The sequence below is a fragment of the Artemia sp. Qi Xiang Cuo genome, chromosome 4 (assembly GCF_049724085.1).
Source record: "Artemia sp. Qi Xiang Cuo chromosome 4, ASM4972408v1, whole genome shotgun sequence".
NCBI lineage: Eukaryota > Metazoa > Arthropoda > Branchiopoda > Anostraca > Artemiidae > Artemia > Artemia sp. Qi Xiang Cuo.
Genome location: NC_142797.1, coordinates 52638441 through 52782619, shown reverse-complemented (window position 1 = coordinate 52782619; position 144179 = coordinate 52638441). Strand labels below are relative to the sequence as shown.

At 34.5% G+C, this 144179-nt stretch overlaps 1 protein-coding gene across 2 annotated transcripts; it reads left to right on the top strand.

Moving 5' to 3' along the window:
* Positions 1 to 55890: 55890 nt before the first annotated feature.
* On the top strand, positions 55891 to 137302 carry LOC148953222 (uncharacterized). Of its 2 annotated transcripts, none has more exons than XM_089087581.1 (4): positions 55891 to 55947; positions 108422 to 108851; positions 129559 to 129930; positions 136822 to 137302. In XM_089087581.1, the coding sequence occupies exons 2-4, from the start codon at positions 108495 to 108497 to the stop codon at positions 137149 to 137151; spliced, it is 1059 nt and encodes a 352-aa protein (XP_088943707.1). In that variant the 5' UTR covers positions 55891 to 55947; positions 108422 to 108494; the 3' UTR covers positions 137152 to 137302. The 2 variants fall into 2 exon arrangements, with proteins under 2 accessions (XP_088943707.1, XP_088943706.1); XM_089087580.1 differs by lacking the exon at positions 55891 to 55947 and adding an exon at positions 93901 to 94050 and having other exon boundaries at positions 136822 to 137301.
* The last annotated feature ends 6877 nt before the right edge of the window (positions 137303 to 144179 follow it).

Genomic DNA, 144179 nt, shown 5'->3' with positions numbered 1-144179 from the left:
AAAATTAGTCCAATTCATATTTATCGATGATTGATTATTTTGCGCATATGACAAAATTGAGAAAAGTAGAGTGAAAAGAGAAATGCAGAAAAGAGACAAAATTTGAGGATTCAGTCTGCGGTGGCAAAAAATAAAAAATTAGATGGGCTGTGCCTAGCTAAAATACCAAAAATACGTGGTTGTGAATACAGATAAGAAATCTTTCTTTTATATTTTTGACCTTTTTGATTTGCCTAGGTAGAGCCGGCAGCCTGGAGAAGGGATGAGGATATATTACTGGTAGTATAGAGAGTTGCGAGATATACCGTCAATTCTCATATCTAAAGGGGGGTCCGTTTCCCTTCCAAGGGGATAGCTAGAGATTTTAGAGGTGACCTGGGTTGGGTGCCCTTGGCCTTAGAGTTTGGCCATCTGGCCGTTCGACCACGTTATCATACCCTGGGGCAGGGTATATTGTAAATTGTGTATTAACATGCCCTATATTTACAGAACCGATTTGGTAAGCGCGGGCATCCCATTACAATATTTGGTGCCAACAGGGGTTTTCCCCTCCAGTAAGTGGTGTAACACCATTTTCGCACCAATAAGTGGTGAAACCCGTACTTTACCACACGAATAGCGATTGTTTAGGAAATAATTTTAAGTATACTTGTGATGTATTTGAAAATACAGAAGAATATAAAGAAATAATAAAAAAGAGATTTTTTCCTACAAATATATTGATAGCCATGAAAAAATAAACGATACAAAATTTTCTTCTATTGACAAGTTTTATTCTAGTTTAACAGGGAACAATATTTCCGAAGAAGATCATAAAAGAGTAAATCTATTTGGAATTTTTTTTTAATGTAAAACACTCTTAGATTATACTAAATTATATCTAATAAGCGGTGTTTTAATTTAATCAGATTTCGCTGAAAATTTTATAAATGTAAGTTTAAATAATTATAAACTAGATCCACTGCACTTCTTTTCAGCACCAGGACTAACATGGGAAGTTTTTCTCAAAAGCTAAAGTTAATTTCTGATGAAGATAAGTATACCTTTATTGAAAAAGAAATTAGAGAAGGTTTATCTCAGTGTATGAAAAGATATGTTAAAGCTGTAATGAATATATGAAAACCTTTGATAAAACAAAACCTTCAAATTATTTAATGTATTTAGATTTTAATAACTTATACGGTTGGGCAATGTCTCAAAATTTACCTGAAAAAGAGTTTCAATATATTAATAGACCCAACCATTTAAAAGAAAACAACACCTCAGACTATTACCAACAATTAAGAGATTACGTTCAGTCAAAGATGAATAAGGATAATATAGGTGCTATTTACGAAGTTGATTTAGAATATCGAAGAGTTACACAATTTACATTAAGATTTACCACTAGCTTCTGAACATTTTCAATATAAATTAAGTACAACTTTACATAAAAATATAAATTATGTTGTGTATTATCATAATTTAGAATTTTACTTACAGCATGGACTACTATTGAAAAAAAGTACATAGAATACTAGCATTTACTGAGTCACCTGAAGCATGGTTTATCGGTAACAATAGTGTCAGAAGTTGTAGGTTTAAGATCTAAAGTATACGCTTATTTAAAAGAGGGTGACGATTAAACCAAAGCAAAGAAAAAACTGAACGGTATCAAAACGAATATCGTTAAAGAAAAAATAAAATTAAAAAATTATAAAGATGTATGATTCGGAAAAGCGGAAAGCTTATGAGAAACTCAGCATATTTTAACAGCAAACGAACATAGAATATTCTTAGAAGTACAAAATAAAAAGGCTCTAAAAAAGCTCAAAATAAAAAAAAAAACAATGACAGTAAAAGAAAGTTTTTGAAAATAAAGTAAGCACAGTACCCTGGGGATTTGATCCCTTGAAGCTATAGGCTAGTTTCAGTATTATTATACTAATTAAGTTATTACAGTTAAGCTAGTTAAAGTTAAGCTTCATAATTATGGCTAATCTATAAGCTTTAAAAATAAGCTATAGGCTTCAAAGCTAAAAGTTATAAGTTTCAAAGCTATGAGCTATAAGTTTCAAAGCTATAAGCTTCAAAGCTATAAGCTTCAAAACTATAAGCCTCAAAACTACAAGCTTCAAAGCTATTAGCTTCAAACCTAAGCTATAAGCTTCATAGTTTAATTTCACTTAATAAAAATTTTTACGAAGTAAATGGATGGAAAAGCACCTATTAAAGTATATGAATGTGAAAAAAAAACAAAGATCGTTTTAACAATAAACATCTGCTAGCACCTCAATGGCCGTATCGACTATTGATTTGTGGAAACTGTGGATGTGGTAATACCAATTTACTCTTGAACTTGATTTAGGATTACTTATACTTTCAAAACATTTATCTGTATGCTAAAGATCCTGAAGAAGATAAATATAAAGATTTAATGTCTAATATGAATGTGTTGGAAGAAAAAACTGACAGGAATCTTTTGGTTGCGAGTGATGATAAAAGTGATATCAATGATATAGATGACCTAGATTCCAAGTGTCAAAATTTAGTTATCTTTGACGATTTTGTCAACAGAACAATAACAGAAAAAATTTAAGCTTTATTAGTGACAGGTAGAAAACGAAACACATCAATAATCTATATTTCTCACAGCTACTTTGATGCACCTAATATTTTATGATTAAACTTTAACTATTTTGCATTTTTAGTAGTATTGATACAATGATAGAGACGGTGGTGGTACCCATATAGCTATAACGATTGAGAGCGGGGTGTCTCCCATATAGCTACAATGCTTACAACAAGACAGTACCACCATACAAGCAGACAGTGTAATGACCGGAATTAAACTACCGTGAAAATTCGTGTTGATCTGTGTTCAAAGTGCGTGATGATTCCTTTATATTATAGTAACTTCCTATCTGTCTGCTACCTTTTAATTGTTAGATGTGATTGACTTATGTTTGACCTTGAATACGGATATAAAAACTCTGACAACTTGTAATCTTCTCAGTTCAGAGTTGACATTTGAAATATAATGATGCATTCAAATAAAAGGAATATTGACGAAAGCTACACGTAAGAAGTAAATTATTCTTTTGTATTCATAGTGGGTAAAGAAATTAATTCTACTAAAATTTATACAGACCCTATTATAGTTAACAGATTGTTAAATATTTTTTGAACTTGGATCTTCAGAGGTGGGTAAAGAGCAATATCAAAACAAAAAAAAAGTATGTAAACACTGTATTTAAATGGCTTGTGAGCTTAGCACATGAGTTAAATCATACCTATTTATTATTCCGGCCCAAAGTTCCCCACATTCGTTCCCCACCGGCCCCACATTCGTTCCCCACCGACCCGAAGTGCCAAAATCATCCACCCCCCTCCCTCCAACCTCTCCCTCCATCCCCTCCCTCCAATCCCCCCCCCAATATTTTTTTTTTAACTTGTTTTTAACTTTTTTTACTTTTTTTTAACTTTTTTTAACTTCTTTTTAACTTTTTTAACTTTTTTTACATCTCTTAGAATGTCATGAAATACACTTAAAACAAAAAATTCACATTTAATATTTTGCAACTTCAAAATAGGAATGATATAGATATGTGTCGCGACTTTTACTATTAGAAAAATAATGTTTGTAGTGACCAATTTTTTTTTTTAACTTTTTTTCAACTTTTTTTTCATCTCTTAGAATGTCATGAGACACAGTTAAAACACATGAAATTCAAATTTAATATTTTCCAACTTCAAAATGGGAATGATATAGATATGTGTTGCGACTTTTACTATTAGAAAAATAATGTTTGTAGTAACCATTTTTTTTATGACAGTTTTTTTTTTATTTTTTTTTTGAGATTTTTTTTTCTGACATTTTTTTATTTTTAAATTTTTTTTCTGACAGTTTTTTTTTTAACTTTTTTTTTCAACCTTTTTTTTACATCTCTAAATCATATCAGAAAAATAGAATGACACTTTTAATTTAAATTTTAAAAAACTTATTCTTGTGCATACTATTGATGAGGACTGATGGTTCTCTTTAAATATTTTTTTCATTAAAAAAAAATTTTTTTTTATTATTTTCCAGAGCTCCCCCCACCAATTAATAAGATAAGAAGGGGTGAAGCGACTTCAGTAGTCAGTTCAAACTGATCGACGGTTATACAAAATGGTCGTAGGTCGAATCCATTAATACAATCAACATTAACCGTAAACCGCCCAATAGCCAACTATCCAGCTGTCACATCCAGCATCCACAACAATATGCCACAACCATCCGGACCCATCATACACCAGCCATCTGTCAACTGGTCAATTCCCACATCCAACTCTCACAACAAGATGACACAACCCCCCGGACCCATCATACACCAGCCAACTGTCAACTGGTCAACTGCCACACTCAACATGCATGTACCAAGTACATCTACAGGGGGTATGGCTCAACCAGCAAACCTCGAATGGACTGATCATCTCAGTCCTGATACACTCGGGGGTTTGTTGAGTGAGTTGGGGGATTCGACAGCACGTAACATCCCCATCATTGAGCAAATTGATGGAGGAAATGAAATCCTCGTAACGCCCTCTGTCATGCCCGATTTTAATTTAGTTGACTCTGCCTTGCACAATGTGTATGTTTATAGGGCTGAGTTAGAGGACCCAATTAATTTACCAACATCAGGTAGCATCTTAAGGGCTCCGGTGGACATAGTACACTTCAATGTGGGAAAGATTCGAGCCCTTCTTGAAAGAGTGATTCGGGTGAGGGATGGGAGGGATGGAATTAAGGCTGCCATCACAAAAAAAATAATTTATTTCAATGAAAAGGCGGATGAGGTGTATGAGCGTTATTTACCTACTGAAATGCTACCACTTCATCCGGACCTGAATAATTTTGAGGGTGTTTTTATGGAATGGGTTGATAATATAGTAACAAAATTGGAAAACTATACTGAGCTGGGTACGGGTCGGTGGTTTTATTTATTGGGAGTTTGGATATTAATGTGGGTAAATTTAAAAAGAATTTTATTTTAAGGGGAGGCCGCGGGAGTGGGGCGGTGGTGGCAAAATATAATGACGATTTAAAGCGGTTTAATGGTATACAACGATTTCGTTTCTATACAGGGCTTCAATGCTTCAAATGTTGTGAAGTGTTATTTGTGGTATTTGGGGGGTTGTAGTCGTAGATGCCTTTATTCTCCCTTTATAGGGGAGATAAACTCTGGCCCTAAGGTAATTAAACTTTGGTAGCGTGCCTTAGGCTATAACCGAACTAATGAGGCGTACCGACTGGGGATGTTCGAGAGGCTAAAAGTAGATCGTAGAAAGGTTGTCTAAAATGCAATACTTTTATTCATTCACCAGTTAATATAATCGGATATATTCTGTCTACTGGGACTGGCTCTCCCGAGTAGACCACAAGTCTCAAGAAGAACAATAATATATAATAAGATACTTAGACACTTACAATGATAAGAAAAAATTCCAAGGTATTTCTAAAAACAACGGAGCAGAGGTCAGTCCGGCATAAAGTTAGTATAAGATATTCCCTTCCGATAAAATGTATCTTTTACACATTTTTATCAACCACACCTTCCCACGTAAATGCTAGGAAGTGGTAATTTGTCAACTTCCCGTTAAACAGAGCTTAGCAGGATATGTTCCTTATCTTAATAAAAAGGTGGTATTTCAAAACTTCATATTTGCGTCTTGTATATTTTTACTAAATTAATAATTAACTAAATTAGAAAGCTTTACCACATTTGCGTCTTATATATTTTTACTAAATTAATAATTAACTAAATTAGAAAGCTTTACCACAATACTTCCCATTTAAAGAACAATTGTCCCAATTCTCAATATTTTACTTTTAAAACAACTTAATTTCGTCTAAAGCTATTATGCTGCCATCTTTGGGTCATTATGTGCATCTACCCTCAATGGGTTTCCTTAGGGTTATGATTCTGGTCCAATATTGGCCATGCTCCTTTTTCTTTGTTGAAGGATTTCAATTTGAAATTTATCCTTGTTTCTCTTTTTCTCTGTCTCTAGGACTGACAATTGCTCTTTTACCCTCTTCATATGCATCTTCTGTTTTACTTGACCCCAAGCAGCTTATACATAATATTAGTGGTTTTGCTTAAATTAGATTTATATTAGAAAAGTTTTATGAATTTTTTTTTAGTTTAAATTTAATTCCCATTAATAATTTAATTTATCTGTGTGATATGGTTGATATACCGTTTATCTTTTTTTGTTTTAGAAATGCCTTGGGTAAATTACATATAACATTATTGATTTTAAATTTTCACATATATTTTTTTCAGCATAAAGGATTTTCACATATTTCAATAACATAAGCCATTTGGCTATGTAGCACATTTTCTAGGCCTAAATCAAGTTCTGTTTTTATCTCACTTTCGATGAATTTGTAGTAAAGTCTGTAGTACTGCTATAGTTTCCAAAATATCAGTTGATCAAGTATGGTTTGATTTTGATAGTATTAGGATATAATTGAACTGGCTTTGAAATTTGCTACTTTCCAAAAATGCGTCAAAGAAATGATTGAGAAATGGATCCAAAAAGATGTCTATGAAAAATTTGATTTCCAAAAAAAATATCAGCTAAGGCTGTATCTAAAATAAATATTCCCATTAATATACATATAAAGTATAACATTTTACATATATAGTAGAAAGAAAAAATCAATTTTTTACAGTTTAATTCTTTTAATTACTTTTTGCGCTTTTAATTACTCCAAAAATAATATATAACTTAAATCGAAAGGGTGTGTTTCTTTGTAGATCCTTCATTTAAATCTTAATACTTAACTGTTTATATTACAAAAAAAAAATATTAATACTTTGACTCGAGGTCAAACATTTACATACAACATTACATCACTAGTTAAAATTTTAAGTAAATTCAAACAGCATATATATAAATAAACATTGTGTAATAACTTACACAAGTATTTGAGTCGCAAAACTAGATAGGATGTTTAACTACTGTTTAAATCTTACAGCATTAAAAAAATTAATACACGGTATAGATGAACATTGGAATTAATTCCAATTATTGTTTTGTCAATTGTTTATGAAGTATTAATGTAGAATACTTCTTGCGTGATATAAAAAAAAAAAAATATACAAATACTCAACATTTAATTCACTCTATTTACATGGATAGTTTAGGATATATATATATATATGTATATATATATATATATATATTAAGAAAAGTTATGTTGATACATAACTTAATTATTAAAAACAAATAATAATTATGTACTTTCATAATTTATTTAATCACTGAAATATTTATTGGTTTTACAAATTTTAAATATGTCCGTAAATAATTTTATATTATAACTCAAAACTGAAATAAAAATATTTAAAAAAAAAACGCAACTCCAAAAAAATAGATTTATGCACTATAATTAATAACTGTATTAGTCTCTATATAAGGGCTTGGCAATATTTTATATGACATAACTTTTCTATTTACATTTCTATAATATTTTTTTTTTAACTATAATTCTCTGTTTCTAAAAGGTTTCCGAAATATATTTATAATAGTATATATTTTCTCAATTACTTTTGTTACAACCATATAACTTTTCCCATATACAACTATATATATTTTGTTTTAAAATTTTGGTTCCATTTCGAACCCACTTGTGTCATTAACTGTCATTATCTTATAAGCCTGTTTGTCTATTCAGATTTTTAAGCTTTTCAATTCTTTTCGAATTTCTAGGTACTTTAGACAGTTTTATAAAGTTTTTGTCTGTAATCTCTCTTTTTTTTCAGCTTTAATGTCTTTTTGGTTTAAGGCTTTTATTTACAGCTTATATACGATAAGCTAAAAATTTTAGCTATTCGTCTTTTTACCTGTTTTGGCACTACCAATTGATTTGTGCCTGTACCCTGAAGGTTTGCTTACCAGGGTTGACTTCTGGTAGCTCCTATAACGTTTCTAAGTTCTCTTGTCATCAGCTACAGCTAAAAAGACTATTATGAACCTGCACACCAAATAATTAATTTTAATAATTTGTGGCTAAAATTTTTTTCTTGGGCTATTCTCTTTTTCAGAAAAAGTGGCCCTTCTGCAGAAAATACCTGGCCTTCATAGCACACAGTAATTCTGTTTTTGACATACAAGTGACAATGACTATTTTCACTTTAACTTCCCCACTTTTAGTGGCCTGTCTTAGGTTTCACTTCAATTTCTGAAAGCAATTATGTGCCTTTCTTTCAATCCAGTTCATTTTCCTTTTAGTTTTATATTGTTATATTTTCCAATTGAACACTTCTTTTTTTTGATTCAATATTCTAATTAAGCCTAAGGGTTTTTTTCAAGTCTTTTCTGCTTTTTCAGTAAAATATGTCTTTTTTTTTAAGTTTTTTTTTTTGTGTTAGAAAAGTACTGTAGTTTTTCAGCTAATTTTTTTTTGAATATTTTTAAGTAAGTTTTTCCCCGAAATTTCTAGTTCCTATTTATTCATAAAAATGTATGTTTTCGATATCCTGTTTCCCACAAAATTGCGTGGTTTTCGTCGCAGACATATATTCCATGTCTGTGGTATTTTACCAAAAATTTGTGCCTATGTCGAGCCAAAAGTTGCTTAGAGATAGGGTTTATCTTTTTGCGGTTTCCCTATAATTTTTTTAATATATTATTTGTGTCTGGAATTTTCCTCAGTTTCATTTGTGCTTTTGTTTTATCCAGTCATTGAGTGTAGTTTGTCTCTTTTGTGATATTTTGAATATTACTCTGTTCTACAAGAGTATGGGTCTAGTGCATTGGCAGATGCACTAGACCATGCCATTTGCCATGGTCTAGCAGATCTGCCAAGCACTCATCTCAAACCTCCTCCAAAGTTTGACCTTTTTTTCTGATCTGTATTTGGTATGCTTGGTGGAATCCCCCAAAAGACAAAGATCTTAGAATTTTTTTTTGTTTTCAAATGCTTTTCTGTCATCGGTGTTTTTCCCCTGCAATGTTCTCGCTCTGTTATTCCTGTTAACGGCTTGTTGTGAATTAATTTAATATATCAGATTAAATTTAGCCGAGAAAACTTTGTTTTACATTGTGCTATACTTTTTAAATTGTGACCCATTTTTATCTAAGACTTCTTGTTTATACATATCTTCCTTATTGGTAAGTGTTTAATATATTATATATTCTACTATTTATAACAAGATTAAAGCTAGCTTGTACATCTCGCGATTCATGTAAACTCTAGACGTCTTTCCCATTATAATTATTTTAAAATTTCTCTAAAACTATTTTTTTTTTCAAATTCGACTGAAAGTGTCACCTCAAAGATTCAAAGGTCAGTAGATGCATTGTATGTACTTAACAACGAGAGACCAGCAGTGATTGAGCTCACTCCAAATTTGCTAGCTTCCAATGACCCTATTTCAGTAGACTAACCTCCTTCGTTTTTTTTTTTTTTTTTTTTTTTTTTTTAATTTATCCCCCCCGAAAGGAAAAAATAATTTTTTTCGATATACCTATCAAAAGAATCATATTTTAATGCTGATTCTAAATATGCATAATTTAGTCAGATTTACTTCAATCATTTAAAACTTACGTGACCTTACTTATTTTCTTTTTCTATGAAACGAAGCCTAATTCGTTCTGTCAAATCTTGACATTTCACCGCTCCTGAAGTCTTATGTCGTATTGGAAAAAAAATTTTTTGCAGGAACCTATGATGTCGCCTCCGATCAGAAATAATAATTTGGTGTTGGAATATGACGTTCGTAATTTTTACTGGAGATATATATTTGAAGGAAACTTAATGTTATGTATGTACCGATTAAAAAGAAAATCTAGACATTTCTTTAGTTGCTGTTATACTCGTTTGTTTTTTATTTATCATTTTTTTTGTTATTATTGTTTTATTCAAATATTAATCTGCTCGGGGCTGCGCCTGTTTTGCCTTCTTCCGTTTCCTGCTCCGAGTTCCGGACCCTAAATTTTTGCTTTTTTTCCTTATAATTTTTTCAAGTTTGATAGTGCTTTCTATAGTACGGCTTACAAGGCACTCAGTCCGAGTGCTGTTTTGTTGCCTCGTCAAATCTTTTTAATCGTTGTTTCTCTCGATGTTTGGCCTTTTTTATAAGTGTTTTAGCGACTTGTGCTGCTGGCAAAGGAACTTCTTGCTGCCCCTTTGGTTTCTCTACTGTTTTCCATAATTTTTCTCTCAAAGAAGGTTTTCTTAACGATGGTCCAGTTTTAGATATACCAATTTCTTTTAAAGAATTTTCGGTGTTACCTTCTGTTAGCTTGTGTCTGGTAGATGACGCTTCTTCCAAAAGCCATTTTTGTGCTACGGTTGTAGGTGAGTCTAGCGTATGAAAATCAGATAATTCTTTGGTTTCTTCCAATTTTTCTTCCTCTTTGGATTTAACCTCTGGTTTATTATGTCTTAAACCAGTAGGTTGTGTTTGAGGCTCATCTCTGTCGCTTTCATCACTAGCATCCGATAAATATTGAACATTTCCTTTTTTCTCTTGTTTGTTGTGGAAAGTTTGCAGCCAAGACTGGGCTAAATATTCCTTCCACTTTTCCCAACTGTTGTGGTCGTTAAAAATGTCATAAAATTCATATGGTCTTCTGATATATACTGGTGAGATCGTTTTTTCTATTTCTTCTTCTGAAAGTATAGGCTCTGTTTTCCACGGTTTTGAAAAATATCCCTTTTTCATTCTATTATGGTGCACTATTTCTTCCTTTTCCTTATTTTGATGCTTTAGAACATATGTTAAGTTGTTTGGTAGAATTTTTATAATCCTATACGGTCCATCTCATTTTGGTTTTAACTTTTTTGTTCCTTCCAGATTCGTTTTGTAAACTTAAACCATATCTCCTAGACCGTAACTCGTTTTATTTTTGCTTGTTCTGTCTTATTTTTCTTTTTGTTCTGTTTTCGCATCTTCCAGATTGTCTTTAACTTGTTCCATAGCTTTTTTCATTTGCATTACCATCTCTTGCTTATATTGGTCTAAGTTGTAATATATTCTGTCATTTTGTATTTTATTTAAACAAATTCTGGGATCTCTAATATGTTGCAAAAAAATGGCGTTTGTCTTAAGGAACGTGAAAAAGCCGTATTTATTGGAAAGACTACAAATGGTAAAGGGTCATCCCAATTTTTATTTTCCACTCTTGCATGTATTCCCATCATGTAATCTAATTCCCTATGCTTACGTTCAACCTTCACATTAGCTGCTGCAAGGTAAGACGAGGTAAACCATGGTCTAACCCCCAGATATTCTGTAATTTCGTCTAATAATTTGGCTCTAAAACATGGCCCATTGTCGCTAAGTAAAACTCTAGGGAAAACCCAGTGTTCAAAAATAGGCGATTTACCACAACTTTCACAATGGTTTTTGTCTTTTCATCTCTAATTGGAAAAGCGTAAAAATATGAATTACAATGGATGACTGTAGTGAGTAAACACCTGTTTCCTTTCCAGTTAACAGGTTAACTTCCCCCTGATCTCAACAAGTCTGCTGACATTATATTTCCTACCCCTGAAGGGTTGGGGTATTTACCTAATTCAGCCCTAGGGGTCTTTGATGGCGACTTTTGTTTGGGTGCACTCTTGGTAGCTTTGTATTAAAGCTTTTACTTTTGAGCACATATTTGGACAACAAAAATTCTCTTTTAGTCTCTCCATGATTTTTGCTTTTCCGATGTGACAACCAATTCTTGCATGGGCAATCTGCAAAACTTCTCCTTCAAGAGATATTGGAATAACTGGAAAAATTTTTAAGTTTTTTTTCTATATTCTTGCGATGGTCTATGGTATCTTACTAGAAGATTTTTACTTTTGTCCAAATCAAAATTATCTATGTCCTTTAAAAAATGTTTAAAGTGCTCTGGCAGTTCCGTTCCTTTTGATAAAAAGGATTTCATTGCTAAACAAAAATCGTCTTTATTTTGATACTTTGAAATATTTTCATCAGACAGTATTTCTACCCCTTCTAGTTCGTTCTGGATAGTTGCTATCACATTTTCTTTCTTATCCGGATTTCGTGATAAATAGTGTGGTAAAATATTTGTATGGCCCTTTATATATATTGGAGTATATGAATATGCTTGCAGACGTAGTATCCACAGTGTCAGCCGGGCTGTAGTATTTTGCATCGTATGTATCCAAACTAATGATTTTTGGTCTACCCGTAAAATAAATTTTTTTCCAAGTAAAAATTGTCGAAAATATTCTGTAAATACTACAACTGATAAACCCTCTCTTTCAACTGTCGAGTAGTTTTTTTTTTGCTTCCGTCAGTGACCTACTGGCGTAATGAACTATTGATTTTACTCCTTCAGAATTAATGTTTAATAATATGGCCTCTATACCGTACCCCGAAGCATCTGTTTGCAAACAGAAGTCTTGTGACAAATCTGGCAGTTTTTGTATTGGTGCCAGTAATAATTGCCTCTTTATTTCATTTAGTGCTAGTTTTGCTTCCTTTGGACATTCGAATTTAACTGATTTCTTTAAAAGGTTCGTCAAAGGTTGTGCTATTGTGGCATAATTTTTAATATATCGTCTGAAATAGCTTAACAAACCACAAACTGATCTGCAGCTTTTTGATCTTTAGGAGGCTGTAAATTTTCTATGACTGTAAATTTTTCTGGATTTGGTGAAATAGTACCTTGGTTTATCAGGTGTCCAAGAAATACTAATTTTGGTACCACTATTTTTAACTTTTCTGGTTTTAATTTTAAGCCTGCTTTTTCAAACTCTTCAAGTATTTTTCCAAGTCCTACCAAATGGTCTTCCAAGTTTTCATTAAACAGAATTACATCATCTAAATAAGCCAAGGTATCTTTTTTCCTTCCTGGTTCGTTATCTTTTAGCACCAAATCCATTAGGTAACTAAAACAATTTGAACTAAATGAGAAGCCACATGGTATACGTTCAAACGTGATAGTTCTCCCATCGTCTTAGATTACGGTAGCCTAGTGTTTAGCTTCTGCAGCTAAAGTAATTTGCCAATATCCTGCTATTTAATCAAAACTAGTGTAATATTTTGAACCCCCTAAGGAATCTAAAATCGAATCAATTCTTGGTAGCTTCATTACGTCTTTAACCATGGCGGCGTTTAGTGCTCTAAAGTCTATACATAATCTCCAGGTACTATCTTTTTTCTGACTATCACTAATGGAAAGCACCAATCACTAATGCTTTCTTTAATTATACCCTGATCTTCCAGTTCTTTTATTTGGCTTTCTAGCCATAGCTTTAAATGATAAGGTGTTTTATACGGTGACTTTTTGATTGAAGGGCCCTCTGTTGATATTTTGTGCGTGATTAAGTGAGTTAATCCGTAATCTGCTTTGTGTCTTGCAAAAGTCCATTTAAAATCCCAAAGAATATTTTCCACCCTAGTTCTTACGTTTTCCGGTAAATGTTTTAAATCAAATTCTTGCAAAAAATCCGTTTTCGTCATTCCATACTCTTCTTGTGGTTGCGGTTTTAATGAGAATAAATGTTCTTGGCTAGAAGGGAAGTTTGTGCTTAATTCTGGACTGCTTAGAGATTTCATTTCTGAATCTGAAATTTTTTCTACTGATCCAAGTTCTACCTGGTTCAGTTTTATTTTATAATTAATTAGATTTGATATTTTTAAGTATGTTATACCCTTTTAAATTTTTATAACTTGATTTTCCACGAAAATCATTGGGTATTCTTTTATGGTGTACCCCCCTATCACGGCATCCATCGTTTTAACCTTTCCATCTTTTTCATTTAATGTAGCTAGATCTTGAGCTGTCGTTCCCCCTTCTATTGTGATTTTTCCGCTTATTTTTAGGTTCTAATTCGAATCTTCACTTTCTTTATTTATTGTTGCGCAAATTTGTCTATTACTTTCATTTGCCTGGTTTATTGTGATTGTATTGGATATGGGTTCCCATACAATCCCATATTTTCTGATGGCATCTACTCCTAGAATACAAGGAAATGGTAGCTGCTTGCATATTATTACGGTTACTGTTATTTCTTTATCCCCTGCACTAAATTTTAGTGGACATTCTCCCAAAATTGTCAGCTTGTGCCCTGTCACTGATGTTAGGGTATTTTGGCATTTGCTTACTCGATTTTTGACACTAGGAGGAAACCTATTGAAGACTTCCTCTCGAATTAATGATTTAGATTCGCCTGTATCTAGTAAACATGGTAAATTTTGAAAACACTATGCCAGCAATCTATTGTGATTCTATTGCCAGCAATCTACCGCATAGTGATTTGGTTTGCCAATTTTAAAACAACGCAGAATCGGTAGATTATTATTATTTGCATTTGTATCACAACATTCTAAACTATATAGGGGTCTTTCTAAGGAAACAGCTCTGTCGACCCCTACAGGCTGGTTTCTCCGTTTAAATGCCCACTGTTTGGCCAAAAATTTCTGGGATTATCCCAGTTTTCTTCTGCGCTGCTACTTTGACCCAGGGTATCGTTAACCGTTTGCCTTCTAGGCCTAAATTCAGAAATATTATTAGGTGTTTGCCAAGTATTATTTGTTCCCTGCCTTTCTAAATTTCTGTCCCCCCTGTGTTTTGAATTGGTGTCTTGTTATGTACGTCTGGCCTTCTATGGGTATTTTATGCCAGCAATCTGCCGCATAGTGATTTGGTTTGCCAGAATTATAGCAATTGAATCTTTTCCTATATTGCTTGATAATTTGCCCTTCCTCGTGGGGTCTATATCTATTTCTGTATATTCTTGACCTGCCACCATTTGCTCTATAATTTACCTCAGGAGGAGGAGGTGGGTGTCCATAATACTTGGTATTCCAAGTCATTAAGGATCTAATACCATGGGATTGGTCGTCAAATGGGGAGAAATCAGTCCATGGTGGGAAGGATTGGCCTTCCTCTTGCCTTTTTGGTTCACGATTCGGCTCCTCAAAGTTCATCCTTTTCTGTCCCCTTTCATATTTTTTACTTTCTTGGGCTCCTGTGTTATTTATTGACATCTGATCAAACCTTTTCATAGCCTCGTTAATTTTTACCTCTGTTTCGACTAGTATTATAGCCTGCTCTAAATTTTCAGGTTTCCGCGATAATATTAGTCTTAATAACTTTTTTGGCAACCCTTGGGTAAAAGTATGTAGTTGTACTTTCTGTACTGTCTCGTCATTTCCACCTTTCTCTAATTATAAAGACACATGGATCTACAAATTTTTTCTGCATATTCCATGATATTAGTTGAGGTAGGTATCAAATGTGACTACCTCAGTTCTTAGCCTCTCTGAGATGCTTGCCTCAATGAATCTTGTTTTAAAATATTCGTTTAGAATACCGATGTCCTTGGATTCTTTTTATTTAATGGCCTCAAAATTTTTAAAGGCGCTTTCCTTTAGTATGGCTTCAACGCATTGGTTTTTGACCTTATCTTCAAATGATTCAGTTAGTTTGTCGAAATTTTTAATTTTTCGATAAACTCATCTACATCTGAATTTCCTACGTATTCTGGTATAATTTTTGCAATTTCAAGTACTGTTGATAGGGAAGTCATTTTGTTCTCTTGTAAAGCCATTTTATTTCAATTTACTATTTTTATATAGCCTTCTCGACCCAGTTTTTCTAGCGACCACCAGTTGTTGTGAAGTGTTATTTGTGGTATATTGGGGGTTGTAGTCGTAGATGCCTTTATTCTCCCTTTATAGGGGAGATAAACTCTGGCCCTAAGGTAATTAAACTTTGGTAGCGTGCCTTAGGCTATAACCGAACTAATGAGGCGTACCGACTGGGTATGTTCGAGAAGCTAAAAGTAGATCGTAGAGAGGTTGTCTAAAATACAATACTTTTATTCATTTAACATATAATATAATCGGATATATTCTGTCTCCTGGGACTGGCTCTCCCAAGTAGACCACAAGTCTCAAAACAACAATAATATATAATAAGATACTTAGACACTTACAATGATAAGACAAAATTCCAAGGTATTTCTAAAAACAACGGACCAGAGGTGAGTCCGGCATAAAGTTGGTATAAGATATTCCCTTCCGATAAAATGTATCTTTTATACATTTTTATCAACCACACCTTCCCACGTAAATGTTAGGAAGTGGTAATTTCTCAATTTTCCGCTAAACAGAGCTTAGCAGGATATGTTCCTTATCTTAATAAACAGGTGGTATTCCAAATCTTCATATTTACGTCTTATATATTTTTACTAAATTAATAATTAACTAAATTAGAAACCTTTACCACAAATCCCACCGCTGCCACCAGTTGTTGTGAAGCGTTATTTGAGGTATTTGGGGGTTGTTGTCGTAGATGCCTTTATTCTCCCTTTATAGGGGAGATAAACACTGGCCCTAAGGTAATTAAACTTTGGTAGCGTGCCTTAGGCTATGACCGAACTAATGAGGCGTACCGACTGGGGATGTTCGAGAGGCTAAAAATAGATCGTAGAGAGTTTGTCTAAAATACAATACTTTTATTCATTTACAATATAATATAATCAAATATATTCTGTCTACTGGGACTGGCTGTCCCAAGTAGACCACAAGTCTCAATAAAACAGCAATAATATATAAATAGATACTTAGACACTTACAATGATAAGACAGAGTCCCAAAGTATTTCTAAAAACAACGGACCAGAGGTCAGTCCGGCATAAAGTTAGTATAAGATTTTCCCTTCCGATAAAATGTATCTTTTACACATTTTTATCAACCACACCTTCCCACGTAAATGCTAGGAAGTGGTAATTTGTCAACTTCCCGTTAAACAGAGCTTAGCAGGATATGTTCCTTATCTTAATAAAAAAGTGGTATTTCGAAACTTCATATTTGCGTCTTATATATTTTTACTAAATTAATAATTAACTAAATTAGAAAGCTTTACCACATTTGCGTCTTATATATTTTTACTAAATTAATAATTAACTAAATTAGAAAGCTTTACCACACAAATATGCATTTCTTGTGGCAGCATCTGCAGGAGAATTCTAGTAAGACACTGTTGGAGAATTATGCACTTAATGGGAGTCCAAATTTCCCTAAAGTAGATTTTAATTGTTTAAATGATCAATATCCAGAAAAACTTAATGGGATAACTATTTTTGAGCGGGCTAATGCACATTTAAAAATTGGTGTTAGTGTGCTACAATATCAAACAGAATTTGAGGGGGGTGACCGAAAAAATAGGGTTATATTTACAGTGAGGGCTCCATCCATTGAGGCAGTGGAACATTGGGTTTGGCTTCTTTACAAACCAGCCAGTGATCCCGATTCAATTGGACATTTTTTTCCAATACCAAAAATAAGTTTGGTTCTAAGTGAGGGTAAAAAAAGGACGTAATGGGACATGTTACTATTGTCCAACATGCCTTTCTAGATTCCGGTCAGAAATAAATTTAAACAATCATATGAAGCACTGCAAGCGTCACGGATGTCAATCTGTGCAAACGGTTAGCGGTGACAGGGCCATCTTGTGATTTAAGAACTTTCAAAATTCACTCCAAAAGAGTGACAAGGTGGCCTTATACTGCGAAGCCGCTCTCATAGATGTGTATGATCCATTGAATTCAAATCTTTTTAAAAAAGAGTGAGGTAATTGTAGTCTCTTATACTCACGTACAAAGAGACTCGTGCAATTCCATGCAATTGGTACAAGTAGTAGATAGATTGGGTGGTGAGGATTGTTTGCTCTCAGCCGTGACAGCAGTCATTAAAAAATCCAATGACTTGATATCAAGGTTGCAAAATGCGTCTTATCCAAAAAATCTATCACCAGAGGACGAGTTGGCCATTAAAACTGAAAAAAAAGTGTTGGATATGAAAGGGGGAATTTGTTGAGGGTAATAGGAAAGAGGGAAAGAGGGCAAGGGGAAAGGGGGTAAAGGGGTGGTCCGCGTCCACGATCATTTGAGCCACCCGATTGTATAGGGATTGAGCAATTTTCTTGGAGTGGCCCATCAATCGTGTAATTTAAACGTTAGCCAACAGTTGTTTCTACCTGTTTATATACACAATTCCAGTTATGACATGAAATTTATTTTACCAGCATTGGCACGATTGCAACGAGTTGGAGTTGTAGATGGCGCACGGGTACATGGTTCTTTTTCTTATAATATCATACCCAAGTCGTCTTAAAAGCTGCTGCTCTTAGAATTCAAATGGCAGATAATAGATAACGATAAATTGTACGTGAATCAGATCCGTTTTTTAGACTGCTTTAGCTTCTTCACCAAATCCCTAAGACAACTCATTGAAGTACAGAAAAGTGACGATTTTAATAGTTTTCCCCTCCTTAAGCAACACCTCCTTAAACAGCAGCAGCACTTTTCAGACGGTGAAATGTATGATTTATTAACGTGTAAGGGCATATATCCGTATGACTACTACAACTCCTTCGCGAGGCTTTCTGAGGAGCAATTGCCGTCCATCGCCTCGTTCTACGATTCACTTTTCGATCGTCAATGAACCAGTGTCAATTATAAATTTGCAAGAGAGTTTGAGCTCATGGTGGGTGTACATTTGGGTGGGATTGTTGTAAAATATAGTTGGCTGGTGATGTACTAACGTAGTGGGGCGTTATATGTAATAAAATGGATAAAATCTATGGGGAATTTAGTTTGGATTTAGGTTATTATATTTCCACTCCTCATTTGGTGATGGATTTATTTCTTAAAATCAGTAGAGGAAATAGGCTTGATTACCGACGTGGATCAGCATCTATTTGTAGAGAGATCAATGAGGGGAGGGTGTTTTGCAAGGAGATCGTATCCTTGAAACTGATCCGACTGGACAAGACACTGGTGTAAAGTCGGATGCATTTTTCTTAGATATGAACTCCCTCTATCCGTCGGCAATGTCTCACTACTCTTTGCCGTGTGGAAATTATAAATGGCTTAACGATGCTCGTGCTTCAGATTTCCCCAACATTGCCAATGTTGAGGAGAATGGACCACGAGGATGGTTTTTTGAAATCGATGGTGAAATACCCATGGAGCATCATGACTCGGTGAAGGATTTTGTTTTCCCGTGCATAAACAGAGCGGTGACTAGGGACTCTTTGAGTCCATACAATATTTCTAAGGTAGAGGATGGAGGTATTCACTGGACACTTTAAAAAATAAACTTATCGCCGACCTTCATCCGAAGGGGAAAATCGCTGTACATCACGTTCTTTTGCGGTGGATGGTAGCCAACGGTTTCAACGTCAGAAGGGTGCTTAGAGCCGTCTAATTAGACCAAAAACCTTATTTGAAAACGTGTATTGATACTTTCTTCGGTAAACGCTCCGAAGCAAAAACAAAGGTTGAAAAGGATGTTTTTAAACTCATTTTGAACTCAGCCTTCGGTAAAATATGTGAGAGTGTACGTAATCGAATTCGTTGTGACGTTGTGACTGACACAAAAGAATGTGCTCGAATCGTTGCCGATCCACATTTTACATCATTCACCATCAGAGAATCGATTATATTCCTCATGAATTGAAAAAAAAGAAATGTTGTTCTAAATAAAAATATTGCTGGCGGCAGTGTAAAAATCGAAATAACAAAAAAACTTATATTATCATTCTTTTACGATGTGTTTAGTCACCGATGGCCGGGGGAGGGAGAAGTTCAAGTATATTATGGGGATACCGATTCACTTTTGCTAAAAGTTAGAACCGCGAAGGAAGATTTGGAAAAATGCGTGTACATTAGCTCTCGAATGGACTTTATCAATTGGGACAAGTCCATTTACCTGGAGTTAGTGAAGCGTCATGCCCCAAATCAGTTATTAATGTTAAAATCAGAGGAGGAAGGTGACTTGATTTCCAGTAGTGTGCTGGTAGGTCCGAAGGTGTACTGTGTGCAAACACACAACGAGGTATTCAAAAAAGTCTGCAAAGGGGTGCCTAGACACTACGTGAATAAGAATTTTGACATGAATGTATACAGAAAATAGTATAGAAAATAGTGGAAAATAGTATAGTTCCAAGGGCGAAGGTCATGGCGATTCGCTCTTTAAAATTTAAAAACCATAGAGTTTTAGTTGATAAAATAGCCATGTGTCCCGTGTCGGATAAATTCTCTGTGTGTGCGGATGGTGTGAAGGTGCTACCCCATGGACATTATTTAACTTCTGACCAAGGTGTGTGTCGAGATTATAGACATCGCCTCGGTCGGGAAAAAATTAAATAGTAAATGGTTGGGTGGTAGTGGGATTATTTTTTTTTTAATAGACATATTTTTCCCCAATTCAGCATTTTTTTTTTCCAATTCAACAGTAGTTTTTTTGGGTGGTGGGATTCTTTTTTTTAATAGATTTTTTTTTCAACTCAGCAGTCGTTTTTTTTTCAAAACTCAGCAGTTTTTCTAGGTTATCCTACGTACGCGCGCGTACGTAGGCTCACCTAACCTAACCTTTGATTTTGCTATATCTGTGCAAACTAACCTAACCTCTGGTTTTGGTATTTCTGTGCAATAATGTGAAATTCTGGGGTTATGTTAGTTTAGTATTGTCATCAATATCTATTGTTTTTCTTAGCATGTCTCTCACACAATAGCCGTGTGTCTGAGGGACTGTGCTGCCATCTAAAGCCATAGGTTGGTAGATGGCAATAGTAGTCTTTCGATTCTGTGAAATGTTGTAAGATCTTTTTGATGCTATGAAATATCTGTGTAGTTGAATTTGTTCTATGCAAATGTACATTTTTCCTATTAATTTTGACACTCAGTCAATAATTATTGATTTTATGAGTCTGCTAGTAGTATCGATTTCTTCGAAAATTCCTTTTTCGTACATCTCTGACTTTTTAATAAACATTCTAAACGTTTTACCTGACATTGACAATCCTACAGAAGCGATCTGAATGGTGTAGCCGTGTGTCTGAGTGACTGTGCTGTCATCTAAAGCTATAGGTTGGTAGATGGCAATAGTAGTCTCTCGATTATTTGAAATGCTGTTAGATCCTTTTGATTCTATGAAATATCTGTGTAGTTAAATTTTGTCTATGCAAAAGTGCTTTTTTTTTATTAATTTTGACACTCGGTCAATGTTCAATAGTTTTATGAGTCTGATAGTAGTAGTGATTTCTCTGAAAATTCCTTTTCCATACATCTCTGACTTTTTAATAAACATTCTAAACGTTTTACCTGACATTGACGATCCACACAGAAGCGATCTGAATGGTGTTTTAAATTGATACATACTGCTACTATTGAGAATAGTCGGTCTACAACTAGCTGTAAACAACACTTGTCTAATGAATAAATAATGATAATAATTTTCACTTAGATCTACCTAGTACGTTATTCAATAACAAGAACAACAAAAACATGTTTTTTCATTTATAGACAAAAACAACTTAAAATACATCATAAATAGCAATAGCAATAAATTTTATTTATTAACATCAAATTTTATAAAACTTAAAATGCAACAAGAGTAGTAATATCACACACTATTTGTACAACAATAGCATGAAGAACAAAATTTGTCCCTTGTTGACATCACATTTCGTAAAATTGAAAATACAGCACGAATAGCAATAACACACACTATTTGTACAACAATAGCATGAACAACAAAATTTTTAAAAAATTTGAACACTTTTTTTTCTATTTAAAACAAAAGAATAAAAAACATACGACTCTACCCTACTATAAAAAAACTATTGAGTTGGGGAAAGAAAAACTGCTGAGTTGTGAAAAAAAAACCACTGCTGAGTTGAAAAAAAAATCTATTAAAAAAAATAATTCCATCACCCAAAAACAACTAATGTTGAATTGGGAAAAAAATGCTGAATTGGGGAAAAATATATCTATTAAAAAAAAAATAATCCCACCACCACCCAACCATTTACTATTTAATCTTTTCCCGACCAAGGCGATGTCTAAAATCTCAACATATACCTTGGTCGGAAGTTAAGTAATGTCCGTGGGGTAGCACCTTCATACCATCCGCGCACATAGAGACATTATCTAACGGGGGACACGTGGCTATTGTGTTAACTAAAACTGTGTGGTTTTTAAATTTTAAAGAGCAAATCGCCATGACCTTCGCCCTTGGAACTATACTATTTTCCACACAGTTTCTGTATACATTCATGTCGAAATTCTTATTCACGTAGTGTCTAGGCACCCCTTTGCAGACTTTTTTGATTACTTCGTTGTGTGTTTGCACAAAGTACACCTTCGGACCTGCAAGCACACCACTGGAAATCAAGTCACTTCCCGTCTCTGATTATAACATTAATAACTGATTTGGGGCATGACGCTTTACTAACTCTGGGTAAATGGACTCGTCCCAATTGGTAAAGTCCATTCGAGAGCTAATGTGCACGCCTTTTTCCAAATCTTCCAATAGATTTGCTGTTCTAACTTTTAGCAAAAGTGAATCGGTATCCCCGTAATGTACTTGACCGTCTCCCTCCCCCGGCCATTGGCGCCTACACACCTCGTAAGAGAATGACAACATGAGTTTTTTTGATATTTTGGTTATTGCGCTGCCAGCTCCAATATTTTTATTTAAAATTACGTTTCTTTTTTTTTCTATTTAAGAGGACCATATTAGAGTCTATGATGGTGAATGATGTAAAAATTGGATCGGCAACGATTCGAGTACATTCTTTTGGGTCAGTCACAACGTCACATCGACTTCAATTGCGTACACTCTCACACATTTTACCGAAGGCTGAGTTCAAAATGAGTTTAAAAATTTCCTTTTCAACCTTCGTTTTTGCTTCGGAACTTTTATCGACAAAAGTGTCAATAAACGTTTTCAAATAGGGTTTCTGGTCAAATTGAACGGCTCTAAGTATCCTTATGACGTTGAAACTGTTGGCTTCCATCCAGTGCAAAAGAATGTGATGTACAACGATATTCTCTTTTGGATAAACGTCAGTGATAAGTTTTTTTTTTGATGGTGTCCAGTGCCCACTACCATCCTCTACCTTAGAAATATTGTATGGACTCAAAGAGTCTCTAGTCACCGCTCTGTTTATGCACGGGAAAACAAAATCCTTCACCGAGTCATGATGTTCCACGGGTATTTCACCATCGATTTCAAAAAACCATCCCCGCGGTCCATTCTTCTCAACATTGGCAATGTTGGGGAAATCAGAAGCACGAGGATCGTTAAGCCATTTATAATTTCCACACGGCAAAGAGTAGTGAAACATTTTCGACGGATAGAGGGAGTTTATACCTAAGAAAACTGCATCCGACTTTACACCGGTGTCTTGTCCAGTCGGATCAATTTCAAGGATACGATCTCCATGAAAAACATACCCTTCCCTCATTGATCTCTCTAAAAATAGATGCTGATCCACGTCGGTGATCAAGCCTATTTCCTCTTTACTGATCTTAAGAATTAAATCCATCACCAAATGAGGAGTGGAAAAATAACAACCTAAATCCAACCCGAATTCCCCATAGATTTTATCTGTGTTCTTACACACAATATCCAGGAACGTCAATACATCACTTGCCAGGTACAATCTACAATAATCCCACCCGTTTTTACACCCTCCCATAGCCCAAACCCTCTTGGCAAATTCATAGTCGACAGTGGTGCATTGACGCTCGTAAAGTGAATCGTAAAATGAGGTGATGGACGGCAATTGCTCCTCAGAAAGCCTCGCGGGGGAGTTGTAGTAGTCATACGGATATATGCCTTACACGTTAATAAATCATACATTTCACCGTCTGAAAAGTGCTGCTGCTGCTATTTAAGGAGGTGTTGCTTAAGGAGGACCAACTATTAAAATCGTCACTTTTCTGTACTTCAATGAGTTGTCTTAGGGATTTTGGTAAGAAGCTAAAAGAGTCTAAGAAACAGATGTTATTCACGTACAATTTATCGTTATCTACTGTCTGCCAATTAAATTTTAAGAGCAGTAGCTTTTCAGACGATTTGGGTATGACATTATAAGAAAAAGAACCAGCTGCCCATGTTTCCACTAAAATTGCTCAATCCCGATACAATCGGGTTGCCCAAATGATCGTGTTCACGGACCATCCCTTTACCCCCTTTCCCCTTTCCCCCTTTCCCCTTACCCTCTTTACTAACTTCAAATTTCCCCTTACAAACCCAACATATTTTCTGATTTTAATGGCCAACTCGTCCTCTGGTGATAGAGTCATTGGATAGGATGTATTTTGCAGCCGTGATATCGATTTATTTGCTGTTTTAATGAGTGCTGTCATGGCTGAGAGTATACAATCCTCACCACCCAATCTCTCAACTACCTCTACCAATTGCATGGAATTACACGAGTCTCTTTGTGCGTGAGCATAAGAGACTGCAATTACCTCATGTTTTTTAACAAGATTTGAATTCAATGGATCATACACATCTATGAGAGTGGCTTCGCAGTCTAAGGCCACCTTGTCACTCTGTTGGAGTGAATTTTGAAAGTTCTTAAATCGCAAGATGGCCCTGTCACCGCTAACCATTTGCACAGATTGACATCCGTGACGCTTGCAATGCTTCATATGATTGTTTAACTTTATTTCTGACCGGAATCTAGAAAGGCATGTTGGACAATAGTAACATGTCCCATTACGTCCCCTTTTACCCTCACTTAAAACCAGACTTATTTTTGGTATTGTAAAAAATGTCCAATTGAATCGGGATCACAGGCTGGTCTGTAAAGAAGCCAAACCCAATGTTCCACTTATTCAATGGACGGAGCCCTCACTGGAAATATAACCCCCTTGTTGAGGTCACCCCCCTCAAATTCTGTTTCATATTGTAGCACAGTAACACCAAATTTTAAATGTGCATTAGCCAGTTCAAAAATAGTTATCCCATTAAGTGTTACTGGATATTGATCATTTAAACAATTAAATTCTACTTTAGGGAAATTTGGACTCCCATTAACTGCATAATTGTCCAACATTGTCTTACTAGCATTCTTTTGCAAAGGCTTTTGAGCTGCCACAAGAAATGCATATTTGAAGCATTGGAACCCTGTATCGAAACGAAAGCGTTGTATACCAATACACCCCTTTAAATCTTCATTATATTTGGCCACCACCGCCCCACTCCCGCGACCCTCCTTAAAATAAAATTCTTTTTAAATTTACCCACATTAATATCCAAACTACCAATAAATGAAACCACCGACCCACTACCCACCTCAGTATAATTTTCCAATTTTGTTACTATATTATCAACCCATTCCATAAAAACACCCTCAAAATTATTCAGGTCCGGATGAAGTGGTAGCATTTCAGTACGTAAATAACGCTCATACACCTCATCCGCCTTTTCATTGAAATAAATTATTTTTTGTGCAATGGCAGCCTTAACCTCATCCCTCCCACCACCCTCCCGAATCACTTTTTCAAGAAGGGCTCGAATCTTGCCCACATAGGAGTGTACTATGTCTACTGGATCCGTTATGATGCTACCTGATGTTAGTGAATTAAATGGATCCTCAAACTCAGCCCTATAAACATACACATTTTGGAAGGCAGAGTCAACTAAATTAAAATCGGGCATGAAAGAGGGCGTTACGGGGATTTCATTTCCTCCATCAATTTGCTCAATGATGGGGATGTTAGGTGCTGTCAAATCCCCCAACTCACTCAACAAAACCTCGAGTGTATCAGGACTGAGATGATCAGTACATTCGAGGTTTGCTGGTTGAGCCATACCCCCTCTAGATGTACTTGGTACATACATGTTGAGTGTGGCAGTTGACCAGTTGACAGTTGGCTGGTGTATGATGGGTCCGGGGGGTTGTGTCATCTTGTTTTGAGTGTTGAATGTGGGAATTTACCAGTTGAGAGTTGGCTGGTGTATGATGGGTCCGGATGGTTGTGGCATATTGTTGTGGATGCTGGATGTGACAGCTGGATAGTTGGCTATTGGGCGGTTTACGGTTAATGTTGATTGTATTAATGGATTCGACCTACGACCATGTTGCATAACCGTCGGTCTGTTTGAACTGACCACTGTAGTCGCTTCACCCCTTCTTTTCTTCTTAACTGGTAGGCGGAGCTCTGATAAATACTAAACAAAAAGTTTTTTTTTAATTAAAAAAAAATTTAAAGAGATCCCTTAGTCCTTATAAATAGTATGAACAATAATAAGCATTTATAAATTTAAATTAAAAGTGTCATTCTATTTTTCTGATATAATTTAGAGATGTAAAAAAAAGGTTGAAAAAAGTTAAAAAAAACTGTCAGAAAAAAAAGTTAAAAATAAAAAACTGTCAGAAAAAAAAATTCTCAGAAAAAGAAATTGGTTACTACAAACATTTTTCTAATAGTAAAAGTCGCAACACACATATCTATATCATTCCCATTTTGAAGTTGTAAAATATTAAATTTGAATTTCTTATTTTTTAAGTGTGTTTAATGACATTATAAGAGATGTAAAAAAAGTAAAAAAAAGTTAAAAAAAATTTAAGAAAAAAAAAAAAAAAAAATTGGTCACTACAAACATTATTTTTCTAATAGTAAAAGTTGCGACCCACATATCTATATCATTCCCATTTTGAAGTTGGGAAATATTATATATGAATTTTTTGTGTTTTAAGTTTTTCATGACATTCTAAAAGATTTAAAAAAAAGTTAAAAAAGTTAAAAAAAAGTTAAAAAGAAGTTAAAAAAAAGTTGAAAAAAAATTAAAAAAAAAGTTAAGAAAAAAAATGTTGGGTGGGGGGGTTGGAGGGGGGTGGTGTTGGAGGGAGGGGATGGAGGGAGAGGTTGGAGGGAGGGGGTGGACGATTGTGGCACTTTGGGGCGGTGGGGAACGAATGTGGGGCCGGTGAGGAACGAATGTGGGGAACTTTGGGCCGGAATAATAAATAGGTATGATTTAACTCATGTGCTAAGCTCGCAAGCCATTTAAATACAGTGTTTACATACTTTTTTTTCGTGTTTTGATATTGCTCTTTACCCACCTCTGGAGATCCAAGTTCAAAAAATATTTAACAATCTGTTAACTATAATAGGGTCTGTATAAATTTTAGTAGAATTAATATCTTTACCCACTATGAATATAAAAGAATAACTTACTTCTTGCGTGTAGCTTTCGACAATATTCCTTTTATTTGAATGCATCATTATATTTCAAATGCCAATTCTGAACTGAGAAGATAACAAATTGTCAGAGTTTTTATATCCGTATTCAAGGTCAAACATAAGTCAATCACATCTAACAATTAAAAGGTAGCAGACAGATAGGAATTTACTATAGTAAAAAGGAATCATCACGCACTTTGAACACAGATCAACACGAATTTTCACGGTAGTTGAATTCCGGTCATTACACTGTCTGCTTGTATGGCGGGACTGTCTTGTTGTAAGCATTGTAGCTATATGTGAGACACCCCGCTCTCTATCGTTATAGCTATATGGGTACCACCCTCGTCTCTTTAATTGTATCAATACTACTATTTTTCAAGTGTTGTAATCAAAAAGAAATTGATAGAATCAGACAAAACCATGCATCTGACTTTAAAAAGAAAAATTTATCAACTGCTTCAATCAAGCAACAAACAATCATGGATTTTTACTAATTGATTTGAAAACAAATGACGAATCTCTCAGGAACAAAAAAACTTAGATATTCGCTAAATAAAATTTGCGTATACTAAATGAATAAGTTTTGAGGCTTAGGAAGTAAGTATCGGAAGTATACACATAACGAAACCGTATTACTGGATGAGGATGGTAATCTTGATTTAAAATTGAAACGATTAACTAATCTAGGTGATCTAAAATTAGAGAATGATGCTACGAATTTACAAAATGTGAAAATTATTTTTAAACGCTTTCATGGGCGAAGTTGTCAACCAACAAATTCTTACAAAACAGTATTTAAGTGAGGATATTAATAGATTAACTAAAACTTATCAATCACCTGACAAAGTATTGACTAGAGTGGATGACAAAGGACTATTAGTAAAGAAATACCTTAAAAGTAGCAAAAGTAGATATTAATGCAAAAAATAGTTGAATTAGAAACGTTGCAAACCTAAAAAATGGTCCAGATGCAGTTAATTTTTAACGTTATTGGTGCACTCAAAGGGCATTGTTTAGTTATCTGGTCGTTTAGACAGTTTCAAAAATGTTATAATTAATATACTTGAAAGAGATCCCAATGAAGCATTTAAAAAAGAATGAAAGGAAAGCTAAAGCTAAAACTCGAGCCTATGAAGTTTTTTGAAATGAGTATTACGAAAATTCTTACCTTGGAATTTTATCTATAAAAATAATTTTCTAATAAATGGAACATTATACATTTTTTTATCAGAATTCTGTAAACAAAAAATTGAAATGTCTCTTGATGCAAAACAAAAATGTAAAATGCGTGAAAAACAAAAGTGAATGAACGAGAACCTGTTAAACTATTGCTGCATAAAAGACAGGTAAAAAGATTGCAAAATATAAAAATTAAATAAAGGATGTGAGATTCATTTATCCTATAAACAACCACTTCAAAATCATCCATGATTACCGTTCTCTAATTTCTTCTCGATGAATTTGGAATCAGTAAAAATGCTGAATTTTAAGGAATACACAATTCATTTATCTCCTCCTGAAACAGTAAAAATAAATAGATGTTTTAAGAAAAAAGAAAATTGTCGAATCCGAATAGAAAATATTATTGTTGGGGAAGGGCCTGTTAAAATATTGCTTAAAAGAAAACAAATAGAATAGATTGAGCAAGGAAAAATAAAGAACAAAGATATATATATAAATATATCAATACAAATGAATGTGCATTGTCAGTTTAATATACACATACTGATATTTAGTAATCATAATGTTAATATTATTTGATTTATTAAATTTATAAAAGTAAAAACATTTATATTTTTTCAGTAAAGTGCAAATTTTGTTCTGGTCTTTGGACGGCATAGGGGTTTTTCTCCCATCTTGTGTTAATTTCTGCTCGTTTTGAGTTTGACTCGGTTATTTATTGTAATTTCTATTCGTTTTGGGTTTCATTTATTTATCGATGCTGATTTGTGGTAGTTTCACGCTTGGTAGATTATTTTATTTTATTTTTGCTCATTTTTTATTTAATAGAGTTCTTTACTTTTCTTTGAAAAACTTATTTTGCGGAAAAAGTTTTTTTAATAAATAATTTAGAAATAGTTAGACGAGAAAATGAATTACGGAAAACATGACAATTTTTCCTTATGAAAAATATTTTAAACAAGGTAAATTAAATGTTTATAAGTATTGCACAAATTCTATAAAAGTGTAACCATAAATAGAGAACCTTCTGATTTTCCACACTGTATTCTCCAAAGCTTAAAAATACAAACCATCTATTTCCTATAGCTTTACACGCGATACTCATATGTCATCTAAACAAATAACGCTTCATTAACTAAAGGTTTGATTTTAACAGCTGAAAATTGTTTTCAAATGATTTCTTAAAAAACCAGCTTCTGTTGGATTTCTTTCCAGGCATCTTTCATTGAATGTAAGATTCTAGGGAAGGAAGTCAAATATTATTTTATACAATCTTTTTATGCGTCATTTAATGTATAGAAACATTAAAAATTTGTTGGCTACTGCGCTTGAACCCGGAACCTTCAGGTTCTGAGTCAAGCCAATTTAAATAAAAAAAAAAATAATAAAAAAAATACAAATTTTGCAAAACCCCTTCCCCTTGCTGTTAAAATTTTTTTGTGTCTTAGTATTCTCACATCATCCAGGGTTCTGAGGCAAATCCCGCAGGGTTTTTGTTTGGAGGGAAGTCCTCTACTTCTTACTCCTTGATCTGAGCCATATCATATTGACATCTCAACTGCTACACGAGGTAACAGTGAGAGTCGAACTATTGGACCGCAATTGATGATCAGTTGACCGCTTTACCAACTCGGCCATTCTGGCCTGTAAGGAGAATCTATAATATCTTTTTATGTTTGAAAGGCTGCCAAAATTGAACTAGCGCTAAAACAGTTTCGCTACGGAGACTTGTTTAGAGTTCAAGTGTACGTGTAACAATTAGATGTCTCTATGTTAACATATAATTAATTAAAAATAACTTTCCGAAAAAAAAGTTTTTCAAAGAAAAGTAAAGGCCATTTTCAACTTAACCTCAGGAGATACAAATACCTGTTAAAATTCAAACTCAAAACGACCAGAAATTACTATTAAAGAATAAATGAAACCCAAAACGAACAGAAATTAAATAAACATTCGTAGCAAAAAACATACAACAAGTAATAATATAAATGAATAAATAGATCTTAAAGCGAGTAATGCTTCGATTGAATATGAAAATCTAGCTTAAAACGAAAACAAATACTTTGCTATTAAAGTCTAAATGAAACTTAAAACGAAAATAAATTAAATAAACAATCAATGCGAGCAAAACATACAATATATATTAATGTAAATGAATAAAAAAAATCTTAAAACGAGTGAAACTTAAATTGAATATGCAAATCAAGTTTGAATCGAATAAAAATAACTACAAACAAGAGTTTGGGTATCGTCTCACTGCAAAAGCCTAAACCCTACTGCGTCATTGTCGCTTTACTGAAAACAATTCTTTGAAATATTTTCACTTTTGTAACTTTAAAAAATCAAAAATTAATCAAGATTTTAGGGAATAAATATCAGCATATGTATATTAAATTGACAATGCACATTTTTTTTCAGTAGGCTCATTTGAATTTTTTTCAGTGAAGTACAAATTATATTCTGGCTTTTAGAAAGTATAGGGGTTTCGAACCCTACTCACATTAATTTATGCTCGTTACTCTAATATTTATTTTAATTTTTTTTCGTTTTGGGTTTCATTTATTTATTGATACTGATTTGGGGTAGTTGTATGCTTGGTAGATTATATGATAGTCGGGACGCCAGGTGTTGAAAATATGAACAATACCATGACGGAATGGGGCTGCTACGAGAATTAGCCTACCCTCCTACCCCTAAATTGACCGTGCAGATTCATAAATACCAATGGCACTTTCTTGCGAGTGGTGGAACACTCCGAAACTTGACATTTTATTATATTTTGGTGTTTCATGCAAGAAAATACATGTTCCACAAAGTTTGAAGTGCAATTTTCCGCTCAAGTAGAAATGCCTAGAAGTCATAGAATGTTTTCATAACAAACTAACACGATTAGTTAAAAAAAATAGCACAGTTAAAAAAAAATGGCAAAACTTTATGAATATTGAACAGTCTAGGAAACTATAAAAAAAATCAAATTCAATATTATATATATAATTATATTAATTGTTGTAAGATCAATAAGTTCAAGTTTTTTTTTCAATTTAATTTTTATTTTAATTTTCAATGCTGTAAGAACTGGAAAATAATAAATTTGTAATATACGAGTAATTCGTTTTCAGTGAAGCACCAATGACGCAGAAGACTTTAGGTTTTTACAGTTAAAGAAGGGGGCAGTCTCCAAATTTTGCTTGAAGTGAAACTATATTTGTCTTGACCAATCTTGAAAAGAACTAATAAATTAAACTGAATATTTGATGCATAATGATATTAATTGCTAAAAGCTTATCAGTTCAAAATTTTACTGTAATTTTAATATTTATTTTCAATATTAAGTACAAAAAAAACATTTGTAATATAATTCGCTTTCAGTAAAGCGCCAATGACGCAATAGGTTTTAGGCTTCCGCAGTGAGAAGATACCCAAATTCTTGTTTGTAGTTATTTTTATTCGATTCAAACTTGATTTGTATATTCAATTTAAGTTTCACTCGTTTTAAGATTTATTTATTCATTTACATTAATATATATTGTACGTTTTGTTCACATTGATTTTTTATTTAATTTCTGTTCGTTTTAAGTTTCATTTATACTTTAATATCAAAATATTTGTTTTCGTTTTAAGCTGTATTTTCATATTCAATCCAAGCATTACTCGCTTTAAGATCTATTTATTCATTTATACTATTACTTGTTGTATGTTTTTTGCTATGATTGTTTATTAAATTTCTGTTCATTTTGGGTTTCATTTATTCTTTAATAGTAATGTCTGGTCGTTTTGAGTTTGTATTTTAAAAGGTATTTGTATATCCTGAGGTTAAGTTTAAAATGGCCATTACTTTTCTTTTAAAAAATTATGTTTCGGATGTTTTTTTTTAATTAATTTTTTTTCGTTTTTGATTGCAAAAAGTTTCAAGTTTTTTGGCATGGGGGGTGCTTACTGTCCGATTTTTCTTGACTTTATAAAAGGATCTAGAACTTTCAATTTAAAACGAATGAGACTCTTATCACAGTCTATACGATTACCTCTTTGATAAAAATCTTGTGTATGAACAATAGACAGCTTGCATAATTTGCGGAGAGTGATTGAAAACAATGAATGGATTGAAAAAATAGCTCCAATAAGGAGGTTGATTCCATTTCACCGGCTAACAAAAAGAGATCACGGCTTTTTGGAATTGGCCTTAATAGGAATTTGTGTTCCAAAGCAATTTTGCATCTATCACAGAATTTGCATTTTAACCTTGTAATTGGATAATTATTACAGATGTTCTATGTTTTTTTCCCATACAAAACCCCTTCCCATAAGTTATAAACCCCCTTAATAAGTTATGCCCACGGGCATAACTTACAACGCCTACCCCTGGGCCCTGGTGGGCTGTGTCGACACCGGAGTTTTTTTTTATCAGAACTTTGAACTATTTTAACAAAATGTCTATCTCAAAATTTTTATCTGATGCATTGAGGGCGTGGAGGAGGGAGAGGGGCTAGTTGCCCTTCAATCTCTTTTGACTCTGAAAAAGTGAACAACAACTTTCAATTTCCAATCAAACGAGCCCTCTCTAAAGTTTATGCGAGCATCCTTCCATATAAAATAATATGAAGGATTCGGATAATCCTTAAATTACAACCCTTGCCCTGAGGGCTTTGGGGGAGTTGTAATCCTCAAAGACCTAATTTCCAGAACTTAAAAGTACGTTTAACAAAATGGCTGTCTTAAAATTTTGATTGGACGTGTTTGGGGAAAAGGTGGGCGTGAGAGGGGGGTTAGTTGCCCTCAAATCACTTTCGACTATTACAAAGGGCATTAGCCCTCGGAATTTCCAATCGAATGAGCCTTTTTTGAAGTTTTTAAGACACCGCCTTTTATAAAAAACCTTATATGCCCCCAGGGCATAACTTAAAACTCTTGCCCTGAGGGTTGTGGGGGATTGTCCTCCTCAGGAAAATATTTTCTATCTTAAAATCAACTACACTGAACAAAATGGCAATCTCAAAATTTTTATTGGATGTGTTTGGGGTAATGATGGGCGTGGGGGGGGCTAGTTGCCCTCCAATCACTTTCGACTATTAGAAAAAACACTATCCCTTTGAATTTCCAATTGAATGTGCCTGTTTTGAAGTGTCTACGACAACGCCTTCTATAAAAACCTTATATGCCCCCAGGGCATAACTTAAAACTCTTGCCAAGGGTTGTGGGGGAGTGTCCTCCTCAAAAATATATTTTCTATCTGGAAATCAGCTACACTGAACAAAATGGCTATCTCAAAAGTTTGATTGGATGTGTTTGGGGAAATGATAGGTGTAGGCGGGGGGGGGGCTAGTTGCCCTCCTATCTCTTTAGACTATTGAAAAGGGCACTATCTCTTTGAATTTCCAATCGAATGAGCCTTTTTTGAAGTTTCTACGACAGCACCTTCTATAAAAGCCTTATATGCCCTCAGGGCATATCTTAAAACCCTTGCCCTGAAGGCTGTGGGGGAGTTTCCTCCTCAAATACATATTTTCTATCTGGAAATCAGCTACACTGAACAAAATAGCTATCTCAAAAGTTTGATTGGATCTGTTTGGGGAAATGATGGGCGTAAGTGGGGGGGGGGGTTAGCTGCCCTTCAATCACTTTCGACTATTAAAAAGGGCACTAGCCCTTTAATTTCCAATCGAATGAGCCTGTTTTGAAGTTTCTACGACAATGCCTTTTATAAAAACCTTAAATGCTCCCAGGGCATAACTTAAAACCCTTGCCCTGAGGGTTGTGGGGGAGTATCCTCCTCAAACATATATTTTCTATCTAGAAATCAACTACGCTGAACAAAATGGCTATCTGAAAATTTTGATTGGATGTGTTTGGGGAAATGATGGGCGTGGGGGCTAGTTACACTCCAATCACTTTCGACTATTAAAAAGGGCACTAGCCCTTTAATTTCCAATCGAATGAGCATGTTTTGAAGTTTCTGCGACAACGCCTTCTGTAAAAACCTTATATGCCCCCAGGGCATAACTTAAAACTTATTATAAAACCTTTATAAAAACCTTATATGCCCCCAGGGCATATCTTAAAACCCTTACCCTGAGGGATGTGAGGGAGTATACTCCTAAAAAATATATTTTCTTTCTGAAAATCAACTTCGCTGAACAAAATTGCTATCTCAAAATTTTGATTTGATGTGTTTGGGGAAATGATGGGCGTGGGGGATAGGGGGATAGTTACACTCCAATGACTTTCGACTATTAAAAAGGGCACTAGCCTTTTAATTTCCAGTCGAAAGAGCATGTTTTGAATTTTCTACGACAACGCCTTCTCTAAAAACCTTATATGCCTCCTAGGCATAACTTAAAACCCTTGCCCTGAGGGTTGTGGGGGAGTATCCTCATCAAAATATATTTTCTCTCCGAAATTAAACAACGAAGAAAAAATAAGATATCTACACATTGTTAGGTGTTATTTTTGGGAAACTGTGGGCCTTGGAGGGGAGGGTGGTCGCCCTCCAGTCATTTTTAAATATAAAAATGGTCACTATCCCTTTGAATTTCCACTCGAATGAGCCTGTTTAAAATTTTCTACGACAACGCCTTCTATAAAAACCTTATATGCCCCCAGGGCATAACTTAAAACCCTTGCCCTGACGGTTGTGGGGGGGGTATCCTCCTCAAAAATATATTTTCTATCTGGAAATTAACTACGCTGAACAAAATGGCTATCTCAAAATTTTGATTGTATGTTTTTGGGTAAATGATGGGTGTGGGGGGGAGGGGGGCTAGTTTCGCTCCACTCACTCTCGACTATTAAAAAGGGCACTAGCTGTTTAATTTCCAAATGAATGAGCCTTTTATGAAGTTTCTGTGACAAAACCTTCTATAAAAACCTTATATGCCCCCAGGGCATAACTTAAAACCCTTGCCCTGAGGGTTTTTTTGGGGGGGGAGGGGGGTATCCTCCTCAAAAATATATTTTCTATCTGGAAATCAACTACGCTGAACAAAATGGCTATCTAAAAATTTTGATTAGATGTTTTTGGGGGAATGATGGGCGTGGGGGGCCTGTTGCACTCCATTCATTTTCGACTATTAAAAAGGGCACTAGAACTCTCAATTTCCAATCGAATGAGCCCCCTTTGAAGCTTTTGCGACGACCCCTTCCATATGAAGTGCCTCTGGGAAAAAAAATAAAATAAATAATAATAAAACATTGGAGCCGTATGGCCTTTACTATAGGCAACGCTACAGAGTTGCCTCTGATTATTTTCGATTTGGAAATTTGTTTAACAAATCTGTTAACTAATAAATGGAGAAACTTTTAAGCGAAACTAAACTGGAAAATAGATACAATTGAACCATTAAGAAAGAAGACTTGGATCTAGGAACTAAATACGAAATTAAGGCGATGAAATGTATACAAATTAAATATGGAAATAAACTCGTTATTATTATTGATTTTAAAAGTGAAATGGTTGACCTATTTTTACCTAAGCATTTTGATTCTAGCGCAGCTGATTTTGAAAATAAATTAAAAAAAATTATATAAAGATATGATTTTGAAGGCTATAAGGACAAATAAAGATAATATGAATTATTTAGGTATTGGTATTGAACTATCCACTAAATATTAAATCATATTAAATTATTAAATTTTATCAGTAGTATAGTAAATACAAGACCTGTTTCGATTTTAAAGCCCGAGATTCAAAATTGTGAAAATGTCAAAAAATTTCATTTCAAATGGCGTGAATTCCATTGAAAAGGGGGTAAATTGATGGGGTGATCTAGGTGAGGCAGAAACCCGTATTCATATTGTGAAGAAGTATAAAAATGAGACCAAATTTGATTGCCAAGGACCTGTCTTAATTTTGAATGTAGGGATGGAAAATGTTCAAAATGTGCAATATATGAAGTTAAAATGATGTGAAATGGACTGAAATTGATGTAAATTGATGGGGTGATCTAGGTGGTCCAGAAACCCCATTTCCTATATTACTCCCTACATTTGTACATTTTCCATTGGCAGCCCTGCTAAAGAGTCAAATCTTTTTACTAAACCCATATGCATCATTTGATCATTTTAGTAATTCAACCATTTTAGGAATTAATGAAACTAAGGAGCTCAATAAGTTGGAAAATGAATAATTAGCAATAATTAATAAACATTTTGTTAAGACTTTTGAAACTAGTGACTAATGTTTGCGAACTGTGTGGCTGCGGCTGACGATAGGGACCTAATGCTATAGCTAGAAAGCTTAGGGATACAAAATAATATTTTTCTAAATTAAGACATTCGGATCTATTTTTAATAGCAAACTCTTCGATCAAAAGATAGTCTATGAACATCCTGACGAATATCATGTCGAAAATAGACTAGGTATAAAAGATTGGCGCGGTTCCAGTGTTGTTAGATGGTTCAGTAACCCCCCGGTCATAAGCTACTTCCTCCGTCCATATCCCTGAACGAGAAACCCTGCTTGACTTGCGTCATAGCAGCGCCAGGATGAACGCTCCACGAATTTGCTTAACCGAAACCGTAAGTGCAAACAGCGCTGAAGTGTGACCTTGAGGAGTGGCACCCACCAGGAATTTAATGAATAGTGAACGACACAGCACTGCATTGGATTCTAATTAATGGAAAGCGTTCTATTATGGGTTACTTTCCCATTGTGATAAAAACTTTGCAAGCATTAATATATAATGAGTAGGATATAATAGGCTTAAGATTGCTTGTGCATGACGTTGACTCTTGCTGATCTTGGAGGTCCCAGGGACTAAGTGCTGTCAGGATCTAAGATGGCTTAATAGTTTCGTTTTGGCTGGAGAAGTAGTAGTCCTTGACTTGCACTGGAAGGACACGTTGAGTTTCTTGATGCTTTAAATTTCAAGTATTTAAAGATATAAAAGTTGTCACTTGGAATGCAACACCGTTAAAAAACAAATATTGTAGCGTCATTATCGTATTGACATATTAAGACGTTTTGAACTGAACATTTTAGGAGTTTCAGAAATTCATCTCCCAGGGTTGGGAAACATAAAATTAGGTACAGAATTTTTTTATTCACGATGGAAGGATGAGATACATAGGCAGGGAGTAGGGCTCATGATAAAAAAAAGCAAGCTTCTAAGTCTTGCTTAGACTTTGAAGGCATTAATAGTAAAATCTAGTAGCTAATCTTTGATTAAAAAGTGTAAGGCACAAGTCATAGTGGTATATACTCTTGTAAAACCGACTGACGGAGATAGTAGTGAATTAGATGATCTCTAAATACAGTTGTAGGGACAAATAGACAGGATCCAAGATAGACAAATTGTATTTTTATTTGGGATTTTAGTTCCCTGGCTGATAGAATAAGAGATAGATGATACTATAGCCTAGGTAAATTTGGTATAGGAGAGTAAAATAGCAACGGCTATACACTGCTGGAATTTGGCAGGTATAACAATTCAGTTATAGCCAGTACTGCATTTGGTTATAAAATGGCTAATTAGTGAACATAGTAATCATATGATGGTAAGACAGCAAACTTTATTTATCATGTTAATGTAAATCAAATACTGGCAGGACAGGTATAAGGTAGCCTACTTGGGTAAGTAGGAGTGCTGCTATGGATGTTAAAAGAAACTTCAAGTTCATAACTTAATAAGTTTATAATTCCACATTCATAAACAAATAAATATAATTAAACAACACTTTCGTGCTGGAGAAAACCTATAAGGGTTTGCGGTCGCGCGAAAGTCCACGTAACTACTTACCTATTAACTCAACTATTTACTTAAACCTCAACTATTCAATAAAAATATTATAAATAAACCAAAAATAAATAAACATTAACCTATATATATATATATATATATATATATATATATATATATATATATATATATATATATATATATATATATATATATATATATATATATATATATATATATATATATATATATATATATATATATATATATATATATATATATATATATATATATATATGAAGAAAAATAGACAAATAAAAAATAACTAAATTAAAAATAATAATAGATAAATAAAATTATAAGAAAAATAATAATAAATCAAGTTTTCATCACTCTTCAATGCTCAACTCCCCCTCCCCCAGTCTGTCCTACCATCCCACCTTAGCCTCTACCCACCCTTACATTCCTAGCCCCTCCCTACCTCTCCAGTTCCTCTTCCTCCCCTACCCGGCCTACCAACCATAATGAAATTAAAAAAAATTCCCCCTCCAAAGAAAAAATAATCGTTTTAATTCTTGTTAAACTGAGGTACGTGTTCTTCCATCTCAATGCTAAGTGGTAGCTCATTACATAAAGATGAACCCAGGTGTTTCATTGAAAATGAAGACCTGGTACCACGACGCAAATTAACCACTCTATTATCACTTTGCCTAGTGCCATAGTTATGCAGGTCACTATTAATTTAGCAAAAACTCTTAAAAACATGAGGGGTTAAACCATTCATACACTGAATCACAAATACTGCAGCTTGGTAGTCTCTTATCTGACCTACATTAAAGAGCTTCATGAACCTAAAACAAGCTCAGGTGTCATATACATCCTGGACATACCTATCGATTGTTCTAACAACTTTATTTTATAGAACTTGCACTCTTCTGTAGTTGCATAACAAGCTTCTGCACCATAGGAGGCAACTGTAGGATATATATGGATAAACAAACGAATAACATATAGTTAGAAGCATTCTTTGAGAGAGAAAGTGCTGCAGACGTCAAAGCATGCCTACTACACGGGCAATTTTTGATGAAATTACGTCACAGTGACATTTCCATGCCAGATGACAAACAAGATAAAAAGCCCAGGTAGCGGAGATGATCAACTTGCTAAACTGAATTGCCACATAAAGTTACCTGGCCAGACCTATCCAGCGGTGTACCAACTCTACAGATTTGCTTTCTCACCGGGTACTTCACAGATGAGGCAAACACAGTTAAAACGGTATCATCAGCAAACGAGATAAGACACACATCTATCAAATCAAGACTTATGAGATCAACATAGATAAGGTAAAGCAGCGGACCTAACACTGACCCTTGTGGTACTCCATATGTCACTGGAAATACTGCAGAGCTCACATCATTCAACACTGTTTTAAAGGATCTCCCTGTTAGATAACTTTCAAACCACTTTAAGCACTCTCCGCTGACACCTAACGACTCCATCCAACTTAGTAGCGTTTGAAAATCAACTGTATCGAAGCTTTGTAAATGTCTACAAATATAGACAAGGTGTTTCACCCCTGTCCGTACCACCCATGTTTCACCCATGTTAATTGACTTCATAAGTTGTTGCAAAGCATTCGTCGTCGATTTTTCTTTGTGAAATCCAAATTGAGTCTCACTCAGCAGACAATTAGCCTGTAAAAGATTACAAAATCACAATCCAGTAGTGTCTAAGTTAAATAAAATATAACTTTTGTAGGTATTTGTGTAATATAGCGACCCCACTCAAGAAGTTGGATATGATATGTCTACATAAAACCGGTTTGTCTGTCTGCATTTGGAGATATTTAGCATCGGCACACTTAGATAAACTATAACACGGGTATATTTTAATTAAATATTTAATATATAGAGTTGGTATTTGAAGAGAAAAAGACAAAAAGAAAGTTCACAAGAGCCCTTAAAGACCACAAAATAATGTTGATTCAAAAAAATGTTGATAAGATAGCTAGTGATCCTTCACTTTTGTGTAAAAGTTTTAAACGCAGTGACCAGACTTCTGTTGGTGGTATTCCAAAAAAAAAACTGGATTGATTATTATAAAAGTGAGTTTTCGTCTCCTGACCTTGTCGGAGAAAGTAAATGTGAAAAAGAGCTTGACCATTTGCTTGCTAATTCTATTTGTTCTGCTTTTATAGTGACGCCGTCTGATATTGAGCTTCCTCTAAAAAAAAAAAATTAAGAAAAAATCTTCTGCCAGTGTTTATTTAATAACTGCTAAACACTTCGAACATTGTAGTAGTCTTTTGTTGCACCACGCTTCGTTACCTTTTCCAATGTCTGTTCCTTCTTGTAGTGTGCCTTAAAAATCTTGTACAGGGAAGATTAAGCCTATACCCAAAAAAGGAAAAAAGGATCTCGGAGATTGTCGATCGTATCGGTCTATAACCGTTTCAAGTACCACTTTTAAAATATTTAAGTCTATTATTCTTAGAGATATTTCCCAAAAGTGTTCTTTGCCTGCGCATCTGTTTGGTTTTCAGAAAAAACTTAGTCGTGAGCATGCTCTTTTTTCCATTTTTACGGTTCTTGTACGGTTCTTTTTACGGATGTGGAAGGTTCCGGGGATTTTATTTTTCTATGTGCACTGGACATTGCCAGAGCATTTGATTCGTGTATTTTTGCCCAGAGTTTGGTAGAAGCTCTAAAGCAAGGGGTTGAATTCTCAGTTATAAGGTGTCTTCATACATGTATAAACATCTTCGTGCCAAAATGAAGCGCGGTTCAGATCTTTTTAGTGTGCTAAAGGGCGTTAGACAAGGAGGTCTCACTTCCCCCGCGCTTTTTAATAATTCAGTCATTCCAGCCCAAAGTTCTATTGAGCCCACCTCTATTTACGGAGGTTTAGATGTCCCTTTAATTACGTATGCTGATGACATCATGAATTTGAGTTACACTTTCTCTGGTTGTGAGAGCACTTTCTCGATGTTAAAACTAGAATATCAGCAGATTGGTTTAAGTTTTAAGGTGGATAAAACTGTAGCTGTCGGTTTCAACCTCAAAGGATACTCTGATAAATCCCTCCAGCTTACTGAGACTTGTATCCCTTTCTCTAAAAGCCTTATTTACCTGGGAATGCCCATTGGAAATTAAATTAAGGAAACTATTAAGCTTGCCATTCAAAATATTGAAAAAAAGACAAGGTTACCTTATGCGTCACTTGTCTCTAACGTTACACACCTTAGTCGTTTCCATCTTTCTAAACTTTATAATAGTCTAAATGTGCCTCATATTCTTGCTCTGTCTCCTATTTGGCAATTTTTTCCTGCTTCAAAAAAAAACTTGTTCATCGGATTTATTTTAAATTGGCTAAATTCCTTTTACATATGCCCCTATGGACTAGTAACTCTTTTTTGTCCCAAAAATTTAAGCTCATTTTCCCTTCGATTAAAAGATTTAAAAGATTTTAAATCTTCCGCCAGTAAGCTAAATCATGATTGGTCCTCTTTATTTTTATGAGTTTTTTTATGTCTTTTCATTTATGTCTTATCTTGTTATTATGATATATGCTTTGTGATTATGTCTATGATTATTATGATTGTAAAAACTACTTATTTTTGTTCAGTGTATCAGTTTTCTTGTCTTTTTTCTGTTGCTTCTCTTATGTACTCTGTCATTTAGGGGACTTGTGCCCTTTTTTGTTTTGACAGGTCATAAATAAATTGAATTGAATTGAATTTTGGTTAGGTTAGGTATTGAATATAACACGTTCTGGATGGCCTGCTTTCCATAATTCTTTGTTGTAGTTTCGACAATTTTGTAACTAAAGTACTAGATTTTCATCATATTTAGGTATATTTCATTATGATTGACCTACCTTCACTTCTTTTTTTTTTCTTTTTTATTCCAATATTCACGGCGCCAGGTACTTCAAAGTATCTGATGTGCCGCTATTCAATTGCCTCTTTCAATGACCTCGAGGTTTTAAATGTTTATTGAACCTTCTTTTGAAGTTGTCAACAGAGAGATTTGCAGGGATAACATCCCCAGGAAGATCGTTCCAGATAGAAGTGCTGCGCTGGAGAAAGCTGTTCCTCCAACGAATAGTTTTTGATACATCCTTTTGTAGTTATTTGGACTGAATTTTTCAGCTTCGTTTCTGCCTTGTTAGCTGAAAAAAAGGGAGCACGATTCGAGAGTCCTAATCTAAAGGATGAGACTGCATGTACTTGTAGAAAACAGCCATCGACGCTAAATCAAACCTTTCATTTAGAGACGGGAGCAATTCTTGTGTAGAGGCGCAGCCCGCCCTATTTGCCCCATTCTGGATCTTCTGAAGTGGTGCCAACAGCGTTTTCGGAGCACCAGCAAATAGCGGGCATCCATATTCAGCTATGGGTCTGATGCAAGACTTATAGAGTGGGATGATCGAGCTTGATGGAAGAAGGTTTTTGCAGTAAATAGTAACTCCCAGCTTTCTTGCGCAGGAAGTTCTCACCCGATCAAGGTTGTTGTTCCAAGAGAGATCGGTGGAGAAATGAATCCCTAGTAGACGAAGCTCGTCGACCCACTTTATAGCTTCATTTTTAAAGATGAAACTGGGGTGTTCACGTGGCACCTTTGATCGTGTAATTAGAAGCTCCTTTGTATTCCATGCATTGAAGTTGATCATCAATGCATCAGGCCACTTTTCAATTTTGAAAAAATCCGTTCGCGGTTATAGGGAGGCTTGTGTTGGGATTTCATGTTTGAGAATACCATAGTACGTCACCGAATTGTTAGTGAAATGTTGCAGATGTCTTTTTAGGTGATTTATCATTTCTTTTCTTTATATAATAAGAGGCGCAGACCTCAAGGCACAGTCCTGTGGCACCCCAGCTTTCACTGGATATTCGCGGGAAATAAACCCGTCAAGAACAACCCGCAGTGAACGATCGGAAAGAAAGCTCTCAATCACTTTTAACAGACATCCACGAGCACCATACACATAGAGTTTCTTTAGCAGGCCACGGTGCCATACTCTGTCAAAAGCTTTCGCAATGTCGAAGGATAGTAGCCTGATGTCTTATCCCATTGCCAGTAGTTCTATCCACTCCTGATGCTAGACCACTAGGTAGTCTAATGTTGAGCGTTTCCGGCGGAATCCATATTGGCGATCGCCTAGAAGGTTATTTGATTCCAGGTACTGATGAAGTGTTTTATTGGAGATGCTCTCGTAGACTTTGCCAACACAGGAGAGAAGGCTAATAGGCCTGTAGGAGCCCACGCTCGTTGGATCGCCTTCTTGCTTTAGAGTAGGTATAACATGGGTGGACTTCCATGTCCGTGGGAAGGTCCCGGAGCAAAAGCACAGCCGGAAAAGCAATGACAAGGGTCCAGCTAGTTCGGCACTGCAGGACTTGAGGACAACATTTGGTATGTTGTCAGGACCCGTGGCTTTGGTCACATCCAGATGTTGTAGAATGCGAAAGATCTCGGGAGCAGAAAAATTCACGCTTTCCAGGACAGTGTCGGTTCGGTCGGAGAATTTTGGCCCTTCTCTACCGTCATCGTCTAGATTCGAGAATTCGGCAAAAGCCTTAGCAAGAGCTTATGCTTTCGCCTGTGGATCTTGTACCACTGTCCCGTTACTCTGGAGAGAAGGAATTGCGGTCCCCTTGGACGACGGTAAAGCCTCCTTGACAATTTTCCACCAACCCTTTGCCGAAACAAGTTGAAGCTTGGTGGCAAATTTCTCCTTATACTGAACCTGGGACTGCCGAATCGCTCGAACTGCATCTTTGCGCGCATTTATGAATGCAATTCTGTCCTCTTCGCTCTTCGAAAGTAGCCATCGCTTGTGTGCCTTTTGCTTTGCTCAGATTGTCTTCTTACACTGGGCGTTGAACCAAGGTTTGTCCTTACTGGACACCTGGATCCGCTTTGAAGGGATATGCTTTTCGACAGAGTCAACTATGGCCTTCTGGTAATTATGTGCAGCTTTCTCTGGGCCTTCCAGGAGGAAGGCTCTCCACTGCTGAGAAAAAAGAGTGTTTCTCAAACCGTCCCAATCACCTCTTTTGTATAGCCAGATTGTTCGTTCATGCTTTACTGGAGGCGGAATACGTAGGTTTCCACGTGCAACCACGGCAACGTGGTCACGGGTGAAAGCATGAGCGTCTACCTTAAAGGAGTCAGGGTGATCTGTAAGGAAGAGGTCAAGACGAGATGATCCATTTGGGCCGTGATACGTGTCGAAATCGACAAGTTGTTCCAGCCCGTAAGAGAGAGATAGATCATACAAGTCCAACCCTTCCCTATCAGTATTTTTGCTGCGAAGCCACACGCTATGATGGACGTTGAAGTCTCCATGAAGGATAATGGCAGACTTAGCGTATTTGCCCCGAATAGATTCAAGGGAGGTTTCAAGGTAGCTGGTAATCTGGTAAGTTGGAGGGTTATACAGGGTACCGACAATCACGGATTTATTTGGGAGGGTCACCCTGACCCACAGAGCTACTTCGCCTGCTGAATCTGGTTAGTTCAGGCATGAATAAGGTACATGGTTCTGTAGATAAACAGCGACACCTCCTCCTCCGTACTTAATACCGTCAGTACGCTCTCGATCCCGCCTGAGGAGCGTGTTTTCCTGTATGGCAACCTCACTGCTCTGTGTTTCTTGGTTTAGAATGGTTTCAGTGATGCACATGATAGATGGCTTGACCGAGTTCACTAAATGTAGGAACTGGTCAAAATTAGATCTGAGACCTCGTATATTGCAGTGGGCTACCGTAAACAGGTCCGTTTGGATGGTCGGTGGACGTGCTACAGGTCGTCGTCAAAATGGCTGTTTGGTCCGAGGCTTTTTGTTGTTAATCATAACCAGGTAAAAGAAGCTTTGCCGTGTGGTTAGCCCAACAAAGCCCATAAATCCATTGCCATGCATCATTAGACGGGGAACGGTGCCACCTGCCGCGCACCTCATTACTGCATCTTCAACATGGAGGTGGTACCCCATAATGGGTTAGGATTTGGCACAAGTGCCTCCCACCATGTACCTCCCACATTCTTGAGTGGGGTCCCAATAAGACATAGGGTTCTTTTGTAAAATCAATTAGTAGAAATTTGCTTATAAACTAATATGACTTAAGTAAAACATGTCGCCACAACAATCGAGATTACTGGAAAAAAATAATAAATTTTGGCTGACTGTTTAATATATAATGATATATATTCCTGGGAATCGCATCAATTTTAGATTTATTAACGTTATAAAAGAGAAAACGTTTAGAAAATATTTTGTTTTCAGTAAAGCACAAATGACACTATGTCCTTAGAAAGCCCATTCTTCCAGGTTCTTCCTAAAAAATACAAAAAAATCTAATTTTGCTTTTTAGGATAATGAGATAAGTACCCAAATGGAATCCCACATATCTGAATGGACGGTGAGGGGGGTCTTTCAAAGCGAAAAAAAACAGGCCTAATTTATAAAAACAGCGAAAGAAAAAAACATATATCGGTTCCCAACGTACAGTATCAATACTAGTATCAAAGTAACAATATCAAAGTAAAAAAATGGGTTTGTGTTCACCTCGGAGTTTTTTTTATCTGGTCTTTGAACTATTTTTAACAAAATGGCTATCTGTAAATTATTAGATGGGTTTATTGGATGGCTAATTGCCCTTTGATTTTTTTTACTCTTTAAAAGTGGACTAGAACTTTTCTTTTTCAATCAAATGAGCCATCTCTGAAGATTATACGAGCATCCCTTCTATAAGAGCCCTATATGCACCCAGGGCATAACTTACAAAGCCTGTCCCCAGGCCCTGGGGGGGGGGGGGGGGTAGTTTCGACCTCGGAGTTTTAGTATCTGATGTTTGAAACTATTTTTAATAAAATGGTCACCCAAAATTATTATCGGATGGGTTTGGGGAAGAAAAAGGATATCTTTTGACTCTGAGAAAGTGAACAAGAACTTCTTATTTCAAATCAGGTTAGCACTCTCTGGAGTTTATACCAGTATCCTTTTCATAAGAACCCCAGGATATAACCGACAACACCTGCCCCCCGGGCCCTGGGTGTTGTGTCGACACCGGAGTCTTTGTTATCTGACCTTTGAACTATTTTATAAAGATGGCTATCTCAAAATTTGTATTTGATGGGTTTGTGGATAAAAGGGCTTGGGGTGGGGCTAGTTTCCCTCCGATCTCTTTCTACACTTAAAAATTGAAATAGAACTTTCAGTTTCCATTCAAATGAGCCCTCTCTGAAGTTTATACCAGCATCCCTTCCATAAGAACCATATATACCACCAGGGTATAACTTGCAGTGCCTGCCCCTAGCCCGGGGAGTTTTGTCGACACTGGAGTTTTTGTTATCTGACCTTTGAACTATTTTTAACAAAATGGTTATATCAAAATTTTTATCAGAAGCATATGGGGGAATAAAGGCGTGAGTGGGAGGGATAGTTGCCCTCTGATTTCTTTCAACTTAAGAAGTGAACTCGAACTTTCAATTACCAAATAAAAGAGCCCTCTCTGAAGTTTATACGAGCATCCCTTTCATAAGAACCATACATGCCCCAGGGCATAACCTACAATGACTTCCCCCGGGCCCTGGTGATAGGGGTTGTGTCGATACCTGAGTGTTTGTTATCTGACTTTGGACACTTTTTAACAAAATGGCTATCTCAAAAATTTTATCGGATGCGTTTGTGGAAAAGGAAAAAGGGGCGGGATGGGAGCTAACTTTCAATTTCTGATCAAATGAGCCCTCTCTGAAGTTTACACGAGCATCCCTTTCATAAGAACCATATATACCCCAGGGCACAAATTACAACAAAGTTTTGTTATCTGACTTTTGAACAATTTTCAACAAAATGGGTATCTCAAACTTTTGATGTGATGCATTGGTTAAAATATAGGTTGGGGGGAGCTAGTTGCCCTCCAATCTCTTTTGACTCTCAAAAAAAGAAATATAACTTACGGGTCCCAATCTCGCGATTCCTGACAGAATGTTTGATATACACCCCTTTAATTTAAACCATATGTTCCATCAGCTCATAACTTTCGATACCTATCCTCAAATCTTGGGGGGCTGTGTTGACCCTGGAATTTTTGCTATATGGTGTTCGAATTCTGAAAAAAAAAAATGGGTATCTCAAAGTTCTTATCGAATGGGTTTGAGGAAATAGGGTGTGGAGGGGGAAGAGCTACGTGCCCTCCGATCTCTTTTGACTCCTAAAAAGAGAACTAGAACTTTCAATTTCCAATCAAATGAGCCCTCTTTGAAGTTTATACTAGCAACCCTTCCATAAGAACCATATATGCTTCCAGGGCTTAAGTTACAACGCCTGCCCCGGGCTCTGGGGGGTTGTTTTGACACCAGAGTTTTTGTTTTATGAACTATTTTTTAACAAAATGGCTATCTGAAACTTTTTATTGTATGTATTTGGGAAAAAAGGGCGTGGGGGGGCTGGTTACCCTCCAATATCTTTTGACTCTTAAAAAGTGAACTAGAACTTCCAATTTACAATCAAATGAGCCTTTTTGAAGTTTATACGAGATATCCTTCTATAAGAACCATATATGCCCCCAGGGCATAGCTTACAACGCCTGTCCCCGGGCCCTTAGGGGTTGTGTCGACACCGGAGTTTTGTTATGTGATCATTGAACTATTTTAACAAAATGGCTATCTCAAAATTTTTATCGGGTGAATTTGGGAAAAAAGGGGCGTGGAGGGAGCTAGTTGCCCTCCGATCACTTTGACTCTTAAAAAGGGCCCTAGAACTCCCGATTTCCAATCGAATGATTTCCAGCTAGTTGCCCTCCGAGATTGTCAGTTCAATTTGCGTATACTGATATTTATTCCTTAAAGTTTTAATAATTTTATATTTATTGAAGTAAAAAAGTGAAAACATTTGATACATATGTTGTTTTCAATAAAGCAAAAATTCTGGTCTGGTCTTGAGGAGGCATTGGGGTTATCAGCCCTATTCATGTTAATTTCTGTTCTTTTGAGTTTTATTTATTTATTGATAGTTATTTGTGGTAGTTTTCCCCTTGGAATATTATTTGACTTTATTTCTGCTCGTTTGTGGCTTAATGGAGCTCATTACTTTTTTTGAAAAACTCGTTGTGTGGAAAAAATTTATTAAATTAATTTCAGTTCTTTTTTTATTGAACTAGTCTTTTACATAAAAAAAAATTATTTCTTTTCTCTTTTTTTTCTACAAGAATCCACAGTCTGGCTTGCTATATATATGTTGAAGAAACTTTTTCAACAATTTGTAATCCTGACAAATAATATTTATTAATTTAATTTTATACCTCCTCAGGTTGACTGGAAAAATAAAACTTAATATCTTTCTCAAAAGATTCTATCTATGCTCTTTGACAACCTGGATACACTTACACTTTTATTTATTTATTTAAATTGTAAGAGCAAAAGTAGTAATAGTAGTAGTCCCTAAAGTTTCAACGTAATACCCCCAATCGTTCTTGATATATTGCTGAGGTAACTTATTGGAAACCATAAATACAATGCGTTTTGATTTAGTTTTAAATCAACATTTATTTTTAAAGCAGTGGAATTAATAGTGGTAACCTAAGCTTTAGTGGCATTAGTAGTAATAGAAGTAGTAATAATCGTAACAGTAGAAGTAGTAGCATGAGTAGAACCAGTAGCAGTAAGATGCAAATATTTTCTTTTTGTTAGTTCAACATCCTTCTCAACAAGCCCTGTTAGTTTCAACTTCACGCACCAAACTGTTCCTAAGATAATGCTGTTACACCCTTTTGACAACCTGCATATAGATAGTGCGCTGTCATTCAGTTCACCTTCCCCCTCAAAATCCCTTGAAAATTTCACCTTCATATCCTTAGGCATAGTTGATAAAGTAGTCAGAGTAGTAGCATCGGTATTACTAGTAACAGTGTTAATAGTTGTAGCGGTAGTACTAGTAGCAGCAGTAATACTACAATAACGCCTATTGGTATGCAGAACATCCCTCTCATGAAGTCCCAGAAGTTTCAACTTAATACAATTAGCCATGGCTATGACATTGCTGATATGTACTTTTAATCAACCTATATGTTAATATACTTTTTAAAATTTTCATCTGAATGCTCTTAGCCTTACAAGTAGTTGCAATAGGAGTAGTAGTAATAGCATTAGTAGTAGTGAATGTAGCAGTAACAGTTGTATTAGTAGTAGTGTGCACACATATTACCTTTTGGTCAGATGATCTTCCTGTTGAAGCAATCTCTGAAGGTTTCAACTTAATACCCAAATGGAATTCTTGAGGTACACTTTTTTGATAATTTGCATGCACACAACGTCTTATGATTTAGTTCGAACTTCCAGGGCTTTGAGGGATCAAGTTGAAACTTTTGGAGTGTTGGGGAGAAATCAAGGGGACTTAAGATCATTTAGTTAAAGGACGAGGACAAGAGGGCCAGAAATTAAGTTTCTCCAATTCCAGAGGCACTTAATTTTTTTTTGCAGTCTTAGTCATAGTAGAACTTAGAATCTATTCACGGTGAAGTATTTAGGCAAACCGATATCAGGAGCATTATGTGTATCCGGGTTATCAACATAGGGAATGAGCAATATCTTGGGAATGGCCAGGGGGATCGATTTGAAACTTTATGAGAATTTCAAGAGGCCAATTGGACCTTAAATAAGTAGCATAGAGCCACATTCATCCAAAGTTTAATAGTGATTATTATATTAAAAATTATTCATAATACACCAAATCAACAAACACTTTGACAGTTTTCACTTAACCAATATAAAAATATATCAAGTAATGAACAATATGAAACTAAAAAAAAAAATTAAAAAAGGACACAAAACTAAAAATAAAACTAATAATCAAATAAATCTCAAAACAAACAGGAGCTACCATACGAATGAGTGAGGTATTATATACAATATGAACGAGGTATTTCGAGCAGCAGTGTGCCTCTTATTTGTCTCTACACTCACAAAGAACCAACAACAGAATAATATCACGAGCCTAATCCTGCTTTATAAAAAACACTGACTTACTTGACGAAGTCCCATCCGCCCTTGGAGGTTATCTTGGGGCCTCTTTCTTCGTAATGACGTGGATATGTCTCCTATATGCTTCACTGTGTTCTGCCAGGTGAAAAAGGTCAGAAAGATGATGAAGCGTAAAATTTTCCTACCATCTCTTGGGGGGGCAGCCACGAAGGCAAGAACAGTGAATTTGGCCTTCAAAGATGATTTCTAGGAGACAGGACTGACTAAAAAAAGAACTGCCATAGATAGGAGTGAGACTACTTCATCTCAAACCCTTGTAGAATTGACTGTAACTTACACTTTCCTGAATGCGATATATAGTTTGACCAAGGTGGTTTTATTTATCAAAACATCGACAACTAAAAACAAAATCACGGTAATCGCCAAGCTTAAAAGAAAGAGAGAAATATTTCTTTAAACGATCTCATTTGTTACTTTAAAAGTTAATTCTACTCCAAAACAGTTCTTGGTAACAAACTGTATGTAAGGAACGACTCGGCTTAAACAAAACTCTAAAAAAAGAAATTTGGTGGCAATTGATAGATCGAAAGAATTGGGCTTTTATGCTGATTTCAAATAAATAAACTACATTAAGTTTAATTTTACAAATCAGAAGCTAAGAACCAGAGAATGTATGTCTGTTTTTCGAAAAAAGGGATAAACACCCCTAAAGTCAAGAACTGCTAACGAAAATCATTTCATTAGATTCGAAATATTAGAGAACCCTTCTGTAGAGGTTTCAACTTCCTATCTACAAAACGTTTTTTTTTTTTTTTTTTTTTTTTTTGGCCAGAAAAAAGATAACGGATGTATTTTTTTCCGTGGGTGGTTATATCGAATCAATTGTCTTAAAAGATCGGGCGAAGGCTCATTCTAAAGGAAACTATATTTTAGTGTCATTTCTAAGCAACCAAAAAACTTGGAGGGCATCTAGCCTCCTCCCATACCCTTTCCACCCAAAGACATCCCATTGTTTGCAAATAGTATTTGTTATTGGGAAATATGCGGGCATTTTTCAAAAGGGGTATCAGCGGGGAAGGCGATTTTCCGCAGAGTGAATTTTCTGTGGGGAGAAAGGTTTCTGGAGGGAACTTTCCAGGAGAAATTACACAAGGGAGGGGGGATTTCCTGGCATGAAGCGGAAAACATTCAGAAATTAAATAAAAAAAAATGTTTTTTCTTCTGAAAGTAAGGAGCAACATCAAACCTAAATCCAACAGAAAATATTTCATATAGGAGAGGGGTATCCCTTACTCATCCCTCGCTTTTTACGTTAAAGTTTGAATTCTTGTCCCAATTCCTTATGAACGACTCCTGAAATGTAAGGGACGTTGAATTTGAATGAGAAGTATTTTTAATGAAATTGAAGACTCTCATAAAAAGATCTTTTTGTCAAAACCTTTCATTTGATTCTTTTCCCCTCAAATATATGGAAAATGGATGCCTGTATATAACTTTAAAATGAGCATTGGTTATTTCTGAAGCAATCTGTTTAGTTTGTTTAAGCAATATTTTAAATAAAAAAATCAACAAATGGCTTTAATTTTCATAAATGTGTACAATTTAATGTAAATGTTACATTTCAATGTTAAATGAGTAATCTTAAATGGAAATTTACGTTTGAAATGCAGTTAATAATCCTCGAAACTCTATCCCAAAAAGAAATGAGACACACCAAAAGCGGCTAAACTTTGAAAGCACTTTTCTAAATGACCAACGGTATGCCATTCGTGTTGCTTAAGTGATAAAGTATGTTTTTGTGTTTTTATTTTTTCTACTCCATTAAATGTGTAATTTAGTGAATCATAATGGTTTATACATGCATACCTATACAAAATGCTTTCAAAAGTAAGAAAGTTTAGAAAAATTAATTTATGACTGATATATTGCTAATGATATATAGTCATGAAAGTTTGAGCTACTATATTAAAAGAAAACTGTTTAAAACACATTTTACTTTACATTTAATTATTATTTTACATTTTATTATTACATTTTACATTTATTTTGGTAATTTCTGTTCGTCTCAAGTTTGATTGGATTACCCGTTTTACTTTTGTTTATTTTAGGTTTAGTCTTACATCTTTGCAAATTTCTGCAACATCTTTTCAATTGTCTTCGCAATTTTTGTGTTTATCTGATTATACATTATAACACCGGCTCATTTAGGGTTCTTGCGGTCATTCATAACAAATTGTGTCCATTAAAAGCTTAATATATTATATGACTTTAATTTTGCTTACTTTAGGCTTTAATTTGGTCTTTTACTTTTCTTGGAAATTTTTTTTTTAAACTTTGATTCCTAAAAATTTGTCATTGTTCCTGAAAAATGAAATTTAACCGTGTTATCGAGTTAGATTATTAGTGTACCGGAGCAACCTTATGAACATGCTATTCATTGGGCATATTTTTTTTAGCAAGATGGTTATATCCTTAATCTAAAGAACAATTATTTAATTCTAACAGAATGCCGGAAAACAGGTAAGCATCGTTAAATCATGTCAATCTTCCAGCACATGCTGTCAGCAATTTATCTATATTCAAATATTGTCAAAATAACAGGTTTCTTGTCATGTTTGCAGCCCTCTACTGCCATGGTGACGAAGAGGTGCCAGTTAGGATGCCAAGACATAAAAATAAATCTTTTATTCCGTCTTAAACCAAATGACAGAATTGAAGGTTTTTGAATTTCGTAGCTCCCTCACCTCAACCCTGACCAAATAGCGTCCTGAGATAACCATAATGGCACACTTTTCATATTTGAAATAAACGTCATTTTCAGTATCGGACGGTAATTATTCCATTTATTTCGCAATTTGTTTTGGGTCAAGCCAATTTTTTACCAATCTTTTGCTGGACTAAAACTACTACTACTACTATTGCTACTAACAACTCACCCCAGCACCAAGCCGACTGAGGTCAACACAGCTACAAACGCTCTTCCTCCATCCCAATCTATCCAAAGCCTACCTTTTTGCATCCTCCCAGGAAGTTCCCATTTCCTTTAAATCTTTCTTTTTGACGTCCTCCCAACCCAGATGAGGACGACCTACTTTCCGTTTATCCCTAGACAGTTGGCCGAAAAAGACAATCTTCGGCAATCTGTCATTTTTCATCCGCACAACGTGCCCTGGCCATCTCAACCTTTCTTTCATTATACACCTAGAAATTGGGATTGAACCACATTTTTCGTACCCAGGACCTACTGTTCTGGGTACCCGGTTAACGGTCAGTCAGCCTGTTACCCAGAACAATCTGCAGGCAATTTCTCTGGAAAACATCTAGCAAGTTTTCTTCCCCTTTTCGGAGCACCGTCATCACCGTCACTTGACCACTGTCATCACTGTAGCTTCTAATATTCAATTATTGGTTTGCAGACTTGTCTTCCTATTCTTCCATACTTTTTTTAACTTTGAAAAAACACCCTGAGCCTTGGCTATTCTACTTTTAACATCATCACTGCTCCCATCGTCTTTACTAATAATACTACCAAGGTACGTGAATCTGCCCACCTGATCAGTCTTTTCGTTACCCAGCGTCACCTTTTCATCTTCACTTATTCTTAGCCTTAGAGACTTAGTCTTCTTCATATTAATTTTCAAACCTTTTCTAGCACCCTGAACTCTCAAAACCCCTAAGAGTTCATTCATTTTGCTCACACTTTTATCTAGGATGCTTAAATCATCAGCATAATATAAATTCAGGAGAGTTTTTCCTCCCCATTTGATTCCGTGGTCTCCCAATGCCTTTCCTGTGCTCCTTAAGACCAAGTCCATCAAAAAAATCCATAAGACAAAGGAATATAACATAACCCTGCTTAACTCCTGATTTAATACAAAACCAGCTGCTAACCTCATGTCCTACCTTAACCACAGCAGGATTATTCTTGTACATAGCACTGATCACTTTAATGTATTTGTCTGGTATACCATACAAGGATAAATCCTTTGCTAAAGCTCTTCTATCAACAGGATTGAACGGTTGCTCATAATTTATAAAACTGAGGACCAAAGGTGTTTGAGAACTCAGGTACTTCTCAATTATTAACATAAGAGTGAAAATTCGGTCGACACATCCTCTACCTTTTCTAAAATCGCACTGTTCTTCTCTTAAAACATAGTTTACAGTATGGCTCAGTCTAAAAAGTATCATTTTACTAAGTAAATTGCTACCTTCAGAGATTAGACTAATGCCTCAATAATTACCACACTCACTCTTATCACCTTTCTTATACAGTGGTTTAATTAATGTTTTCTTAAAATCGTTAGGTACTTCCCCTTTTTCAAAAATCATTATCTTCAGTAAGTTATTTATAACCTCAGAGCCACCATATTTAAGAAACTCATTTACCACACTATCAGCACCTGGAACCTTATTATTTTTAATCCTTTTAGTAATGTCGCTAATTCTTCCTCGCAAAACAGATCTTCTTTGACATCCAAGGTATCATAAGCTTTTTCATTTTCCCCTATATCTTTTCCTTCAGCTTTATCTAGGTTCAGCACATTCTCAAAATGTTCTTCCCATCTCTCTTTAACTCTTTTTTTATCATTAATTGTGGCTTCGTTCCTATTTGTAACTGGGACAAGTCCGGATTGCCTACTTCCTCTCAGTTTATTAACATGCCAGTACAATATTTTACTATTATGCCGTCTAGCTGCCTCTTCCAGATTTTCGGCAATTTTATCAATGGCCTCCACTTCACCACTCTTTAGTTCATATTTTTTATGCTTTCTCCACCTTCTTTGCATTCCTTTTGTTTTCATGTGATCTATCACTCAGATAATTCTTGTACAAGCCCCTTATCCTCTTTATTAAACATAAAGCTTTTTAACTAATATGCCTAGCTGCAGTCCTACCTTTCTTCTCTAAGATACCATTAGAAACTTCACAAATTTTTTTTCTAAAATTGTTCCAGCCATCTTCCACATTATCAAATTTTAAACTTTCAAGTTTAGTATTCAACTGTTCCTGGAAAGTTTCTCTCAAATTTTCATCCTTGAGTCTACCAACATCATAATTTCCCTGGAGGTAGTTATCCTTCCGAAATTTCAGCTTTAAATTAACCCTAAATTCGTCAGTCAAAATGTCAATAAGATAGTCATTTTTTATCGTCCCAACATTCCAAGTTCCAATTTTCATGTTCTTTAAATCATTGAAATTCTTTGGCCTTAGGAAAAGCAATGATTCCGGGATACCAGTGCAGGACGGGGATCCCATATCTTCTCAAGTCTACACCAAAGCACGTAAGCTGGCTTAGAACCGGAGAAAAAGAAGTCCCTGGGACCTCCAGTATGAATTGAGGCTTTGTGCAATCCTTGGCCCATCTTGGTCACAACATGGTTTTCAGCACCTGCCGATGCTCTTCTATCAACAAGAGTCAAAATCCTGCACAGACATTCTCAAGCTTATTACCTCCGACTCATTATATGTTCAGGGCTACAAATATTATGCTACTATGGGGAAGCAGCCCAGAATAGATAAATCAGCTAGGAAGAAGTTTTCAGCCCGAAAACGCGTGTCAAAACAGACCAAGCCCAGAAGAATTATCCGTTAATCAGAATCCCGTGCGAATACTGTGTCGTTTACTGGGCTATAATTTCCTCGAGGGGCACCACTCCTCAAGTTGGAATAGAGTTGACAGTAGTATTGGTACAATCTAAGAGACGGGGCAGGTAGGAAATTACTGTGTCAATCTAAGAGACGGGGCAGGTAGGAAATTACTGTGTACAATTAAAAAGAGAAGACAGGTAGGAAATTACTACAGTACAATGACCGGATTCAGCCTACCATGAAAATTCGTGCTGATCACGAAACCATGGGTTTGGAGTTAAATAAAATTTCTGTTAAAAGTCGTGCGTGTTTTCATGGTATTGTGATTCGTTTCCTGGTATGATGTTATGAAATTCTGTCTGTAAATTAATTTTTAGGTGTGGATGTTTTATGTTTAACCTTGAACACGGGTATAAAAAAATCTGACAATGAGTTATTTTCTCAGTTCAAAATTGGCATTTGAAATATAATGATGCATTCTAACAAAAGGAATATTGACGAAAGCTACACACAAGAAGTAAGTTTTTCTTTTCTATTCTTGGGGAGTAAAGAAATTAATTATAATAAAACTTATTAAGACCCCATTATGAGAACAGATTCTTAAATGTTTTTTGACCATGGATCTCCAGAGGTCGGTAAAGAGCACTACAAAAACAAGACAAGAATATGTAAACACTGTATTTAATAGCCTTGTGAGCTTAGTGTATAAGGTAAATCATACCTATTTTTTATTCCGGCCCAAAGTCCCCCCCCACCACTATGCCAAAGTTGTCCACCACCACTCCACCAACCCCCTTCCTCCAACCCCGTCCCTCCAACCCCCTCCCCCCCCAACTTTTTTTTTACATCTCTTAGAATGTCATGAAACACACTTAACCCCCCAAAAAAAAACTTTTTGCCCCCCCCCCAACTCCTGCTCCTAACTCCCCCCTCCCCAACCCTCTGCTATCCCCCCCTCCAACCCCCCTCCCTCTGACCCCCCCCCCCCACTTTTTTTTTAACATGATATATTTTTTCAACTTTTTTTACATCTCTTAGAATGACATGTAGCACACTTAAAACTAAAAAAAAAATCACATTTAATATTTTCCAAATTCAAAATGAGAATGATATAGAAATGTTAGTCATGACTTTTACTATTAGAAAAATACTGTTTTTCTAATAGCAAAAAGTTTGGGGGGGGGGGGGGTTAAGTGTGTTTCATGACATTCTAAGAGATGTAAAAAAAGTTAAAAAAATTTTTAACTATTAGCAATTTTTTTTAAATAATTTTTTTTTTGGACTTCGAAATTATTCAACTTATTTTTTTTTCTAACAGTTTTTTTTACTTTCTTTTCTGACACCACATTGCTAAGGATATCAGATGCATTTTGACAATATGTAACCATGTTTCTCAAAATTAAAAGCTTAGTTCCTAAAAATGTTTTAACATTGCTAAGTATATCAGATGCATTTTGACCCTATCCATCCTTCTCTCTCTCTCAACTAAATGATAAGCTCCTCAAGATGATCTAACCCTGATAAGGATATCAAATGCATTTTGTCCACATCCATCCTTCTTTCTCAAAACTAAAAGCTAAGTTCCTCAAAATGATCTAACATTCCTTAAGATATCATATGCATTTTGACCCTATGTATTCTTATTTCTCTTGCCTAAATGATATGTTCCTCAAAATGATCTAACATTACTAAAGATATCAGATGTATTTTGACCATATACATTCTTGTTTCTCACAATTAAAAGCTAAGTTCCTAAAAATAATCTAACATTGCTAAGGATATCAGATGCATTTGACTCTATGCATCCTTTTTCCTCTCAACTAAATGATAAGTTCCTCAAAATAATCTAACATTGCTAAGGATATCAGAAGCATTTTTTCCACATCCATCCTTGTTTCTCTAAATTAAAAGCTAAGTTCCTAAAAATGATCTAACACTGCTAATGATATCAGATGTAATTTCACTGTATGCATCTTTGTTTCACTCAACTAAATGATAAGTTCCAAAAAATTATCTAACATTGACAGGAATATCCGAAGAATTTTGTCAACATCCATTCTTGTTCCTCAAAACTAACAGCTAAGCTCCTCAAAATGAAGTAACATAGCAAAAGATATCAGCTGTATTTTGAAAATATGTATCCTTGTTTCTTAAAACTAAAATCACAGTTCCTCATAATGATCTAACATTGTTACAAATATGAAATTCATTATGACAACATGTATTCTTGTTTCTTTAAACTAAAAGCTAAGTTCCTCAAAATAATCTAATATTGCTAAGTATATCAGATGCATTTTGACCCTATTAATCCTTGCTTCTCTCAAATAAATGATAAGTTCCTCAAAATGATCTAACACTGCAAAGAATATCAGATGCATTTTGTCCAAATCCATCCTTGTTTCTCAAAACTAAAAGCTAAGTTCCTCAAAATGACCTAACATTGCTAAGGACACCAAAATATCGGATGCATTTTAACCCTACGTATCCTTGTTTCTGTCAACAAAATGATAAGTTCCTAAAAATGATCTAAAATTGCTAAGGACATCATATGTATTTTGACCACAAGGATGCTTGTTTCTCAAAAATAAAAGCTAAGTTCCTCAAAATGATCTAAGATTGCTAAGGCTATCAGATGCATTTTGACCCTATGCATCCTTGTTTCTCTCAGCTAAATGATAATTACCTCAAAATGATCTAACATTGCTAAGGACATCAGATGCATTTTCACCCTATGCATCCTTTTTCTCTCAACTAAATGACATGTTCCTTAAAATGATCTAACATTACTAAAGATATCAGATACATTTTGAAAATATGTATCCTTGTTTATCAAAAGTAAAAGCTAAGTTCCTCAATATGATCTAATATCTCTAAGGATATCACATTTATTTTGACCCTATGCATCCTTGTTTCTCCCAACTAAATTATAAGTTCGTCAAAATGATCTAACATTGCTAAGGATATCAGAAACATTTTGTCCACATCCATCCTTGTTTCTCTAAGTTAAAAGCTAAGTTCCTAAAAATGATCTAACACTGATAATGATATCAGATGCATTTTGACCCTATGCATCATTGTTTCTCTCAACTAAATGATAAGTTCCCAAAAATTATCTAACATTGATAAGAATATCAGAAGAATTTTTTCAACATCCATCCTTGTTTCTCAAAACTAAAAGCTAAGTTCCTCAATATGATGTAACATTGCTAAGGATATCAGATGCATTTTGAAAATATGTATCCTTGTTTCTCAAAATTAAATAAAAAAAAAACTTTGCGAAAAATACGTTTTTCAAAGAAAAGTAAAGGCCATTTTAAACTTAAGCTCAGGAGATACAAATACCTTTTAAGATTCAAACTCAAAACGACCAGAAATTACTATTAAAGAATAAATGAAACCCAAAACGAACAGAAATTAAATAAACAATCATAGCAAAAAACATAAAACAAGTAATAATATAAATGAATAAATAGATCTTAAAGCGAGTAATGCTTAGATTGAATATGAAAATCAAGCTTAAAACGAAAACAAATATTTTGCTATTAAAATATAAAAGAAACTTAAAACGAACAGAAATTAAATAACAATCAATGCGAACAAACATACAATATATATTAATGTAAATGAATAAATAAATCTTAAAATGAGTGAAACTTAAATTGAATATGCAAATCAAGTTTGAATCGAATAAGAATAACTACAAACAAGAGTTTGGGTATCGCCTCATTGCAAAGGCCTAAAACCAACTGCGTCATTGGCACTTTACTGAAAACAATTCTTTCATTAATTAAGATTTTAGGGAATAAATATCAGTATATGTATATTAAATTGACAATGCACTTTTTTTTCGGTAAACTCATTTGATTTTTTTTTCAGTAAAACACAAATTATATTCTGGCTTTTAGAAATTATATGGTTTTTAAATCCTATTTATATTAATTTACTCTCATTTTAAGTTTGACTCTCAAGTTTGTTCTAATTTTGGTTCTTTGTGATTTTCATTGATCTGCTGATACTGAATTGGGATAATTGTATGCTTGGTAGATTGTATGATATTCCGGACGCCAGGGGTTGAAAGTGTGAATCATACCACGACGGAATGGGGCTGTTACGAGAATTAGCCTACCCTCCATTCCCTAAATTGACCATGCGGATTCAAAAATACCAATGGCACTTGCTTACGAGTGGTGGAACACTCCGGAACTTGAAATTTTATTATATTTTGGTGTTTCATGCAAGAAAATGCATGTTCCACAAAGTTTGAGGTGCAGTTTTACGCTCAAAAAGAAATGCCTAGAAGCCATAGAGTATAACAAACCAACATGATTAGTTAGAAAATATGGCATAGTTAAAAAAATGGCAAAACTATATGAGTCTTGAACAGTCTTGGAAAGTATAAACAAAATCAAATTGAATATTAGATATATAATGATATTAATTGTTGAAAGATCCATCAGTTCAAGATTTTTCTTCATTGTAATTTTATTTTCATTTTCAATGCTGTAAGAACTGGAAAATAATAAATTTGTAATATACGAGTAATTTGTTTTCAGTGAAGCACCAATGACGCAGGAGGCTTTAGGTTTTTACAGTTAAAGAAGGGGGCAGTATCCAAATTGTGTTTGTAGTGAAACTATATTTGTCTTGACTAATCTTAAAAAGAACTAATAAATTAAACTGAATATTTGATGCAGAATGATATTAATTGCTAAAACCTCATCAGTTCAAAATTTTACTGCAATTTTAATATTTATTTTCAATATTAAGTACAAAAGAAAACATTTATAATATAATTCGTTTTCAGTAAAGTGGCAATGACGCAGTAGGTTTTTGGCTTCTGCAGTGAGGCGATACCCAAACTCTTGTTTGTAGTTATTTTTATTCGATTCAAACTTGATTTGCATATTCAATTTAAGTTTCACTCGTTTTAAGATTTATTTATTCATTTACATTAATATATATTGTATGTTTTGTTCGTATTGATTGTTTATATAATTTCTGTTCGTTTTAAGTTTCATTTATACTTTAATAGCAAAATATTTGTTTTCGTTTTAAGCTGTATTTTCATATTCAGTCTAAGCATTACTCGCTTTAAGATCTATTTATTCATTTATACTATTACTTGTTGTATGTTTTTTGCTATGATTGTTTATTTAATTTCTGTTCATTTTGGGTTTAATTTATTCTTTAATAGTAATTTCTGGTCGTGTTTTTTTTGAATTTTAAAATGTATTTTTATTTCCTGAGCTTCAGTTTAAAATGGCCTTTACTTTTCTTTGAAAAAGTAATTTTTCGGAAAGTTTTTTTAATTAATTTTTGCTCGTTATTTAGTGCAAAAAATTTCAAGTTTTTTGGCATGGGGGGGTGCTTAAGGTCCGATTATTCTTGACTTTAAAAAACGGATTTAGAACTCAATTTAAATTGATTGAGGCTTTTTTCAAAGTTTATACGATTACCTCTGATAAAAACCTTATATCATTTTTAGGAACTTATCATTTTTTGACAGAAACAAGGATACGTAGGGTCAAAATGCATCAGATATTCTGGTCTCCTTAGCAATGTTAGATGATTTTGAGGAACTTAGCTTTTGGTTTTGAGAAACAAGGGTGGATGTGGACAAAAGGCATCTGACATTCTTTCCAGTATTAGATCATTTGGAGGAGGTTATCATTTAGTTGAGAGAAACAAGGATGGATAGTTGAGAGAAACAAGGATGCCTAGAAGCCATAGAATATAACAAACCAACATGATTAGTTAGAAAAAATGGCATAGTTAAAAAAAATGGCAAAACTATATGAGTCTTGAACAGTCTTGGAAAGTATAAACAAAATCAAATTGAATATTAGATATATAATTATATTAATTGTTGAAAGATCCATTAGTTCAAAATTTTTTTTCATTGTAATTTTATTTTCATTTTCAATGCTGTAAGAACTGGAAAATAATAAATTTGTAATATACGAGTAATTCGTTTTCAGTGAAGCACCAATGACGCAGGAGGCTTTAGGTTTTTACAGTTAAAGAAGGGAGCAGTATCCAAATTGTGTTTGTAGTGAAACTATATTTGTCTTGACTAATCTTAAAAAGAACTAATAAATTAAACTGAATATTTGATGCAGAATGATATTAATTGCTAAAACCTCATCAGTTCAAAATTTTACTGTAATTTTAATGTTTATTTTCAATATTAAGTACAAAAGAAAAGATTTATAATATAATTCGTTTTCAGTAAAGTGCCAATGACGCAGTAGATTTTAGGCTTCTGCAGTGAGGCGATTCCCAAACTCTTGTTTGTAGTTATTTTTATTCGACTCAAACTTGATTTGCATATTCAATTTAAGTTTCACTCGTTTTAATATTTATTTATTCATTTACATTAATATATATTGTATGTTTTGTTCGTATTGATTGTTTATATAATTTCTGTTCGTTTTAAGTTTCATTTATACTTTAATAGCAAAATATTTGTTTTCGTTTTAAGCTGTATTTTCATATTCAATCCAAGCATTACTCGCTTTAAGATCTATTTATTCATTTATACTATTACTTGTTGTATGTTTTTCGCTATGATTGTTTATTTAATTTCTGTTCATTTTGGGTTTCATTTATTCTTTAATAGTAATTTCTGGTCGTTTTGAGTTTGAATTTTAACAGGTATTTTTATCTCTTGAGGTTAAGTTTAAAATGGGCTTTACTTTTCTTTGAAAAACATATTTTTCGGAAAGTTTTTTTTTTTAATTAATTTTTGTTCGTTTTTGATTGCAAAAAGTTTCAAGTTGTTCTGGCATGGGGGGTGCTTACGGTCCGATTATTCTTGACTTTAAAAACGGATCTAGAACTTTCAATTTAAATCGAATGAGGCTTTTATCAAAGTCTATACGATTACCTCTTTGATAAAAACCTTTAGATCATTTTTAGGAACTTATCATTTTGTTGACAGAAACAAGATACCTAGGGTCAAAATGCATCCGATATTCTGGTGTCCTTAGCAATGTTAGATCATTTTGAGGAACTTAGCTTTTAGTTTTGAGAAACAAGGATGGACGTGGACAAAATGCATCTGATATTCTTTGAAGTGTTAGATAATTTTGAGGAACTTATCATTTAGTTGAGATAAACGAGGATGGATAGGGTCAAAATGTATCAGATATACTTAGTAATATTAGATTATTTTGAGAAACTTAGCTTTTAGTTTTGAATAACAAGGTTACATATTGTCAAAATGAATATCATATTCGTAGCAATGTTAGATCATTATGAGGAACTGAGCTTTTAGTTTTGAGAAACAAGGATACATATTTTCAAAATGCATCTGATATCCTTAGCAATGTTACAACATATTGAGGAACTTAGCTTTTAGTTTTGAGAAACAAGGATGGATGTTGACAAAATTCTTCTGATATTCCTAACAATGTTATTTAATTTTTGGGAACTTATCATTTAGTTGAGAGAAACAAAGATGCATAGGGTCAAAATGCATCTGATATCATTAGCAGTGTTAGATCATTTTTAGGAACTTAGCTTTTACTTTAGAGAAACAAGGATGGATATGGAAAAAATGCTTCTGATATCCTTAGCAATGTTAGATCATTTTGAGGAACTTATCATTTAGTTGAGAGAAGCAAAGATGCATAGGGTCAAAATTAATCTGATATCCTTAGCAATGTTAGATCCTTTTAAGGAACTTAGCTTTTAGTTTTGAGAAACAAGGTGCTCAAAACATATTGTCAAAATGCATCTGATATCCTTAGCAATGTTAGATCATTTTGAGGTAATTATCATTTAGTTGAGAGAAACAACGATGCATAGGGTCAAAATACATCTCATATCCTTAGCAATGTTAGATCATTTTGAGGAACTTAGCTTTTATTTTTGAGAAAAAAGGATCCTTTTGGTCAAAATGCATTTGATGTCCTTAGAAATTTTAGATCATTTTTAGGAACTTATCATTTTGTTGACAGAAACAAGGATAAGTAGGGTCAAAATGCATCCGATATTTTGGTGTCCTTAGCAATGTTAGATCGTTTTGAGGAACTTAGTTTTAGTTTTGAGAAACAAGGATGGATGTGGACAAAATACTTCTAATATCCTTAGCAGTGTTAGATCATTTTGAAAAACTTTTCATTTAGTTGAGAGAAACAAGGATGCATAGGGTCAAAATGCATCTGATATGCTTAGCAATATTAGATTATTTTGAGGAACTTAGCTTTTAGTTTTGAGAAACAAGGATACATATTGTCAAAATGAATCTCATATTCGTAGCAATGTTAGATCATTATTAGGAACTGAGCTTTTAGTTAGAGGCAACGCTGTAGCGTTGCCTATTGTATAGGCCATACGGCTCCAATGTTTTATTATTATTTATTATTTTTTCCCCCAGAGGCACTTCATATGGAAGGGGTCATCGTAGAAGCTTCAAAGGGGGCTCATTCGATTGGAAATCGAGAGTTCTAGTGCCCTTTTTAATAGTCAAAAATGATTGGAGGGCAACTAGCCCCCCTCCACGCCTATCATTCCCCCAAACACATACAATCAAAATTTTGAGATAGCCATTTTGTTCAGCGTAGTTGATTTCCAGATAGAAAATATATTTTTAAGTAGGAAACTCCCGCACAACCCTCAGGGCAAGGGTTATAAGTTATGCCCTGGGGGCATATAAGGTTTTATAGAAGGCGTTGTCGTAGAAACTTCAAAACAGGCTCATTCGATTGGAAATTAAAGGCCTAGTGGCCTTTTTAATAGTCGAAAGTGATTGGAGTGTAACTAGCCCCCCTCTCTCCCCACGCAGATCATTTCCCCAAACACATCCAATCAAAATTTTTAGATAGCCAGTTTGTTCAGCGTAGTTGATTTCCAGATAGAAATTATGTTTTTGAGGAGGACACTCCCCCACAACCTTCAGGGCGAGGGTTTTAGGTTATGATCTGGGGGCATATAAGGTTTTTCTAGAAGGCGTTGTCGTAAAAACTTCAAAAAAGGTTCATTCGAGTCTAAATTCAAAGGGATAGTGCCCTTTTTAATAGTGGAACGTGACTGGAGGGCAACTAGCCCCCCCCCCCCCCACGCCCATCATTCCCCCAAAAACATCCAATCAAAATTTTGAGATAGCTATTTCGTTCAGCATAGTTGATTTCCAGATAGAAAAAATATTTGTGAGGAGGACAATCCCCCACAACCCATAGGGCAATGGTTTTAAGCTGGACCCGGGGGGCATATACGGTTTTTATTGAATGCGTTGTCGTAGAAATTTCAAAAAGGGCTCATTTGATGGGGAATTCAAAGGGATAATTCCCTATTTAATTGCCGAAAGTGATTGGAGGGTAACTGGCCGCCCTCTCACACGCACATTTTCCCGAAACACATGCAGTCAAAATTTTGAGACAGCCATTTTATTAAACGTAGTTTTAAGTTCTGGAAATTAGGTCTTTGAGGATGACAACTCCCCCAGAGCCCTCAGGACAAGAGTTGTAATTTAAGGATTCTCTGAATCCTTCCTATTATTTCTTATGGAAGGGATGATCGTATAAACTTTGGAGAGGTCTTATTTGACTGAAAACTGAAAGTTCTTGTTCACTTTTTAAGAGTCAAAAGAGATTGGAGGGTGAATAGCCCTCCCCCCTCCTCCACACCCTAAATGCATGAGATAAAAATTTTGAGATAGACATTTTGTTAAAATAGTTCAAAGTTCTGATAACAAAAAACTCCGGTGTCGACACAGCCCACCAGGGCCCGGGGGAGGCGTTGTAAGTTATTCCCTGGGGCATAACTTATTAAAAGGGGTTTATAACTTATGGGAAGGGGTTTTGTATGGGAAGAACACATAGGAAATCTATTATAATTATCCAATTAAAAGGTTAAAATACATACTCTGAGATAGATGCAAAACTGCTTTGGCACACAAAATCCTATTAAGGTCAATTCCAAACAGTTGTGATCCTTTTGTGTCAGCAATTGAAATGGTCTAAGTCCCCTTATTGGAGCCATTTTTTTTTAATACATTCATTTTTATCAGTCGCTGTCCACAAGTTATGCAAGCTGTCTATTGTTCATATATAAGGTTTTGATCAAAGAGGTAATGGTATAGACTTTGATAAATGCCTCATTCGATTTAAATTGAAAGTTCTAGTTCCGTTTTTTAAAGTCAAGAATAATCGGACAGTAAGCATCCCCCCCATGCCATAAAAAATTGAAAGTTCCTCAAAATGATCTAACATTGCTAAGGACACCAGAATATTGGATGCATTTTGACCCTAGGTATCCTTGTTTCTGTCAACAAAATGATAAGTTCCTAAAAATGATCTAAAATTGCTAAGGACATCAGATGTATTTTGACAATAATTATCCATGTTTCTCAAAACTAAAAGCTAAGTTCCTCAAAATGATCTAACATTGCCAAGGGTATCAGATGCATTTTGACCCTATGCATCCTTGTTTCTCTCAACTAAATGATAATTACCTCAAAATGATCTAACATTGCTAAGGACATCAGATGCATTTTGACCCTATGCATCGTTGTTTCTCTCAACTAGATGATAAGTTCCTCAAAATGATCTAACATTGCTAAAGATATCAGATGAATTTTGACCATATGCATCCTTGTTTCTCAAAAATAAAAGCTCAGTTCATCAAAATGATCTAACATTGCTAAGACTAGCAGATGCATTTTGACCCTATATATCCTTGTTACTCTAAACTAAATGATAATTGCCTCAAAATGATCCAACTTTGCTAAAGATATCAGATGCCTTTTGACCACATGCTTCCTTGTTTCTCAAAAGTAAAAGCTAAGTTCCTCAAAATAATCCAACATTGCTAAGGCTATCAGATGCATTTTGACCCTATGCATCCTTGTTTCTCTCAATGAAATGATAAGTTCCTCAAAATTATCTAACATTGCTAAAGATATCAGATGCATTTTGATCACATGCATCCATGTTTTTCTCAACTAAATGATAAGTTCCTCAAAATGATCTAATATTGCTAGAGATATCAGATGCATTTTGACCACATGCATCATTGTTGATCAAAAATAAAAGCTAAGTTGCTCAAAATGAACTAACATTGCAAAGTACATCAGAATATCCGATGCATTTTGATCCTACGCATCACTGTTTCTCTCAACTAAATGATAAGTTCCTCAAAATGATCTAATATTGCTAGAGATATCAGATGTATTTTGTCCACATACATCCTTGTTTCTCAAAACTAAAAGCTAAGTTCCTCAAAATGATCTAACATTACTAAGGATATCAGATGCATTTTGACAATAATTATCCATGTTTCTCAAAACTAAAAGCTGAGTTCCTCAAAAAGATCATTGGTAGATCATTGGTAGATAAGGAGATCATTGCTAAAGATATCAGATTTATTTTGACCCTATGCATCCTTGCTTCTCTCAACTAAATGATAAGTTCCTCAAAATGATCTAACATTGCTAAGGATATCAGATGCATTTTGACCACATCCATCCTTGTTTCTCAAAACTAAAAGCTAAGTTCCTCAAAATGATCTAACATTGCCAAGGATACCAGATGTATTTTGACCCTATGCATCGTTGTTTCTCTCAACTAAAAGATAAGTTCCTCAAATCATCTAACGTTGCTAAAGAAATCAGATGTATTTAGACCACAAACATCCTTGATTCTCAAAACAAAAAGCTAAGTTCCTCAAAATGATCCAACATTGCTAAGGCTATCAGATGCATTTTGACCCTATGCATCCTTGTTTCTCTCAATGAAATGATAAGTTCCTCAAAATTATCTAACATTGCTAAGAATATCAGATGCATTTTGACCATATGCATCCATGTTTTTCTCAACTAAATGATAAGTTCCTCAAAATGATCTAATATTGCTAGAGATATCAGATGCTTGACCACATGCATCCTTGTTGATCAAAAATAAAAGCTAAGTTGCTCAAAATTAACTAAAATTACTAAGTACATGAGAATATCAGATGCATTTTGATACTTCACATCAGTTTTTCTCTCAATTAAATGATAAGTTCCTCAAAAATGTCTAATATTGCTATAAACTTCAGATGCATATTGACCACATATATCCTTGTTTCTCAAAACTAAAAGCTAACTTCCTCAAAATGATCTAACATTGCTAAGGATATCAGATGCATTTTGACAATAATTATCCATGTTTCTCAAAACTAAAAGCTGAGTTCCTCAAAAAGATCTAACATTGCTAAAGATATCAGATTTATTTTGACCCTATGCATCCTTGCTTCTCTCAACTAAATGATACATTCCTCAAAATGATCTTACATTGCTAAGGATATGAGGTGCATTTTGACCATATACATCCTTGTTTCTCAAAACTAAACGCGAAGTTCCTCAAAACGATATAACATTGCTAAGGATACCAGATATATTTTGACCCTAGGCATCGTTGTTTCTCTCAACTAAATGATAAGTTCCTCAAATCATCTAACATTGTTCAAGATATCAGATGCATTTTGACCACAAACATCCTTGATTCTCAAAACAAAAAGCTAAGTTCCTCAAAATGATCTAACATTGCTACGGACACCAGAATACCAGATGTATTTTGACCCTACGTATCCTTGTTTCTTTCAACTAGATGATAAGTTCCTCAAAATCATCTAACATTGCTAAAGATATCAAATGCATTTTGACCGCATGCATCATTGTTTCTCAAAACTAAAAGCTAGGTTCCTAGAAACTAGCCCTTTGCGGAGGCCGTTGTTCGTAGATCTGGATTTTACGCCCTGCCGCAGTTGTCCTCCTATAGAGGATCCTCCCGCGATGGTGTTCTGCGTCACCATGTAATTGAACTCGTTATGGTGAGAAGGTTTATAACCTACGGGAAGTGTGGATACGCATGGAACGATTGGTTCAATCAATCCAAATTGATTTAATCAATTTGGCTCCAAAATGTTTAATTAGGTTTCGCTATCCTTCTCTAAGCTTTGCAATGAATCACCCTTTTTTCACAACCTGAAGAAGGCATTGTAACTGAGAATTGGTGATGTCATATAATGCAAACAGTTGAATCAAGGCCTTCATTGAAACCTTTTAGCCATTGGTTACTGTATTTTCGACCTTAATAAACTTATAGTCGGGTAAACGTTCCCAAAAAGAAAACCTTGCACAGTCAAGAAAATGACCTAGTCAAGATACTTCGGATTCTACCTCTTCCAAATGTCCAGAAGTAATGGTTTGCACTTATATATTTTCTGTAGAATTTTACCTTTTTTGTGTTGAAAAACTTCGACGAATTAAAATTATTCTATCAACGCAGTGGAATATTTTGTTAGTTTTGTCCAGAAATCCAAATCTTCGAAGAATAAGTGCCGTAAAAATGCAGCCTTTTCGTTTTTTTCGAGCTTGCAAAATTAAATTGCATTCAATACTACGCTATTTTTAGATTTCAGTATGAGGTCTAAACTTACAAACAGAAGACTTACAATAAAATTGCACAGTTGTATACGAAATGATTTTTAAGCTACCAATTCGACAAATTGCAAATCAAATCAGCAAAATGCACATGAACACAATCTCATACTCCAGCATTTATAGAAAAGAAAATATTATGGCATTTTTCGTCAAATGTCAAAATTGAAATGTTTCGTCAATTGGCAATATTGATCAATGACTATGAAAAAACATTTTTACTGACTTTCTCGGTAGTTTGTTTTGTAGAGTTAAGTTATTTAGCAACTGACGTTCATACCAGGAAACGAGTTCATTTTTGTTCCCAACTTTTCGGTTTTCGTGGGCAAAAACTTTTTGCATGAAATTCGGTTCCAATTAAGCACTCCACAAACCCCAAGTTGTAACTGAAGCTGATTTTGATCTTCAAGAAGGGGCAGAAGCTTTAGTAACCATTTTAGAGTTAATATGGAAAAACTTGAGTGCGTGCTAAACAGAATATTTGTATTGAACTACAAGGAAGTCTTTCATACAGTTTTTGTTAGGCTTCTTTACGAAATCGAATTTTGCGGCAGAAATTTTTTTTATACTATCAACTTCTTCTCAAAAACACCGGCTAAAATGATGCAAAAAAAGCTATTGACAGCCGCTTGTTGTATGTGTTGCAAGATAGCCTGTTATTTCCCTCTCGTTATTTATAATTTTGGGTCTGGAATCTAGGTTATCCTATCCAAACAGTTTTTCGTAAAGTTAATGAACATGAAAAGCAAAAAATTACCTTAAATGTCATAAACGTTTGATATGGATTAGGTGCCCAGGCGTATATTTCTATGCTATCCCGATGAGCAATGACAAGGAATTTTAAATTTCTCATATTTGACAGTTTTAAAGTGGACTGCAACCCTGAAGATCACCAACATTGATAAAAATTAAGCAAGAAAAACGGGTTTTAATTTTAATAAAGCAGTGAATAAATAACAACAGAATAAACACTTAATTAAAAAAAAAAAAACACTCCGAATATTTCGGCCCCACGTCCGGGAGCCTTTCTGAACGGAAAAAAAGAAAAAAACTAAAAAAAAATATCTTTAAAAAAAAAATAACATACATCGAAATACAACAAAACTAAGCACACGAAGAGAGAGAAAAAAATGGAAAAGCAGTGTGGTCTAAGAAAATATTTACACCAACACTGATCCATCCACATCTCTTCTCCAATTGATTACTACCACCTATTATTAGGTGGCCAATTTATATTACCCAGGTTGTTGATTAATCACAAGCAGTTGATCTTTTTAAGTAATTATTATTAACTAAAAAAAAACAGTTTTTTTAACTGAAAGTAAGGAGCGACATTAAAACTTAAAACAAACAGAAATTATTCCGTATATGAAAGGGGCTGTCCCCTCCTCAACGCCTCGCTCTTTACGCTAAAGTTTTTTATTGTTTTAAAAGATAAAGTTGTGTGACAGAGTCAAACTCTAGCGTAAAGAGCGAGGCGTTGAGGAGGGGACAGCCCCTTTCATACATGGAATAATTTCTGTTTGTTTTAAGTCTTAATGTCGCTCATTACTTTCAGTTAAAAAAAACCTTGTTTTTTTAGTTAATTTCTTAACGTTTTTGAATTAATGCAGCTTTGATTTTGGCTCACCGTACATGAATATTTAAAACGAACGTCGCATATTAATTTTCCTTATTTTTGGCTAATTGGCTAGTAGAGTAGAATAGTACGTTCCATTTTGGGTAGATTATGTTCCTTCCTGTGCTATTTGGGTAGACTATGTTCCTTCCTGTGCTATTTGGGTAGATTATGTTCCTGGCCATGCTATTTGCATAGACATATACACCTTTTCAAAGAGAGTGAGTATCCCCTCGCATGGCCTTATATTTTGGGTAGATTATGTTCCTTCATGTGATATTTGGGTAGACTATGTTCCTTCCTGTGCTATTTGGGTAGATTATGTTCCTGGCCATGCTATTTGCATAGACCTATACACCTTTTCAAAGAGAGTAAGTATCCCCTAACAATGTCGTTTGGATTCTATGGAAGCTATAGAAAAACATTTCTATGGAAGCTCAACACCTTTTCAAAGAGAGAGAGTATCCCCTCACAGTGTCCTATTGATTCTACGACTTTATGTTCCTTCCCATGCTCTTCTAAAGCACTATGTTCCTTCCCATGCTATTTGGGAACATTATGTTCCTTGGTACTTTTCCAAGCAAAGCGATCGAACCCGTTTTGAAACTAGGTGTGAGTTTGTATAATGCAATCAGACTGGTTTCTGAGGCAACACACACTTTTTGGGGTCAATCACAGAGATCGGAGGCTACTCCATATACGATAACTTGATTAGTAATTGGATTCAAATATAAGGAGTGATTTTAATTGTAGTTCATATTAGTAAGAGAATTGAATTCAGAGAGAATAGTTTATTTGAGACGATATTAGTAAAGAAAATGAGTGGTACATTTACACTATTGGAGCTTGGTGGTAGAGCAGGTAGCAGCAGCAATGATACAAGAGTACCAAACTTGGCTGTGGAAATAAAACTAGGATGTAGACTAAGCCTTGAATGGGATGATATGTATGGTAGATACGTGATATCATTGAGCAAACTTAAATTCGAGGAGCAATTATGCTTTGCTACGAAACTGAAAAATGTGCATATAAATAGACTTCAGGCAGCATTAGATGCACTAGTGAAATGTATTGATGAAAACAAACTGAATCAGTGATTATTATTGTTGTAATTATGCTAAATAAAATTGTTTCTAAATCAAAGATATTTTTCTTTCTATAGTAGGCTAGCATGTATTTTTTTAGAGTAAAAAAAAGAACCCTGGTTAGTCTGAAGTTGGTTGTGAAAGTGTTAGGACTCTAAAAAATAGATAGATTTGAGGAAGAGCGAATCATGGGGAATCTTGTGTATATGGAAAAAAGTTTGATTCTAGATAATGATTTTCTAGAGCTGTCTATTCAAAGGAAGATATTTTCTCAGGGAATGCTTGTTGATATAATGAAAACTGATTCTCCATCATTAGACTATTGCATGAAGCTTTTACGTTGTGGTCTAAATGCATTTACCCAATTTATTGACATATTAATCACGACACAGCAAAATGATATTGTGGATATGCTTTTAAACACTAGCTTAGAAATTTAGGACTTTTTACATGAGAAAGATGGAGTTCAAGGATGATTTACTCCTCTCTCTCTATCCCACTCAATTTGTTGTTGGTTCATTTTGGCGGTGAGAGTGTCAACACATGAAAAAATGTTCCATACATGTCCACTATGCATGTACACACTGGGCAGCTCATCATCATGTGAGAATTGTACAATGATTGATGAGTATGATAAAAAGTGCAGATTTTACAACCTGTGTAAATTCCACAGAGTATATTCTATACAAATTAAAGGTTTTAATTCCAGTCTAGAAGGAATTTATAATTTTCATCCTACACGATACCTGTGCTCTTAGTGAATTGTCACTATGATAAATGTAGTCAGTGGGAAAATACACATTCTGGCATGATGGGAAAGAATGCTAAGCGTAATTTTAGTTTATTGCTACGAGATCTGCATCGTCATTGTCATACATTGTTTAGGGAGAAGGGACCAGTTCAGTAATTCAACTATTGGAACAATAAAAGAATTTGGTTTCTACTTCATCGTTGTGAAGACAATGGCTACTATGATTATAAGCCCACAGATTTTTATTTGGCTGTGACGGAATATGATTCGCCACTTGAGGACACTTTTTGTGACCTTGCTTCAAATAAACAACTTGAAACATGTAAATTCTATTAAATGAATGAGAATAGTATCATTGACTATACAAAGAGATATGACAAGAGTGAAGTTACACTCTACTGTATAAAATGTGACCCTGATATTGCAATACATCAGGATCAGTATACTGTGAAATCGGATAATCTACCTGCATTAGTTGTTCACCACAAATACCAATACCTAGTAGACGATGAAATCTAAAGGGTAGAAAAGTCGTTTTTATGAAGTACATACATTTCTTTTATCAATAAACAGTTGCCCATTCATTTTAGAGCGTTTTATTTGTAAGGCAGTAATATCAATATTAAACACCCTTATAAGTATATATTCCTTTAGAAAGTTATTTAATCAAGGTAATTCAACATAAACGTTGAGGAACCGCTTTTAGGTATAACCATGACATCTGAACATGAAAAAGAGTAGAGGATGAAAGCCGCATGTCTTATCCGTTAAATCCTGTACTCTCCTTTGATTTTGAATACTAGTTTTGCCACTGCTCTCAATAAAGTTGCTGATGTGTGGAGTGTAGAATTTATGTGATAGAACAAGAGGATAAAAAAATTCGATATTCTTCGCTGTTTGAAAGATGCATAGCCAATGACCTGTCTTCAGAGTCGATTGACTGCTATTAACAATGATTAGGGTATTGTTAACACTTGGAATTTTTTCAATGATGTCCGATGGTATGCAATAGGAGTTGTACTGGGACATGTATGGAGCCATACTAAATATGCTGATTATGTGGTTTGTGTTCATGGGGCTAGGTCTAGTAGAACACTGCCGTCGGGTGTGATTTCCCAATAGGTTTCAAAATAACTCAATGATATTAGCGTGATACTCTTAGTGAAAGCCTTAGCAAATGTACTCTCTAAACGTAAATTCCCTGTTCGTACTTTGCTCATATTCTGGGTCCCCAACAAGTCCAAAACAATTACGCCATGATTTTTTGAAAACATTGAATCGGTTATTCCATTTTCAAATAATTGGGAGTCATGATCTAGGGATTGTATGGTCAACTCATACAGAGTTCTATAGGATTTTTTGTCAAATGATAGAGTGTACAGTGGAATACCATTCACTTTGCACACAAGGCTAGATAGACCGAAAAAATTTAAATCATGGGGTGATTCAGTCCAGGATCCAACGGCACTGCCACTCTTCACAAAGACCAAAGCATGTTTTGATGGGATTTCTCCATTGATATTTGATAAATCGGCATAACTACGAGACCCGGTGGCAATGTGACGTTGATTGGTGATCGTATGGGGGACAAGAAGTTTAATTTTGTTGTCATTGGCTCTTAGCTTTCCCACTGCCAATGCAACAGAGCTCATAACCTGTTGTTTTCAGACATGAAGAATTGCCTATGTGATAATGACATTTTCATCGGGTGCTGCAGGAAGTTTTTTTCTCAAAATGAAATTCGATGAGGCTAGTTGCAACTTTATGTTAATCTTAACATTGAGGGGTAACCATTGGGATATATTGAATATCTCATGATTCAATTTTCCAACCAAATGATATTCCTGGGTCACTGCAATAGTTAACTAACCGTCAGTATCAACACCTGATTAATATTCATAGCCCAATGACTGTTCACTCAACTCTTTATATGGTTATGGCGACATCATCATTAATTGTGTATAGCTTGAACAGTTGGATAAATTATTGCTAGTGCTCACCAATGTCCCATTAATAAATATATTACCTTGCTTGAACAGATTGTGTAGAATAGATTTTCCGTAGGAGAGACCATCGGCAGCAGTTGGAGTTGTATTATCTGACTTTTTTTTCACCGCAACATTTAAATCAATAAATGTTGACGACAAATCAATGAAACAGTCTTCATTGGAAAATATTTGAAAGTGTATATTTTCCGAGAGGGGTTGCTGGGGGTGAAATTGTTCATAGTAGCCATACTAGACACTGACATCAAAATTTTCAGCATTGAACAGATTCAATGAAGAACTCATTGATGGATGTGATTCCTTGTGGGGGAGATAAGTCATCTTAAGAGAAGAGATCTTTCTTTGATCTAACAATTTTCTTCTTCTTATTGGTCTTCGTCATTTTATTCCTCGAAGTCCTTGTTGATGTCCTTCGCTTCCCGCCTGGGTAGAAACTGATGAGTAAATGACGCGCACGCATCCTTTTCAACCCCTTCCCATTTTGCTGAGATTTTAATTGCTCACCAACGGCTCTTGCTGAAGATCTAATATTTTAGTTAACACTCTCGTTGAAATTTTTACCCGACCCCTAGTCCTGTAGTGTTGAGGCAGCAAAATTTGATGCAGCAGGTACAAGATATTTTCTGGCAAGGGGTAGTGAAGAACGAAATAGCCTAGCAAACCAGCTACCAAGACCATAGCCAGATATTGTAGTACGCCCCTTGTAATAGTCCAATCCATGACCTATATGACGAGGACTCAGAGCACCAACATAGCAATCGATATCAGGACAGACAAATGGAATTCTTCTATTTTTCATTTTAGGTGCTGTCGCCGATGATGGGTCGAAAATGACATGTAATCACTGATACACCTTTTGTTATTGCTAGAGGATCACCCAATTCACTTCTTAGTGTTAACTGACAGAGTTCCAAATACGAAGTGTTTACAGGAACATTCTGAGGATGCTTTATATTATAGTGATGAACAAGTTCATGGGTTGTTTTTCGTTCAAGAACACGAAAGAGGGGGACTTTTGAATTACCAACTCTCGATGTTTCCACAAAGGATGCATAAAGAAATATGCAAGAGTCCGAGGCGAAACCGGGTGGATAATCAGCAAAAATAAACTTGATCCATCCCATTAACAGTGCCTGCGTTTTTCCCATTGATCATATTCTGTTTAAAGCCCAGAATGTCTCTCAGATTATCATTGAGAATAATTGTTTCATTGTCAACAGGTGAGGTAATGTAAATCCTATTGTGTTCCATTGAATAATTAAAATGGAATGTACCTTTCCTACGATATGAGATTTTTCTATTGATTGCACGACACAAATCCATCATATTACCATATTCTTTATATCTCAATGTAGTATCTGGATAGTCACTAGATTTAAGTGCTTCAACCCATGCAAACTTTACAAAAAGTGACCGGTTAAATGGTATAATTTATATATCATACACACAATCTTTTCTCAGGATGTCACAGGTATTTTTTAGAATAGCGTTGACAAAAGCCACTTACCACTGTCCATTATCGAATTTGACTGCGGGGGAGGGTTTTTTCTAAAAATAACTTGTTTTACACAAACCGTTGTAAATAGGATCGGAGACTTTAAACATAAATGTTACATAGAAACCATTGGGCATTGTCAATATCTTAGTTGTATATATATATATATATATATATATATATATATATATATATATATATATATATATATATATATATATATATATATATATATATATTAGTTGTTCTATTAAATATATTAGTTGTTCTATTAATTCGAACAGTACCACCAACATTGATTTTTTTCTTCACAATCGATTCATTGGAATATTGTTTCAGAAAAGTATCAATTGTATCATGATCAGAATGATGAACTTTCGTTGGGATTGAATTGGAAAATGATTCATGGGGTCGTTGATTATAAATAAACATGATTTTTCCTAAATCATTAATAAAAGCAGGTGTATTTTTTAATGTACAATATCTTGAAATTAAAAGTAAAATAGTTCTTATCAGTCGTTCGGCCAATGCAGCCTTTATAGGACTATGACCACGATAGAGCTGTGTATTATATTTCGCTAGTACTTTTGCGACATGGGGATTAACAAATTCAATACCGCCATCCGTTTGAATTTTTTTTCATACGAATCCTGTTCGAGAATACTTTCTATAGCCTGAGCAACTTCAACACCTCTCTTTGACCGCAATAGAATGGCATAAGCATAGCGACTCAAAACACTGATTGCAAGTAGAATGTACTTGTACGGTGTATTGTGACGTCTTTGAATCTTATCTAGCGTTAATAGATCTGCTTGCATTATATGCAATGGGAAAAAGGCTTTTGTTTTTCGATAACGATTAGCACGAAGCCTATGATTTCTGTGCAGAGTCTAACTTGATTCATTTTGTAGATAGTCGTGTACACTTTTAGTGTGAGCGCCAGAGACCTTGGAAAATATTGTGGGGGAGCTTAGACTTCCCGCCTGGCGGATTTTTTCATAAACACGTTTCAAAACTTCAACCATTCTGAACGCAAATACTCAGTGAAATGTCTGCTACCGTTCCGCATCCTGGTGGTTGGCGGTGGTGGTGGTGACGTTGACTTGATACGTCTTTACTTTTTTCAAGTTATGGGTGTTGTGCTCCTCCTCCTCATTGTCAAATCAATATTTTCACTAGGTGTGCTAGTATTTTCCAAGATTGATTTAAAATCTCCTTCTTCTTCATGTTCATATTTTAATGATGTTGACGACGAGGGTGCATGTTCATTTAATTTTTTTTAGAATTTTCCTATTGCTAATAAGACTTTTGTGGAAGTTTAATGTATTTAGAAAGTTGTATAGATGACTGTCAAATGATAAAAGTCCTGTACGATTTGCAACCATATCGGATATTAGATCATGTAGATTGTAGCTCTCGCCCTGAATTGGAACCCCTTTCCTATTGATGTCAACTTGAATATGATCTTTCCCAATTTCCATGAAATATATTATGCGTCGTTTACTTTGTTCATGATAAGATTGGGGCATTATCTTGCCAATTCTCGACACTATTGAATCCAATTCCTCTTTCTTTAATTGTGTTCCAGCAGCAGTGATAGCAGAAGAAGAATCCTGGGGAGATGGTTTTTTTTGTGATCAATACCACTGGCCTTCGCACGATAGGGCTTATGTTTGTCCACTCGGTGAAGTGCATCTTGAAGTAAAAGCAGTTTTTTATCATCCTCAATATTCTCGGTATCACTGAATTCTCTCAGATTGTCCCCGGAGTGTTCCACGGGCAAGGCACCCATTTTTGTTGAAATCTATTTGTGGCAATTGACCTTATAGATAAAAGTCTTTACGTGTCCTACGATTATTGGCAGTAAAAGTGTGGAAAAATTACCGCCCCCCTGATGAAGACGTTTCCTTTTAAAATTCTCTCCTTTCTTTTTACAGGCCAAGGTACGTACAATGGAACGATGTTGCTTTGCCTGTTGCTTAACTACTTCTGGCAGTTGAGCATTGCCCTCGGTCAAATTTAAACAAAGTTCAGATATTAGATTAATGAAATCATTGTCAACACCATGTTTGAGTTGGGCTTTTCCAAGTGGGTTTTTCGAAGTGCAACGAGCTGAAAATAAACGTCTATGTTCATATGGTTTTTTCAATGTCATGATGTCATCTAGTGGACCTTTTTACTCTTCACGGGGGGATATACTGTAATTTAAGTGTCAAAAATATCTTTTACTACACGCAGATCCTCGGGTGTATTTTGATTAATATCCAATAGGATGTAGCCATAGGGTTTATTAGTTGCCTGATTGTACGCTGAGAGCAGAAATTTAGGTGCCCCGGGGTAAATTTGTTTATTGAGGGTTATTAGCGAGCTAGAATCACGAACAACTCTGTAGATGATATAGTAGGTTCAGTTCAATACAAGTGTTCGCATACATTTGCTCTTATGAAAGAGATTTTGTAGAACTAGATTGACGGAAATCCGCTCATGACGAGAGTAAACAGTAAACAACTATAGCACTTCCTGGGACCATTGTTCAGTAGATAAAGCTATATCTTAAATATTAAACGAAGAGTTTGGTTCAATAAAGCCAAAAACATAAAACTCGTGTATGAACGTTATCTGCACCAGCCCCGATATGGCAATTGCTTTTATTTTATTGTATGACTCCTGCCAAATATTGTAGCAATAGTAGATTTTTTTCGGCTTTTCCACAAACCTTTTATGGCAATTATTAATTATTTTAGTTAAGAGTGTTGTTTTGCCTGACGTCGATGGACCACACAGAAACGATCTGAAGGGTGTTTTAAATTGATACATTTTCCCTTCAACAGTTCACCGACAACTAACTTTAGACTATAGTTATCTAATGACTAAATAATTTCCCTATTAGTACTACTACTACTCCGTTCAGTAATAATGAAAAGAACAAAATCAATAAGTAGTCATATTTCTTGTATTATTAAGATAAAAAAACAGCACTTTACAAATAATAGTTTAAAGAAAAAAAGCAAATTAAACAAGAAAAATACACTTAAGATTTTTTTTAATTTATTTATAAGAAAAAAACATAAACATTTATTTTAAAAATGCACTAGAAAAAAAAGCATTTAAATAAATATATTTTATTTACTTATAAAAAATACAACATTTAATGGAAAATGCACTTAAAATAATATCACTTTTTTTACACCATTTTTAATTTGAATGCAACAACAAGTATATTTACAAAAAAAATCTGCTGTAAGTAAAAAAAAGATACCGTTGGTGGTGGCGCCCCCCACTGGTGGCCGGCCGAAAGGCCCCCCCCCCCCGGGCCTTGAGCCCCCCCCAAGGTTTTGGGAAATTTATCTTATTGGACTTTACTAAAACCGAGACTTTCCCTATGAATAACACATTCGGATGGGTCGGAAGTTAAATAGTGCCCCAGGGGGAGGATACTCACACCGTCTTGACAAACATAGACCTTGTCAGAAATGGTAGTCATGACAATTTATTCAATATTTACAGTGAAGTTCTTGTAGTTTAACTAACGAATTGCCAACAATTTCGCTCCTGGAATTGTATTTTCTACAATACAATTCCTATAAACGTCCATGTCGAAATTCTTATCCACATATTGCGTGGGTACTTCTTTTTAACGTTTTTTTATTTCCTCGTCGTGTGTCAGTATAAAGTACACCTTTGGACTTACAAACATACCACGGGAAATCATATCACTTCCCGTTTCTGATTTTAAAAATAAAAGTTGATTTGGCACCCGACGTTTCACTAGCTCTGGATAGACCTCCCCACTCCAGTTGGTGTAGTCCATCCACGAGCTGATGATTTCACCGTGTGCCAAATCATCAAGTAGGTTTTGAGTTTTTACTTTTAACAGTAGAGAATCTGTGTCCCCGTAGCAGACCTCTACTTGTCCCTTCTCCGGCCACTGTACCCTAGCCACATTGTAGTAGAATTCCAACATGAGCTTTTTAGAGATCTCCAAGATCGCACTGCCTGCAGCTATATTTTTATTCAGGACAATACTTCTTTTTTTTCTATTCAATAGTACCATGTCTGGGCCAAGGATTGTAAAGGAAGTGTAGTTTGGTTCGGCAATAATTCGAGCACATTGTTCAGGATTGGTCACGACGTCACAACGATTCTTATTGCGAACACTTTCACACATTTTACAAAAAGCCGAATTTAAAATGAGCTTATAGATTTCTTTTTCGGCTTTTGTCTGCGCTTCAGAACGTTTCTTTACAAAAGTGTCAACAAACGTTTTCAAATAAGGTTTTTGACTAAAATGGAGGGCTATATGAACCTTTGTGACATTGAAACAGTTGTTGCACATCCATTTTAAAGCCACATGATGTACAACAATATTTTTCTTCGGCAGGAGGTCGGCAATAACTTTTTGTTTTAAAGGTGACCAATGGAATCCCTCCACCTCGACCAAACGTCTGTTGCGGGGGCTCAAAGAGTCCCTAGTCACAGGACTATTGATGCATCGAAAAACCAAATCCTTTACCGAATCGTGAAGCTCAACTGGTATCTCCCCATCAATTTCAAAAAATCATCCAACCGGCTCATTCTCCTCAACACTGTCAATGCTGGGGAAATTGGAGGCTTGAGGGTCATTGAGCCATTTATAGTCATCGCAGGGTAGTGCATAATGAGATATGGCCGAGGGGTAGAGGGAATTCATATCAAGGAACACTGCATCTGATTTTGTCCCCGTCTTCTCTCCAATTGGATCAGTTTCCAAGATACGATCCCCGTGAAAAACGTATCCACCCCTCATTGACCTCTCGATGAACAGGGGCAGATTGATATTAATGATCCGTCCGATTTTTTCACCGCTAATTCTTAGGATGAGGTCCATTACCAGATGAGGAGATGAAAAATAATATCCTAAATCAAGATTAAATGCCTTATATATTTTGTCCGTATTTTTACACATAATGTCTAACAAAGTTAACACATCACTCGACAAATACAGCTTGCAGTAGTCAAAACCATTTATACACCCTCCCACTGCCCACACTTTTTTGGCAAAACTGTATTCATCAGCAGTACACCTACGATCGTGTAGACTGTCGTAAAACGATTCGATCGAGGGAAGAGTTTCCTCGGCGAATCTCGACATGGAGCTGTAATAATCATAAGGATATATGCCCTTGACCGTCAACAAATCATATAAATCATTTGGAAATTGTTGCTTGAGAAGGGGGAAAGCGTTGCTGCCGTCATCTTATTTCTGCACTTGAATTAATTCGCTCAAAGATTTGGGGAAAAACTGAAGGAATCTAAAAAGCGAATTTTATTCGTGTACTCATTGTCGTCTTCAATATATCTCCAAATAAATCCAAAAACAAGCAACTTTTCCGATGATTTAGGAATGATTTTGTAGGAAAAGCTGTCTATCACCTATGCTTCATCCATAACTCCATTTCTTTGAAGATGTGCCATTGCTGGTAGCACATACTTCAGATAATAGTTAGAATTATGTATAAAACCGGAAGAAAGAGTTGCTATTTAATTTTTAAATTACATGAATTGTGAGCCCATCCCCGAAAGTTACTTTTCCCCGTTGAATTGGGGTCAATAAGGTGATTGTGATCCTGAAGAGCGTCTTTCGGGGCAAGATCACCCCTACAAACCCAACAAATTGTCCCCTTTTCTATTGCCCGTTGCTCCTTATCTGATAATGACATTTGGTAGTTGGTGTGACACAATCGTAAAATTGCACCGTTCGCTGTTTTTATTGAACACACCAATAATTTCTCCATGCTACCCTCCTCATCCATAGTAAAAAAAACTCTTCCAATTGCATTTTATTGTTGGGATCGCGTCGGGCATGCGCATAGGAACACGCAACGCGTTTGTGCTCCTTGACTATGTTTGGCCTTGATGCGTCTGATACCTCCAACAGTCTTGACTCACAATCCAAAGATACTTTATCAATATGTAGCCGGGAATTTTGGAAGTTTTTAAATTTTAAAGTAGCTTTGTCTCCTGCCGGCATTTCTATCCTTTGATTGCCATGAAGTTTGCAATATCTCATATGATCCGTGAATATTCATTCAGTTCTAAATGGGGAAAGAAACAAGGGACAATAGTGACGTTCCCCTTTCTGAACACCTTGAGACATGAGTCGACTTATTGCCGTAACGGGGAAAAAATTACCGTAGGAGTTTACATCTTTGGGGGGCTCATAGACAATCCAAACCCAATTTTTAAAATTATCTACCAACGGTGTCCTAACTGAATATAAAACTCCTTTTTTATTCGGTTTCTTTCCCCCATTTACAGATTCTGTGTCGTACTGGAGAACATCCAACCCCAACCAGAGATTTTCATTTGCTTTTTCAAATATGGTTATTTCTTTTAAGGAAACCGGATACTTTCCCTCTAAACAATCGAAATTTACTTCAGGAAAATTGTTTCCACCATTACGTGCAAGTCTGTCGAGATTTTTCATTCATGAATCATTTTTCAATGTTTTATGAGCTGCTGCTAAAAATACATATTTAAAGCATTGCAGCCCCGTTTCAAATTTGAAACCCTGAACCCCTCCTGTATCCGACAAATCTTGGTGGCATTTTATTTTGTTACCCCGCCCTCCCCTCAAAATATTTTTTTAAATCTATTGAGATTCAGATACATATAATCAATGTATAAACTTGTGGACTCACTTCCTTTCTCGTTAAACGCGTCAAAAGTTGATATTAATTAATTAACACAATTGAAAAAGTTAGCCTCAAATTCATTTAGACTAGGGTAAAAAGTTTGTTTGCCGGATGAAAAATGAAAATAAAAAATGTCCCCTGATGTCCCTTTTTGTAAATAAACTTTTTGAGTGACTGAAGCCTTGATCCCCCCTGACCACCCCAATTCTGAATCTGAATCTCAATAAGTGCTCGAATTCGGTCGATGTAGGTATGAAAAACATTGAAAGGATCTGTTAAAATGACACTCCCGTCAACCAGGTTTTCCTCAGGAGGATTAAAATCTACCCTATATGTTTGTAAGTGATCTAGAGCATATTCTAACATATAAAATTCACGTAGTTCCGGGGACAAGATAATATTTTCATGTCCTGCACCTTTTTACACAGGACCTAACTCATCAATAATTAAGTCATCATCAAAAATGTCCCTTGAAACATCAGATCCAACAATTTCCATAAGACTATTCATTTCATTCATTGTAAACTAGAAATCCAGGGGAATAGTAAACGACGTACCTTCACTAATATCATCTGATTGTTCCGGTGAGATTGGACAATTGCCCATGATATTCTGAAGTCCTGGGCCAGGAAAGGCAGTTGTTTTTGTAGCTTCCCCCTGAAGCTAAAATGAATGGATTGAGTTTTTTTTCTTTGAGGAAAGTTTTATCACAATTATAACGAACTATTTATTTTTTTTCTTAGTTGGATTTTGTATTTATATTATTTATCAAACAAATTTTTTTTTCTTAATTAGATTTTTAATCGTATTATTATTTATCAAACAAATTCGTAATAAATGAAAAATTTTGCTTATAGGATTATTTATGATACAAGTGCATAATAAATTACAAATTTTTTTCATAGCACACACACACACACACACACACACTTTGCTTATAGCACTATTTATAAAACAAGTGCATAATAAATTACAAATTTTGTTAATTGCACACACACACACACACACGCACACTTTGCTTATAGCACTATTTATAACAAGTGCATAATAAATTTCTTATTCTGTTAATAGCACACACACACACGCACACACAAACACACACACGCACACACACACACACACACACACACATACACACACAGATAAATTTAATTTTTTCTTACGTTTCCAACAGAAGAGCTGGCCAATGTTTTATACGATGGGTCCATTGTTATAAAAGGGGAAGAATAGAATTCTTGAGGATGTTGAATACTGTCTACCATAGCCAATAAATCATCTAATATCGACATATCCAAATTATCAGGAGACGGTATGCCACCTTCCTCTAAAATAGCTTCAAAATTGAACTCTTCTGTGTCAGTGCTAACCGAGCCAGCATCGAGCTTTGGTTGCTTTCGACTTGATGTTTGAATATCAGAGTCCTGGAAATAAAAATAAATTTAAGTCTTTTCTAGTCACATGTTTACCGGGGTACTAAATAAGTACCATTTTACAACTCGCTCAAAACTTAATTCCCCCCTCCTAGCATTATTTTAACTAAATACTTGATCCCCCCCCCTCACTCCATATATAGTAGCCAAAATAGAGCTTAGTCAATTCTAAATTTCACCATTTTTATGTTATTAATTACAGTGAAAATAATTGAACAGAAAAAAAGCCCCGATAAATATTCACTAGTTTGGTGGGGCATACACAATGCAACGTTTGGTTAATCGCAATAAAGTAAAATAAAAAAAAAATATTTGTCAAGGAGGTATCATTAGCAATAACCTATTTCTCATGAAGCATTTCAAACCTAGTCACATGTTTTTACCGGGTACTAAATAAGTACCATTTTAACACCTCCATCAAAACTTAATTCCCCCCTCCTAGCATTATTTTAACTAAATACTTGCCCCCACCTCACTCCATATAAAGTAGCCAAAATAGAGCTTAGTCAATTCTAAATTTCACCATTTTTATGTTATTAATTACAGTGAAAATAATTGAACAGAAAAAAGGCCCTGATAAATATTCGTTAGTTTGGTGTGGCATACACAATGCAACGTTTGGCTAATAGCAATAAAGTAAAATAAAAAAAATATTTGTCAAGGAAGCATCATTCGCAATGACCTATTTCTAATGAAGCATTTCAAACCTAGTCATATGTTTACCAGGTACTAAATAAGTACCATTTTACACCTCCCTCAAAACTTAATTCCCCCCCCCTAGCTTTATTTTAACTAAATACTTGCCCCCCACCCTCACCCCATATAAAGTGGCCAAAATAGAGCTTAGTCAATTCTAAATTTCACCATTTTTATGTTATTAATTACAGTGAAAACAATTGAACAGAAAAAAGAAAACCGATAAATATTCACTAGTTTGGTGTGGCATACACAATGCAACGTTTTGGCTAATAGCAATAAAGTAAAATAAAAAAATATTTGTCAAGGAAGTATCATTAGCAATAACCTATTTCTAATGAAACATTTCAAACCTAGTCATATGTTTACCAGCTACTAAATAAGTACCATTTTACACCTCCCTCAAAACTTAATTCCCCTCTCCTAGCATTATTTCAACTAAATACTTGCCCCCCCCCCCCTCACCCCATATAAAGTCGCTAAAATTGAGCTTAGTCAATTCTAAATTTCACCATTTTTATTTTATTAATTACAGTGAAAATAATTTAACAGAAAAAAAGCCCGATAAATATTCACTAGTTTGGTGTGGCATACACAATGCAACGTTTTGGCTAATAGCAATAAAGTAAAATAAAAAAAATATTTGTCAAGGAAGTATCATTAGCAATAACTTATTTCTAATGAAACATTTCAAACCTAGTCATATGTTTACCAGCTACTAAATAATTACAATTTTAAACCTCCCTCAAAACTTATTCCCCCCTCCCAGTATTATATTGGCCATAACAAGACTCTTTTTCTTACCAATCTATGCCATCGTTAGATAATTCATTAGTAACGAAAGTGGCAAAACCCTCCATTGAGCGCCGCCCCCTTCAATTCCACAATACACAGTCCCAAAAGAGGACAATTATAGATCTTTTTCAATTATATATGACATGCTAGATAATTGCTATCTGTTGCGAACGCTACTTTACCCCAGATATACCTGGATACTTAAAAAAACCAACAAAGAGAAAAATCTAAAAAAAAAAAACAAACGAGACTGTGGCCAGTGGAGAGAAAAGAAAAGACAAATGCAAAACAACGCGGATATTTTGCTTGTATCCAAACAAGGCGTCTTCAGCACGAAAGAAACACAAGAAGAACAGGATAAAAAAAAAACAAAAAAAAATGAAAACCAATAAAACCACCACCAAAAAAAATGTACAATTGGTGCAAACTGATCCACGTAGGGAAAAGATGCTATTATAGAGTTACTTCAGTGAGGACACCAGAGTAACTGAGGGAAAATAAAAAAACTGTAAATTACTTTAATTATTCTGCTGCGAAATAATCCTTTTGTTAGCTACTACTGAAGCAAATCGTTTTGGTCTAGCAGGTAAAATAGTCCCCTGGTGATTATTTAAAATCTTAACTCCCTTATTGACTGTTGATTCACTCTTTAGAAGGTTATCATAAATTGGGTCAATATTTAAATTACCTGAGACCAAAGATCTTGGGTGCTGAACAATCCCTAAAATAATATTTGTTATAAATCTGTGGGGTAATGTGAAAATTATTTTTCTATGACTCCAATTCCTTTCTTTTTGATTTTAAATATTTATCTGTAGGATCAAAATCAAGTTTTTTGTATGTAATAGTGTCAGAAATAATGAATTTCATTTGATTATTATAGTCTTCAGTGTTCATAATTACGATCGTGTTTCCCTTGTCGGCTCTGGTGATACTAAGGAATTTATCCTTTTTCAAATCTGAAAGTATTTTAATGTCATTTTTTTGTGAAATGTCTTTTTCAATTAAGCTCATATTAAAGGTGTTTAGTTTGCTTACGATCTCGGCTCTAATTTCTTGAGGAGTATCAACTTTATCTATAGAAGCCATAATTCCTGACTCCACCTTTGAAATTATTTTTGAATAGGAGATTGGTGTTGGAAAACAGAACTTAGAACCCTTCGACAAAACTGCTTCCTGTTGAATATTAAGAGGTTTAGAAGACAAATTCTTAATTGCTGGACCCAGACGATGACGAGGATAAAAAACATCTGAATCTTAGAACTTCTCAAACAAAAGTTTATTCAACTTGTCAACCAAACGAACCTTGGACAAATGAAAATCATGGCAAAAAGACCTAATGGCCATTTCCTTAATTTGCATAAAAATGTCAGATGGAAGGTTATTCCTTAAAAGGGTTTCAACAGAATTTAAGTCCTTAGACAGTTGAAAACGTCTCTGTTTCTGTTCATAAATTATGTGATTTAAAGCCATTAGGCTTAATTTGTTTTTTAATTTTGTTTCGTTTTCAGTTCCAAAATGGGTACACATTTTGAAAGATTTCGGAATCACTGATTCCTTCATGGAATGTTTAAACAAAATTTGTTTATTTAACAAATTTGCATGTTTTTTAACCAAAGAAAAATAATAGTTGACAGAAGCAGCTAATTGTTGCCCTTAAAATTGAAAAATTAAATATATTAAGCCTAACTGGCCAGCAATGACAAAAACCAACAAATAGAAAAATCTAAAAAAAAAAAAACAAACGAGACTGTGGCCAGTGGAGAGAAAAGAAAATACAAATGCAAAACAACGCGGATATTTCGCCTGTATCCAAACAAGGCGTCTTCAGCACGAAAGAAACACAAGAAGAACAGGGTAAAAAAAAGCAAGATAAAACTAAAAACCAATAAAACCACCACAAAAAAAATGTACAATTGGCGCAAACTGATCCACGTAGGGAAAAGATGCTATTATTGTAGAGTTACTCCCGTGAGGACACCAGAGTAACTGATGAAAAATAAAAAAAACTATAAATCACTTTAATTATTCTGTTGCGAAATAATCCTTTTGTTAGCTATTACTGAAACAAATCGTTTTGATCTAGCAGGTAAAATAGTCCCCTGGTGATTATTTAAAATCTTAACTCCCTTATTGACTGTTGATTCACTCTTTAGAAGGTTATCATAAATTGGGTCAACATTTAAATTACCTGTGTCTCTATTTATCGAAAGGTTAGCGAAAATATGTTTTTTTATTGCTATGGCTTCCCTCGCCCATTGAGTGTAACCCTTATCATTTGAAATAGCTAAGGCTTCATCAAATTTTACAAAATGATCTGGTTGAAACCAAATATGCTCTGTTAAAGCTGATACAAAAGTTTCTGGAGGCTTGCTTAATTGTAGGGTTTTTTCTATTGAATTTCTGTGTTCAATAAACCTTTCAACAAATTGTTGGTTAGTCCTACCAATATAGAACTTCCCACAAGAACACGGAATTTTATACACCCCGCTTACTAAATTTCCCCGGGTTAAATCCTTACCAGAACTAAAAAAACTACCCATTGGCCTCAACGATTGGAAACATGTATCAATACCAAATTTACGTAAAACCCGTGAAAGTTTCTCACCCAAACCAGGTACATATGGTAATGACATGTAACTTTTTGAAACATCTAAATCTAAAGACTGAGAAACCCCAATAACCCTACTATCATGTTTAACCCGTCTATTTTCAATTAATTTGTCAATGAACTTATTTGGGTAACTATTACAAAACAAAATATCCCTCAAGTATAACAATTCCGAATTCAGAAATTCCTGGGAACAAATTCTGAGGGCTCTATCCACTAATGAAATTACAACCCCCCGTTCTACTAACTTTCGGTGGGAAGAATGAAAATTCAAATACCAATCCTTGTGTGTTGGTTTTCTATAAATCGACGAAACTAAATGAAGATCCCTTATAATTCATTAAATATCCAGAAAAGTTAATTTATTATTATCCTCAAACTCAACTGTAAATTTAATATAATCATCAAAACTATTTAAATGTTTACAAAATATGTCTAAGGAGTCCAATCCATGTTTCCAAAAGCACACCACATCATCCATGATCCTACCCCAGAATCAAGGGGAGATTCTAAAACTGTATAGCGTAGGTTTCAATGGCATCTATGAATAGATTTGCAATAAAGGAGAAAGAGAAGCCCCATAGGTAACCCAAAAATTTGTCTATAAAAATCCCCTCTAAAACCAAAATGAAAAGAAAATTCATTAACTAGAATAATTTTTCTCATAATAACTTTAATATCCAAACTGGCTAAAGTCACATCTTGTATTAAATCAAAGTGTTATTCTAATTTACTTTTTAAAATGTCCTCTCACCTTTTTAAATCACAATTTGAATACATGGACACAACATCGAAACTAAAAAGAATTGAACTGTCCTCCAACGTGAAATTTTGCAATTTATTAGTAAGATCAGTCGAATTTTTCAAATATGATTTTAGTGTTTCCAAAAGTGGACGCAATGCTACCGACAACCGTTTTCCTAATTTTGAAACAGGTGACGGAAAAGTTTACACAATGGGGCAGAGGGGGGCTCCAGTCTTATGAATCTTAGGTAGACCATAGATCTCGGGTGCCGAACAACCCCTAGGATAATATTTGTCATAAAACTGTGGGGTAATGTAAAAATCATTTTTCTATTATTCCAATTCCTTTCTTGTTGATTTTAAATATTTATCTGTAGGATCAAAATCAAGTTTTTTGTATGTAATAGTGTCAGAAGTAATGGATTCCATTTGATTATTATAGTCTTCAGTGTTCATATATACGATCGTGTTTCCCTTATCGGCTCTGGTGATAATAAGGAATTTATACCTTTTCAAATCTGAAAGTATTCTAATGTCATTTTTTTGTGAAATTGTCTTTACCAATTAATATCCCCTCACAATGTCGTTTGGATGCCATGGATGCTATAGGAAAACATTTCTATGGAAGCTCTACACCTTTTCAAAGAGAGTGAGTATCTCCTCACAAAGTCGTATGGATTCTACAACTTTATGTTCCTCCCCATGCTATTCTACGACTTTATGTTCCTTAGCATGCATCAACTGATATGGACGGTACAAGACTTGGCAGACATATTTTTTTAAGTTCAATAACCAAAAACTAGAAATCGTCAAATTGCGTATTCAAATGTGGTCTCATTCTAAATAGCATGGCCAGGAGCATAATCTACCCAAATAGCACAGCAAGGAACATAGTCTACCCAAATAGCACAGGAAGGAACATAATTTACCCAAAATATAAGGCCATGCGAGGGGATACTCACTATCTTTTAAAAGGTGTATAGGTCTATGCAAACAGCATGGCCAGGAATATAATCTACCCAAATAATACAGGAAGGAACATAGTCTACCCAAATAGCACAGGAAGGAACATAATCTACCCAAAATATAAAGCCATGCGAGGGGATACTCACTCTCTTTGAAAAGGTGTATAGGTCTATGCAAATAGCATGGCCAGGAACATAATCTACCCAAATAGTACAGAAAGGAACATAGTCTACCCAATTAGCACAGGAAGGAACATAATCTACCCAAAATGGAACGTACTGCTCTACTTTGGCTTTCTCGAAATTTTGTTCTGACATAACTTACGAGTTAACTCACGTAACGAATTTCTATATTCGTATGTTTTTATTACGTATATTAGGGAGTTCGCTCCCTATTCAATATCTCGCTCTTTACGCTAAGTTCGAATTTTGTTCGAAACCCCTCAATCACAAAGACTGTTTAATTAGAATAGATAGATCTTTTGAAAGTATTAAAAAACTTTAGCGTAAAGAGCGAGGTATTAACTAGGGGGCGAACCCTCTCATATACGTAATAATTTCTGTTTGTTTTAAGTTTTAATGTTGCTCCTTATTTTCAATTGATAAAAACTTGTTTTTTTATTTAATTTCTGATCGTTTTTTAAATAATGCTGGGAAATCTGGCGCCCCTTCATGGAAATGTTCCTTCCCCCAAGGAAATATCCTCCACGGAAAGATCCTCTCCCGTAACCCCTACTCCAACCCTGAAACCCCCCTCTATAAAAAAATTCCTTCTGAAAACACCTGCACATGTCCAAGAAACCAAGGCTCAAATTAAAAAATGGGCAAAGTTTATAACTTTCAGCCCTTCCCCGGGAATCGTGGTGGATTAAGTCACCTTAGAAGACATTTTCATCAGATTTTCGACTAAGCTAAACCAAAAAGAGCATCTCAAAATTTTTATTGGGTGACTTCGGGAAAAAAATGAGCGTGGGAGGGGTCCAAGTTGCCCTCCAATTTTTTTTGGTCACTTGAAAAGAGCACTAGAACCTTTAATTTCCATTCGAATGAGCCCTCTTGCGATATTCTAGGACTTCTGGATCGATACGATCACCCCCGGGAAAATCAAAAAAAAAAAAAAAATAAATAAATAAATAAACACGCATCCGTGATCTTTCTTCTGGCAAAAAATACAAAATTTCACATTTTTGCAGATAGGAGCTTGAAACTTCTTTAGTAGTTTTCTCTGATAAGCTGAATCTGATGGCATGAGTTCCATTAAAGTTCTGTGACTTTTATGGGCTGTTTCCCCCTTTTTTCGAAAATAAGGCAAATTTTCTCAGACGGGTAACTTTTGATGTGTAAGGCTAACCTTGATGAAACTTATATATTTGAAACTAGCATAAAAATCTGATTCTTTTGATGTATCTATTTCGGTTACTATCGAGCCGGGTCGCTCCTTACGTACAGTTTGTTACCACGAACTGTTTGAAAAGAGATTTTTTTTCAATTGAAAGTAAAACTGGAATAAAACAATGTCTATTTGATAAATAAGAAGTATTATCCACGCCTAAAATTGTTATTTTTATGAAACAAATGGATATTTGACACACAAATCTCTCTGTAAAATATTTTGTTTTATATTTTCAATTAACAACTTATCATGTTTTGATTTTAATCATCATAGGTTTTTTTTCTAATTTACACCCCAGAAAAAATTACATAAACTGTTTCCAAGGAAAGCTTACAAATGCTAAAAAAAAGCCTCCACAAAACTATTAAGACGACTGGTACAGCATTTCTATTTGAGTACAAGCTATATAATGAAAAACATAAATTTCGGCCACAGATTTCGGCAGAAACGTATTTTAGCTTTCTTTTACCGAAATTTCTGTAATTGATCAGAATAAATACATCCATATTCTTAAACACTGACTTTTAGGACCAGACAATCATTTCTTTTTTTTCTTTATTATGAAGTTAAAAATATCTGGCACCCAGTAACTGTCATTTGCTAATTGAAAATTTGATTTTCAAAACTTGTTCTCTTTCTGCTGTTAGTTATTTAGCTACCACCGAAGTCTTTTAAGGAACCAACATGTTCTTATGTGTGGCCTCTTCTGAACTAAACGTTATAATTAAAAAGAGCACTATACTATTTGATTCCCTATTGAATACTGTTTCCATATATATACGGAACATCGCTGATTTTTGTGGTTTGCATTTTTTTGTATTTCTTTCTCATCGACAGCTGGTTCATGATGCGAAACAATGCCAATTTAAAAACAAAAAAATCAGCAAAGTGTTATATATAGCTTACGGCTAAATATGACACTAATTATGGGAGGAGGCTGGGACATAATTGTCATGGTAGCTACCATTATGTTTGGAAATGGTGTTCAATAGAAGAAAGAGGAGTTCTACTCTTCCGTTATTATAGTGTTTACTTCAGAAGAGGCCAGGCCCGAAGGTATCACCTAAATACTATGAATACTAACAGCATATCACCATAGCACCAAATCACCCTACGTACACTCTTACTCCATTTTAATCTATTCAAAGTCTCTCTCTTCATACCCTCCCGAGAATTTTAATTACTCTTAAAACTTCCTTGCAATACCCGTCCACCCCATTCGAGAATGATCTGCTTATCGTTTGGCCCTAGATAGTTGGACGACAATGACGATCTTTCCCAATCTTGCATCCTTCTTTCGCAAAACGCTTCTTACCCATCTTAACCTTTCTCTCATTAAAGCACTAGAAAGTGGGATTGAATCACATTTTTCGTCCATCTTACTGTTCGAGATACGGTTATTCAATCGGGTACCCAAAACAATCCGTTGTCAATTTCTCTGGAAAACATCTAGCAAATCCTCCTCCGTCTTTCAGAGCGCCCATGCTTGAGAACTGCACTTGATCACCGTCATCACTGTAGCTTCCAATATTCTAATCTTGGTTCGCAGACTCATCTCCTATTCTTCTAAACTTTTTCCCACTTCAAAGAAAAATCTGGGCCTGGAATTTGCATAAGCAAAAAAGATGAAATCGTGCTAAAATTCGTGGCCACGGCAACCACGGTGGTGGCTATAATTCGGTTTCTTTCGACATTCAGCTGAAAAAACATGTCTAACCAGGGGTTCCCACTGATGCGATATCACGCAAAACGGCCCTTTTTGCGTGACTCGTCAAATTTCTTCCGTTTTTTGCTGCAAGTTTCTGCTTCACAATGGTTCAACGGCTGCGTTCAAATATTTCTATCGAGCTGTTGAAAATCGCATCCGTTATTTTAAATTGAAAGCATCGTAGAACCATAAATTGCAAGTAACTGAGAAACTAAACATGTTTGTTAAAAGTTATCCATTAATATTTGACAAACAACATGATGATGCTGTCCTTTCAATGGTACCCTTGCATTATATGGGCCTTTCTAAAAAGTCAAGTATGGTTAATGCTAATGAAATAAAATAAAGTAGGATGAATATATAATAGTTTAAAAACAAATTTGGGCTAAATATTTGCACATTAGGGGGGTGGGGTGGGGGGGGGGGTAAAACAGAGTATATATTAAATACGTAACCTAACCTAACCTAGGTACCTTCCCTCCCTTAAACCCCAAAAAAACAACAGTTTAAATTTCGTATACGCAATAAAAACCACGCTATGCATTGTAATACTCTATGGCGGTTAGCCCGTCAAAACCGGTTTTTTCGTGACTGATTTCTTTGTAAAGGCCCATATAATGCAAGAGTACCCAAAATTTTAATAGGCGAGTCCTGGGGGGATTCTTACAAGGAAATTAGTCAAGGTGATAAGACTTATATTTTTCATTAGGCATAGTTAGCCTAGACTATTACAGGTAAGCCTTCTGAATATTTTCCTTGGCTTCTAGAATTTGATTTAGCCTATCCCTATGCATATGCTTTTAAAATATATCATAGTATATTTGCGGTTCAACGGCTGTAGTGAACCGTTTCTGTGTGAACATTTTTGTGATTTTCCTGCATCCGCTATCCATGAGTCGTTTTGCGTTAAAAAAACAACTACAAAAAAACTCACCAGTGGGAACCAAATGTAGCAGCACCGGGTATAAATGACTGCTATTTAATAAAGCCGGTTCTACATTCAAGTTTTTCTATTTCTTTCCATCTCTTTTTCCTCACTGATTTCAAATTAAAGAGCAATGACCGGAAAAGTGACTACTAAAGTTTACGAAGTAAAGTGTGTCCAAGAGATCAGTTTCTTAGCATGTTAAGTTAATTTTACTTTCTGTTAAATTAGAAAACAATGTGATTCGTACATTTGGATGAAGTTGTGCTTTAATACCTTTGGCGTGCTCAGTTCAGAATTTGTGAGTATAAAAATGATAACAAATGCTATTTTGTTTTACATTTGCTCTTGGTTCAAAATTAACATTTACCCTTCAATTTTCATACAGAAATGCTGCAACCTTTGCGTAATTTTATCGTATATCTGGCAAAACTTTAAAGTTAAATTTACAAACAAAGGTTACTTATAGGACAGAAATCTTACAAAAAAAAATACTAATCGATTCTCCAATCAATGACCTTTCAAAATAATGCCGTCGCTATTCCCTCGCTACTCCTCCTCATATAGCCCTATGCTACATGCCCCCCCCCCCCCCAGATACATCCATAAACTATATATAAAAGTTCGCCTATTTCTTTTCAAATTGGCTTCTTTTTTTCAAATCGAAGTAAAGAGCACAATTATAAACCTTAACTAACGTAAATCATCACGTTTAATAGCAAGAAAAGCTACTCTCTTTCTCAATTCCCCAGTCTTTACAATAAAATATAACTAGTGTCTTAAAAAAATATAAATACGACAAACGGGTCTATGGCCAGTAAATGAAAACGAAGAAAAAAAAAACAAATATTTCACTCGTATCAAACAAGGCGTCTTCAGCGCAGAAAAAAAAAATAAACTATAACTAAAAAATATATATATAACTAAAATAGACTCACCTAAAAATAGAATACATAATTGGTTAAAATTTACAATTTGGAGCTACCTTCGTGAAGCCACCTCGCAAAAGTAATTGGATTAAACCTTTTAAAATAACAAATGAACAAGGAATAAGTTATTGCGACATAATTTTATGCAAAGCTTTTGAAGCTGCTATTCGCTTAGGTTTATTACTTGAACTAACACCTGGGACATTTTGCAATACTTTATTTTTATTTTTAAATATGGGTTCCTTTTTTAAAATAGTATCATAAATAGGATCAATATTTATAATCCCAGTATCTCTATTAATTGATAAACCTGCAAAAATATGTTTTTTAATTTCTAATGCTTCAAGAGCCCATTACGTGAAACCTTTATCATTGAAAATGGCTGTTGCCTCCTCGAACTCCACAAAATGGTTCGAATTAAAAATATATGTTCTGCTAAGGCTGAAGTGAAACTGTCTTCAGCCTTAGCAGAACATATATTTTTTAATTCAGACCATTTTCTGCAGTTCCAGGAGGCAACAGCCATTTCCAATAATAAAGGTTTCACGAAATGGGCTCTTGAAGCAATGGAAATTAAAAAACATATTTTTGCAGGTCTATCAATTAATAGAGATACTGGGATTATAAATGTTGATCCTATTTATGATACTGTTTTAAAAAAGGAACCCATTTAAAAAATAAAAATAAAGTATTGCAAAATTTCTGATCATTTTTTTAATAATGTTGGTAAATCTGGCGCTCATTCATAGAAAATTACCTTCCCCCATAAAAACTGCCTCAATGGAAAATCCTCCCACGTAACCACTGACCCCCCCCCCACCCGAAAAAAATCTCCACTGAAAACGTCTTTATACTTACTTCACAATAACCAAAACTAAATATAAACAATGGACAAAGTTCATAATTTGCAGCCCTTCCCCCGGGTACTGTGGGGGATTAAGTCATCCTCAATGACATGGCTATTAGATTTATCAATCATGTTGAACAAAATAGCTATCTAAACATTTTGATGGGGGGACTTTGGGAAAAAAGAGCGTGGGAGGGGGCCTAATTGCCTTCCAATTTTTTTAGTCACTCAAAAGGGGCACTAGAAATTTTAATTTCCGTTTCAATGAGCCTTCTGACGATATTCTAGGACCACTGGGTGGATACGATCACCCCTGGGAAAAAAGTAATATTAATTATCACCCATCCCTGATCTTTCTCCTGGCAAAAATTACAAAATTCCACATTTTTTCAGATAGGAGCTTGAAACCTCTACATGTAGGGTTCTCTGGTACGCTAAATCTGATGGTGTAATTTTCATTAAGATTCTAGGATTTTTAGAGGGTGTTTCTCTCCTTTTTCGAAATGTTTCTCCCTTTTTTTCGAAAATAAGGAAAATTTTCTCATGTTCGTAACTTTTGATTGGTTAGACTAAACTTGATGAAACTTAAATATTTGAAATCAGCATAAAATTCTAATTCGTTTGATGCATCTATAAATTTCAAAATTCCATTTTTAGAGTTTTGATATTCTATTGAGCCGGGTCGTTCCTTACTTACAGTTTGTTCCCACAAACTCTTTGAAAAGATCGCCATCTAACAGTCTCTAGAGTTAATTTGAAGCTGAATTTTTTTAAGGATACCTACCTTCTGGGTGTTTATGACACTGATAGGCTCCACGACAGGGGCGCGTACAGCATCTAATCTAAAGGGGGGGGAGAGTTCAAGTCTTTGACGAAAGGAGGAATTGTTTAGGTTAAGCCTACAATTCATAAAACCTTACCTCCCCACCAAGTTCTATCTTTCCTTATAAAACCTCTATAAGCCGTATCATCTATCAATTATATAATTTTTCTTATTGGAATAGAGCTAGCTCTTTCCACGATGTTATGTATGATCTTCTCGTATTTGCTTTTTATTCTGTGACGATGTATGTGCTTCACACATAGATCAGTAAAAAGAAGAAAAAAACAGCATGTAAGAAGAAAAAAAAATGTGATGATTTCCCTATATGATGATGCTTAATAAAATTGGCAGTCATTTCTTTTATAAATGAAACCATAAACAGTTCTAGGGGAATTACTGGTACGTCCTTTCGACAACCAGCATGCATTTAGTGTGTTTTAATTTAGACCAACACTGTCTCAACTTTTCTTGAAATTTTCACCTTAATGCAACATCCCCAACAACAAGTCTTGTAAGTTGCAACTTCATACGCTAAGAATTTCCAAAGATATTACCGATACACCCATTTAACAACTGGCATGCACACAGTAAGTTTTGATTCAGCTCCAACCTCGTCCCCCAATATTCCCTGAAGTTTTTACCTTCATAGTCTTAGCCTTAATTGTAGTAGCAGTGACAGTATAGTAATAGTAGCAATATTAGTAATAGTAGTATGATTAGTAGTAGTACTAATATCAGCAGCGGTAGTACAAGTATTATTCATATATTGCCTCTTGGGAAGTTGAACACTCACCTCATCAATCCTTGAAAGTTTCAAGTTAATACTATACTCCGTTGCTATGATATTGCTGATGTACACTTAGTATGTTTTGATTTAAGTTCAAGCTTCCCCTCCACATTTTCTCAAATTTGCACCTCAATATCCTCAGCCTTAACAGCAGTCGCTACAAAAGTAATAGCTGTAGTAGCAATAGTAGCAGTAGCAGCAGTAGTAGTAGTAGTAATAGTAGTAGTAGTATTAATAATAATAATAATAGTAGTAGTAGTAGTAGTAGCAGTAGTAGTAGCAGTAGTAGCAGTAGTAGTAGTAGTAGCAGTCGTAGTATTAGTAGTAGCAGTAGTAGTAGTAGTAGTAGTAGCAGCAGTAATAGCAATAGTAGCAGTAGTAGCAGTAGCAGTAGCAGTTGTAAAAGCGTGCAAATTTTGCTTTTTGGTCAATCATCATCCCCCTCATTATCCCCTGGAAGTTCCAACTTAATACCCTCAGTCGTTCCTGAGTTCCGTCCTTTTGATAATCTGCGTGCACATAATGTGTTTTGATTTCTGCATGCACATAATGTGATAGCTTCACTTGAATGCCCTTGGCATTTTTGGACACCAAAAGTCAAACTTGCCTCTCTTTCCCGATAACAAACACTATGTATAAACAATGGGCGAATTGCATAACTTACAGCCCTTGTCCCTAGGGCTATGGGGGTTGATAATCACATAGACATAATTATTCGACCTTTCAACTATGCTTAACAAGTTGGCTATCTTAAAATATGAATGTAAAGCTGCCTATGATTTGCTAATTCTTCTAATTCAATATAAAGTAAAGTAGTTTCGCGGAACTTTCTAAGCTCCTTAACCGAGAACATGACTTTGCAATAAAAAAAAAAAACTGTTTTGACCCAGTAGCAAGAGATGCCCCCCCCCCAAAAATAGAAGAAAAACAAAAAACAAACTAATTGATCATGGCAAAAGAACGGATTGAAAAGCAATAAAAATTGACTTTATTATTGATTTTAATGCCTTAAGAATAAGGTGCAATAACGAAGATAATATTTGTAAATTTGATTATTCAAACAGAATTTTTACGCATACAAAAAAAATAATACATTTAAATGCATACAAGGAACAATAATAGGTACACAAATTAAAAAGATGTGTAAGCCATTCATTAACATAGTTAAATGTTCCTTTTTCAACTTTCAAATTGAGACATATATTTAATTTACATTCTTTCTTTTAAAGTCTATGTTAAAACAAAAGTTTTGAATCCCTCAAACCCGAAAATTGCATTGTGAATATGCACAAAACAAGTTAATTTCTATAAACCCTTATTTTACAGCCTAAGCAAAAACAACTTAGCTTTAACGATTCTTTACCTTTACGCAATACTGGTTTTCTAAACAAGAATTCTTACCCAATCATATAATGTAATATTTAATCAAATATTGCACGTACAACGGAAGTCTTATAGCTAATTTGTAATAGATGGCAAAAGTAAGTCTGTGCTTGTCGTAGGGCCTATTGTCTCACCCGCTGTAGATAAATTTCAACAGTATAATCAAATTCAATAATTTTTGGCTGCTGCATTCTTTGCACATACAAACAGCTCCTCCCATTTAATCTACCATCAGCGGTCCAGTGCATAGTTGTCAGTCAATGGTACGAATTTGCATTATTTTAGCAAATACAGAAATTTCTAGTGCTAACTTCTAATCAACACTAAAACAGGGAAATAACCGGAATTTCATAAATAGTGGGAGAGGGATCCACGAAGTGGCGGAACTATTTGAAATTTGTCACAAAATGTTATACAACAAAGGAGCAACCTAATAGTTTTAGGACAAAAATTATCTATTAGGTTTCACAATAATCTATGTTTTTAGTTGGTAAGTTTTCACCGTGGAGGGTCAAAACTTTTTTGTTCTTGGTAAGGAAAAATATTCCCAAGAATTTTTCCTGTTTTGTACTTTCTTGGGGGCCAAAAAAATCTTCTTCGAATTTTGATGAAGGACCTTTGTTTTTCTTCTAATAACTGTGGAATAGCCATATCCAATAAAATGTCAAACGTCTGTTAAGAACTGTATTTCGTAAAATTCTTAGTGAGTTTTCAGAAAATTGAAAGATATCAAAAGAACTGTATTTGTATTATAAGGAGAATATAAAGTAATACTTGTTGTTATTGTTGTTGTAATTATTCTGCCACGAATTTACAAATTACATAAAACTTCTCTTCAGAAAGCCTTTTTTAAGACTCATTAAGTTAACCCTCGCGATTCTTTTCCTTATCTTTCCAGTTTCGGATTACGTGCAAGTTTGGTATGGTATATAACTTGGAATGTTTCAGAATTGTGTTAAGAGTATTTAGAATTATTTTATCATTCTAGTTACCAAGTTTTCAGAAAATTGAAAGATATCAAAAGAACTGTATTTGTATTATAAGGAGAATATAAAGTAATACTTGTTGTTATTGTTGTTGTAATTATTCTGCCACGAATTTACAAATTACATAAAACTTCTCTTCAGAAAGCCTTTTTTTAAGACTCATTAAGTTAACCCTCGCGATTCTTTTCCTTATCTTTCCAGTTTCGGATTACGTGCAAGTTTGGTATGGTATATAACTTGGAATGTTTCAGAATTGTGTTAAGAGTATTTAGAATTATTTTATCATTCTAGTTACCAAGCTTATTGTCAGTTACTAATGAAATTTTTTTGTCCAGGGCATGTTTGGAGCCAGAGAGAGGCAGTATGGCCCTTCACTAGATCCATCAATGGCTTTACTTGCATGATATACTGTAGCTTGATTATCATGCGCATCTCTAGTATTTTATTTTTACAGAAAGGGAGGGGGTTGAGTTTTTTTATTCTTTACATTCAGTTCTCGTTTTAGCTGTCTTGGATTAATTAGCTTCGCTTTCTAAGAAAATTGTCCTCGCTTAGGCTTTGAGCGGTAGCTAACATAATTTTATAATGCCCCTTTGTGTTTTGAATATCTTTGTCTTATCTGCCTTCAGAGCAATTGCCGTTATTTGACATTTCAAGGACTTACAACAACTTTCAGTTTTTTTCGAAACGAGAAGGAAATTTGCGAAAAAAGATCATCTCCCTATACTGGGGTGCTCGTGTTATTTTTTTTTCTTTAAACCCACCTTCTCTCCTATCAAGGGGCGAATCTCCAGCGTTTTTATTAGGGGTGGAGGGCAAAAGGGGTCCATATCATGATCGTCAAGGGGCATGGAATATATAAGTTTTTTCTCCACATTGTTGGGGGGTAACTGCCCACCCCCTTGACCGCCCCACCCCCAAACTACACCCTTGCTCCAATCAGATATGTTATACTAAAAATTAATAGTTTTCTATTTTCTAGCAAACATACATAAGAGGCAAATTTGAAATAAAATACAAATTTTAGCGGAAAATCATAATTTTAAGAGGTTTTACGTTAGAAAGTCCTGTGCTAGAATATGCATCCAGTTTGTTTACCAGCAAATAAATAAAATGGGATTTCTTACTGCTGAGTCCGTGCAATCTTAGACCTTTTACGGCACAATTTCTAAAATGTTTCTAAAACTTCTTTTGGCATTCTTCAAATAAAACTTATTTTTACCTTGATTATCGTTATAAATTTAATCTTCGTTTTTCTTTACATTCTTAAGCTAATATTATCTTTACCTTTTGCATTATTACAGCCTTTCCAGTTATTCTCCTCTGCCAAACATATGCCTACCCGTGAAGAAATCTAATGTCGCTTATGTTTATATTTGTTTATATGCAGTTCGAGCAGTGCACTCGTATTAGGATTATATCTCAGTTCAAACCTGACAGTGAAACCAGTTATTTTTCTTGAATGGAATTTTCTTGAATTGAAAACGCGGACTTGGCATAACTTCGGACTAGCTTATACGGACTAGCTTAAATTCCTCTGTTTTTTATTTTTCAATGGAGTCACAGAAATCCGAAGAGATCAGTATAAAATCGCTAGCTGACAATATATCGACGATTTTAACAGTGGTACAGTCTAATTCGACACCGTTACATGACCTGAGTTATTTTGTAAAAGTCATAGAATCTAGGCTCGGTGTGCTAGAGGGGTCCTATAAAGAGAAGGCGGTATCATCGCCGAGAATGAGTGAGATTGAAAAAGAGACAAATAATGTAAAGAATAAAATTTGCGCAATGCAGAAAGATAGTGCCCAATTGTCAAAAGAGGAGAGTGGAGTAAAATAAAGCCTAATTGAAGTAGAAAGTAGGGAAAGACAAAAGAACATTATGATTTGGAGCATGGGAGTTAACGATGAAAAAGAAGCAAGAACGGGATTTGAAAAGTTATTAACGGATGATCTTGAAATGGCCCTGGACTTCAGATATGGTGTAAGATATCATAGGCAGTGCGCTAGCGCTGCCTAACTAAAGAACGATGTGGGCACAATGTATTGTTTTTTCGTTTTTTCTCCATACCCGGGCACTTCGTATCGAAGGAGTTGTCGTAGAAACTTCGAAAAGGGCTCATTCGATTGCAAATGGGAGTGGCTAGTGCCCTTTTTAATAGTCGAAAGTGATTGGAGGGCAACTAGCACCCCCTCCCCCACGCCCATCATTCCTCCAAAAGCATCGAATCAAAATTTTTAGATAGCCATTTTGTTCAGCGTTGTTGATTTCCAGATAGAAAATATATTTTTGAGGAGAATACTCCCCACAACCCTCAGGGCAAGGGTTTTAAGTTATGCCCTGGGGCGTATAAGGATTTTATAGAAAGTGTTGTCGTAGAAACTTCAAAACAGGCTCCTTCGATTGGAAATTCAAAGGACTAGTACCCTTTTTAATAGTCGAAAATGATTGGAGGGCAACTAGAACCCCCCCCTTCCCCCAACACCAATCATTCCCCCAAATGCATCCAATCAAAATTTCGAGATAGCCATTTTGTTCAGCGTAGTTGATTTCCGGATAGAAAATATGTTTTTGAGGAGGACACTCCCCCACAACCATCAGGGCAAGGGTTTTAAGTTATGCCCTTGGGGCATATAAGGTTTTTATAGAAGGCGTTGTCGTAGAAACTTCAAAACGGGCTCATTCGATTGGAGATTCAAAGGGCTAATACCCTTTTTAATAGTCGAAAGTGATCTAAGGGCAACTAAGTCAAACTCAAAACGAGCAGAAATTAACATAAGTTGGGAACAAAACCCCTATGCCTTCCCAAGGCCAGAAGGAAATTTGCACTTTACTGAAAAATACAAATGAATGTGCACTGTCAGTTTAACATACATATACTAATATTTAGTAGTCAAAATGTTAAAATTATTTGATTTATTAAAGTTATAAAAGTAAAAACATTTATATTTTTCAGTAAAGTGCAAATTTCGTTCTGGCCTTGGGAAGGCATAGGGGTTTTGCACCCTACTTATGTTAATTTCTGCTCGTTTTGAGTTTGACTCGGTTATTTATTTTAATTTTTGTTCATTTTTGGTTTAATTTATTTATAAATGCTGTCTTGTAGTAGTTTCGAGCTTGGTAGATTATTTGATTTTATTTTTGCTCATTTTTTGTTTAATAGAGTTCTTTACTTTTCTTTGAAAAACTTATTTTGTGGAAAAAGTTTTTTTAATTAATATGTATAAAGAAAAGAAATTTATAGTGATTGAAACAGAGAATTTGAGAACAAGAACCATGATTTTGAAAAACGAAAAGATTAAAAAAAAGAATTAATTTTTGCGAAGATTTTCGTAACTGATGATGCTCTGCAGGCAGTGAGAGAGGCGAGGAAAAAGCTTTTAGCGAGAAAGAATGTTTTAATTGAAAATGGCGTCAAGCCAGTGGATACTTGGTTAACTAGATCGATACCCCCAACTTTATATATCAGATTTGGACATGTTGATACCCCACAAAAAATTGCAAGTGAAACTCTAGGCAAAGAGGAAGTGGAGGCAGTGATTGAAAATTACAAAAAAAGGATTGGAAGGGGAACATAATATTACATGCTATACGATCAGCCATCTGTGTCAGGGACAAAAGTGCAAACTTCGGGCTCGGGTTCTGGCAATCGATACATAGGATAAGTTGGGCCATGGAAATACAACAAACTTCAAAATAGTACCTTGGAACATCCATGGGGTAAGCAGTGAACAAATTATTAAGGGGTTAAGCAGTGACATTTATTAGCAAAATAAAAAAAATTGGCATGCTTAGTTGAAACATGGCTAAAAGAACCAAAAATTTTTAAGGGATACGAGTATCATGGAGCGCATAGAAAACAATCTAAAAATGGAAGAACATATAGCGGTGTAGCAATGTTAGTTTCCAAGAATTTTAGTGTGACTACAAAGATGCATTGGTTGAAAAGTAAATCTTGTAACTTGGTTTGGCTTAGAGCTTGTTTTGCTTGCATTCCAGTTGTTTTTGTGCTGTTTACATTCCCCCCGAAACAAGCTCTTTTTCGGAAGAGGATAGGTGGTCAATTTTAGAACATGAAAAACGTAATTTTTCAAGGAAGCTCCCGAATCACAGTTTTTTTTTCTGGGGGACTTTAATGCTTATACAGGGGTGTGTGTAGAAATTTTACCAGTTTTGGGTTCTGTTCAAGATGATATACCCACTGTTAATTTATAAGATATTGTTACGACTCTCCCAAAGAGGACAAGTTGGGACCCCACCCGTCGTAGAAATAACTGGGGTAAAAATTTATTAGAATTTTCGGGTATGAAAATTTAATGATATTAAATGGTAGATTTAGAAATGATGAGAATCAAAAGGAGTTTATTTGTTTGCCGGGGGATTCTACAAGCATAATTCATTACATTTTAACTAGTCTTTCTTTGAGTGACAGGGTGATAGATTTTGGTGTATTAATGGTCGTAGGGTTCAATCACTTTCCTATTAATGCAACTTTAGAGGTCGTGAAAGCAGCCTCACAATTAAGCAGCATAAAAGTAAAAGTAGATCTCATTCAGGGGATGGATTTCATAAAAGACTAAGAGTGCAGGAAGATGATAAGAATAATTTTGAAAAATTAATGAAGGAAATAAGTAATCAAGATTTACTGGATTAAAGTCCAGAATTACCCCAAGAAGGGAATGTTCAATCAGCGCTAGAAATTTTGGTTAGGGTAGTTTGCGGCGCGAGAAAGAAAATATGCAAAAATAGAGGGAACCAGGCTATTAGGACATTCCATGGTGGGGAATGTAGGAATGAAAGGGTGGAACTTTGGGAGGCACTGAAGGTATTGAATTTAAATGAAGAAGGATATTATTTTCAACAACTGTTTCAGAATTACAAGAGAGAGAAAGAAAGGAATATAAGAATCTTATAAAGGTAAAAAAAAAGGAAGTTTGATATTGAAAAAGCTGAAAGGCTAAGGTCAGTCTTTAGAAAGAATGAATCAAAAGAGTTTTGGAAGCTTGTTAAAGAATCAACTGGGAATAGAAACAAAGAAAAGAGTGCAGTCAAGGCAGCAAGATGACCGGACTACGTAGAAAACAAGGAATTAGAAGAAATCCGGAGCCACACATCCGATGGAGATTTAATGAGCGGGGACTTGCTTGAGGAAGAAATTATAGAGAGACTGGTGAAGGAAGAGGACTACAAATTGTGAAGATCTGTCACCGAGGATGAAAAAGATAAGACCGTGAAAAAAATTAAGGGTAATTCAGCTCCTGGTTTAGACGGAGTCCCAATATAAGTATGGAAATGGGCAAAAGTATAGGTCATCCAAATCATCGCTATAACATTTTCGTGAATTATCAACAACCACCAATGGCCAGAGCAATGGAAAACATATGTCACCATACCGTTATATAAAAAAGGGGAAAGCACGAATCTCAGGAATTACCGTGTGATCAGTTTGGGTAATGGTGTAAGTAAACTTTTCGCAAAAGTGTTGGGGAATAGGTTAGATAAGTGGCTTGAAAAATCACAGAAAGTTGTTGAAATGCAAGCAGGATTTCGCGAAAATTCTAGTACTATAGATCAAAATTTTATTTTAACCAGTTTAATTAGGAAATATACCAGGAAAAAAGAGGATAAGTTGTTTGTTGCCTTTTGGACTTAAAAGGTGCTTTCGATAGTGTTAATGGGGAAATTCTTATGCATTGTTTGATTAATTTAGGATTACCGTGTACGAACAAACACTGCGTTTCTGAGCTTTGTGGCTTTCCCGGGTGGAGATGTACATTTAGAGGTAGAAGTACAAAAATGGCTGAAACATTATGGAGTCGAAAAAGAGAACCTGATAGGTATAGACGGACAAGGGCTGCGATATAGAAAAACTATGTATGTGAAGATCACCAATGGCAACAAGCTCCATAAGTTCCTCGCGAAAGCTGAAGACGGGATGTTATCATTTCATGAAAGAGTTGTATACGTCGAAAGTTGCGAAACGAAACCCACTTTTGTGAAAATAGAAAGAATGCCGCTAGATATGGAGTTCTTAGATGTCCAAGAGACATTGGAAAGGTATGGTAGGGTTTTCTCATGAAAACGTGAGTATTACTCTGTTGACGGATATCTTGAAACAGCCAAAACAGGAGCAATAGCAAGCATGACAGTAGGATTACCGCGTCAGTTTGTGAGAATTTTAATACAAATGTATTTAACGGTATAGTTTGTAATGCGGGTTGAAAAGGAAACATTGAGGGAAAATTTAGCAGGCTAGGGATAAAACAAGGTTGGACTTTGTCACCGAAGTTGTTTTCGTTGTATATTAATGACACTGATTGCTATTTAAGGAGAAGGAAAGTAAGTGAAGTGCAATTATTTGATAAGAAACTGTCCGCACTTTTCTGCGCCGAATATATATCTTTATTGGCAAATAGTCGAGAGAATATGCAGCATGCATTAGAGAGTGTAGAAAAGTATTTTAAGAAAAAGAGACTGATTTAAAATCAAGAGAAGTCAGCAGTAATGGTTTTTGTTAGGGGAGCGAAGACAAAAGGAGAAAATTTAGTTACTGAAGGGGAGTTATAAAAGCAGTGAAGGAGTATGGTCACCTTGGCTGTATACTTGTTTCAAATGGTAAGTGAACAAGAAACATAGCTCTAATGTCAAGTAAAGGTAAAAGTTTAACTGGAATTTTCTCAAAGAGTTCTATTTAGGATATAGGAGCAAAGGATATCAAGCTACAAAACGTATTTTTGCAAGTAGAATAGAACCTGCTATAAATTTTGGGGCAGAGATACGGGGACACGAAAGGGGGGTGGAAATGGAGAGGACACAGCTTCATTATTATAAAAAATTGTTAGGGTTAGATAAAAAGTTTAATAGCATTGTTATAAAGGATGACCTGGGTCTTTTTAGCTTAAGAAATAAACGGCTAGTATGCATGGTAGGTTATCGGGAAAAAATTATTGGTATGCCAGATTATTGGTTAGCAAAAAAGCTTTCAACGATGTGTTATGGGATAAGAGAGAAAAGATTCTTGGCCTGTGCAAATTAAGAGTATGCTAGACAATTGTGGGCTATCATGCTGGTGGAACGATGAAATTGGGCCTGGGGTGGAAAAAGGATTGATTGCAAAAGCTGTGGAAAAAGTGCTACAAGATCAAGAGATCCAGGTTTGGAAAGAAGACAAGGTTAAGTCACAATCCCTTAGTATATATAGAACAATTAATGAAGCCTGGGGAGAAGAAATATATGTAAAATTTGGGCTCCAAAATGATACTTTAAAATGTGTTTTATTAGTAATGGGGAATTTTATGCCGCTTGGGGGGAGAAGAAAGTATTTAGGGAGGCTTAAGTTACGGAATGTTCCTTCATTTGTCCATTATGCGGGGAGTCTGAAGATTTGGAACATTTTATGTGTTATTGTGAAGAACTGAAGTAATTAGAATGGAAATTTTTGGGAGGGATGTCATGCATAAAAGCCGTTTAGAAAATAAAATAGGAAGTAATTGCAAAGGGGATATTAAAAATTTGGGAAATTTTGTGATTGTGGGGATGAGAAATATGGAGGGTTTCCTATCGTAGTGTTATTTTCAAATGTGCTTGAACTTATTATGTTTTATGTGTTTTGTTGAATTTGTAATATCCATGGCCCATGGGGCTTTTCTGAGAAATATATATGTCTATCTGTCTATCTAGGTTCTCCGGAGCAGTTGCATCTCGGCCCGGCTTTGTCTAATGGTTGAGATAGGGAATGATTATACTCTCTAAATTTATCTCCAGTGTCCTCACTAGCGTTAAGACGGCTAGCCATGTTTTACGAATGGAAGATGGCATATTGCCAAAGATTGTCCTTTTTGGCCATCCATATGGGACCAAAGGAAAAACAGGTCGTTCCGGAATGGAGTGGGAAGAGGTCATAGGAAAGGATCTAAAGAAATTTGGAACTTCATTAGGGGAGGGGTTAAATAGTGAATCTTCGAAAATATTGGGGTGAAGGAGAAGCGTACTTGGCTATATTTGCTCAGGCTCCTTCGTGCTACAGTGAGCTGTTGTTGTTAGTAGTAACGGTAATAGAGTAGTTGTATCTGTATTTTTTCCCACACACTCATTATGTTATTTTCGGTTTTCCTGAAAAACTATATAGACTTTTCTTTTTAGAGACTGTAAGCGATATTTCTTTCCGATGACTTGGTAGCTTAAATTTTTTACTTATATTCAATATGTATATAATTAAGATAGAACTCCCATTTACCAGAATCAAACTTGAGCCATTTGGTTGACAAATTCAAAAATTCATAACATAAATAAAGTGAATTTTGGCTTCGTGTTTCACTCCGTTTATTTGTTGCTTTTAGTCAAAACCACCGACATATATATATATATATATATATATATATATATATATATATATATATATATATATATATATGTATATGTATATGTATATGTATATATATATATATATATATATATATATATATATATATATATATATATATATATATATATATATATATATATATATATATATATATATATATATATATATATATATATATATATATATATATATATATATATATATATATATATATATATATATATATATATATATATATATATATATATATATATATATATATATATATATATATATATATATATATATATATATATATATATATATATATATATATATATATATATATATATATATATATATATATATATATATATATATATATATATATATATATATATATATATATATATATATATATATATATATATATATATATATATATATATATATATATATATATATATATATATATATATATATATATATATATATATATATATATATATATATATATATATATATATACATTATTTTTCTCCCCATTTATCTTAAATTTCTTCTTTTCAGTGCGCTTGTATGTGTCTGCTTGGATTGAGTTGTGACAATACTGTTTGGTCTAAAAGTTTCCTGGATAACAAAGATGAAGTTAAACATTGGCTCGTTGAGATTACTATCGGGCCTACGGAAGATTTCTGTTTTGATTGTGATCATTTTTCTTTTGTGGCTAGCATTGCTCAAAACATCTGGCCCAGATAATAACCATGTTGAATCCCATCAAGTTTCAAGAACAGACATAATTCACGTAGTTCTAACAGGACAACTCACAGAACGTCATCCAAATATATTGGATAGGCTGAGCAACATCACAAAGAGTATATACAAACATTGTCGAGGTGGCCAATTATTATTTCATGTCTTTACGGATATAAATAGTACAATTCCTAGAAATTATACGGATTTAATTCTGAAACTCAATTCAAAATTTACCAATATAAAGGTAAGAAAGACCTTGTTCACTTTTTGATCTCATTCATCCTAAGCTAAAGTAGAAGAAACAACAGTTTTAAACAATAAATACATTTAACCAATGAATTTCTATATTACTACCCATCATATTTCTACTATCATAGTATGCCAGAATATTTATCCATATTTTGCTATCTTTCGCATTTGTTTGTTTTGTTTAGGTTTTCCTAAGGAGGGCAGTATCGAATCAATAATCATATGAAAAGAGGTGGATTCGAGTTAAATTTTTGCCATTATTGCTCCTTTTAAAGAATAAAAGAGACTTTGCCGCAGTAAAGTGTTACTTACAGGAAACATCTGCCGCGAATTTGGCCAATATAGGTCCAAAGTACTATATCTTAAAAATGTAATAGCCACAGAGTTCTGAGGTACCGAAAAACCCAAAATAAAATGTTCAAGTTTTCAAAGACATACTGCCACGGTGGCACGGCTTTCAAAGTAATAAAAAGTTTTGGTGATGGAAGTAAAGAGTGAAAAATGAAACTTAAAGAGAACGAAAATTATGCTTCCAATCTTGTGGAAAATGTTTCTTAAAAATTGGCGCAAAACAAGACACTGCTGATGTTTCTCTGTATTTTTAGGATTAGGCAAAACTAGGGCTTTACTGAAAACCAAAAGCGCACGCACAAATACTGCAAAAATCAATATTACTGCTTTAGGAACAAAAAGTCTTAAGTAGCTTGCAGGAAACAGCAGACTAGTTTAAAATACCACTAAGGGTTCTTAACGACCATGATTTGGATAACCGTTAGAAGAGAACTTAAATTCTCTTAAAATCACAAGCAAAAAAAAAAATTAGTAGCCAAAAAGTCATTAAGCAGGCTAAAAATCACGGACTCGTTAATAAGGCAACTTATTTGTCTTATATATCCTAATATTGATAGTTATTTCCTTTAAAGATTCTAACTATAGAAATGCACCTTTCTGATTCCCGAAATAAAATACTAATCAACCATTTCCTAAACTCTGGAAATCCAGTCATTTATGTCTATGGTACGAAACATTCAAGTTGTAACTCAATTCCTAATTTAATCTGTAGTTGAAGGGACCATATTCCCCCTTTCCTCCCATATGATTGCCCTTCCTGCCCAGTAAAGATCAATCCTTAATGATTTTGCACGGAGGAGGGGGGGGGGTCATTAGGGCTTTTTCCAATATTTTGTCATATTTTTAAAATGCTTTCATGACTTACCAGTATTTTACTAGCCTATTTGACAACCCCCTATTTTTAAATCAGATTCAACTGTATTTATTTTAGGTTCACCTCATAATAAGCTTTAGTGGGATGTATGCATGATGGAGAATCTTTTCTTTGAAAATAAAATTAAATGAGGGTTGCCCTTCCCTTGCAATTCACATTTTAAGCGGTCAATCGACAACCGGATCTGATACTTCATAACCATTTTGTAAGATGGCTTTAATATAATATTAATTTAAAAAACAAAGTTTTTCTGAGGGAAGTAAAGAACGAAGTTGAAGCTTAAAACGAACAAACATTATTACTTCACAACCCATCTAATACACATCGATAAGACTATTGCAAATAAACCAACTGATGCTATTTCCCGATGTTTCCAGGATTATAGAAAACTAGCACTTTACTGAAAACATAAAATTCAAGTAAAAAAAGCAAGACTGTTGATTTAGAAGTCAAAAGTGAGTGCGTAGCCTCACAACAACAAACTAATCTATAACGCGTTTCATAGTCTTACATGAGCTGTAATATCAGTAATATTCAGTATAGAGTTAAAAATACCTTTAAAAATTGACATAAAAATAAATATTATCTTCAGAAGTGTAAAGTCATTAAACTGCATACAAAGATTATGGGTTGATTTACCAGTTAACATCTGGGTTTCAGCTCGTATTATTCGAAATGAAGAACAAAATCCAGTTATTTCATACAACAGTAGTGCAGCTACAACAGTTACAAGCAGAGAGGAACATATGAAAGAGGAACATATAACGAAGTCAGGAAGGAAGCCCTGACAACTACCAACGAAAATTCTTATTCTTAGAGTGATATTTATTTTTCGATCATCAATGCCTACCATACTTTTGTTAAAAAAAAACAAATGACGTCTAGTGATAAGATGTGAAATTTGACAACCTGGACTATCAATTGCGACAACACCAATACGAACAGCTAAAGCAAAGGCCATTACTAAATTGTCTGAAGTAATCAAAATCCGAAAACGTATCAAAAATGAAAATGGAGAGGGAAGACAATGGTAATTAGAATATGTGTGAAAACAACAATAAGAGTGCGTTAAAAATGAAAATGAAGGCCAAAGACACACGGGGTTAGAAGACATACGACACTCGAACAAGTGAGGGAGTCACAAATGAAAATGAAGAGCAGTGAGTCAATTAAAATCAACTTGAACAGCGAGAATCAAAACGTGTCAAAACTTAAAATGATAGCGATGATAATTGAGTTTGGGATTTTGACATAATTAAGGTCATCGATGCCTACCATACCTTTGCTAAAAAACCAAAGGTTCTGAAATATATATTTCATAATGAGGAAAGATAAGCCGAGGTGTAACGAAGCAAAAAATTGAAAACAATAGTGATGATGATTGGGTTTGGGATTTTGACTTGGATAAGGTTATCATTGCCTACCATACCTTTGAAAATTAAAATATGGACTGGATAAATCGTTGGAAGAAAAAGAAATTTTTGTCCCACCATCTGAACAATTAAAAGAAACAAAGGTTCGGCGATATTTCTTTCATAATGACAAAAGACATACCAAGGCAAAAGAAGAATTTTTTGTCCCACCACCTGAACAATTAAATGAAACAACGATGGTCGTCAATGCCTTCCATACCTTGTAAAATCAAAAACCTTGACTAGATAAACCGGTGGAAGAAAAAGAAGTTTCGGTTCCACCACCTGAACAATTAAAAGAAACAAAGGTTTGGCGATATGTCTTTCATAATGACAAAAGAGAAGCCGAGGGAAAAATTAAAGGTCCAATAAAAAAATATAATTTTACAAAGGCACCACTAATAATTTATGGTCATTTTGGACTTCATGAAAAAAACAAAATTCAAAATGTTTCTGCTTTTATACGAAAAGAGACATTGAGAATCAATATATATAGAAGCATGCCGCGTGCCCCATACCTTTGTTAAAAAAACAAAGGTTCGGCGATACGTAATTCATAATGACAAAAGATAAGCCGAGGTGTAACGAACCAAATAAATTGATAATACTACTACTACTACTACTACTAACAACTCACCGCAGCACCAAGCCGCCTGAGGCCAACACAGCTACGCACGCTTTTCCTCGGTCTCAATCTATTCCAAGTCTCCCTTTTTTCACCCTCCCACGAAGTTCCCATTTCAATTAAATCTTGCTTTATGACGTCCTCCCGCCCAAGACGAGGATAACCTGCTTTCCGTTTAGCCCTAGACGGTTGACCAAAAAGAACAATCTTTGGCAATCTGTCATCCTTCATCCGCACAACGTGCCCTAGCCATCTCAACCTTTCTTTCATTATAGCCCTAGAGAGCGCTATTGAACCACATTTTTCGTATAGCCTATTGTTTGACATACGGTCAGTCAGCCGGGTGCCCAGTAAAATCCCTAAGCAATTTCTCTGGAAAACATCTAGCAAATCTTCCTCAGGTTTTCGGAGCGTCCATGCTTCACAGCCATATTTGACCTCTGTCATCACTGTAGCTTCTAATATTCTAATCTTGGTTTGTAGACTTATCTTATCTTATAAGAATTATCTTACAAGTTCATCATTACGTACCATACTTTTGTAAAATCAAAAATACGGACTGGATAAACCGCTGGAAGAAAAATAAGTTTTGTCCCACCACCTGAACAATTAAAAGAAACAAAAGGTTCGGTGATACGTCTTTCATAATGACAAAAGACAAGCCAAGGCAAAAGAAGAAGTTTTTGTCCCACCACCTGAACAATTAAAACAAACTAAGGTGGTCGTCAACGCCTTCCATACCTTTGAAAATAAAAAACCTGGACTAGATAAATTGTTGGAAGAAAGAGAAGTTTTTTTCCCAGCACCTGAACAATTAAAAGAAACGAAGGTTCGGTGATATGTCTGTCATAATGACAAAGGGCAAGGCGAGGCAAAAGTTATAGGTCGATTAAAAAAAAATGTAATATCACAAAGACACCACTTCTAATTTAAGGTCCTTTTGGACGTCATGACATCAAGAAAAGGCTCAAATTGTCTGCATTAGAAAACAAGCGACAGTGAGAATCTGTATACAGAAGCCTGCCGCGTGCCGGGGCCCGGCGGTTAAGCCGCCGGAATCCCGGTCTTATATATATATATATATATATATATATATATATATATATATATATATATATATATATATATATATATATATATACTAAATTTGAATTTAACTTAACGATTGAATATATAGAGAGGGCCCCAGAAAAATTTTCAGATCGGGCCTAGAACCTAGTCGATCCGGCCCTGATTATCATTACCATTTTGAAGAAAAGAGTAATGGCAAATTTTTCACACTAAATAATCCTTTTAAACACAACATTTTTATTTTCGGCTATTACTAACTGAATTCTGCTCTTTACTACATTACAGCTGCTCCTGTAACATGAAAAATATATGATTTTATTCAATGCTTCAAACTTTTGCGCAGTTTCAGTATTTATTCCAGTCTTTTACTGAAACTTCCCTACATTTTCTATAGACTCGTCAGCATAAGAGTATTCAGCGGTGTAGAATGCTTAACGTTGAAATTGTGGACCAACTTTTAATAGTGAAAGTGGAAAAAGTGTTTCCCCAAATACTTTTCAACGTATTGCTGCAGAGAAAACTGAAATCTTGGGGGAACTCTCTTAAAGATGAAGAAATACCTAAAACACACTTTTTTCAGTTATTTATTGGCTTAAATTTGACAGAAGAACGAGTTTAACCTTAAGGAAGATACGTAAGGCACTTGGTTTTCCCAAAATATTGAACTTTTATGATTTATTTTGGGATGACTGATTTTTTAGTGTAACTCGTATGTTGAGTCTCCCATCAAATCTTGCTATTTTTCTCCTAACAGAAAGTCCTGAATCTGCCTGTTCTCCAAAACTTGAATATCTTCATCGAACTGGCTTAACAGTCTGTCTGCTGGATGAAATACGTAAAGCTTTATTTATTAAGGAAATAATAACGGGAGGTACCATGTCCTGCCTCACCTGACGGTTTATCTAGGCAACCAATCGAGTTCAGATTCGTTGCAGAAATTTCTCCTCAAAGCTCCTATCTTAAGAGGGTCTTATCAGTTTCCCACCTTTCTTCACTCCATATATCGTACCAAGAAGTGTCACTTTTGATACTAAATGGCACCTTACTCTGGCGCTGTCAACTAAAACATAAGAAAGTGCGTAAGATTAAGTTTTAGTTTTTGAACAAATCCTTCACCAATCTCTCTTTGATCTTCCAGTAACCTGCTAGCGATGGAGAAAAAAAAGGAAATACAACAGCGGTACTGACACTAACATTTGGTTTTCTGCTGTTTTCAAGTTGGAGGACTGTAAACTCTTGGTTAAGGGTTATCACCGATAGAAATTCTAAGCTGTAATTTTTTCAACTACAACCATTTCCAAGGGGTATCAGACTGTATTTCGAATTTCCTGGCAACTGGATTTTGTAATTATTATTTAATGTTACATTTAAGCCTGGTAGCAATTACAATACCTGAATCACATGATTAGAATTATTTCTTGCCAGACAGTTTCCTGAAAAGCAACCTACTATTTATATACTTTCAGATTCGGTACTATGAGCCAAGGAAGACAAAATCGGAAACAATCTTGGTGTGTCATAAAAAAAGGATAACAAACTAAATTGAATCAAAAATAGGGTACTATAGAGCCAACGAAAATACTAGACAAAACCATACGAAAATTTTAGGAGGATAGCTGCTTCCCTTTTTTAGCACTATATGAAAAAGTTCAGATTTTTTTAAACATAATTGCGGATGAAACAAACCGGATAAAAATAAAATGACAAAACAAACAATGTGGAAAGCAAAAAGAAAAAAAAAACAAATCCGATCTCAAGATCCCGTCCCTAAGTTTATTAATTCCAGTATCTACATAATTCCTTGCTCCTGTGGTTTTTGGTACATCGGAATAACGGAACAAAGCTTTCGGGTTAGAACATCGTCTTTCAATTGATAATGCTCTGAAAAAGAGGAAAAACCTGAAATTTTTATTCGAACGAGTTTTCTTAGACAAGAAGCTGATGATCTATTCACCCCCCAAAATAAGTCTTATGTCACTTTCCCTTTCACAAAATAAAAGGAGCTCCAAACCCTCAGATCTAAAATATCTAGTGCAAAAGAACCATTGATTCAAGTCAGACAAAACTGGACGCAATCTTCTCCTTGGCTATTTTTTTATTTTTGTTTTTTAAGAATCTCAGGTTAGTATCTAATGACACTTGTCTTGTATTTAATAAGTACATTGCTGATTGTTGCTCATGGATATTGGTAAGTGAGAGTGGCGCACTTTTGAGCAAGTTTTTTGACTTTTAAAGCCTTTAAATCTGTTAATTCTCATATTATATTTTATTGTTTTTTCCTGCGCTGTTAGGCTTTTTAATTATTCCGATTTTTACTTTCCATGTTGTTTTTTGCCATTTTATATTTCCCGGTTTATTTTGTTCGCTTTTACGTTGAAAATTTGAACTTCTCATACAGCGCTGTAAAAAGGAAAGGGAAGCTGTCTTCTTCCCAAAATATTCGTATTGTTTAGTCTAGTTTGTTTTTTGGCCTTATAAAATTCCATTTTCATATTCTTTTCTTTGCTATTTTATTATTTTTTTGGTTTAAGTCAAGGCTTTCTATTTACGAGTTGAAGAAGGCTTACTTTGAATGGTGATTCTTATGAGTACTATCGCTTCAATGCGCATCAGTTTTTAAGAGAAGCTTGGAGATCTTTTATGGCGATGAGGAGAGCAGCTAAAGCTGCAAAAAGTTGATATTTAGGCCAAATTGTCTGGCATATCACTTGGATTAATATATGCAGGGCTGATCTAAAATGCTTAATTTTTAAGGATTTTTCTTTCAAATTAATTATTTAGGACTGGTAATGAGAGGTAGAAGTGATGCTCATACTGGGGAAACATTTGCAGTATTTAACTGGGTTATTCCATCTATATGCATACCTGTAGACGGGAGGACAACAAAGGGGAATAAGAGAAGCATCCTATCTTCCGCGATGGGAGTAGTATGTTACCTACCATTTTGCCAACGCCCCCGTACCAAACAGGGAATGACGCAATTTCAAAGTTCAATGTCTTTTTTGGTGATAAACCCAAACCACAGAGTATAACTTGATTGGTGATTAGGATTTGAATAAAAAAAAGGCTAATTAGTAATTGGAAAATTTCTTAATGCTTTTACAATCGGAGATGTTTGATTAACCTTTTGAAAAAAAAGGGGTAATGGGTTATGCGAGCATTTGCAAAAAGGGGGTAATTAGTGAATGGAAATTTTTTTTATTGCTTTTACAATCGGAAGTGTTTGATTAACCTTTGCAAAAAGAGGGTAATGGGATTTGCGATTTGGAGGAGATGGGATGATAGTGTACCGTATAATACACAAGTGATGTTTTGGAGCGTATTGTCAATTTAACGAGAAATGACTGAAAAGTGTTTTGAGGGAGATGGGTTGCATGGAGGGTTGAGTTGCATGAGAGTTCAGTTAAAGGGGGGCCGAGTACAGTTACACGGAGGTTTAGTTAAAAGGGGTCGAATTGCATGAGGGTTCAGTAGCACGAGGGTTCAGTTGCATGGGGGTTCAGTTGTACAGGGTTTCGGTTATACAGGGGTTCACTTACATGGAGGGATTCAGTTGAACGGGGGGGGGAGATTTGCGAGGGGGAGGAGCGGGGAGGAGAGGGTACTGTATAATACGCAAGTGATGTTTTGGAGCGTATTGTCAATTTAACGAGAAATGACTGAAAAGTGTTTTGAGGGAGATGGGTTGCATGGAGGGTTGAGTTGCATGAGATTTCAGTTAAAGGGGGGGGAGGGGAGGGGGTACAGTTACACGGAGATTTAGTTAAACGGGGTCGAGTTGCATGAGGGTTCAGTAGCACGAGGGTTCAATTGCATGGGGGGTTCAGTTGTACAGGGTTTCAGTTAAAGAATACCTCCTCGACATTAAACCTAAGGAAATTTATGTATTTGGAATCAGCGTATAAAGCCCAATCATTTTCATGTATCTATAATTATTAAAATTCTTTTTTTAGAGTTATGGTTACTTTCGGACACACTCAAGAAGTGAAGTTAAAGCAGATAATGGGAAAGTGGAAGAGTTGTAGCCTAAAACAGCCATAATTGTAATTTCGGTTCATTTAGGGTTTCATTTATTTATCGATGCTGATTTGTGGCAGTTTCATGATTGGTAGATTATTTGATGTTATTTTTGCTAATTTTTTGTTTATCATATAAGTCTATTGCGTCTTTCTGAACTTTCTGTTGGAGGCGGGGGTAAGTATTTAGTTTAAATAATTCTAGGAGGAATTGAGTTTTGTTGATGGTGTTGAAAAATGGTACGTGTTGAATATTTGGGTAAACATACGGATAAGAAACGCTTCACTCTAAAAAAGGCTATTGTGTCGTTCTGAACATTCTGTGCGAGGCAGGGATAACTATTTAGTTTAAATAATTCTAGGAGGAATTGAGTTTTGTGGCTGGTGTGGAAAAATGGTACTTGTTAAATATTAGGGTAAACATTCGACTATAAATAAGGCTATTGCGTCTTTCTGAACTTTCTGTTGGAGGCGGTGGTAAGTATTTAGTTTAATTAATTTTATGAGGAATTGAGTATTGTGGATTGTGTTGAAAAATGGTAAGTGTTGAATATTATTGTAAAAATAATGATAAGAAACGCCACAATATAAATAAGTCGCTTGTGTCTGTCGGCACTGGGTGTTCGTTTCTTTTTTATCTTTTTTGTTTTATTTAGTCTTTTTTTTATTGATTTTTGTGGCTGTTGGGTAACATTTGTAATTTTTAAATATTCGGGTAAACATTCGACTATAAATATGGCTATTGCGTCTTTCTGAACTTTCTGTTGGAGGCGGGGGTAAGTATTTAGTTTAAATAATTCTAGGAGGAATTGAGTTTTGTGGATGGTGTTGAAAAATGGTACGTGTTGAATATTTGGATAAACATACGGCTAAGAAACGCTTCACTATAAATAAGGCTATCGTGTTTTTCCGAACTTTCTGTGCGAGGCAGCGATAACTATTTAGTTTAAATAATTCTAGGAGGATGAAGTATTTTTTTACTTAACAACTACATTAATAACTTCCAAGGTGATAGGACAGTATGACACAGACTTTATCAGTTACCGAGAGTTCAATAACTCCCCCCCCCCCGCAATGACTTCCAAGGGTTTTATGACTCCTCCCCACAATGAATTCAGATGGTTTTAAGACTCATCTCACTAGTCATAACTCCGTTCAACCTTGAGCGAAGGTATAAATGTTTGATGAAGTATTTCTCTGCTTAACAACTACATTAATAGCCTTCAAGATGATAGGACTGTATGACACCGAATTTATCAGTTTGAAATAATAATCTTGCGGTGTTATATTCGAATGTGCTTTTTTATTATTGTCTATGGATCTCGAATAAATTGTCTGTTATCATTGGTTAGTGAACTATAATCTGTTTGAGTTTGATAAAAGCTTGTGGAGTACTACATTACGTTATATAAACAGACTGCGATTCTACGATAGAGTGATTACACCACTTAATAATACTGGTCAGGAACTGAGAAATGTCCAGGAGGAAGTCAGTGAAATTTGCAGCTTTTTCGGAGTTGAAGCGCTCTACGTAAAGGGCAATTTACCTACAGATAAAGTTTTAATTCAAAAGTGTGACCCTAGGATTCCACTTTTCAATCTAGAAGAGTTTAAGTGTCCTAAATTTGAAGGGGGCTATCACCGTCCTGAAGACGAGGTTAGGTTCTTCGCACAGTGGATACCTAAGAACATACCTGATCGTGATAAATCCATAAGACATGTTAAAAACTATCCTATATCATGGGACCATCGTTTGTGGATGTTTAAGAGTGAACTCTAAGTACTATTTTTATGTAAACATTTGTTGTTGTTTTTTTTTTTCTCAAAAAAAAATCTGTTAATACATTTAAGCAATAAATATATTTAAGCTTAACCCCTTCTTTGTTCTTTAGAATAGTTCTATTGTAAGCAAGTAAAAAAATATTTACTGAAGTCACCTCTTGGATACACAATGCAGAAACTTCATTTAAGAAACAATGAAAAAAATTGTAAGTAAGTAAGTAACAAATTCCTTCTTGAACTCACCTCTTGGATACACAATACAGAAATTTTCATTAAAGAAATTATGAAAAAACTGTAAGTAAGTAGCAAATTCTTTCTTGAATTCACCTGCTGGATAAACAAAGACATTTCGTTTAAGAAATTATGACAAAATTCTAAGTAAGTAACAAACTCTTTATTGTTTACATGACTTAGATACACGATGTAGAAATTTAATTCAAGAAATTATGAAAAAATTCTCAGTAAGTAACAATTTCTTTCTTGAAGTCATCTCGTGGATAAACAATATACGGAAATTTCATTCAAGAAATTATGAAAATATTTGTAAGTAAGTAACAAAACTCTTTATTGATTTCACCTCTTTGATAAACAGTACAGATACTTCATTAAAGAAATTATGAAAAAATCGCAAGTAATTAACTTTTTTTTTCTCTTTATCACAAATAATTTTCACTTAGCTAAATGATGTATAAGTTTAATTCAATAAATTATTAAAAAAAAAAATTCTCAGTAAGTAATAATTTATTTCTTGAAGTCAACTCTTGGATATGAAATACGGAAATTTCATTCAAGAAATTATGAAAAAATTGTAACTAAGTAGCAAATTCTTTCTTGAATTCACCTGCTGGATAAACAAAGACATTTCGTTCAAGAAATTATGACAAAATTCTAAGTAAGTAACAAATTCTTTATTGTTTACACGACTTAGATACACGATCTAGAAATTTAATTCATTAAATTATTAAAATATTCTCATTAAGTAAAAATTTCTTTCTTGAAATCAGCTCGTGCGAAAGCGAGGATTTCTGTTCAATAAATAATTATTATATTTTTTCCGTTAAATTGAACACGAGGATTTCTGTTAATTAAATAATTGTTATACCTTTTAAAATGGTTGTTGTTTTTATCCGTGTGATTTTTTCTTTACATGGTGTTCGTTAAAAAAGCGAGGATTTCTGTTAAATAAATAATTGTTATACCTTTTAAAATGGCTTTACGGGGGTTTGAGGGACTCTGTTGTTTTAAGCCAGTGTGATTTTTTTCTTTACATGTTGTTCGTTCAAAAAAGCGAGAATTTCTGTTAAATAAATAATTCTTATATTTTTCCGTTCAATTGAAAGCGAGGATTTCTGTTAAATAAATAATTGTTATACCTTTTAAAATGGCTTTACAGGGTGTGAGGGACTCTGTTGTTTTAAGCCGTGTGATTTTTTCTTTACACGGTATTCGTTCAAAAAGCGAGGATTTCTGTTAGATAAATAATTCTTATATTTTTTTCCGTTCAATTGAAGGCGAGGATTTCTATTAAATAAATAATTGTTATACCTTTTAAAATGGCTTTACGGGGGTTTGAGGGGCTCTGTTGTTCTAAGCCGTTTGATTTTTTCTTTACATGGCGTTCGTTCAAAACTCGATGATTTATTTTAAATAATTAATTTTTAGACCTTTGAAAAGTGCTTTAAGGATTGTGTTTGTATCTTTTTTTTTTATCCGTGTGTTTTTTTCTTTGAATGCTCTTCTGTCAAAAGGTCTAATAGAAATTTACAAAAAATTATTCTACTATTTTGTAATTTCTATTTACATCTATTTGTTATGTTAATTAAGTATTATTTAGAAAATTTAAAATTTACCGTCGGTGTTTGTGGTACTATGGTTTATTAAACCGTTTTATTTTTTATACCCTGTTTGCTAGTAATATTATAGATTACTAAAGTGGTATAAATACATATTATATTTTTTCCGTTAAATTGAATTAGAGGAGTTACTTTCAATAAATAATTTTTATAAAAGTTAAATATTCTTTACTTATGTTTATTATCTCGGTTGTTTTAATACTTTTATTTTTTCTTTACATGGAGATCTTTCAAAAAGAAATGATAATAAATAATCTTGATAAATTCTAATATAAAATGAATTTAATATTCGTTATCCTTAGTTTATTTAAAAAATCTAGTAGTTATTTTAAAGATATAATTATTATATTTTTTTTCCGTTAAATTTAAATCGAGTAGGTATGTTAAATAAATAAATTTTATTATTTTATTTTGACAATGCTATAACAAGTATACGTCAAGATATGTAGATTGAGTGTTTATTTATTCTTATAAATATATTTTCTATATGTCAACAAATCTATCAAATGTATTATGTATGTAAATCCTTTTATAAATTCTAAGATGTTTTCATATACATTCTAAACGTTCGATATTCTAGCTTACTCTAAAAATAATGAACACATAACAATGTAAAGTATAATATATTTTTAATGAAATAATATCATGTAGAATTGAACAACTTTGGAAATTTTGAATCTGTTCCATAAAATGCTTCACCATGAACTCTCTTGATATTCTAGCTATTGTCTTCTCTTAGTTCGTAATCAGTAGAATAATAATTATTCCATTTTGACTCAGACACAATTTTTATAGGTGTGTCATCGACAGGGTCAATATGCTTTTCGTCTTTGTTAGTATTTGATTCATTGACTGTTTGATCAATGACGGTAACGTTTGCAGGTACTTAGATTTGAATCGATTCATCTTTATATTCATTGTTGATCTTATACAACAATGCCATGATTATTTTTCTATAAATTTAACTTTCTATTATCAAACAATTTTTAAACATTTCACAGTTCCTACACGGAGACAGGATATGTTTTATTACATTATTAGAAGATTAGGCGTCTCTTTTTGTCTTTGCTTTTGTTCGAATGCTAATACCCGAAAGCTGACGATGTGGTTTAACACTGGGTAACATGTTACCACAAGCACTAGCAAGAAGATGCCCCTCTTTATCAACTATTATTTTTATGTTGGCATTCTCTTTGAGTGTAATCATCTCCGGAGATCTCAATCTCGCATATCCACCATCATAAAAGTTGAATTTTTTTGGTATTCCAAAGAAATTCAATTCCTTACTGTCATGACAGCGGACGCAGACGTTTCCGAGAGTACTCCCACGTGTAATTATTTCATAGTTTAAATACGTCTCTGGGTCGGCTTTCAATGCTTAAATAACACTATCATGTGACCACAATTTCTTAAATTGCTTCATTTTAACCTTTTTTTTTTAGAGAGATTAGTTATGTTTTTATCGTTCAACTGTGTAAAAAATACTGATTTAATACATGCAATAAACTAGGTAGTGTCGATAACCAGCAATAGAGCAATAGTGGGAAAGCCACATCATGTCTCAGGGACAAGCATAGAGTACAATTCATTCAAGAAATTATGAAAATATTTGTAAGTAAGTAATAAACACGTTTTGAAACTATATACTATGTGCATGCCTTTCCTTGGCACCTTTCCAAACGAGCGAAGATTCTCCACTGGTTCCTACACATTGGAAAAAGTGAGCAGTACGAAAACTGCAAGATTTCAACCTGACTGGTTTTTTATTGACCACTCCGGAGGGACAAGAAAAGTCTTCCAAGCTTCATTTGATTTTTTTTTAAGGTTAATTTAGACGAGGCTAAGGGGGCGCACGTAACCGCGTCGGACTTTACCGGAAAAAAATTAAATAATGATAGGTCGAAGGTTCTTGTGTGTGCGGATTGGCCCCTAAAAAAACGGTCAGGTTGAACACTTCGAGTTTTCGTACTGCTCACTTTTTGCAATGTGTAGGAACCAGTGGGGAATCCCCGCTCGTGTGGAAAGGTGCCAAGGAAAGGCATGCAAATAGCATATAGTTTCAAAACGTGTTTATTACTTACTTACAAATATTTTCATAATTTCTTGAATGAATTGTACTCTATGCTTGTCCTTGAGACACGATGTGGCTTTCCCACTATTTCTCTAGGGCTTGTTATCGACAATACATTTTTTATTGCATGTATTAAATCATTACTTTTTTCACAGTGGACCTTTAAACAAATAACTAATATCTCTTAAAAAAAAAAGGTAAAAATTAAGCAATTTAAGAAAGTGTGTTCACATGACAGTGTTATTTTAGCATTTAACGCCGACAAAGAGAAGTATTTAAACTATGAAATAATTACAAGGGGTAGTACTATCGGAAACGTATGCGTCCGCTGTCATGACAGTAAAGAATTGAATTTCTTTGGAGTACCAAAAAAATTCAACTTTTATGATGGTGCATATGCGAGATTGAGATCTCCGGAGATGATTACACTCAAAAAGAATGCCAAGATAAAAATAATCGTTGATAAGGAGGGGCATCTTCTTGCTAGTGCTTGTGGTAACATGTTACCCAGTGTTAAACCATATCGTCAGCTTTCGGGTATTAGCATTCAAACAAAAGCAAAGACGAAAAGAAAGGCCTACTCTTCTACTAATATCATAAACCATATCCTGTCTACGTGCCGGAACTGTTACCTGTGTAAAAATAGTGTGATAATAGACAGTGAAATTGCTAGAAAAATAAAAAGGGCATTGGCAGAAAATATCACTAAGGAATATAAAGATGAATCGATGAAAAACAAAGTACCTGCAAACGTTACTGCCATTGATCAAACAGTCAATGAATCAAATAATACCAAAGACGAAAAGCATATTGACCCTGTCGATGACACACCTATAAAAATTGTGTCTGAGTCAAAATGGAATAATTATTATTCTACTGATTACGAACTAAGAGAAGACAATAGCTATAGTATCAAGAGAGTTCATGGTGAAGCATTTTATGGAACAGATTCAAAATGTCCAAAGTTGTTCAATTCTACATGACATTATTTCATTAAAAAATATATTATACTTTACATTGTTATGTGTTCATTATTTTTAGAGTAAGCTAGCATATAGAACGTTTAGACTGTTTATGAAAACATCGGAAATGTAAGAAAAGGATTTACATACATAATATATTGGATAGATATGTTAACATAGAGAAAATCTAGGTATAAGAATGAATAAATTCTCAATCGACATCTATTGACAGATACTTGGGATAGCATTGGCAAAATCAAAGTATAACAATTATTTATTTAACATAAATCCTCGCTTTCAATTGAACGGAAAAAAAATATAAGAATTATTTATTTAACAGAAATCCTTGATTTTTGAACGAAACGACAGAGCCCTTCAAATCCTGTAAGGCTATTTTAACAGGTATAAAAATTATTTATTATCCTCGATTTTTGAACGAACGCCATTTAAAGAAAAAATCAAACGTATTAAAACAACAGAGCCACTCAAACACCGAAAAGTCAATTTAAATTGTTTAACAATTATTTATTTAAAAGAGATCCTCGCCTACAATTGAACGGAAAAAATATAAGAATTATTTATCTAACAGAAATCCTCGCTTTTTTAACGAGCACCATGTGAAGAAAAAATCACACGGTTTAAAACAACAGAGTCCCTCAAACCCCGTAGAGACATTTTAAAAGGTATAACAATTACTTATTTAACAGAAATCCTCGCCTTAAATTGAACTGAAAAATTATTAGAATTATTTATTGAACAGAAATCTTCGCCTTTTTGAACGACCATCATGCAAAGAAAAAATCACACGGATTAAAACAACAGAGTCCCTCAAACTCCGTAAAGCCATTTTAAAATGTATAACAATTATTTATTTAACAGAAATCCTCGCTTTTTGAAAGAACGCCATGTAAAGAAAAAATCAAACGGATTAGAACAACAGAGTCCCTCAAACCCCGTAAAGCCATTTTAAAAGGTATAACAATTATTTATTTAATAGAAATCCTCGCATTCAATTGAACGGATAAAAATATAAGAATTATTTATCTAACAGAAATCCTCGCTTTTTGAACGAAGACCGTGTAAAGAAAAAATCACACGGCTTAAAACAACAGAGACCGTGAAACCCCCAAAGGCTAGTTTAAAAGGTATAACAATTATTTATTTAAAAGAAATCCTCGCTTTAAATTTAAATGAAAATTATAATAAATATTTATTTAACAGAAATTCTCGCTTTTTTGAACGAACACAATGTAAAGAAAAACATCACACGGCTTAAAATAACAGAGTCCCTCAAACCCCGTAAAGCCATTTTAAAAGGTATAACAATTATTTATTTAACAGAAATCCTCGCTTTTTGAACGAACACCATGTAAAGAAAAAATCACACGGATTAAAACAACAACCATTTTAAAAGGTATAACAATTATTTATTTAACAGAAATCCTCGTTTTCAATTGAACGGAAAAAATATAAGAATTATTTGTTTAATAGAAATCCTCGCTTTCGCAAGAGTTGATTTCAAGAAAGAAATTGTTACTTACTGAGAATTTTTTCATAATTTCATGAATTAAATTTCTACATCGTGTATCTAAGTCGTGTAAACAATAAAGAATTTTTTACTTACTTAGAATTTTGTCATAATTTCTTGAACGAAATGTCTTTGTTTATCCAGCAGGTGAATTCAAGAAACAATTTGATACTTACTTGCAATTTTTTCATAATTTCTTGAATGAAATTTCAGTATTGCATATCCAAGAGTTGACTTCAAGAAAGAAATTGTTACTTACTGAGAATTTTTTAATAATTTCTTGAATTATATTTCTAAATCATTTAGCTAAGTGAAAATTGTTTGTGATAAAGAGAAAAAAAGTTAATTACTTGCGATTTTTTCATAATTTCTTGAATGAAGTATCTGTACTGTATATCCAAGAGGTGAAATCAATAAAGAGTTTGTTACTTACTTACAAATATTTTCATAATTTCTTGAATGAAATTTCCGTATATTGTGTATCCACGAGTTGACTTCAAGAAAGAAATTGTTACTTACTGAGAATTTTTTCATAATCTCTTGAAAGAAATTTCTACATCATGTATCTAAGTCATATAAACAATAAAGAGTTTGTTACTTACTTAGAATTTTGTCATAATTTCTTGAACGAAATGTCTTTGTTTATCCAGCAGGTGAATTCAAGAAAGAATTTGCTACTTACTTACAATTTTTTCATAACTTCTTTAATGAAAATTTCTATATTGTGTATCCAAGAGGTGAGTTCAAGAAGGAATTTGTTACTTACTTACTTACAATTTTTTTCATAGTTTCTTAAATGAAGTTTCTGCATTGTGTATCCAAGAGGTGACTTCAGGAAAGAGTTTGTTACTTGCTTACAATAGAACTATTTTAAAGAACAAAGACGGGTTAAGCTTAAATATATTTATTGCTTAAATGTATTAACAGATTTTTTTTTGAGAAAAAAAAACAACAACAAATGTTTATATAAAAATAGTACTTAGAGTTCACTCTTAAACATCCACAAACGATGGTCCCGTGATATAGAATAGTTTTTAACATGTCTTATGGATTTATCCCGATCAGGTATGTTCTTAGGTATCCACTGTGCGAAGAACCTAACCTCGTCTTCAGGAAGGTGATAGCCCCCTTCAAATTTAGGACACTTAAACTCTTCTAGATTGAAAAGTGGAATCCTAGGGTCACACTTTTGAATTAAAACTTTATCTGTAGGTACATTGCCCTTTACGTAGAGCACTTCAACTCCGAAAAAGCTGCAAATTTCACTGACTTCCTCCTGGACATTTCTCAGTTCCTGACCAGTATTATTAAGGGGTGTAATCACTCTATCGTAGAATCCCAGTCTGTTTATAAAACGTAATATAGTAGTCCACAAGCTTTTATCATACTCAAACAGATTATAGTTCACTAACCAATGATAACAGTCAATTTCTTCGAGATCCATAGACAATAATAAAAAGCACATTCGAATATAACACCGCAAGATGATTTTTTCAAACTGATAAATTCGGTGTCATACAGTCCTATCATCTTGAAGGCTATTAATGTAGTTGTTAAGCAGAGAAATACTTCATCAAACTTTTATACCTTCGCTCAAGGTTGAACGGAGTTATGACTAGTGAGATGAGTCTTAAAACCATCTGAATTCATTATGGGGAGGAGTCATAAAACCCTTGGAAGTCATTGCGGGGGGGGGGGAGTTATTGAACTCTCGGTAGCTGATAAATTCTGTGTCATACTGTCCTATCACCTTGGAAGTTATTAATGTAGTTGTTAAGTAAAAAATACTTCATCCTCCTAGAATTATTTAAACTAAATAGTTATCGCTGCCTCGCACAGAAAGTTCGGAAAAACACGATAGCCTTATTTATAGTGAAGCGTTTCTTAGCCGTATGTTTACCCAAATATTCAACACGTACAATTTTTCAACACCATCCACAAAACTCAATTCCTCATAGAATTATTTAAACTAAATACTTACCCCCGCCTCCACCATACAGTTCAGACCTCCGCACGAGCCCTAGTTATAGTCGACAGTTTACCAGAATATTTATCAAGTACCATTTTTCCACACCAGCCACACAACTCTAGTCCTCCTAGAATTATTTAAACTAAATAGTTATCCCTGCCTCGCACAGAAAGTTCCGATAGACACAATAGCCTTATTTATAGTGAAGCGTTTATTATCCGTATGTTTACCCAAATATTCAACACTTAAAATTTTTCATAACCATCCACAAAACTAACGTCCTCCTAGAAATATTTAAACTAAATACTTACCCCCGCCTCCAACAGAAAGTTCAGAAAGACGCAATAGCCTTATATATAGACGAATGTATAACCGAATATTTAACAAGTACCAATATACCAAACCAGCCACAAAACTCAATTCCTCCTAGAATTATTTAAACTAAATAGTTATCCCTGCCTCGCACAGAAAGTTCAGAAAGACACAATAGCCTTATTTATAGTGAAGCGTTTCTTAGTCGTATGTTTACCCAAATATTCAACACGTACCATTTTTCAACACCATCCACAAAACTCAATTCCTCCTAGAATTATTTAAACTAAATACTTACCCCCGCCTCCAACAGAAAGTTCAGAAAGACGCAATAGCCTTATATGATAAACAAAAAATTATCAAAAATAACATCAAATAATCTACCAATCATGAAACTGCCACAAATCAGCATCGATAAATAAATGAAACCCTAAATGAACCGAAATTACAATTATGGCTGTTTCAGGCTACAACTCTTCCACTTTCCCATTATCTGCTTTAACTTCACTTCTTGAGTGTGTCCGAAAGTAACCATAACTCTAAAAAAAAAATTTTAATAATTATAGATACATGAAAATGATTGGGCTTTATACGCTGATTCCAAATACATAAATTTCCTTAGGTTTAATGTCGAGGAGGTATTCTTTAACTGAAACCCTGTACAACTAAACCCCCCATGCAATTGAACCCTCGTGCTACTGAACCCTCATGCAACTCGATCCCCGTTTAACTAAATCTCCGTGTAACTGTACCCCCTCCCCCTCCCCCCCCCTTTAACTGAAATCTCATGCAACTCAACCCTCCATGCAACCCATCTCCCTCAAAACACTTTTCAGTCATTTCTCGTTAAATTGACAATACGCTCCAAAACATCACTTGTGTATTATACGGTACACTATCATCCCATCTCCTCCAAATCGCAAATCCCAGTCCCCTCTTTTGTTGCAAAGGTTAATCAAACACTTCCGATTGTAAAAGCATTAAAAAAATTTCCATTCACTAATTACCCCTTTTTTGCAAATACTCGCATATCCCATTACCCCTTTTTTTTGCAAAAGGTTAATCAAACATCTCCGATTGTAAAAGCATTAAGAAATTTTCCAATTACTAATTACCCTTTTTTTTATTCAAATCCTAATCACCAATCAAGTTATACTCTGTGGTTTGGGTTTATCACCAAAAAAGACATTGAACTTTGAAATTGCGTCATTCCCTGTTTGGTACGGGGGCGTTGGCAAAATGGTAGGTAACATACTACTGATGGGTAAGATTCCTCCCTTTTTTCTCTAGCCTTTTCTCTAAGAAAGAGAAAAGGCTAAGACATGTGATAAAACGCCATAAAGGTGTAGCAAACTTAAGGTAGGTGATGATATCGTGTTAACTGAGTGCATAAGTATAGGGTACGATAAGAAGCTCTTTTGTTTCCCTTTTTGTTTTTATTTATAACTTCATATTTTAACTTCATATACCGTGCATGTATGGTTTGATAAAACACCTCTTTTGTTACTGTTTTCACCATTCCCATAATTGACTTGTATTTTAACTTTTACTCTGTAAATGTGAATCGGTTTGCTCCTTGGAGGGAGGAAGGAGGAACCCATCCCCATGTGTGCAGGTATTGTCGTATATGCTCTAGAATGTGAAAAAGTCAATTATTATGAAATTGTATTACCCATGTGCAAAATAATCCAATTGGGGCTAGTTTCTAAATTTAATACTGAAGATGACAATACCAAAAAAGTATAATAAATATTTAATTAAAATAATCTTTCAAAATATTTTATTCTTGCATTGTATTGCGACTAATAAGTTTATATTTCTTCGCTTTATTATTTCCGTTGTATTTCTCTGCTCTAATGTGCCCCTTTTATTTCAGGGATCTGTAAGAATGTACGATCTGGAAACAATATTTTCTCGCTATGAAAACGTTCTTCAGAGACTTATTTATAACTACTGGGACCGATCCTCTATTAACAACCCCTCTTGGGCTCTTCCTTTCAGATCTCCCGTCATATTTTTGCGTCCCATCTATTACCTCCTTAACGAGCTAAAGGACGTTGATAAAATTATATCACCAGACTCTGATATGATTTTTATGGCTGATATTTACAAACTGTATTCAGAATTTTCGAAAATGAACGAAACTCAGATGATAGGTATGGGTCCTGAATTTGTATATTGTGACCAAGTGTTTAAAATTTACAATAGTCAGCATCCTAACAATGAAGTTATGAAGAAAAATCACGTGGTAAGTCCTCAAGCCTTATAAGTTTTTTTTTTTTTACACTTTCTATCGTAAACAAACACTTCTTATAATAACATTAAACCATTATTTCTCAAAAAACGGGTAAAGACTGACGATAATACTTCCAACAAACAAATATTAGCCCGAAAGTGTTGCCCTCAACCCCCCCCCCTCCCACTCATAACTTTTGTTGAGTTGCGAACGTTTTACAGAGAAAAATGTTTTATATATTTTAGTTAAAAACCTGAGAGAGATTTAGATTTTTTACTGATTCAATTTTTATTGTTATCAATTGGTTACCTGTTGTATTAAAGTACCAACGACAGCAAATATGAAATTTGAAACTGGTTAAGTGAAAACTTTCACTTAACAAATTTAAATTGGTTAATTGGTAAAAAATATTTAATTTTAAGCAACTGGTTGAGTGAACTGGTTAAGGGAAAACTTTCATTTACCAATTTTAAATTGGCTAATTGGTTAAAAACTTTTATTTTTAAGCAATTGGTTAAGTGGAAACTTTCACTTAACCAATTTAAATTGGCAATTTTTTTTTAATTTTAACCAATTCGTTACGTGAATTGGTTAAGTGAAAACTTTCACTTAACCAATTTAAATTGGTTAATTGGTTAAAATTTTTAATTTTAACCCATTGGTTAAGTGAAAACTTTCACATAACCAATTTAAATTAGTTATTTGGTTAAAAATCTTAATTTTAACCAATTGGTTAAGTTATTTGGTTAGTGAAAACTTTCACTTAACCAATTTAAATTGGTTAATTGGCTAAAAATTTAATTTAGCTCACTTTCCTCTGTAAAATTCCCTGAAAGTGTCACTAAAATACCCTTAGCTTCAGTAGTACTAGTATTAGTCGTCACAGTAGTAATTTTAGCAGTAGCAATCGCAGCAGTAGTAGTAGTTTTAGCAGTAGTTCTAGTAGCAGTAGCAGTAGTAGTTTTAATTGTTGTAGTAGTATGCACGTTTTGCATTTTGCCTAGTTCAACTCCCCCCTCAACATATCTTGAAAGTTTCAACTTAATACCTAGAACAATGGTTTCCAAACTTACTTAGACACTGTACCCCTTTTTACCCACAAAACATTTTAGGGTCCCATTCTCAGTCACCGGTACTAGGTAAACTATAGCTAACGTATAAATAAAATTGCCAGTTCTACACTGTAAAAAAAAATTGTTTGAAATTCAACCAAAATTGTTTGTAATGCTTATCAACAGCAAAATTGGAATTCAACAGATCCAATTTGTTAAGCAACAAATATGTTGGATTCCCATACCAGAATTGAATTTCCAACTTGCTGAACAATAAACTAGATGGATTTTCTAACAGCAGCCAGAAATGGTCCTCAATAACAAATTTCCAATGTAAGCCCGAACCAGTCCTTCTCCTGCTCAGAGCAGGGCTGCCACCCGGTGAAAAAAATTACTAGCAAGAAGAAGATCACTAGAAATAGTGACAAATCACTAAGGGTGGCAACTCTGGCTCAGAGGCAGACTTTTCCAATCATCATGAAGTTTAGTGGAATCGTCGGTTTCCAGCAAAACCTAAGTAGTCATACTCATACAACTCATATTACAGAAATAATCCCGTAAAGTATGATAGTAATATTTAACTTGTCCAATCTTGTCTTTAGGTAGAATAAGCCACAAAAGACTATTTCTTTTTTATTAACAAACTGTAACTATTCCATAAGCCATAATAGATTAAAAATTTCTATGATATTCTTCCATTGCTCTAAAATATTAATTAAAAACTAAAAATGTTTGTACATAAATTTATGCATGTTCATAAAAACAATTGTACGTATTCACTTTAAATAGCACCATAATCAAATACAATATGATATTCAAGAAATTTCAATCTACTGTAAAGTCTAAACCATTTTGATTAATGTAACCTATTTGCGTCGAAAATTTTATTTTTTCTACTGAAAAGTGCACAAATCTTCTACTGAAAAGTAATTTCAATAATTTTTTGGAATTCAATAAGCATGCCACAATTCCAACAGAAAAATTTGATTTTTTTTTTACTTGTTTGAATTCAATAAATATGTCACAATTCCAACACAAAAATTGGATTTTTTTTAACTTGTTTGAAATCGAGCGAAACATTTTGTTGGAAATCAATTTTTTTACAGTGTAGAGTTAAAGCGTTGTGTATTTTTTTTTGTTGGCCGGCCGCATACCCCCTAAAAGTGTTTGCGTACCCTCGAGGGGTACGCGTACCGCAGATTGAAAACCACTGTCTTAGACCATTCCTGGGATGCTGCTGATACGCCCTATTGATAATCTGCTTGTACAAAGTGTGTTTTATTCAGTTCAACATCCCCGTAAACATTCTCTCAAAGTTTTAAATTCTTACCCTTAGCCTCAGTAGTATTAGTCGTAGCAGTATTAGTAATAGTACCAGAAGTAGCAGCAGTAGTAATATTTGCAGTATGCACAGAGTGCTCCGTCGAATTTTCACCTTAATATCCTTAACCTCAGTTCAGTTCAGTTCAGTTCATTTTATTTAACATCAAAATACATTTAACAAATATGCCAATACCTGCCCCAAGAAAGATACCAAAAAGCACTTGCGACTGGGCGGGTACATACAACTCATTTATTAAAAATCTCAGTAGAAGTAGTAGTCGTATCAGTTGTAATAGTAGCAATAGTAGCAACATGCACATAACTCCTTTTGGTTAGTTCTACATCCCCCCTGAACATGCCCTTGGTCCATTGATAATTCCCCTCATCCAAGCACAGATACAAGGGAGAGGCGATAGGGGTGACTGCCCCCCCCCCCCCCAACGAATTTCTAAGAATTCTTCCTAAATTATACTATTGAGCACTGTATATGAGAAATAAGGACCGAAAGATCGATCGTTTTCTGAAATAGAAATAATGAAACATATGAATGCAATAAAAATGTTCAATGACGGTATATGGTATAAACAAAAGAATGAAACGTTTCTGTGCTGTTAGGGAGAGCCCAAGGGAGGCCTTACCCAAGACAAGAAGGTTGGATAGTAACAGTGCTATGGCCTGTATAAGCATGCAAAGGTTGGCATCACTTATTACTGCTCTCCACAGACAGAGACACAGATGAAGTGTACGTAATACGTACGTCCAAATGGAATAATTTTATTTCCATTACTGAACTTCAAAATAATCAAGACTCCTACACCAATGCTATAAATGTTTGCCCCATTGCTAACAGCCACACAACATTATAGATAGATAGATAGATAGATAGATATTTATTGCAACAAAAGCCTTTTCGGGCCATGGCAAAACAACAAAACAAAAATAAATACAAAAAAAAAAAAAAAACCACACATTTAAAAAAAATTTCAAACCAATCCACCCCTCCAAAATCTGTTGAAAACACTTCCCTCCTCAAATTTCTTAACTCCTGGCATGTACCCATAAAATCGATAAGATCTTCCTCCTCTCCACACATAGGACACTGGTAAGGACTATTTTTAATCCTATAAGTACCATTATAATTCCTAATTTCTCGAATACCGAAAAAATTACCCCGAACCAAAATTACCTATCTTAAATCCTCACTATTAATCCCCGCTGTAAAGTAAAAATCCTCCCCCCAAACCACCTTTTCCAGCCGATACAGCTACAGGGACGCCGAGGATGATTTCTGATTTTGCCACCTTTGAATTTCCTGCTCTATTAGTCTATCCTTTACTTTTTTTGCAACTAGACATTATATGAAGTACCCTGGCAATGATACCAATGTGCTAGCAGCCACACAACATTATAGATAGATAGATAGATAGATAGATATTTATTGCAACAAAAGCCTTTTCGGGCCATGGCAAAAAAACAAAACAAAAATAAATACAAAAAAAAAAAAAAAAAAACATTTAAAAAATTTTTCAAACCAATCCACCCCTCCAAAATCTGTTGAAAACACTTCCCTCCTCAAATTTCTTAACTCCTGGCATGTACCCATAAAATCGATAAGATCTTCCTCCTCTCCACACATAGGACACTGGTAAGGACCATTTTTAATCCTATAATTCCCAATATATTTCCTCCTTTCTCCAATACCCAAAAAATTACCACGAACCGAAATTACCCATCTTAAATCCTCACTACTCATCCCCGCTTTAAAGTAAACTTCCTCCCCCCAAACCTCCTTTGCCAGCCCATACAGCTCAAGGGACGCCGAGGATGATTTCTGATTCTGCCACCTTTGAATTTCCTGCTCTATTAGTCTATCCTTTACTTTTTTTGCAACTAGACATTATATGAAGTACCCTGGCAATGATACCAATTCATCTGCCAGTAATCTAATGTCTGTCTCATTTGGTGGCAGTGAAATAGCTTAGAGTTGTGATGAAGAAAAAAGCTTTTCATTTATTATAAGGGTCAAAGTTGTATCTTTCCTTATGCCGAATGGGTTTGCATCCTACTATAAAGAGATTTAAGAATGACGTGTTGCCTCATACCAATCAGGAGTCGCAAATTTTTTTCTTGACATTATATTCTGAACTTGATTAAGTTCTCTTCTAGTCTGATAGAGAAAAACATTGGACAGAAAATCAAACTGGCTCAAGAGTTTGTTGTCCACTGCATCAAAACGCACTATTTATCTTCTGCCAGTGTTTTGCCGTGTCAGCTTTTCACCTTGATTGGGGTAAGTTTTGCAGCATATGCAAAGCTTGTCTTTTACCCAGACTAGGCCGTTTCTTATTACTTGCTCTTTTTCTTTGTTTTTGAGTACCTTTGCCAACAGCGTTAGAAAAATAATCCCATCATCCTCAAACATTGCCATTTAAACAATGGGTGCGTTCTCGGTAATTGTATTTTGATAGAGGATTTTTCTATATTTTTTGTCCTATTTCTATAGGAGCCTTTCACGTTGGTGTCCAGTCACTTAAATTATCCATCATCTTATATTGCAAGCTTACAACACCTTGACGGTGTCAAAGAGCAATCAAAAATATTACAACTCACCAAATGTAACAGAACGAGTCCGTAACCTTTCCTTTGACTGGGGTTGCCTCTGATTGGCCAATGGATATCGATGTTTAGTGGCGATCACGTCCTCATCTAAGTTTATCAATGCATTCCGCAAGCGGCAAAGTGAGCCAGTTGATCTCCCGTTGCGTTACGGTATGTCGATAGTAAACCCAGCTTTAATTCGATTATTTTAAACAAAATTGTAGAGGAGGGATGTTACGCTTTCTCCTTTTGGAACTGCAGCCCCCTCCTTCCCCAAATTAAGGCTCTAGATCCGTGCTTGCCCTCGTCATCCCTTGAAGTTTCAACTTAATATCCTCAATCATTCAGGAGTCACCTCCTTTTGACTACCAGTATGCCTATAACATGTTTCGATTTAGTTCAACTTTCCCCTCAAAATTCTTTAACTTTTGGGATGTTGGGGATGCTAACCGTCCACAGCCCTCAGAGCAAAGGCTATAAGCTATGCAATTTGTCCATTTTTTAAATATAGAATTTGTTATTGGGAAAGAGAGCTTGTTTGACATTTAGTGTTCAAAAAACCAAAAAGACTCTCTTTCCCAGCAACAAATATTATGCATGAACAATGGGTAAGTTGAATAGCTTCCAGTCCTTGCTATGGGGGCAGTGGGGTTTAATGTCCCTAACATCCACAGAGACATAGTTACTAGATCTTTCAACTATGTTGAACAAAATGGGTATCTCAGAATTCTTATTAGATGTGTTTGGAGAATTAATGAGATTTTGAAGATGGATGCTTGCCCTCCAATTTCATTTGCCTCTTAAAAACGGCACAAGAAGTTTTCGTTTTCAATTGAATTAGCTCCATTAAAAATGTCTATGATGGTGTTGCGCCGCCTATGATATTACTTGTATGCCCTTTTTAAAAACGTTGTGCATATAGTATTTTACATTTAATTGACCCCCCTCCTCTTCTGAAAAGGTTTCTAAGAGTTTCATATTAGTACGCTTATCCTCATAGTTACAGCAATCGGAGTAATTAATAGTATACACATAGTGCCTTTTGTTTAGTTCAGAATCCACCAGAACGTATCCTGAAAGTTCTAACTTAATAATGGAAGCCGTTCCTGAGAAATTGCCGCTACGCCCTTTGGACAATCTACCTGCTCATAGTTTGTTTTGATTTAGGTCAACATCCATCAAAACACTCCTTGAAAGATTCCCCTTAATACCCTTAGCTTCAGTAGTACCAATAGTTTTGGTAGTAGTTGTATCATTAGTAGGAGTATACACAACGCTTTAGTTTTTTTTTTAACATGCCACTTAAAACACGCTGAAAATTTCAACTTAATGCCATGAACCGTTGCTGAGGCATTGCTGATGCTTCTTCTTAACAACCTGCATACGCTTAGTGTGTTTTCATTCAATTCAACATTGTTTCAACATTCCCCAAAATTTTAGACTGAAATTATAGACAAAATTGTATGCAACAATCCCTAGAAGTAGTAGTTTTGGGGTCATACCAAACACGTTAATATGCGTCGGGGCCTATATTGATAGTAAGAGTTTATGTTTAGTTTTGTTAGTGTTATATATGGAGGTTTCAATGTTGTGTTTTTTATTTGTGTGTTTAAGTGACTCATTTGTTAATAAGAAAATAATAAAAAAGTGGTGGTAGTAGTAGCAGTTGTGATAGTAGCTGTGGTAGTAGTACCAGTAGTAGTAGTAGTCGTAACATGCAAATATTGCCTATAGAAATTCTTCTATTCGCCTACTTAAATCAGTAGCCTCTAAATATATAAAATAAGTGGTAAGAAAACGCTAGAAATTGTTTTTTTTCAACCAGAGTAGATTAATTAACGAGCAATATCGTTCGCTATTCAAAATGTAGGCTATTGTTTTCAATATTATCTTTCGTCGCATAGCTTTTTTAATAGTTTCATATTTTTAGTGTTTAAACGGTGGACTTCAAATATCAGATCTGGAAAAACTGAGGAAAAGTAAGGTTTTTAACTATTTGATCACTGAAGAAGGTGCTCACAAAATCACTGACAAGTACAGGATGGCTATGTACTTAGGTGATCAAGATATGCTGACTTTGATAAAAACGGAGTATCCTCAATTTTTTCATGTGTTGGACTGTAGATGGAACTACCAGCTAAATGCAGTATATAATGTGCCATATCGATTGCCATGTGAGGCCCCTGCCTTTCTATACCATGGGAACTCACTACAAAGATTTCCCGAAGAAGTATACAGATCTCTTGAAAACATTATTTAAACATAAGTTTCTAATATGTATTTTTTCTGGCTTTGTGTCAGATATATTTGCTTTAAACATGGTTGTTTCTCTAGAAGGTTTATTTGCCTTTGCCTTGAATTCTGCTTTTATTTATTAAAGCGAAGTAGAAAAAATTAATTGTTTTTGAAGGACAGAAATTAAAGTTTATAAGCTTTTCACCAAAAAATTTTTTTCTTTTTCTGAGATTTTTTTTTTAGAAAAAAAAATCTTGAAAATTCTTAACAAGGAGAAAAAACACTAAAAATTACTTCCCCCTAAAATCGAGTTAACCATTCGAGGTAGCTGCCAAAATTTAGAGACAGCCATTTTGTTCAAAATAGCCAAAAAGAACCAATAAATGTACCTTCGTGGATAGCGTAATCCCCACAACCGCTGGAGTAATGGTCATACATAATGCAAATTTTCAATTGTCTATAGTCTACATTGGTTTTATAGTAGAATAACAGAGGACTTGTTGGACGTTGGACGAGCGATTGGCTTGAAACTTTCAGGGATCGTTCTTTTGGTGAAAATGATAAAATATTTTCTTGTGGGAGTGGAACGGCCGGGGGAGGGGGGGGGGGGTAGTGGGTCCCGAAATGGAAAAAAATGTTTCCCCTGGAAGTTTGAAACTTGCAGCCGTAAGTCCTTGGGTCAATAGGAACTGATTAATAAACATTTCTTCAAGGTAATCCTCCCCCTCCCCCCCCCCTAAAAAAACAGAATGACCTGAAAAAGGTCAAATAAGTTTTTCGATTGTCTCGGTACTTATATGCTTAAGTCCTTGGGCTAAGGGGACCCTAATCCAGAAGGAAAAATAGAAATAAAAATTTTAGTTAACCCAAAATGGACAGAGGACGAAAAGAGAATGGGATTCTTTGGAGGAGGTAGGTGACAAGAAAGGAAAGGGTTTGTCGGAAATAGACAAGGTGGAGTGAGGACTAACAATTTTTAAAAGTGAATAATTAATTTCCAAGTGAATAGGTCGGTGGTTCATTAAAGGAGGGAAGCTGGTACTCTTCCTGGGGTGACATGCTGCCATAATATGGTGCTAACCTAAAAAGGAAAATTTGGACTTGAAAGCAGTTGTTGTACACATATTGAGCCAGAGACAGCTAGCACTTTGCCTGATAAAAAATTCCAGGATTTGTGATTCAAGTCAAAGTGGATTTTTTCAAAGCAGCCTAATCATGTATGTAAAACGTAATGGCGAATTTTTCTGGCAAAAGAAGGTCAAGGCCTGTGTTTTGCTTTTGAGCCTACTAGATTCATGTGATACAGGTAAGGTTCCTGGGGAATAGGGGGGATATAGGAAAATATTTGGATCAGTCACAAAAAGTATTCTCCCGCTGTCAATGTAAAGTCAACTTTACATAGAAGAGTGTTTCGGGAGTGAGAACTGTTACAAAACCAATTTATCTCTTAAAGTTGAGTTGTTGCTAGCCAAGTGAATTGTCAGCTTTCCAGCCTCCAAAAAAATTAAGCTCTTAATCACTGACCAAACTGGTGAGGATGTTGAAATTTTCATGTATTTTCGTTCGTCTTATAATGTTTTTCGTCTTGGTTTGGATGCCTTAAACACTTCCCCTTTGCAAAAAGCTAGTCAAAGCAACAATAATACAAATTCGAACAATCTTTTTTGTTTTTCTGTTTTCCTGTCTTATGTTGTGTAATCTAATATCTCTTGAGTTATTGCAACCAAATTGATCTTTCAGGTTTTGTTTAACTATAAGAAACAATACTTTATAAAACTAAAGTCTTATTAAGCAGCCAGAATTAACCGACTAAAATACTACCCAGCGTAACTCCTAGTATCTCATGAAACCAACCGCTAGTCTCCCAAACCGTAGTAATATTAGTCTCGTACTAATGCTGTTTGACAATTGAACTTCAAATAGATTTGAATTGAACCGTCAGGGAACGTGAAAGCATATTAAGGTTCTCCTCCAGGACTGTGTTTTAATAAGAAAGTAATGACAAAGACTACACTGTCTTTCCGACGTTAAAAAAAACATGAAGATATACAAAATGGGGACTGAATTTAAGATGACACTGAGACAATTTAATCTGTGTCTTTTTCATAGTTTCTTTTTTTCTTAATGATTCTTTCAACTCTAAGCTTTTTATGCTTTTCATTCAGTTTTCATTGTTTGCCGAAACAACTGTTGGCTATAGCCGAGATATTTTCTTAGATTATATTCTAGCCTTTGTCTCTGCAAAAACGTCCCAGTATACATAGCTTATTGTTTTCTTTTGTGTGATCCACCACGGCCAGACATTTTTAAGTGTTGAATTAAACTGATGAGTAATCATTCTTACAAAAACCAGAAGATTAGAGGACAACTACAGTGTATTAACAAAAGAATACAGCAGTGATGAAAAATGATCAATAAAACAAGCATGAAAAAAAGCCATTCACGTGATGAACTGTCATAAATCCATATACAAGTTTTTCCTACTTCTGCTACTGAATCTTAACAAATCATTCAAATTACAACTGTTTCTTATTGTAAATCACTTCACAGAGCTAGCCGAAGGAGATCTAATCCTCATTTTTGATTGCGAGTCAATCTTACACGAGAAACCTTCTGAATATAAAAATGTAAAAAGAGCATGAGATATGGCCTAAAATTGAATACCCTTTTCATTGGTTTGCTTTTCCAAAATAGAGGACAAAGTACAAAGGACAAAGTCTTAATCTAAAATAGAAAATTACTAGGCTTCAAATTTTGACGTTATGGAAAAATATCATATCCAAGATGTCAACGCTGATTATGAAACATCGCAATCGTTATATGGAAGTCAAATCTGGGATGTACACACTGACAGAAAAGATGGGGTTGAAGTATGAAAATTTTAATACACCAGGATGATTACACAAAAATCCACATTTTAAGGTTTCAAATAAATAGGCGATAATTTTTTGGTGAAACAAAATCAGATAATTTTTAACGGAACAAAGTACTTTCTTGGCAAAGAAAGGTTTTAGTTTGATTTAGCTGGGTAGGACTGAATTTTTGTTAACCTTTGGTGGTTTGAACTGTTTATTACAGCGTTCAGCAATTGTTTAAGTGTGATGGGGATATAAGCCGCAAAGCAATTTTATCTTTGTTCCACTGGAAGTCACTTCGTAAAAATAATGGGCGCATTTACAATTTACGTGATTTCATAAGAGTTGAGGAGGATTTGACCCTCTTTTAGTATTCAGGAAGTTGTAGAAAAATTTAGGATGAAGCCCATTTGCCCCATAAATGCAACTATTCAGGCCAGAGCGCACACCTTATCTCTATATGTATTTTAAAAGAATTTAATTTAATAAATTCAGGTAACTTTACTAATCACTGAATTCAAAACTAAAACAAAACTATACGCTATATTAATATTTTGGTATTTTTTTTCTGAAGTTATTTTTTCGATGTAATTTCCAAAATATGCTGATAGCTGATATTCGGAATTTCATGTAATTACAGGGTATACTCTGTTTACTGGAGCAGGACGTTTCAGTAAATGCCTGTTATAAAAAAGTAAAAATACTGGGAAACCTAAGGAGCCAAAAAAATACTGAAAAGGGATAATGAAATCAAATTTATCTTTAAGTCCCATTATACCAATACCCTCAAACATATGGACAAATAAAGGTCGTTGAAAAACATCGAAAATTCCGTAGAGACAAACAGGGACAAAAGTTAATCCCAAGTAAAATCTGTTTTCACTCCTCACCCTAGATCTATTATGGCGACGGTTGTCAAGAAAGACCAGATAATAAGCTAGAATAAGATAGAAAAAAATAGACGCTCCGATTAAAAAAAACAGTTTTCTTATTGATGGAATTTTGATGCAACCATCAGTGATTCCGACACAAATACAAAAAAGTATATGTTTTTTTGGTGAAAAAATATTGATCCAGCCAGGCAGCGCTGACAGTAGAGCTAACATACATATAATCGTATGATACAACCAGCTTTTCTTTTCGACAAGAAATTTTGTCATTGCTAGTATAGCTATAGAAGATGCGTAAACTGTATATGTTATTCTCGCCCCTAACTGACCAAAAACTGAAACGATTTCACAATCTACAAGAAATATTCCCATCAAATAATAAGTGGTATACACAATATTGCAAACAACTGCACATATTAAAAGCAGCCTAATATATTTTACTAAAGTTTTATCTAGTCCTGAATACTTAACTAAGGCAGATGCCTTACTAACAGAGATAAAAGCGACGATTTCAATTATTACAACCGCAGATGCCGCATAACCCATTTTAAAAAGGTTTGCTCCTTCAGCAAAGTCAGTTATAACACTTGAATTCATGGTAAACGAACCAGCCTAATAACGGACACAATTTTTGAGTCTGGTTGCCAATTTTTCTGGATTAAATAGTATTTGACAAAAACACTGAAATAAAAAAGTCTTATCCGTTACAACCATCATGCTACAACATTGATCTTGAATGTTCCCAACTTAGTCCTGATCACCCTAATCTAAAACTGAATAACTTGTAAGTGCATCCTTCTAGTTTTGCAATGGAATTTATAGGATTTTTTTTTATCCAACTAAAACAATAATTATACAAGTTTACCGCAGGCTTTGTTAAGATTTCTAAGACTTAGCTGTTGTTCCTAAGAGAGCTGTGACACATTTCACCTAACAAACTTCTTTGCTGTCTGTAAAACAATAAAGATAAAATTATATTGACGTATGTCCTTTGACATAGTCAGATAACGAGGTCAGATAAAAGTTTCTTAGGGCAACATTAAAGTCAATACAAAAGAGATTATTGAATTTCTTTCAATTACAGGAACTGAGAAAAATAACAAACTATTCGCATTTAGTCTTCAGAAACAGAGACAGTGACAAGGATAAATAGGAGTATTTTAAGAGCCAGGAGTCCGTTCTCTCCCCAAAGAGAATTCAACTTTCTTTGAGGATGAGACTATTCGATGAATTTTCAAAAAAAAAACGGTCATAATAACATAAGTATTCATTTGCTGTTTACTCGTTACTCACTGAATGCGACGCGAAGAGAAAAGATGATCAGCATCCGCCTTCCCTTCAAGGTCCCTTTTAATTCAATCTACCAAAACGCTTTAAAAATAGGATCTGCGGTAGAATGCCTCACAGTTAAGTTCTACATGGAAAATACTGCTCGTTCTAATATACCTATAAAACGAGTATATAGAAAACTGAAAATCCTACTGGAGTTCTTCCAAAATAAATTTTTGCCGCAGCACAAAGGAGATCCAAAGAAAGTTACTATCCCCGTTGTAAAACTCGGAAAATTTCCCAAAAAAAGGCTCAGAGGCATATTTCTTTTTAGTCCAAGGCCATTATCAGACGATCTTTACAAGTTTGGTTCACTTGAAAAATGGATTTAATCAAGTTTTTGTGGTACGCAGTATGAATTATAAGACTTGTATATTCAATATTCCTCCGTTTCTTGGAATGTCTTCAGTACGGAAATGCATAGTGGTGGCTGACAGTTAACCCCACAGAAAGCATCCCAGAACGTTGGGGTCTACACATAAGAAAAGATTTTCTTCACATTTTTGAAATTGGTTTTGTTACTACTCAAGATTTGGTTCGATCGACATGTTACTTTAGTTTATAGGATGTCTCATATTTTGCTTACGTTGATGATTTTTTGCACGTTAGTCGTTCAAAGTCTTCTTTTTCAGAGTGTTTGAGACTGTAGGTGATTTATTTCCTAAAAATTGGTTAATTTTGAGTATTAGAAAGTGTTAATATTTAAGCTTTAGTTCTTACGCTGTTCCATCATCCCTTCTTCGTCGGGACTATTTAAAAGTAATTATGAAATTTTTTATTTAACTTGGTATCCAAGAATTATGAGTAAGTGTAGTAAGCTTGTAAATGATTGACAATTTAGACCCATGTTCACTATTTAAAGAAGTCGCCGAATATAATCGGATGGCTCTATATTTAAATTTTCTGTGATCATGTTGTGTTTTTTCCAGAATGACTTATTCAACTTGTTAAAGTGCTTGGGTGTTAGACACCTTATGTCGTATTATTTTCATTCTTGTGCTTCTTGATTTATCTATGGTCTTTAACTAGAAACCAAAACTCATTATTAAAAATAATGCATCATGATTATTAAAAGTAAGCTTATCCCAATTCCTTTGTAGTATTAAATTATTTTCAAACACCACGCATGCGTCGCCTGCAAGGACACTAACAAAAAATAACAAAAAATATGCGGTATAAGGAGTTTTAGAGTGAAACTGTGCACTGAGAAATGCTTACATATATATTTCGCTGACTATAGAAGTACATACTATCATTATACCAAACTGAAAATAAATAAAATCTTCAATTCTGTTAATGATTTTTACTTCAAAACTTCATAGTAGCCTAAACTGTTAGGTAGAGCTACAAAAAAACTAGGGTCATATCAAAACCATGTTCAAGTGCTTGTTTGCTTATAAATTTTGGTTTACGTATATAATATTGTTTTGTAAGTGTGTTGTATTTAAGTGCAGTGTAAAGTATTATAAAAAAATTGTTGTTACTACATAATTCTACTATTTTACTTTTTCTTTTTCATGATTAATAAAAAAGAACTTTCCGAAAAAATAAATTTTTCAATGAAAATTAAAGCGCCGTAATAAACGTTACATGAGCAGAAATAAATTCCTATAATAATTCAAACTCAAAACGACCAGAAATTACTATTTAAGAATAAATAAAACCCAAAATGAAAAGATATTAAAATAAACAATCATAGAAAACATAAAGAAAAGTACAGTGTTGCCTATAGTAAAGGCCATTCGGCTCCAGTGTTTTATTTGTTTCCCGAGGCACTTCATATGGAAGGGGTCGTCGTAGTAGCTTCAAAGGGGGCTCATACGATTGGAAATAGAGAGTTATAATGCCCTTTTTAATAGTCGAAAATGATTGGAGGGCAACTAGCCCCCCCACGCCCATCATTCGCCCAAACGCATCCAATCAAAATTTTGAGACAACCATTTTGTTCAGCGTAGTTGATTTCCCGATAAAAAATATAT

Coding starts and splice junctions, on each gene's coding strand:
- LOC148953222 (XM_089087581.1), top strand. CDS start 108,495: ATGAAGTTAAACATTGGCTCGTTGAGATTACTATCGGGCCTACGGAAG. Junction 108,852..129,558: donor CAAAATTTACCAATATAAAG/GTAAGAAAGACC, acceptor CTTTTATTTCAG/GGATCTGTAAGAATGTACGA. Junction 129,931..136,821: donor TTATGAAGAAAAATCACGTG/GTAAGTCCTCAA, acceptor TCATATTTTTAG/TGTTTAAACGGTGGACTTCA.